General features: G+C 69.3%; 10 protein-coding genes across 16 annotated transcripts; 7 read left to right on the top strand and 3 right to left on the bottom strand.

The window, feature by feature from the left end:
* Window positions 1-13,751: 13,751 nt before the first annotated feature.
* On the top strand, window positions 13,752-43,211 carry GNB1 (G protein subunit beta 1). Of its 2 annotated transcripts, none has more exons than XM_037498436.2 (12): window positions 13,752-13,805; window positions 23,602-23,649; window positions 31,147-31,243; window positions 33,333-33,371; window positions 34,138-34,244; window positions 36,952-37,015; window positions 37,160-37,322; window positions 40,533-40,599; window positions 40,957-41,158; window positions 41,601-41,817; window positions 42,656-42,770; window positions 42,999-43,211. In XM_037498436.2, the coding sequence occupies exons 3-11, from the start codon at window positions 31,187-31,189 to the stop codon at window positions 42,760-42,762; spliced, it is 1,023 nt and encodes a 340-aa protein (XP_037354333.1). In that variant the 5' UTR covers window positions 13,752-13,805; window positions 23,602-23,649; window positions 31,147-31,186; the 3' UTR covers window positions 42,763-42,770; window positions 42,999-43,211. The 2 variants fall into 2 exon arrangements, with proteins under 2 accessions (XP_037354333.1, XP_037354334.1); XM_037498437.2 differs by having other exon boundaries at window positions 42,921-43,211.
* A 2,256-nt stretch (window positions 43,212-45,467) lies between these two features.
* Window positions 45,468-55,126, top strand: NADK (NAD kinase). The gene is made up of 12 exons (XM_037499656.2): window positions 45,468-45,484; window positions 48,086-48,304; window positions 49,513-49,596; window positions 51,699-51,828; window positions 51,890-51,998; window positions 52,144-52,229; window positions 52,622-52,724; window positions 53,011-53,171; window positions 53,281-53,380; window positions 53,458-53,615; window positions 53,923-54,005; window positions 54,085-55,126. The coding sequence occupies exons 2-12, from the start codon at window positions 48,132-48,134 to the stop codon at window positions 54,242-54,244; spliced, it is 1,347 nt and encodes a 448-aa protein (XP_037355553.1). The 5' UTR covers window positions 45,468-45,484; window positions 48,086-48,131; the 3' UTR covers window positions 54,245-55,126.
* Window positions 55,127-56,460: 1,334 nt separating this feature from the next.
* On the top strand, window positions 56,461-65,703 carry SLC35E2B (solute carrier family 35 member E2B). Of its 4 annotated transcripts, none has more exons than XM_037499477.2 (10): window positions 56,461-56,510; window positions 57,780-57,862; window positions 59,732-60,126; window positions 60,224-60,359; window positions 60,552-60,679; window positions 61,547-61,667; window positions 62,249-62,302; window positions 62,530-62,602; window positions 62,693-62,838; window positions 63,673-65,703. In XM_037499477.2, exons 3-10 carry the CDS (start codon window positions 59,829-59,831, stop codon window positions 63,908-63,910), a joined length of 1,194 nt encoding a protein of 397 aa, XP_037355374.1. In that variant the 5' UTR covers window positions 56,461-56,510; window positions 57,780-57,862; window positions 59,732-59,828; the 3' UTR covers window positions 63,911-65,703. The 4 variants fall into 4 exon arrangements, with proteins under 4 accessions (XP_037355374.1, XP_037355375.1, XP_054547234.1 ...); XM_037499478.2 differs by lacking the exon at window positions 56,461-56,510 and adding an exon at window positions 56,948-57,056; XM_054691259.1 differs by lacking the exon at window positions 56,461-56,510 and having other exon boundaries at window positions 56,948-57,862; window positions 62,677-62,838; window positions 63,673-63,777.
* A 1,025-nt stretch (window positions 65,704-66,728) lies between these two features.
* On the top strand, window positions 66,729-78,301 carry LOC119235899 (cyclin-dependent kinase 11B). Of its 3 annotated transcripts, none has more exons than XM_037499489.2 (20): window positions 66,729-66,785; window positions 67,074-67,195; window positions 67,970-68,085; window positions 69,540-69,667; window positions 70,279-70,417; window positions 73,423-73,559; window positions 73,911-74,033; window positions 74,232-74,321; window positions 74,398-74,571; window positions 74,796-74,861; window positions 75,227-75,402; window positions 76,050-76,140; window positions 76,520-76,641; window positions 76,721-76,826; window positions 77,001-77,122; window positions 77,188-77,295; window positions 77,359-77,475; window positions 77,550-77,698; window positions 77,791-77,980; window positions 78,073-78,301. In XM_037499489.2, the coding sequence occupies exons 2-20, from the start codon at window positions 67,085-67,087 to the stop codon at window positions 78,163-78,165; spliced, it is 2,358 nt and encodes a 785-aa protein (XP_037355386.1). In that variant the 5' UTR covers window positions 66,729-66,785; window positions 67,074-67,084; the 3' UTR covers window positions 78,166-78,301. The 3 variants fall into 3 exon arrangements, with proteins under 3 accessions (XP_037355386.1, XP_037355385.1, XP_037355387.1); XM_037499488.2 differs by having other exon boundaries at window positions 74,226-74,321; XM_037499490.2 differs by lacking the exon at window positions 66,729-66,785 and adding an exon at window positions 67,267-67,313 and having other exon boundaries at window positions 67,154-67,195; window positions 74,226-74,321.
* Window positions 78,302-78,716: 415 nt separating this feature from the next.
* Window positions 78,717-80,446, bottom strand: MMP23B (matrix metallopeptidase 23B). The gene is given in 8 exon segments (XM_054691089.1): window positions 78,717-78,914; window positions 78,992-79,118; window positions 79,214-79,324; window positions 79,401-79,565; window positions 79,649-79,816; window positions 79,915-80,054; window positions 80,116-80,200; window positions 80,203-80,446. Coding segments are annotated over 8 exon segments (1,110 nt in total). The 3' UTR covers window positions 78,717-78,844.
* Window positions 80,447-81,493: 1,047 nt separating this feature from the next.
* On the bottom strand, window positions 81,494-87,447 carry MIB2 (MIB E3 ubiquitin protein ligase 2). The gene is given in 24 exon segments (XM_054691088.1): window positions 81,494-81,772; window positions 81,847-81,912; window positions 81,978-82,149; window positions 82,217-82,398; window positions 82,401-82,413; window positions 82,602-82,835; window positions 82,913-83,039; window positions 83,103-83,263; window positions 83,349-83,491; window positions 83,494-83,507; window positions 83,586-83,734; window positions 83,835-83,905; window positions 83,908-83,967; window positions 84,029-84,134; window positions 84,136-84,179; window positions 84,182-84,191; window positions 84,268-84,462; window positions 84,900-85,058; window positions 85,097-85,299; window positions 85,370-85,476; window positions 85,878-86,072; window positions 86,128-86,183; window positions 86,186-86,307; window positions 86,310-87,447. Coding segments are annotated over 24 exon segments (3,012 nt in total). The 5' UTR covers window positions 86,494-87,447; the 3' UTR covers window positions 81,494-81,533.
* Window positions 87,448-92,612: 5,165 nt separating this feature from the next.
* On the top strand, window positions 92,613-93,397 carry FNDC10 (fibronectin type III domain containing 10). The gene has a single exon (XM_037498163.1). It carries the CDS (start codon window positions 92,718-92,720, stop codon window positions 93,381-93,383), a length of 666 nt encoding a protein of 221 aa, XP_037354060.1. The 5' UTR covers window positions 92,613-92,717; the 3' UTR covers window positions 93,384-93,397.
* An 8,478-nt stretch (window positions 93,398-101,875) lies between these two features.
* SSU72 (SSU72 homolog, RNA polymerase II CTD phosphatase) lies at window positions 101,876-112,747 on the top strand. The gene is made up of 5 exons (XM_037500118.2): window positions 101,876-101,996; window positions 105,781-105,924; window positions 111,549-111,688; window positions 111,947-112,065; window positions 112,533-112,747. The coding sequence occupies exons 1-5, from the start codon at window positions 101,917-101,919 to the stop codon at window positions 112,632-112,634; spliced, it is 585 nt and encodes a 194-aa protein (XP_037356015.1). The 5' UTR covers window positions 101,876-101,916; the 3' UTR covers window positions 112,635-112,747.
* Window positions 112,748-113,632: 885 nt separating this feature from the next.
* On the top strand, window positions 113,633-117,538 carry TMEM240 (transmembrane protein 240). The gene is made up of 4 exons (XM_037499230.2): window positions 113,633-113,715; window positions 113,969-114,075; window positions 117,053-117,261; window positions 117,375-117,538. The coding sequence occupies exons 1-4, from the start codon at window positions 113,659-113,661 to the stop codon at window positions 117,521-117,523; spliced, it is 522 nt and encodes a 173-aa protein (XP_037355127.1). The 5' UTR covers window positions 113,633-113,658; the 3' UTR covers window positions 117,524-117,538.
* A 473-nt stretch (window positions 117,539-118,011) lies between these two features.
* LOC119235971 (ATPase family AAA domain-containing protein 3) lies at window positions 118,012-128,013 on the bottom strand. Its single transcript, XM_037499583.2, is given in 17 exon segments — window positions 118,012-118,612; window positions 120,972-121,080; window positions 121,608-121,775; window positions 122,109-122,179; window positions 122,357-122,408; window positions 122,544-122,668; window positions 122,741-122,866; window positions 122,951-123,007; window positions 123,232-123,387; window positions 123,910-123,979; window positions 124,062-124,227; window positions 124,374-124,443; window positions 124,535-124,594; window positions 124,670-124,771; window positions 124,934-125,010; window positions 127,813-127,899; window positions 127,902-128,013. Coding segments are annotated over 17 exon segments (1,755 nt in total). The 3' UTR covers window positions 118,012-118,465.
* Window positions 128,014-128,291: the final 278 nt, after the last annotated feature.

The following is a 128,291-nucleotide window of genomic DNA, read 5'->3' as shown; positions in this document are numbered from 1 at the left end:
CAGCTCCCCTGGTCTGTGGGGAGCAAGCAGAGGGTGTGAGCTAGGTTGCCCCCGGGCACACGCAGGCCCCCCCCCCCGGCCTCGGCCAGCTCGCCATCTGCCCACCTCCTTGGCCATGGAGACCAGCTCGCTCCTGGTGGGGTTGATGCCCAGCAAGCTGGTGAGCCGCTCCGGCTCACCGTCCTCACCTGCCCACCCCTCCTCACCAAACACCCCGTGCTCTTTGGCCTGCAGGCCGCCAGGTGCTTGGTCCGGTGCACGGGCCGGCCAGCGTCACCGGGGTCCCCGCCCTGAGCACAGGCGAGTCGGGGCCCTAGGACACGGCACCCGCCCGTCCGCCTGCGCGCAGTCCCTGAGGGCTGGGGGCCTAGAGGAGGCTGCCAGCCAGAGCAGGCCCCAGGCAAGGGGCACAAGTGCAGGGCCTGGAGACAGCAGGACTTGGTCAGACCAAGGGGAAGGGCCCGAGAGGCGGGGCGCCGCAGGGCCAGCGCCCCGGGGAGCAGCAGGGCTGCAGGCCAGTTGGGCCAGGCCCAGGCCCTACGGCCAAAACAGCGGCTGGGCCGAGGCTGGGCAAGGAAGTCATGGGCCGTGCAGGCAGAGCCAGGCCGGGGCAGGGGCTTCCACCCGCACGAGACGGGCGTGGAAGCACACAGGGCCCCGGTCACCCGGCGCCTGGCCACACACCGGCCCTGGGAGGAGGGCGGCGCGGAGCCAGCGGGACCAGGCCTCAGCCCTCCACTCTGCCCCCTCCAAGCAGCCTCCCTGAGTGTCTTTCTTGGGTTCCCAGAAAGGCCCTGGCCCCTCTGGGCACAGCTCCCTTGCCTGTGTCTGCGGGCCCTGCCCCTCTCCCCACCAGGGTGCTGTTCCCAGCTCCCTCCCCCCTGCCCACAGGGCCCCCCCAGCACACAGGATCCCCCGAGCTTGGCCTTACCACGTTTGCCACCCAAGCAGTCTTGGCTGGGCAGCCCCAGAGCGTGCAGCTAGTGCACGAGGCCAGCCGTGGCAGCTGCCGTTCAGCTGGGCTGGCGGCCTGGGGTCCCCAAAGTGCAGATGCCATGGCCTTTTATGACTAGGGGGCCCTGCTGGCCCTCAGGGCAGACTTGCGCCCCCACTTCAGCCCGGGCCCTCCTCAGGTCGCCGGGGCCACACAGGGATGGACACTGAGGGCCCTAAGCAGAGGGCAGGAAAGGACCGGCCTGTGATGGGGCTTTGGAGTCTTGCCACCAGCTGGGTGCTCCCACCCCTTTGCTGTGGATTCTCAACTTGTGCCAACACACAGTGCCCTGCCCCCATAGGCGCATGCCCCACAGGCAGGAGCAGGGGCGTTCGGGACCCTCTGCCCCTCTGCCCGCCCCTGGGGAGGGGTGGAAGCCACCAATGGAAGGGAGAAGCTGGGCACACTGGAGCTGCTTGGGGAGTGGCCTCCCTTCCCCCAGAACAACAGGTGGCTCCTGGGAGCTCAGGTGGGTGGCCTAGAAGCTAGTCTGGACAGATGGGCATGGAGAGACAGCTGCCCGCTGCTCAGCCGTGACACTCGCCCCTCCCGCCCCCCACCAGGGCCCCACACCAGCCGCTCTCCTCAACCGGGCCTCCTCGGGCTCCATGAGCACTGGCAGTGCCCCTGGCCTGGCTGACCCCTCAGCACCACCCTGATCAGTAGCTGTGGCTTCATGTGGGACCTCACAGTGGAGGGCAGCTCCCCCTCGGCCCTGCCCAGGGATAATCAAGAGGACCCCCACCTTCTTCCCCCACCGCATGCACGGCCCTGAGTCACGCGGCCAGGATCCGGCCGGTCTGGCAAGCGAGGTGCCCCATATCCCTGACTCAGCCTCCAGCACAGCCCTCGCAGGGGCCCAGCCCGCCCAGGGCACGCTTCCTGTCCAGGCCGTGCCAGCTGCTGAGACCAAGTGATCTGTGCTGACAGGTGCAGGAAGGTGCCAGTGGGCCTGGAGGAGACGCCCACTCTGGCCTTGGGGCGTCCCACCTCCGTCCTTGGCCGCCCTTGGCCTCAGCTTCTGCGGTGAGGAGAGATCTTCGCACCCCCTCCACAAAGCTCGCAAGGGCAGGAGTGTGGGGGAGCAGCGCACCCCGAAGCCTGGACACGGCGGGCTCGGAGAGCCTTGGCCAGCGCAGGCGGCCCCGGGCCTAGGCACGGCAGGGCTGGCTCCAGCGTCCCTCGAGCTGGGCTGTGGCCCCGTGTTCACTCCGACACGAGACATCGCCATGACGACGTGTATTGTTCATGTAGTACAGTGGCGAGATGGGTCCCCCGAGGAGGGAGCGCTGGCCGAGCCACCGTCCATTAGTCTGCTCTCTGCGGGGCGGGACACGGAGCTGACGCGGACCCCTAAGCGTGTGGAGGTGGGCCGTCAGCAGGCTGTCCTGCAGCAGCTCCAAGCCGCTCCTGTGGAGCAGAAACGTGGCTTGAGCCCCCCAAGTCCCAGCCTCTCCTGCTGCCCGGATGTGACGCCCCTGAGCATGACCGCTCCCGAGCGTGACCGCCTCCGAGTGTGACGCCCCGGGTCCCTGAGCAGTGCAGCGGGCAGTGCAGGCAGTGTGTCCTCTGGGCCCGGCCAGTTCACCGCCGTGTCCTCGCTTGCCAGTGGGGGGCTGTGACCACAACGCTTCTCTGTGGGGCCTGGCCTGTGTGGCGGCGCCGCCTGACCCGCTCCTCTGAGACAGTCTGGGCCTTTGGGTCCGGTAGATGTACGCAGCCAGCGCGGCCATCTCGGTCACCTGCGGGCCTGCATTCCCACGCGAGGTCAGAGCTGCCCGGTCAACAAGCCCCGGGAGCACCACCCCTACAAGGCGCCTTCAAATCACGCTGGGAAAGGCGGGCATCACGAGGAGCGCCTGGGGCCAAGGACCGATGTGTGACAAGGGGCCCCAGAAGCTGCTCAGTGGACGCCTCGGTGATAAGGTTGGAACCGCGCTGGGTCCGGATGACAAAAGCACGTTCTTTAGTCTCACCCATCTTTCTGGCCCTCCTGCCCACGTCACTGATCAGATGATGATCCATCAATAAAGGCCAGGGTCTCGCTCGTTCAGCGGCGTCCTGCACTGTGCAGCCGGCCCACGGCGCCCGCGGGTCAGTGTGGTGGTGCCGAGACAACACGGGCTGCTTCCTCCTTGACAGCCGTGACTCTTGCCGTGAAGCTGGGGGTGGGCATTGGCCTGGAGGTGGCCAGTCACCAGGGATGCAAAGCCGAGGGCCCCTGACAGCCGGCTCTCGGGAAGGCGGTCCCTCCGTCGCTGCGGGGACACGCCTGACCAGGCTGGAGGACGGGCCTCAGGCCACAGCCACAGCCCGGGGGCGCGTCCCCTCCTGTGGCCTCTCACCTCCTGCACCCCCAGGGCATGGCCCCCCGCCTGCCGCCACGGCTCCTGTCCTTGTCTCAGGGAACACTTGGGGGCCCTGGCTGGACAAGACCAGCTGGCACCCAGGGGACACGGGAGGAGGCTGTGCTGAGGACGGCCAGCGCCGGCAGCCCAGGCGCCCGCGAAGGGTGAGAGTCCTGGGACGCCTCCGGAAGGCAGCGCTGGGTCCCGCGGTCCGGCGGGACAGAGGAGGGACCGGCGCGCGCGCCTCACAGAAGGGGCGGCCACGGGAACGCGGGGCGACCGACCGGCAGCAGCGGAGACGGCAGTGAGGGCCGTCCCTGCCAGCCGGCGCCAGCCCCTGAGCAGCAGGGCCCCGGGCAGAGCCAGGCTGGGCCCGGCTGCCCGTCATGCCCGGCGGGGCCGGCGCCAGGCCGGGAAGAGACGCCGCCCGCGCCCGCGAGCGGACGGTCGTGCTGACCTGGTCTCCCAGCAGGGTGGGGGTGCCCGGCGGCCCCCGGAAGCCCGCCACGCAGCGAGAACCGGGGAGCCGCCCCTCCCTCCGCGCGGGCGCGGGCGGGCGCGGTACCCGGAGAGCCGCAGCCCGGCCCGCGCCCCAGAGACGCGCCTCCGAGGCAGGTGGGCCGGCCGGGGCGCCCCAGGGCGGGGGCCGAGGCGGGGGCCGTCACCCCAAAGTCGAAGGCAAACACGGGGGCTGCTGAGAAGCCGGGGCCGGGGCCACACCGCGCAGGGGGCGCGCGGGGCGGGGCGCGCGGGCCACCCCAGCCGTGGGGGACGCGGCCTCCGCGGCGGGCTGCCCGTTAGCTGAACGCCCTCTGGGATCGCGACGCGCCCCGCGGCCGCCGGGGTGACGCCCTCACGGCCTCCGCGCGAGCAGGGGAGAGAGCGCGGCGCGCAGGGGGCGGAGCTCGCAGGTGCGCCCCGCCTTCCCGGCGCCGCTCACCCCCGCGGCGACCGCGCCTCCGCTCGGAGCCCCGCCCACGCGAGCCGCTCGCCCCGCCCCGTCACGCCCCCAGACCGCCACGCCACGCCCCGGCACGCCCCGGAACGCCCCGGAACGCCACGCCCCCAGACCGCCACGCCCGCCCCCAGACCGCCACGCCCCGCCCCCGGCACGCCACGCCCCGGCACGCCACGCCCCCAGACCGCCACGCCACGCCCCCGGCACGCCACGCCCCCAGACCGCCCTGCCCGGAAGCGGCTCCACCGGGCGGCTCCACCGGGCGGCGCTCGCGGCGGCGCGGGGGGCCGGGCAGTCCGGGGCTCGGAGTCGGGCCTCGGGGGTGGGAGCTGGGCGGGGGTCACCGTCCGGGCAGGGGTGGGAGCCGCCGGCCCCGCGTCCCGTGCGCCCCGCCCCGCAGCCCAGGCGCCCCGGGCCGGCCCGGCCGCAGCGGCCCGGGCCGGGGAGGCGGGTGGGCCGCGGCCCGCACGGAGCGGCGCCCGCAGCGGGTCGCTTTGTCTGAAGGTCACACGAGTCTTCCGTGCCCGAAGGCTCAGGCCCCCTGCGGCCCGACCCTGAGGCCGGCCGGCGGCACCCGGGACAGCGAGGCAGGAGGAGGGAGCACCCCGCTGGGCCCGCAGCCCGCCCCGCGCCCTCCTCCCCGCTCTCACCCGAGGGGCTGCTGAGGGACCAGCAGGCAGAGCAGGGAGCCGGGGCCAGCAGGGGCCCCAGAGCAGGCCTGGACAGGGGCCCCTGGGGATGCAGCGGGGCCCAGGGCGCAGAGGGACGTCACAGCCGAGCCCCAGGGCCGCCGGCTCCAGGCCCCACTGCGCAGCCACTCGCTGGTTTCCAAAACACCCAGCAGCCAGTCCCGCCTCCCAGGAGGATCGCCCTCGGGCCTGCCCGCACCCACTGCAGCTGCACCCTGCTGCCCGGGCCGCCCACCCACTCACCCACCTCCCCAGGTCCCTGCCCCTGGCCTCCCAGCCCACTACCGGACTCCCTGCCCAGGCCCAGGGTGCCCAGGTCCCTCTACTCGCCAGCCCCAGGTACAGCTTGCATCACCTCCCAGGTAGGGGGTGGCGTCCCCTGGCAGGGCTCTTGACAAACAGCCTCAGGCCCAGGGGAGAGGCCAGCAGCCCCACCCCCAGGTCCCCTGCCAGAGGCCCTGGTGCCTGGGCTGAGCTGGGGTGCTGCGGCCAGGGCAGACAGCAGCAATGGGACCCCTCAGGGTCACATGCTGAGGTACCCGGCTGAGGTGCCCTGCCCAGATCAGAAGGACTCTCACTCCCTTGCTGCCCGCACTGACTAGGTCACAGCCGACCTCAGGCGCTCCCACAGCTGCCGCCTTCAGAAGGCGGCTTGAGTTGGCCTGGATCCCGTTGGATGGGGGTCCCAGCTGGGGTTCCCAGGCAGGGCCCGGGGCAACTCGATCCACCGGACAGGCTGGGCTCAGGCCAAGCAGGGGAGGGTGAGCTGGCAGGCAGAGGGGCAGGACCCTAGCCCCTTCAGGAGCAGTGGAGTGAGGCCCTCCAGCCCTGTCCACCCCAGCTCCAGAGCCACCTGGGCCTCCACACACCGCAAGACCACCAGGACTAGCCTACAAGGGGGCACTGTCCAATGGGCACTGTCCAGGAGGCAGGGCGGGGCCACCAGCAGGGCTGGGGTTTGTGGGCCAGGGGCGCTGGAGAGGAGCCTAAGACTGGAGCGTCAACCTCCCTCTCTTGAGCCCCAGGCCCCGCAAGGCCTCCGCCATCCACCCGGCTCCTGGCTGTGTTCATGCGTTCACAGCCCACGCTGCTTCTGCTGGCCTGGCCACATCCACCCTCTTGTGGCGAAGTCCCCCTCGCACCTCCCCAGAAGTCCCTCTGGGTCTCCCCGGGCAGGACACTGGCACCCCAGTATGCTCTGGCTGTGTAGAGTACCCCCAGTGCCCCCTCATGGGCCTGTGCTCCCAAGACACCATGTGCCATTTCCCCTCCACAAGGGCCAGGTTCAGGACACAGGCCCCCTCACAGCCCCAGCTGCCCCTCCCCATCCCCCCAGCTCCTGGCACCCCTGCCTCCTCCACCCCCCATCCTCCTGCCATCACACCCAGGGGAGGGGGAGGGGTGAGGAAGACAGCAGAGAGGGCAGGGGAGGGGGGGGAAGCTGGAGGACCCACGCGTAAGTCCCCGCCTAAGACTTAACACAGGGCCTCCCTGGTGGCACAAGGGGTTAAGACACACCTGCGAAGCTGTCCGCAGCCTCTGCAGCACGAGTTCGATCCTGGGCCAGGGAGCTACCCACATGGTACAGCAGACCCCTCCTGACTCCCCACTGGTCCCCTCAGCTACTCCCCTCAGCTGCTCCCCTCAACAGTACTTTGGTCAATCTGCCCTTTCTGTTCCCTGGTGAATCCTCTCACCCCCCCACACCTCTGCCCTGTACCCCAGTTCTTGTGTGCGTAAATAAATAAATCTTTTTTTTTTTTTTAATTCATTTATACGAGCACTTGGGTACAGTCAGAAGCGCGGGAGGGCGAGAGAATTCACCAGAGCCAGAGGGGAGAGCAGAGCAGGCAGAAGGACCGAAGTACATGCTGAGGGGAGCAGCGGGCGGCAGGAGAGGTCTGCGCGCCATGTGGGACCCTCACCGGTGGCCAGGGATCGAACCGGCACTGCACAGGCTGCGGGCAGCTTCACAGCCGAGCGCTCAACCGCTGCGCCACCAGGGGAGGCCCAATAAATAAATCTTAAAAAAAAAAAATAATAAAAGTTAACACAAAGCTACAGCAGTCAAAACAGTGTGGCACTGGTGTGGCCCAGGGAACTGGCTTCAGGAGCTCAGGGGAGCGCCTGCGCGTCTTGATTTTCCATGCCAAGGCCAGCACCACTCAGTGGAGAAGGCAGCCTCTCCAGATGGCCCACCTGGGGCCCTGCCTCATGCACAGGACCAGAGCATTGGGTTTAAGAGTCAAAACCACACAACTAGAAAAAAGGGGGAGCACAGCTCCCTAAACTTTCAGCCCAAACCTCTTAAGGCAGGAAGCGCAAGCAACAAAGAAACAAGATTCTGGCAAGGAGCCAGGTGGTGCCCAGGACCCCTCCAGGGAGTAGAAAGCTGCTGTGGAAGCTTCTGCACCCTGACTAAGGGCAGAGCCCAGAATGTGCCCTCCAGGCCTCCTACCTCCCCACTCCGGCCCAGGCCTCCAGGGCACGTTGCCCGAAGGACCCATGTGCCCTGAAAGCACTGGAAAGGAGCCCCAGGCCTTAGCCGCAGGGAGGCGCTGGTCAGGCCGCAGCAGAGGCCCTCCTGGCCAGCAGGCCGCGAGGACAAGCCGGGCCTGCACCTGGGAAACAGTGCAGCTGCTGCAGGGAGAGCTGGGCAGTTCTGCGAGTTAAAGAGTCCCCTCGTGACCCCGACATTCTACTCCTTAGTAAACACCCATAAGAACTGAAAACAGGAGGCCTCTGATGGCACAAGGGGTTAAGCACTGGACTATGAAGCACTGCCCACAGCCTCTGCAGCTCAGGTTCGATTCCCGGCCGACCAGGGAGCAACCCACATGGCGCAGCAGACCCCTCCTGTCTCCCTGCTGCTCCCCTCAACAGTGGATTTCAGCAGATCTGCCTGTTCTGCTCCCCACTCTGTCTCTGGTGAATCCTCTCAGCCCCTCATCTCTGGCCTGTACCCCAGCTCTTGTGTGCATAAATAAATAAATCTTTAAAAAAAAAAAAAAAAAGAACTGACAACACCTATTCCAACAAAATGGGCCGGCCACGTTGGCAGCCAAACTGCGGACACAGCCCGAAGGACTGTCCCCAACGGCCACGGGGCGGATGGCCGCCAGGGCCACGCAGCCTGGGGAGCAGGGCGGGAAGGCCGGTGGCAGTGAGCCTTGTTGGGAGGGTCTGGCCAGTCCCCAGACCACGTGGGGCTGGGGCAGCATCGATGACCCTGCGACGGGGCTTTCTTTTGAGGTGAGGACAGCTGGTGAGGTGGGCCCTATGCTGGGCACCAGAGGGTCAGCCTCTCCTGTGAGGGCAACGTGGGGTGCCCTGAACTAAAGCCCCACGAATGTGAGAGCCCTGGCCTCAGGCCGGAGCTGCTGGACGGGGAAGCAGCGGGGTGGGGGCGGGGGGAGCACTTGGTCCGGAGAGTATGGTCGCCCAGGGCTGTAACCTGACACAGGACGCCAGGAAAAGGCCCCGGCCAGGCACGCCCTGGGCCAGCACTGGCCGAAGTGCATGGCCATGGCGCTGGCCGCATGTAGCCTCGAGGCCTGCGCACTGTGCTGTGTCCCAGCTGCCGGGGCGCTGCCTCTGGGATCCTTCCTGCTGCGTGGCGCCCACAGGGCGTCTGGGTATCCAGTGACCTCAGCCAGCCTCCCGGCCCCCTCCCCGGGGGGAGGCCAGGATACGCGGGTCTAGGGTTCGGCCCAGCTTCCGCTGCCCGTGTCCTGGCCCGGGGAGCAGCACACAGCTGAAGGCCTTGCCCACACAGCGCTCCTGCAGCCCCGGCAGGCACCCAGGACAGGCCGCCCGCCCTCGCCGCTGCTCCCCTCAGGTGCAGGCTGTCTACCTGCGGGCACCAGCAGGGCCGAGTCCCAGGGTGCCCCGTTCAGGGACACGGACACCCAGAGTGGTGGAGCACCCCCCACAGGGCCCCAGGAGGACAGGTGGGGGCACGCAGCTGCCCTGAGGTGGCCCTTCCGCTGCCCCCTAGGCCAGTGGCTTGGTTCCAAGGCCACCGCCCCACCGGTCCCTGCCCCTCCCGTAGCAAGGGCTGGAGGGGGTGGGCAGGAGCCTCAGTCACCCCGAGTGGGTCTCAGCCCAGCCAGCCGGGGTGGCCCTCGGGGTATGAGCGTCACGGGGCTCTGTCCTGCCTCCCAGGCCCTGGGCACTCCGCCCAGCGCACCTGCAGGAATGCGGGCGGAGGCGTGGCCCGCGTCCGGGAGGGGCCTGAGGGGCTGGCTGGGGAGCCTCCTATGACCCAGTCCTGCTCACCAGGGTCCCCTCCCAGACCCTTTCCTCAGTGCCAGCCTGGCCACCCCGTGCGTGGAGTTGGGGTCCGCGACACCCTTTGTCTCTGGGCCCGTGGACCCCGTTTTTCTCCCTCGGCTCTGTCTCCTCCCAGCCCGGTGGCCCAGTGGCCCAGAGGGTGTTGCCGGCAGCTGCTCTGCAAGCTGGCGGGGGACTGCCCAGCCTTCTGCTGGCCGCTGGGGGACGCGCCCCTTGGAGAACAATTGTGACCTCCCTGCCAGGGAGCCGCCCAAGCCTGGACAGGAAATGGGGCTGGGGGCCGGGGCGGGAGCAGAGCGGGGGTGGGGGGGGCGGGAGGAGGCCAGGGCCTGCTCAGCCCTTCAGCCTGGCTCTGTCCCCAGCGTCCAATCTCAGGCTGGAGTCTGGGGCCTCAGACCCAGCACCCCCAAGTTTCCTGTGTAAGTAGCTCCGGTGCACAAATTCTGCCTAGCCAAAAGGCAGAGCAGACACCCACACTTCTCCCTGCCCAGCACCTCCTCCTGGCCACAGCGCTTGCCTCTGCTCTCTGAGCTTCCCGTTGAACCAGCAGGGCCACTGCAGCCCCGCTGTCCCCCCTCTCTCCTCACTGGCATACCCTTTCAAAGTCTCCCGCCGTCAACATCCACATCTCGGGGCTTTGGAACATGTGTCTGCTGAGCTGGGGGGCAACAGGAAGGGTGTGCTGGCAGCTGTTCCCTGCCAGGCAGAGAGAAAAGCACCCCGTGGGGGGGGATTCCCAGCAGCCTCACTTGATACCTGGATCCAGCCATGCCTGAAGCCCCACCTCCTACTCCTGGCTCCCGCTGGCCGCCTCTGAAGCAGCCCATGTCTCTTTCACATACACTGGGTTTCTGGCACCTGTGACCTGGAGTCCGGACTGACCCTCTTGCCTGTGTGTTTTGGGCTAACGCGTGGGGAGTCCAGCCCCTCCTCACGGTGGCATCTTCCTCCAATAAAGAGGCTGGTGGTCTTTTGTTTTTCTCAGTTTGTTGAGAAACAGCCAACATGCACCACTGCACGCGTGTCAGATGTGCGCTGTGGCCGGGCACTGTCAGGCGGTGGCCTCAGCCGCTGTCTCTGCGTCACACTCTCACGCAGGTGCGGGGGGGGGGGGGAGAGGACCCTCCGGTGATGAGGGCCAGCAGGCCCGGGACGGCCTGCTGCTGTGCCCTGCCCCCTCCGCAGCATCACCCTGGCCCTTCCAGGCTGTAACTGAAGCTGCCCTTCCCCCACCTCTCGCTCCCGGGCGGCCTGGACCACCCGCTTTGCAATGAGGAGCTGCCACAGAGGAGTGAGGTCACGTAGCCTGACACACCCTTTGTCCACCTCACACAGCACTGAGCCTTCACTGCCCCTCGGGTGGCCCCTGCTGCCTGGTTGGAACCCGGTCCCCCTCCCCTGGCTCTTCCTGATTTTGTGGTGCCCCATATGACTAAGGGTGAGTGGCTACCAGGGCCACAGCCTTGGAGGTCAGCCCCAGGAGTGACCTGGGACCACGGGCTCCAGAGAGAAGGGCTCAGCCCAGCACACGGCTAGGGCCAGGTCCTTCGGGCCTGGTGGGGGGGGGAACTCATCTCCACTCAGCCTTGACCCTCCACCCTCTCCTGGGCTCTGAGTCCACCTGCCCGCTGCCCCGCACCCAGGTGGCCCCACACATGGACTCCCCATAAAGCTGCCCAGCCCCTCACCCAGACCCCCCCAGAAGACCCCACACCAGGGGTCTGGTGGGGGACAGACAGTCTTCTGGGGGTCTTTTGGGGGAGGACAGCCCCTTGTCAGGACGAGGGACTTTCTGGAACCCGGTGGACATTCAGTGAAAGTCAGCCAGGAGGAGGGGGGCCTCCCAAACCTTGGCCTGGTTCTCGCACAGAGCCTGGGGCAGCTAATTAGCGTTTCCGGATTACCTGCATTCTGCCCCTCCCGGGCGGCCTCTGTCCTCCCGGGCATGGGGGCAGGGGCCGGCTCCCTCCTCCTGGGAGTGGAAGGGAGGACAGGATGGTTGTGGTGGCAGGCCGCGGGAGGACAGGGAGCAGGTCAGGGCCAGCAGAGGCCACGCCCGTGGACTCCTCCAGGCCCGGCCCTCCCTGAGTGGGAAACCTGGGCTGCGCCCCGCAGGGAGACCCTCCGAAGCCAGCTGGAGGCCGGACCCCACTGTGGGTGCGGGTCACATGCTGGCTTCTTTGAATAATTCAGATTCAAAAGCCCTGCTTTCCTGGCAGGCCCTTCCCCGCTGGAGAGCAGATGGGCCGGGATCTGAATTATGCATTCGCCCCCCAGGCTTGGCTGCGGGCTGGCACCCTGCCAGATCTGGGCTGCCACCCCGCCCCCCTGGCCTTGGTGCTGGACTCTGGGCCACGGGCTGAGGCCCAGCCGTCTTATCTGCAGTGGGAGGGGTGTCGGCCAGAGCAGGAGGCTGTGGTGGGGCTCTGGGGCCACCAAAGGCGCTGAACCCTGATCTTTGCCCCAGCCAGGAGGAGACCAGGCAGTTGCTAGGAGCCCCAAACCTCAGAAGGCCTGGGCCTGAGGATGGAGGCAGGAGAGGGAGGGTTTCCGAGCTCCTTCAGCCCGCAGAAGGCTGAAGAGGGAGACTGGCCCTTGTGTCCAAGGGAGGCCCTGGCTAGAGGCCAGAAGGTTCCTGAGGGCTTGACAAAAGCTGTCCTGGGCCTAGGGCTGCGGCCTGGAGAGCCAGCAAGCTCATGGGGCTGCCAGGGGCCTGGCAGCCCAGGCCTGGCATGTGGAGGGGGCTCCGTCCTGCCCCATCCCTTCCCCATGCCCTTCAACTGTGCCCTGCACAGCCTGTCCGTAAACACGTAAAGGAGGAGCTCGGCCGTGGGGGCAGTTCTAGGGATGGCTCCGCTGCACCTTGCACCCCAATACCTCCACCCCCAGGGCAGGCAGCCACCAGGTGTGTCCTGGTGCGTGGCCCTGCCCTGAGGCCCCGCCCTGAGGCCCGGTGTAAGGCTCCGGGAGGCCCAGGGCCCTGTGGTCCAGTCACGCCTGCCGCCTTGGCCCCGGTGACATCTGGGGACTCGGGGTGGTAGGTGGGGATTCTGAGAGTCCCTCGCCTCCTGCTGACCCCAGCCAGAGGTCCTTGCAGACACCACAGCCCCTGCCCACAGCCCTGCCCTCCTGCGGCAGGCGGCCCCTCCCGCCTCCCCCCCCCTCGGTTCCTGCAGTCCCCAGTCCCTCGCAGGGCTGCTGAAGGCTTCCACAGACCCCCTGCCCTGTGGGGGTGTTTCTGAGCTGAGTCTGGGGGTCCTGGTCCACAGTGTCTGAGACCTGCCACGGCCCAGAACTCCCCTCCTTCCGGCCTCGTGCCCCGGGCCGCCCCCGAGGAGAGGCCGCCTGCAGAGTCCTTCCTTCTGACAGTGACAGCCCCGTCCGCCCCTCGCTAGGAATGCGGCCGGCTTCGCCCACACCCTCCCACCCTCCCACCCACAGGGAACCGTTTCTGAGGAGAGGAGGGCGGGGTGCCTCGCTGTCCAGCAGGTCTTCAGCAAAGGACAGCAGGAGGCCAGAGCCTGGGGTGGTCCAGGCAGTGACCCAGTGGGCGAGGTGCAGGGGCCACTTCCCCCAGGCCAACCCCGGTCGCCAGGGCAAAAGGCCAGCGTGGGGCCGGGACCCGCGAGTCTGAGCCGCAGAGCCCAGCGGCCTGGCCAGGGGTGCAGCAACTGCCCTGTGGAGGGGCCTGGGTCCTGGCCAGCGAGGGGCCGGTGCCTGCTGGGCCGTGCACCCCGGGGTCCAGCCGCGCACGCGGGCGGCCCTGCGCACCCGCAGACCCTGCCGCTCTGGGGGTCCCGGCTTCCGAGCACCCGCCCCTCTGGGAGGAGCCGGCTCTGGGGTTCCCCGCCGAGGTGGGGCCGGGCAGCGGGGCCCCGGCGCGGGGTCTGGAGGCCCGAGGACCGAGGGGTCTCGGTGTGGGCCCGGGGCCCCGCGCAGCTGGGGTGCGGGAAGAGGCGGGCTCGGGCCGGGTGTGGGGGCTCCGCCCACGAACACCCCCGAGGAGAGGGTTGGGGTGTCGCGCTGAAGGGCCCGCGGGCGGGGCGGGGCGGGCGGGGGCGCGGGTGGGGCCGCGTGGCTCCCGGGCGTCCCGGAGGGCTCCGGGACACGCGCCCGCGCCCCCGCGCCCCGCGGGGCCCCGCGCTCCGCGGCCGCGGGCGGCGCCTCCCCGGCCGGCCGGCCGGCCCCCGGGCGGCCCAGCGGGCGGGCGGGGCCGGCCCCGCGGCGGCCCCTTTAAGGCGCTCGCGCCCGCGCCGGGCCGGGGCGGCGGCGTGCGCGCTGACGCGGCGTGCGCGCTGACGCGGCGTGGGGTTTCCCGGGCTGCGGGCAGGGGCCGCCGCGCCCATCCCGATGGCTGGAGGCGTCTGAGGGGCGGACGGAGGCGGCGGCGCGAGCGCGGGCGGGAGCGGAGGGCGCCGCGGACCGGACGAGCGTCGCCGCCACCTGCCGCACCGCGCCCGCGCGACCCTCCCGGCGGCCGAGCGTGAGGCGGGGCCCGCGCGGCAGGAGGACGCGGCGCCGAGGTGAGGACGCGGCGGGCGCAGCCGACCCGCCGGCCGGACCCCCGCCCCGCGCCCCGGGGACACCGGGGCCCCCCCGCCCGCGCCCCCGCCCGCCCGCCGGGCCCGCCCGGCCCGCCCCGCCCCCACCGCCGCTCTTCCTGCCGCGGGGCCGGCGGGGCGCGGGCGGGGCGGGGGGCGGGGGCGCGCGGGGCGGGGGCGCGGGGGCCGCGGGGCGCGCGGGCGGGCGGCGGGCCGGGCCGCGCCGGGGGCGGCGGGGGCGCGCGGCGGGAATGAATGGGGCCCGCGGCGGGCGCCCCAAGATGGCGCGTCGCCGCCGCCTTTGTCCGCGCCGGGGGCGCCCCGGGCCGGGGCCGGCGGCGGGGCGGGCGGGGCGGGCGGGGCGGGCGGGGCCGGGGCCGCCGCGGCGGGGCCGGGCGCGGCCGGGGGGCGCCGGGGCCCGCGTGCTGCCCCCGCTGGGGGGCGCCGGCGCTCGCGGGGGGCGGCCTCCGGTGACCGCGCCGGCCCGCGGGGCGCCCCCCCGCCGCTCCCCGCGGGCCCGGTCGCCGGAGGCCGCGGCCGGCGGGGTCTGCGGGGACGCGGGGCGCCCGGGCGGCTCCTTCCGGCGGGCCGCGGGCGGGCGCGCGCGGCGGTTCCTCTTTTGCTTCCTCGTCCTCGTCCTCGTCCGGGGCGGCCGCCGGGAAGCGCCCGGGCCTCGGAGGACCAAGCGCCCGGGCCGAGTGGGCCGCCGCGGGCAGGGCCGGAGGCCGCCCTGGGGACGCGCCGAGGGTGCGGCCCGCGCCGGGAGCGCCGCGCCCGCCTCGCCCGCCGCTCCTGGGCGCGAGGTCGGGGGCAGCCGGGGGCGCGCTGGGCGGCCGCCCCTGCCCGGTGCCCACCCCGGGCCCGCGCCTGGGCGGCCCTGCGCCGCGGGAGGGCCGGGCCGCGCCTCCAGAGGGGAGCTGCCGCCGGGGCTGACCCGCGGCCGGGGCCTCGCGAGTGGTGCCGACTTTCAGCAGCCGCGTCCCCTCAGACGCGCCGGGCAGATGCCCCCCAGGAGAGGGGCGGGTCCCGCTGGCTGATGGGCGCCTCAGGCGCTGCTGGGGGGTTGCAGCACATTTCCCCTCGTTGGCGCTTGATCTCAAGAGAGACCCTGAGGCTCCCGGGGAGGCCGCGGAATAACCAGTTGCCCTTTGTTTTTTCTTGAATAGCGAAGCGTCTTCAAATCCTTTTCACGTGGCCGTCTTTGATTTTGCAGCTTGCATCGGCTCAGTGGTGACCCCGGCCCCTTGGGAGATGGACAGGCCTGCGAGGGGTCACTCTCTCTCGCTGGTCTCCGCACTGCCGCCGGGGGCTGGGGAGACGCCTCTCTGCACTCACCTGAGCGGTGCAGGGCGCTGGCTTGTCGGCTGCTAATTTTAACCAAAATGTAGATTTGGTCTTAGGCTGTAGTTTGGCAGTGACTGGAGACTCTTCGATGGGTTTCCTCTGTTGAAAGGATTTGGCTCGTGTCAGTCACTGAATTGGATTAAATTCTTGGATCCTCTGGCTTCCATCGCCCAGGCTTGACCACGTGGCGCGCCACGATATCTCGAAACCCCGTTCGGTGCAGGCTCGTGAGGCGTTGAACAAGGCGTTCTAGAATTTTTTAACTCTGGTGTTAATTCTGACTTGAGGTTTGCCTGCATCGCTGAGAGTGCTCAGAGCTGCCAGTGCAGTGGACTCAGCCGGTGTTTGGTTCCGTGAACGCAGCCCGGGACACAAACACCCGGGCGCCAGCGTGTGCGCAGAGGAGCCGCCACGGCAGGATGTGTGGTGTGATTAGAAGGAAGAAAGCAGTCCAGGCACACATGGCACTTATGTGTTTGCATGTGCTGTGTGCTGGTTTGTGTGTGTGTGTGTGTTGCACGCTGTGTGCATGTGTGCTGTTTGCGCGTGCGCTGTTTGCATCCACGTGTGCTGAGTGCACATGTGCCATGTTTGAACGTGCACTGTGTGGTGTGAGCATGTGTGCGCAACTACGCTGGGCGTGTGTGTGTGCACGCACGTACCCAGCACACGTGTCTGCACGCGTATGTGTGCTGTGTGCTTGCACGTACGTGTGTGCTGTCTGTGCGCGCATGCGTGGCTGGGGGGAGCGCGACAAGCCCACCGGGGAAGGTGGTGAGTCGCAGCAGGCGAGTCTCAGTCCACGCGTTTCCTCCCCTTTGGAAATGAGCCGCCTGCGGATGCCGTCCCTGCCCGGTGGTGGGTGCTGAGAGTGGGCGCCTCCGCCTCTGCCCTGCAGGCCGCTGGCAGCGCCGCACACTGGGCTGCCCGCTCCACAGGCCCCCACGCGAGCGAGGGCTTGAGTGACGCTGTTCCCTTGTTTGACCTCTGAAACTAAAACTCTGGGGCGGCCGTTCCGAGAGCCGCGCCAACCACATCAGGGTTCTCGGGGCAATCTCGATCTCAGATCGTCCAGTTGCGCCTCCTTGGCCACTGGTGTGGGTCGCCGCGATCCCGCAGCCACCTGCTCCACGCTCAGTAGCGCGGCTCCCTGGGGCTCGGCCAGGCGCGCGGGGCTTTGGCTGAGCGCGTCCTTGCGGGGTTGTGCGGGTCCGTCTGCGCGTCCCTGTCCGTGGCGCACGCTGCTGCGACCGGGAGGCTCCGGGCTGCCTGCCGTGCGTGGTGACGAGGCTGGAAGCCGTGGACCTTTCTGGTTAGATGTGCGCGCCAGAGGCCACTGCGGGCTCAGGAAACCAGAACACGCCAAGTTGTGAGGCCAGAGGTGGCCAGCGGCCGGGTACCCTCTTCTGCGGGAGGCGCCGGCCCTGCCAGGCGGACGTGGGCTGCTCCCTGCAGTGGGTTCGCGGTTCCCTCTCGGCGTTGCCTCGGGACATCGTCTTGTCGGGGACGGGGTGAAGGGGTGCGGGGCAGCGGCAGGCCAGGCAGCCCGCCCTCCCTTCCAGACCCGCCGCAGGTAGCCCGTCACTCAGCACCTCACTGTTGTCCATGTCGCCCCTCATTTTTCTCGGAAGACTTTCCCTTCCTGGCGTAACCCCCGATGATACGTCCGAACGCTGGTGGAATTGCTGTTCAGTTTTTGGGATTTTATACTCCCTTTATGACACTGATTATTGTGGGTTTTTTGTATGGAAGGGCTGGGGTGCAGGCCAGAGGGGCAGGGGGCGGGGGTGAGGGTACTCCCCAGAGACAGTGGGGAGCAGAACAGGCGGGTCCCCTGAAACACACTGCTGAGGGGCAGCGGGAGACAGGCAGGGTGTGCCGTGCCCTGCGGGTCAGCTCCCTGACTGGGGGACGCACTCAGGCCACGGCGGTGACAGCCTGAGACTGCCCCAGGCCACCGGGGGCCTGACTGGGGGGCTTCACGAGAGTGGATGCACTGGGGGTCTGGAGGCTGTTGTCCAGCTGTGGCAGGGCAGCTCTCTGGGGCCTGCGGGGCACCAGCCGCTCCTGGCTTCTGCCTTCACACGCTGCCCCCGGGGGTCTCTCTTCTTATTGAGGACACTGGTCGGTGGGGTGGGGCCACCCTCAGCCAGTCTGACCTCATTTTAGAGTAACTAATTATACCTGCGAAGACTCTTCCTCCCGTTGACGTTTAGGGCTTCCAAGCAGACCTGGATTGGGGGGGGACACTTTAGCCAGCCCACTTGGGCCCCTGGAGCTCCGCCTGTTCTCGCTGCGAGGAGCCCCGGGGCAGGCGGCGAGGGGGCCGCCTCCGGCTCGCTGGGCATCCGGGTCTCACAGAACCAAGTTCAGGGAGAGCTGCGCTTTTCTGGCCAGCATGGTGCTGGGGTGGGAAAGCATTTGGGGGTGTCCGTTCCATTCATCTGTGAGAGCCTCTGCTACGTTCAAGGCCAGGAGCGCCCCCATTCTGTTCTCCGCATGGTCAGCCACGCAGCCTCGTCCCCGGGCCACCCCAGCCCTGGCTCTCCTGCGGTCCTCTGCCCCGTTTCCCCCGCAGAGCCCCCGTGTGCCTGCCTCGGTCTCTGGCCGTTCTCGGTTGGGATTCCGGGCGTCCTCTGTTCTCGGGCTGTCGGGAATCGTGTCTGGGCCCGGGGGCCCCGGTGGCAGAGCGTGAGGCCCCTGCGACTTGCGTGTGGCGGAGCAGGCGTGGGCGCCGCGGCCAGAGCCCTGTGGCCGGAGCCCCGTGAGGTCTGGGCTTCTGGGCGGGCTTCCTGGGCGGGGAGAGTCCGACCCCTGGCGGGCTGCGGGGGCCTCCCGGGATGTGGCGGGGCCGAGCTGGGTGCACTGCCGGGCAAGGGGGGGGACACTGGGAAAGCGCTTAGTCCACATGTCACCGTCACGCCCCATTTCCATTTCCTCGAGGGCAGCACAGCCCCGTGTTCTAGCGGGGCAGGCAGCTGTCGGGCAGGCCGTGGGACGGCAGCCCTGGCCGACCGGTGGGGCGGGGGCGCGAGGCCTCCCTGAGGAGACGGCCGAGGGGGCGGAGCCAGGTGAGCTCCTGAGAGGCCGGGCGGCTGGCACTGCTGGCGCCTGGCACCAAGGAGCAAGGTGGCGCGGGCAGAGGCCAGAGAGGAGGCTGCAGACCCCGCCACAGGGAGCGCCATTGAAGAAAGTGTGTTTCGGGGCCACTCGGTGGCAAGTTTGGCTTTTTCCTCTTTGCAGCGGGAGGTGTCCGGCTGGCAGCGCGTGCACAGGGGCTTTGAAAGGTCGCCAGGAGCTGCCGGGTTGCGGGGCAGGAGGGCGCGGAGGGCACGCGCAGCTGGGCCGGCAGGGGGCCTGGGACGCGGTGGGCGGGCCCTGCACGCCCCGGTGCTGGGAGGCGGGTGGGCTGGGCCCGGAGTGCTGGGGGCGCCCAGGCGGACGAGGGAGTGGAACCCCGGTGCTGGGGAAGGGGAGACGCCCGTGTGGATTTGGCGTCGAGGGGTTTTGCGGTGAAGAGCCAGGCGGGCTCCTCGTGGGTGGGGTGGCGGGGAGCGGGCCCCTTAGACCCGCAGCTGCCTGCCGAGCTGCCTGATCCCCGGGGAGCCTCCGGGGAGCCCAAGGCGGAGTCCCCGCGGCCTTGTTAGACGCGCCCCTCCCACCCCCCTCCCACCCCTCCCGGCCTCCGGGGCGCCCGCCCGCCGCTCCCTGGGCCCTGGGGAGGACGCGCGGGAGGGGCAGGGGCGCCGTCGCTGCCCAGGGCCTGTCTCCTGCCGCCTCAGGTCGGCCTTTCCTGTCAGGCGGTCGCGCTGGCCCCAGAGCCGGTAGGAAATGGGCTTGCTTCCTGTCAGGGCCGCGGGTGGCCGCTTCTCGCGCTGCAGGGGCCGGGGCGCGGGCCTGGTCCGAGGGAGGAGCCTCGCGTTTGTCTTTGCGCCTGAGGCAGGTGCGGGCTCAGGGAGTCGGGGAGTCCCAGCGGCGGGACGTGGGCCGTCCGCTGGCTGCGCCCTGGGCCCGCGGGAAGGTGCCGGCGCCTGGGCTGCAGCACGCGCGTCCCCGGCCCAGCCTGCCAGGCCTCGCGACTTCCCGGCGAGGGCGTCGTCCTTGCGCACAGAAGAGCCCTGGCTGACGCGTTCAGCTTCTGGGGGGCTCGGGGGCCAGGAGCGCGGCGCACTGCGCTGTGTTTCTGGCGTCAGCCGTTTCCCAAGAGGTGTAGGCGCTGGTGTCCCGCTTCCCCGGCGCTGTGCTGGGCTGCCCGACTCTCACGCCGTCGCCGTCCCCAGCAGGGCCCGTGCTGTCCCGGGAGCGGCAGGACAGTCGGCGATTGGCGCTGACGCGCTTGACTTTCCCCACGTGCCCGCGCCGCCCGTCCCTTGGTGCTCCTGTGTGGAACGGTGGGGCCCGCGGGGCGGGGCAGGGGGGGCGCATTTGGGGAGAGCCATCCCTCCCCCTGGGCGAGGGGCCCTCCCTCCCTCGCGCCTCCTGGGTCAGGGAGTGGTGGACACCGTCATGTTGGGGTCTTGCCCCCTCGGGAGGGCCGGAGGAGCCTCTCCCCAGCGTCCTCGGGTGGGGCTCTGTGCCGCGCCCCCCTCTGCGACCGTGGCTTCCTTAGCGGGGGCCCTGTCCGCCGAGGGGCTGGGGGACGCAGGCTTGTCGGGTCCTGCCGTCCAAGGAGTAGAGGCGGGTCAGAGCCTGGGCTGGGGGGGCATCCGGCGCCTCTGACCATCCCCCTTCCTCCCGGCAGCGTCCTGCAGACACGGGCCACCCTGGCCCCCGGCTCTCGTGCCCACCTCCGCCGGCAGCACCGCTTTCTGGGCGCACCTGGCCCTGACCGGGGCTTGGAAACTGGGTGAGCGGCCCTCACCCTGCCGCGGCGTGGGGGGCTGTGCAGGCCTCGCGCCGGGCGGGCCCCCTCCCTCCCCCGCGGGCTCCGGGCTCTGGGTGAGAGGCACAGGTTTGTGGGGAGCGGGGCCGAGCCTCCAGCTGCCGCGTCTTGGGAGCGCGGCCTTTCCTTGACTGCGGGGGAACATGTCGCCTTTTAAAACCGTCTCTTGCTTCTTCGAGGCGGAAACACGCTTGTGCTTCTAGGATTTCTGCGGGAGAAAGGCACAGTCGGCGGCACCGAGGGCGCCTGGGGCGAGCGCCCGACCAGGCTCCGCGGCGGCTCGGGGCGGGTGAGGGGAAGGTCTCGCGATGGGGCGGCGCCTGAGTCCCCGCGGGAGGAGTATTTAAAGGCGCGCGGGGGCGGCAGGTGTCAGAGCTGTCCTTCAGAGAGCTAAATCCGGCGGGGAGGGGTGGGGGCAAGGAGGGGCGGGTGGGGGGTGGTGGGGGGCTCCCCTGTCCCCGTGGAGTGGAGAGGAGGGGGCGCTGGAGGTGGGTGGGAACGGGTGGCGGGCGCGGTGCGTGGACCGTTCGCTGGTCCTGTGGCCGCCAGCAGCACGGGCCCCCGAGCTGCAGGGAAGAGCGGCCGGACGTCGCTGCCGGGGTGGGTCTGGAGGGGCCGGAGGGACACGCGGGGAGGGCAGGATGCCGCCTGTCCCCACCTCGCTTCCAGGCGTCCGTCCCGGGGTGGGGCGCCCTGCCAGGGCCAGGAGCAGAGGCACGGGTGGTCTGTAAGCTGAACAGAACCCCCACCCCCCCAAAAAGCAGTGGAAGCCATGGAGAAGGCAGCCCGATCTCTGCTCGCTGCCGAGCGGGGCGGAGGAGGGTCTGGAGCCGGAGGGTGCGCGGGGGCCGAGTGTGGGCCAGACCCTGGGCTCCGTCCTTGGCCATCTCGGGGCCTGGGCAGAGGCCAGGGACAGCGGCCCTCTGGGGCCCGGGCTGCGCTGGAGTCCCAAGTCCACAGCAGGCCGTGAGCCTTTGGGGGCGCGGGGGGGGGGCGGTGTTCGTGCGGAATTAAGTGCCTGCTGGGGGAGCCGAAGGACAGAGGTGCCAGCACCTGAGCCCCCGCCCGGGCAGAGGACCGGGGACCCGCGCAAACCCAAGGCCCCGACTCACAAACTCAGCCTCTTGAGAGACTTAGCCCCGGCCTCAGCCACCGGGAAGGGAGCTCGGACTCGCGAAGCTGGGGTGCGGGTGCTCCCGGGGTGCCGTCCGGTCCCAGCGGTCCCGGCCAGCCGGAGGCGGCCAGAGTTGCTGAGGTTTGGCTCTGCCCCGACGGCCCTTTGTCTGGACACCTCCAGGGCCTGCGGACGTCTTCCTTGGGGGTCCCCTCCCCCGGCGGACTTCGAGGAACTGGAAGGTGCGGCTGGGGCGGGACTGCCGGTGCCTCCGACGGAGGGTCCCTGTGCCGCCGGTGCTGCGGCCCAGCAGCGTCCGTGTGGCGCCCCGGGACCCCGCAGCTCGAGCCCGCCCGGGCGAGGCTGAGGCCACTTTGCGTTTCCGTTCTGCCCGGGGCCTCCCTGCTCCTCTGTACCGGGGCCGTCGTGGGTGCTGGCCCCGCGTCTTGCCCTTCGCCTTAGGGCCCTGCCCCGCCGCCGGCAGGACAGTCGCGGGCTCTCGCGTCGCGGACAGCGCGACACCTCACCCTTGGGCTCGGCGGCCTGTCTCTGGCCAGCGCTCGCTGCGCCCCGTTCCCGCAGCCCCGGAGCGGCTCGTTCCCTGGGGGACGTCCTTCTCCCGGGAAGCCCGTCTCTTGGCTGGGACCACCGCCCCCCGCGCCTGGGAAGTGTCCTCGAGCGGCCGCTGGCCGAGACTGCCCCATGGCTGCCCTCGGCGTCGATGGCACCCTTGCCCGCGTCTGGTCAGCCCTGGGGGCCCGAAGGGGCGTCCTCCGCCCGTCGTCTCTGTGAAGAAAGACTTTGCCTTCTCTCTCCTCAGGCGCTCCGGGCGGTCGCCCGTGGGCGCGCCCCCTCCACAGCAGGCGTCTAGGCCGCACCCCTGAGCTCCACCGTCTGCTGTCCGCCCAGGGCCTGGGTGGTTCCTCGGCCGCACCAGCCCTGTCCTCTGCTCGGAACCGCGGGGCCCGGTGGGGCCCAGGCTCCAGGTCTCAGGGCCGTGCGTGCTGGTGCCGCAATGTGCCCCGCCCGGCGGCCCCGGAACGCCGGCCTCTGCGGGTCGCGAGGTGTCTGCGCCGCCGTGGAGACTCCCCCGCTCGCCCTCCGAGGGCTCAGCGTGCAGACATGGAACAGCCCGAGGCAGCAGTGCTGCGGGACTGGCCTGCGCCTGGGCGGGTCTGGGGTGCCGGCAGGGCCGCCCCTCGTGCCAGATGTGGCCACGGGTGCGCCGTCTGTGCTGTGCCGGGGCCTGACACCGCCATGCTCGCCCCGGCTGGGGTCTGCCCTGCGGGCTCGGGGGCTCAGCAGTTCTGGCCCGCCGCCGCCCCCCACGGCCCCCGGGCCCGCCCGCCGGCCTGGGCTGCGGGAAGGGGGTGCTGTTGGCACAGGCCCTGGGGGTCGGTCCGCGACGGGAGCGCGGCCCGGGCTGGCGCGGGGCCTCAGAAACAGCGTGTCTCGCTGCCCCTCGCCTGCCCGCTCGAGGGGCGGGGGGACGCCTAGAGCGCCTCCCTGGAGACAGGGATGTCACTCTCGCCCGCCGTTCAGTCCTGACTCCCGGCGGGCCTCGCCGGTGCCGGCATTTGTGTCCACAGTGCCTCGGGCTGCCGCTTCCCGGGCCGGCTCTCCCGCCCTGGCCTCTGTGGGCTTGGTGTTCCCTGAAACCGGTCTTTTGAGGGACCCGCTCGGCAGCCACCACCCCCTCCTTCCAGCACTCGCTCCGCCGCGGAAGGCGGCTCTGGCCCGGCCCGCCCAGCAAGGACCCCTGCCCTGGCTGTTCTGGGGCAGTGGGCGGCGTGGCCTCCTGCCCCGGGGGACGCAGCTGTGGCCGGTCACGTGGCTGCGGGCTTCGTGGGGCGCTGCCGGGCGTGTTTGGGCGTGTTTCTCCCCCCGCACCGTGCCTGCTGCAGGAGCCGGGCCTGTCCGCCGGCGGCCTCACCTGCCTGGCCGGCAGAGACGGGGTGGCGGCAGCGGCACCTGCGCAGGCCCCGAATGGCCTTTACTCGGGACGGACGCCGCACGCGCCTTTAATGCTCTCCGGTTTAGCGTTTCTGAGGGAGAGCCAGCGGCCAGTCTAGAAATGTCGATGCCGGGGCGCAGGCCTGCCGGTGGCGGGCGGGGCTCCCGGGAGCGCTCCGTCTTTCCACGCGGGGAGCGTGGAGACGTGCGTGGTTTCCTCACGGCCACCGCAGGTCTTGTGGGGATGCGGCCCTAAACACCCCAGGACTCCACGCGCTCCTCTCCCGCGGTTTCTGAGGGCCTGTGAAAAAGAAATTGAGACCAGGCTAATTCCCCGTTTTTCCACACTGGAAAACGAAGGCCTTGGTCACGCTCAGGGGCGCGCGGGAAATGGCCGTCGGGAGGTGGGTCACGGGCCCCTGGGAAGCGCCGGGTGCCAGCTTCTTGGCCATGGCACAGACACGGCCTCTCCTTGTTTCTTGCAGGCGGTTTTGCATGCGCTGGAGGCCAGACCGGAGCCCTTCGGAGCTAAGGTAATTTTGATGTAGCTGATCTTTGTCTGCGTTTAAACTACGAAGTTGGTTTCTTTTTTTTATTTTTTTAAGATTTATTTTATTCATACAAGAATCGGGGCACAGGCCAGAGGTGCGGGGGTTGAGGGGATTCACCAGAGACAGAGCAGGGAGCAGAAGAGGCAGACTGACGAAACACACTGCTGAGGGGAGCAGCAGACGAGACAGGAGAGGTCTGCGCGCCATGTGGTTTGTTTGCTCCGAGGCCGGCAGGGATCGAACCGGCGCTGCAGAGGCTGCGGACAGCTTCACAGCGCTGCACCCCACTGCCTGTGCCACCAGGGAGGCCCAAAGTTGGTATCTTAAGGGGTCGTTTTCCATTTTTTTTCCCCATGCATATGAGAACTGGGGCGGGGCCCAGAGGTGTGGGGCTCCCCAGAGACAGAGTGGGGAGCAGAACAGCGGATCGACTGAAATATACTGCTGAGGGCAGCAGCAGGGAGATAGGAGAGGTCTGCTGCGCCATGTGGGCAGCTCCCTGGCTGGGGATTGGACTCAGCTGCAGAGGCTGCGACAGCTTCATAGCGCTGAGACTAACTCCTGCGTCCCCAGGGAGGCCCTGGGGTCCTTTTCTAAATGGAGGTCCATGGGCCTCTCTGGTGGTGCAGGCGGTTGAGCGCAGCGCTGTGGAGCTGTCCGCAGCCTCTGCAGCGCGGGTTTGATCCCGGCCAGCCTGGGAGCTGCCCTCAGGGCGCAGCAGACCTCTCCGGTCTCCCCACTGCTCCCCTCAGCAGTGTGTGTCAGCGGATCCACCTGTTCTGTTCCCCACCTGTCTCTGGTGAGTCTTCGCCCTCCTGCACCTCTGGCCTGTACCCCGGTGCTTGTATGCATAAATATGTCTTAAAAAAAAAAATACATGGAGGTCCGCTGGCTTAGCGCCCGCCTGCGTCCCAAAGGGCTGCCTCCCACTGGCCCCTGGTCCGCTCAGGTTATGCCTAAAGCTGTGCTTGGGGCAGGCAGGTCCTCCGAGGGGCGTGTTCCTTCGCAGCTCCCGTCCTCACGTGGGGGCGAAGCCCGAGAGGCAAGGGTCTGCATTGCGGGCGTGAGGTGTTTTTTTTTAAAAGATGGTATTAGCGAGCTGTCGTTACAGAGCAACCTCAGCCCAGCGCACGGCCCTGCAGGACCAGGTGCTTGGGGGTGCAGCCTGCGGGGCGGCGAGGGTGTCGCTGGTCAGGGCTGCATGCCCGGTGCTGCTGCTGTCTCTCCCACAGCCCTGTGTCAGCATGACCGTAGGTGACTGAGTAGATGGAGCTACGCACTTAGCCCCTGGGCGTCTGCCTGAGGCCCAGCCGGCAGGAGCAGCGGCCCTGGAAGGGGGGGGGGCACAGTCTCCATACCTGACACCTTGGGTGCCTGTTGGGCCTCAGATGCTGCTCCTCAGACACGTGCCGCCACGGGGAGGTGCCCGCAGGCCACACGCCCGGCCCTGCTTGTCTCGGGTGCACCAGGGCTTCATGGGAGGATGCGGTGCCGCCCGGCTCGGGGCTGGCTCGCAGAGGGCAGCAGGAAGCTCCTGGGGTGGCGTTGGGCCATCTGTGTGTACTGTCCACTGGCCACCGCAGGTGACCACCTGGACAGGGACACGGCGGAGCCCAGTGACTGGCCTGGGAAGGTGGGCCTGGGCCCAGGAGCAGGGGCGAGGGTGCAGGCTGGGTTCTGTGGTCTGCATCCGGTGCCTGCTCGGCCACACCTCTGGGGGGGGTCCCCCTGCAGGACACATCTCCCTTTGGTGTCCTGACGTGTGTGTGCACGGGGCGGGCTGCTCCCCTAGCGTTTTCAGATTCAAAATGAGTGTTGTTAATTCTGGTCTCTCTGAAGCACAAAACACAGAAACCACCATTCCACACTTTAGCCCCAGGCCCGACCCAGGGGCTTGCCTCCGCAGGCAGTGCAGGCCCAGGGGCCAGGTCAGTCAGGGCCGCCGACCTGAGCTGGGGCTAGCCCATGGCTTGGTGTTCAGGGCCTGGCTGGGAGGCTGCCTGCCTTGGTTTGGGGTGTTCACAGCCTAGAACAGCGATGAGAGGCCAGGGGTTGAAGTTCAGGGGTGTGAGCCACTCAGTTTCTGGCTGCCAGAAATCAGGGTTCAGTTCTCTGGAGCAAAAGGGAGGGTCAAAGACCAGGGGTCCAATGCACTGACTGGGCTGGGCTGCTCCATGTTGATGCCCCACAGGCTTGGCCCAGGCTTCGGGGCGTCACGCAAGCAGCATCTGGGCTGCTGATGTTGGGGCCAAAGCCGAGGTTGGGGACCTCCTTGGGACTCCCTGAGGCTGACTCCCCCGCGGGTCCCTCCAGCCCCCTCCCCAGGCTCCACTTCCCACTGGGACCCTTGAAGTTGAGGGGACCTGGCCAGAGTCCTTGCGGACCAGGGCCCCTCGGGAAGGGCAGGTGCGGTGGGTGCAGTCCGGGGAGCTGTGGGCTGGCCACCGTAGCAGAGCCTTTGGCTTCACATGCCAGTGACCTGAAGTCAGTGTCCCCATAAGGTCAGTGGGTCCCCGCCTGGGGTCACCCTGCGGGGACACGTACACTCTGCCAGGGTCACCCTGCGGGTCACCCTTGATGCTCGGTGGGTCCTGGCATCTCGAGTCTCGTCTCTGCGCACATGTGCCTGTGGCGTATGTTTGCTTTCTTGAGGGTGACTGACTGTTGGCGTCGTCCTGAGGCTTTAAGAGGTGCTTCCTGGGGCTGAGCATTGAGAAGAAAGTCACCACCCTGGCCGCGATCAGTGCAGAAGGCAGACAGCCTCGTGCTGCCATCTCAGAGCTGCGCACTCAGCGTCGCAACGCAAACCCCACGAGAGACATTGGTGCTGGCGCAGAGTCTGGGCCCAGCACGGGGATACCTGTCTGGTTTCGGATCTCCGTGCTCAGACTTGCCGGGTGCTCGAACCCAGGGCCAGACTGGAGTCCACGCGGGGTTTGGGTTCCTGGCTCAGTCTGCAGAGCTGCCTGGTTACTAGCGGTTTTATCACTCGAAATCAGATTCCTAAGTCCCCGAGGCCGACGACTTAGTTGTCAGACGAATCTGGGACTTGCTGGGACTGACCTCTTCCCGCGAGCAGCAGCCGGTGGGCAGGGTGCCAGCCCTGGAAGGAGGCCCTGACATCGTCCCCTGCCCCCCGGCGCGGAGCCCAGGGCTCTGGTGCGGTCCTGGCAGGCCATGCGGGCCCCATGGCTTTAAAGGCGCTGATTTAGTGAGGGGTCATCTGTCTATGCAGACACCTGGAAATTTACAGTTTTTTTTTTTTTGAAGATTTATTTATGCGTACAAGTACTGGGGTGCAGGCCAGGGGTGTGGGGGATGAGAGGATTCACCAGAGACAGAGTGGGGAGCAGAACAGGCAGATCCACTGGAATTCACTGCTGAGGGAGAGAGAGAGGGGAGTGGGTCTGGGTCTGCACACCATGTGTGCAGGCTCCCTGCCGGCCTGGCCCGTGACTGCGTGCTTCAGTTGGTGCATTCTGCCCCATTGCCCCGAGGGAGGAGGCTGCCCGGACACCATTTCATAGAACCATCAGATTTCTGCCCAAAATTTACAGAATTTTTGCCACGTTTTGTTGGTAAGATTTATTTATTTGTGTATCCAAGAGCTGGGGTACAGGCCAGAGGTGGTAGGGGGTGAGAGTATTCACCAGAACAGAGGGAACAGAACAGGCAGACTGACTGAAGTACACTGCTGAGGGGAGCAGTGGGCAAGCCAGGACGGTTGTGGGTAGCTCCCTGGCCGGGGATCGAAGGCCACGCTGCAGAGGCTGCAGATTGCTCCATAGCGCCATGCTTTACCCCTTGTGCCACCAGGGAGGCTCCCTTGCCACTTTCCATCAAAAGAGGTCGTGGGCCTCCCCGGTAGCGCAGTGGGTTGAGTGCAGCGCTGTGGAGCTGTCCGCAGCCTCTGCAGTGCAGGTTCGATTCCCACCCGGCCAGGGAGATTCCCACGTGGTACGGCAGACCTCTCCTGTCTCGTCCGCTGCTCCCCTCAGCAGTGTCTTCGGTCCGTCTGCCTGTTCTGCTCCCCGCTCTGTCTGTGGTGAATCCTCTCACCCTCCCGCGCCTCTGGCCTGTACCCCAGATCTTGTGTGCATAAATAAATAAACGAAATCTTTAAAAAAAGAGAGAGGGCCTCCCCGGTGGTGCAGCGGTTGGGTGCTGGGTTGCGATGCTGCCGGCAGCCTCTGCAGCGCCAGTTTGATCCCCGGCTGCTCCCCGGGCACCGGAGGAGGGTCCCACATGGCGCGCAGACCCTCCTGCCCGCCCACTGCTCCCCTCAGCAGTGTCCTTCGGTCCTTCTGCCTGCTCTGCTCCCCGCTCTGGCTCTGGTGGATTCTCTCACCCTCCCGCGCTTCTGACTGTAGCCAGTGCTTGTATATTTAAATAAATAAATCTTTGAAAAAACAAAAAAATTAAAAAAAAATAAAAGAGAGAGAGAGAGATCATGGTGTTTTTCTACAATGGAATATTACTCAGCCCCCAAAAAGACAAACTCAGGCCATTTGCGGCAATGTGGATGAAGGGACGATGCTGGCCCCAGTCAGTCAGAAGGCGAAAGAGACATGTACACGCGGAGCAGAGAGAAACCAGACAGGCCAAGAAAAAGCCCAGACTCGCAGCTGACCAAAGGCCTGAGGCTTCCAGCAGGCGAGGGCAGAACACGGGTCTGTGGTGACGGGAGAGCTCTGGGGACCATAACGATGTAAGACCAAAATTTAATGAACAGAATAAGTCTTCTCTCTCTCCCTTCTTCCCTCCCTCCCTCCCGAGAGTGTTTTCAAGCAAAGCCCAGGACATCTGAGTCCATACTTGGTGCTTCCAGTGGCCGGACTCCTGCCACCTCCCGGGCCACGCGGGGCGTGGCGGTGCCGCTGCGACGCTGCGCCAGGGGAGCTGGACTCGGCAGGAGGCCCACCCGCCCGTCGCCCTCTTCTTGCTCCTTCCGGAGGGCGGCTGGGCCTCCCACCCTCTGGGCCTGCCGTTGGGTCTTGGGTGAACTGGGAGTTGGGAGTGAGAGGAGAGCCGCTGGGCCGGTTGGCTTCCACGCGCCGCCCGCCTCTCCTGTCCAGACACGGCTCCCTGCCTGCGGGGCCGGCCTCCCTGCCCCACGTGACCCAGATCTCGGTGGGCGGCCTGGCCCGGGAGGTCCCAGAGGGTGCCCCTGTGGGCAGCCGCAGGAGGCCTGCGAGCCCCGGCCCAGCCACCGCTCACTGGTCATGTGGGGGAGCCAGGAATTAGACTTTGGGGCGGTCGCCCCGTCTTGTAACAGGCACGCTGGGAGGTGGGGGTCCTCGCGGGAGCTGCGTGGGCTGCCGGGTGTCCGCCCAGGGCGCTGCTGCGCTGGTCATGGGGGTCGGCCCAAAGCGCCCAGAGTGGCCAGTGGGCTCTGTTTGAGCGCATCCTGAGACAGCGTCCCCCAGACAGACGTTCCAAGCAGAGGGGCAGGAGAGCAGCCTGAGCCCCAGAAGCCCCCCTTAGCGGGCGGGGCCGGCACCGAGTCAGCAGGGCAGGGCTTAGGCGGCTTTGCGCGGGAGCAGGAGCGGGGCGGCCCAGACCTGAGACCAGCGCTGCGGGCGGGGGAGGCGGACACAGAGCTCGGGGACCGTGCGAGTGGGCTTCCAGGTACGAACTCAGTGACGCCTGGAAGAGAAGGGAGCTGTTGCTGGGAGTTCTGACAGAAATGCTGCTCGTCTATTGATCTTTCATGTCTTTTTTTTTGAAGACTGATTTGTATATGCACACAAGAGCTGGGGTGCAGGCCAGAGGTGCGGGGGTGAGAGGACTCACCAGAGCGGGGACCAGAACAGGCAGACTGACTGAAACCCGCTGCTGAGGGGAGCAGCGGGGAGACGGGAGAGGTCTGCTGCGCCCTGTGGGCAGCTCCCTGGCTGGGGGCCGAACTCGTGCTGCAGAGGCTGCGGACAGCTTCATAGATTGTCTTAACCCCTTGCGCCACCAGGGAGGCCTCAGGTGTCTTTTTAAACCCTAAGTATGTTTTTTTTTCTAAACAGCTAAATTATTACACCCAGGTGGGTTGCTTATTTAATGTTGCTTATTTAATGTTGCTTATTTAACGGCTTTTTATGCCGTCTTCTGCCGACATGTCAGTGATTCAGCCGGGGAAGCGTTCGCGGTATGTTTACTTCTCTACAAGTGAAAGGGGTGCAGGAGAGAAGGCAGGTGCTTGTCGGTTCCGGGAAGGCCAGAGACGCTAATAGCTGTTGGGAAAAGCACACGGCAGCGGCCGCCCGCTACTCCCCCGGCCTCCAGAAAGGCTGCGCCCCGCCCGCCTGTGGCGTGTGTCTTCAGAAGGGCGTTGGGGGTGCACGTCCCCCGTTTGTGGGCTCCGAACACTTTCCGCTCCCGCGGCGCCGTGTGTGCGAGGGCGTGGCCGGGCGCGCGCACCGCGCTCCTCCCTGCGCTGCTTCCGTGTCAGGCCGGGCTGCGCTGCCTGCGGCGGCGGAGAACCCAAGCGCGGCTCCGGGAGGCCACGTCAGGGAGAGGCCGCCTGCGGGCACACCGCGCATCAGGATGCGCCTGTGCCTCGGGGGCTGGAGGGTGTAAACACTTGTCCCGCCTCGTGGTGAGTTTGTTTCTCACCAAGCTGTGTGGATCGAGTAGGGGCCTACAGCAATTTCTGTTGCCAGTGGAAACAAGAAAAGCCTTTTTCTGTCTTAAACGTGGGTTTGGAGACCTTCCTGTGACTCAGATGTGGGCACCGCCCTGCGGGAGGAGCTGCCCCGGAGGGCGTCGTCCCCTTCGCGGTGCAGGGGCCAGCCAGCGCGGAGCTGCCGTGCCAGCTGCCACTCACGGCGGGAGAGACGGGGCAGCGCCGAGTCCAGTGTCGTGAGGCTCCAGCTGGCCATGGCCGAGCGGCTGGGCCCTGGGGTGGCTTCTGAGTGTCCACGCTGCGCCTGGGTGGTGCCTGGGCACTGGCACGTGGGCTGACTGCTGCCTCGCACGGTGGAAGGCCCTGCGGTCAGGGCCGGGACACGGCCTGGGGGCAGCCCCGGGTCTCACTCCCTGGCTAAGCGGGCTGGTGTCCCCTGGCTCTGTCCTCAGGAGACGGGGGCGGGGGTTGCCCGGAGTGTGGCCTGCCTGGACCTGGGAGGCGCTGACTCTCGGAGACCCCTGGACCCGAGGCCCGCTGGATCCTGCACATGCTGTCCACGCCCTGCCGTCCTGGGCTTTCCAGCAGGAGCATTTCTGTGTGCCGGTCTGGGGTGCTCAGGACACCCTGGCCCTTCTTGAAAAGCGCCTGGACCTCACCTCCTCCCCAGGCCCGGCCTCCTGCGTGGGCTGCCCGCGCCGCCCCTGTGCAGGGCTGTGGGGATGGGAGAGCCCCGGGCCGCCGCCCGCAGGAGCCAGCTTCTGAGTCCTGGCGAGCTGAGAAGGCGTCAGGCTGCTGGAGCCGCCGCCCCCCACCATCGCCCGCCGGCCCTGCAGCTCACCTGCTCCTGTGTTCCTTTCCAGACCCAGGTGCTGGGCGCACCGGCAGCACTAAGGCGGGAAGATGAGTGAGCTGGACCAGCTCCGCCAGGAGGCCGAGCAGCTGAAGAACCAGATCCGCGTACGTAGCCCACGTCGTCGGGCCCCAGGGTGGGGTCGCGGGGCTGAGACCGAGGGCCCATGGGGTCTGGCCGCCGTGCTCGGTCAGGGCTGCTCCCCGGGTCATCACTTGAACAGACACAGGGTGTCCCCACAGCTCTGTCGGCCCTCTGCGCTTTTCTCGGCCTTGGAAACCGGCCTCGCAACACCCTTGTGGCAGCCGCCAGGAGTGTGGCTGGTGCCCCTTCCCAGGACGCTCGGGGCAGGAGACATCTTTGTTTGTTTGTTTGTTTCTATTTAAAGAGCAGGTTTATTAGATAAGGGGGTGGCAGAGTAAAAGACACTTGGGTAGACGCCAGCGGGCAGGAGGAGCTGCCCCGACTGGGACAGGTTTGCTGAGAGGCCGGCGTGGTCGCAGGAGACGTCTTAAAAGTCGCGTAGCCCTGGCGTGGAGCGCCTTCTGGTTTCTGGGCGGGCGTTGACCCGCCTGGGGCTGGCGTGGCTGGTGGGGACGGGATGAGAGCAACGCCTAGAGCCCCAGGCTGTCCCGTCCCGGTGTCCGACCCCGGCCCTGGGTGCTGCTGGGAAGCGGGGCGGGGCTGGGGCTTGTCCGCTGGCCGGTCGGCGAGGCTCTGGTGACCCTCTGCACACCTGGCAGGGGCGGCCTCTGTTCGCACTGCTCTCTGGCTGCGCTGCCCCCAGCACTCTTCTGACACCCCATGTTTTCTGAGTTCACTCTAAGGACAGAACCTGATTATCTCCTCCTAGACGACCCGCTCTCTGCTCCCAGGGCCCAGGGAGGGCGAGAGGCAGCCTCGATTCATTTCAGCCAACTTTTCCTTGGGCTTGAGAACAGGCAGTGGAAGTAGCTGCCATCTGCAGCCACGCGGAGATGGGGATGTGGTTTTTGCTGGGAGGTTTCCAGGCGTCGCGTTCCAGCTCTGATGCGTAGCTCAGCGCGAGCCAGGAGGCGGCTGCTTGCCCTGCTGGGCTGGGCCGTGGGCCTCCACTGTTTGCGGAGCTGGGGCCTTCTTTTCCCCACACCTGTGAGTCGTCTGGAAGTCAGGGTCTGCGCACACAGATTGAGACAGCGCGCGGCCTGGAGAGACTGCCCCTCAACGGGGCGGGGCCCTGTGGGAGGCCAGGCCAGCAGGCACGTCAGGCCCTCGAGCCCTCCCCACTGGCCCCTGCCTCACAGCTGGCACACTGATGTGCGGTGGGCATCCAGGAGCCCCGACACCTGGTGTTGGCCCTGTGTTGTGCTGCCCCGTCCCCCTGCCTTCCCTGCCCCTCTCAACTGGCTGGGTCGGGCCGCACGGCGTGGGGTTGTCGGGCCACTGGCCCGCAGCAGCCACAGGCCCCGGGATGACCTGCCTGAGGAGCAGAGGCTTGCTGTAGAACCGGGGTCCTGTCACCCAAGGCAGAGAGACCCCGGGGTGGTTTTGTCCTGCTTGGGGTTCGCTTCCGAGGGGGTGCTCAGGGCACTGGCAAGGCAGGCTCGGCTCAGGCCATGCGGGGCAGGAGGCTGGGCCTGTGGTGGCTGCTCTGAGGAGGGGCGGGGTGACCCGGAGGGGTGGCGTGGGGCCTGGGTCTCGGGACGCTTGAAATAACAGGCTGCGCGGCAGCCGCCCTGAGAGCAGGTGGGCAGCAACCACGCGTTGAGGGTGTTTCCTTCCAGAAACCGCCGTGACCCCCTGGAGTCGCCCCACTCGGGCCCCGTAGAGCTTTGTCTCATCTCCCTTCACAATGTGCTGAGGCTCCAAGTTTATTTTCTCTCCACCTTGGCCATTCCGGGAGATGAAAATGCTTCAGTCAGCTGCGGCCCTTTCGAGGCTGCTGCCCCTGCGCGTGGCTGGGCGGGCACAGTGATGCTCCCAGGGCCTGAGGCAGCCCGGCGACCACTTGGAAACAGCCCTTGGCTGGCACCACGTGGAAGAAAAGTCCCTTGGGGTGATGTCCAGCTCAGCAGAGGCTCCCTCTCCCTCTGGCCCTGGTGACCGGGAGGCGCGCCTGCCCGGACCCGCAGCTTGCGCAGCTTGCGCAGCTCAGAGTTGGGCTCCCGGTCCTGGGTGCGGGCGGGGGCATGACTCACCTCTGCTCTCTGTCCCCAGGATGCGAGGAAGGCCTGCGCGGATGCCACGCTCTCCCAGGTGAGCCGGCGGGCCTCTGGGGGCGGCTCTGACCTTGTCCGCCTCTGCCCGGAGGCTGTCCCCTAGAAAGCCTTCTGGTGTGGGGCGTCGCGCTCTGAGGTGGAAAACAGCCCCGCTTCAGGGCTCTCGCACGGCCCGTCCCCGCCGTTAGAGTCGTAAAGCATCTCAGTCTCGGTTTCTCAGGCGAAACCTGCCTCAGAACTGCGGCTCTGCAGTCCAGTCTGTGGCTCCTTAAAAAATCCAGCGGAAATAGCAGCTCGGTGGTTTTGCTCCTGGAGACTCACCCGGAAGATTGGAAACTGGTGCCGGGGGAGGTTCACGTACACACGTGTCCGCAGCGGCACCGTGTGCTGGGGGACAGACGGGGCGGCGGCCCCTCCCGGTGGCCCCTGGGTACACACCCAGCGTGGGCGGGTGGTGGGGGCGGGGGTGCCAGGCCCGGAGTGTTCCCAGGGCCGGCCCCAGCAGCCCGGTGCCTGCCGCCTGCTGGTCTGTGCACTGAAATGGCGAAGATCGGCGTCTCCGTGTAAAGCATTGAGCGGAGCCGTGCAAGGAAGCTCGTTCTCGTGCTCGTCCTGGCAGCAGTGGGCCCTGCAGGCGCCTCGCTGGCTGTGCCGTGCGGAGCAGGTGCTCCTGGCGTCGGGCCGCTGTGGCCAGCCGGGCAGGGACGGTGGGCCGCACGTGGGCCCTGAGCTGGGAGAGCGGCCCGTGGGGGGAGCAGGCTGGGCCTGCACACGAAGCGCTGACGTGCAGCCTCTCTGCCCAGATCACCAACAGCGTTGACCCGGTGGGGAGGATCCAGATGCGCACCCGGAGGACGCTGCGGGGGCACCTGGCCAAGATCTACGCCATGCACTGGGGCACCGACTCCAGGTGGGTGTGGGCGCGTCAGGCCTGCTGTGCTGCAGGGCGGGAGCCTGAACCCGCTGCTGTGGTTTGTGAAGGAAAAATGGGAAGTTTCGGGTGACGTGTGCAGCCTTGGCGCGGCCACCGCAGCCCCGCCCAGCTGTCTGTCAGGCTGGCTGACCCCCTGACCTGTGGGCGGCAGGTGTCCAGAGCAGGTGTGAGGTCACAGGCAGGCCCCCCCAGTCCTCCCGGCCCCTGTGTGAGGATCAGGCCCCTGCGGGGCCAGGTGGGAGCTGTGCTTGGAACGCGGGGCCGGGAGGGGGCCAGGCTGGCTTTCTTGGTCGGGTGGTGGGTACGGGGCGAGGGTCTCACAACTGCTCTCAGTCCTTCCTGCTGGCTCCAGCCCCGCCCTTTGCCCCAGCCTGGGGTCAGGCGCCCTCCTGCCCGGGCAGCGCTGGGAGGCGCCGTGCTGGCTCCTGCCTGGTGCCCTCAGACACGTGAGCAGGTGCCCCCCAGGCCTGTCTGCCCACTCGCCTTGGATCTGCCTTCCCAGTTGGTCCCACACTAACTGTGCCCTCGCCCGGCCTCTTTCCTTGGGCGGCTCCTCGCCCCTCACCTGCAGCTGGAGGTGAGGAGACGTCTGCCTGGTGCGCTCTGCCTCGGAGCGGGTGCAGGACAGTCCGTCTCGCCTACCTTTGCCACCCAGGTCCTTGGGTGCAGGGGGTGAGGCGGGGGCGCTGGCCTGCAGATGTCATATGCTCTGCGGACGACTGCCTCTGTAGTTCTGTGTTTGCCAGAGAGGAGTTTTCTGCTTGCTTTTCTCTTTGTTCGTCAAATTATCTGCGTCAGAGCGGGCGCAGCGACAGAACAAAAGCTTCTATCTTTAGCTGGTTCTCCGCGGCATCCCTTCCGCTCCCAGTGCAGGTGAGAGCCTCGGATTACCGTGGCCGGGGCCAACGCTGCGAAAGGAAGGGGGGAAGAGGCAGGCCCTCGCCAGCCAGGGACCAGAGCGCTGTCCCCTTTGGCTCTCCCTCCGCCCGGGGCCTTGTCCTGAGTGGACAGGGCGTTTGGTTGGACAACCCTGCTGTGGTGCCTGGCAGGGCCGGGCGTTCCCTGGGCCCCGGGGAAACTGGGGACTACAGACCAGCGTGGGCGGCAGGTGTCCAGAGCAGGTGTGAGGTCACAGGCAGGCCCCACCAGTCCTCCCGGCCCCTGTGTGAGGATCAGGCCCCTGCGGGGTCAGGTGGGAGCTGTGCTTGGAACGTGGGGCCGGGAGGGGGCCGGGCTGGCTTTCTTGGCCGGGTGGTGGGTACGGGGCGAGGGTCTTAACAACTGCTTTCGGGCCATCGCATGCCCTGAAGCCCCCCTGGGGCTCCTCGCTGTGGCCGGGGAGGAAGCGGGCCCGTAGTGCGTCCGCCTCGCCGCATCCGTCTCCTGCCTCATGAGCAAAGACATCTCCAGGGCTTCCTCATGACACAGACCGTGTGGATGCCAGGTCCCCTGTCGTGGGGGCCACAGTATGTGCACCCCGGCAGGAGTGAGTGTGCGTCACGTCACAGAGTAGGTCGGCCTGGGTGTCGTCCTGCCAGGCGCCTCTGCACCCTACTCTGTCCAGATGCTGGAGAACCTCGCTTGGGCACGTGGGCTTGTGGTGACTCCCTTCTCTGAAGTCTGCAGAAGGGCCTTGCTGTGAAGAGAGCCGGCGCAGCTGCCTGCAGGCCCGCAAGGGGGGAGGGGAGGGAGCTTTGGCCTTGACCTGCGTCCTCAGTCCGCGCTCTGGGCTTCCTTCTCGGCTCGGGCCTCTGCTTGGGCCACCCCTGATTGCCTGTGACTGCTGCTGCCGAGAGGCCAGGCAGGGATTAGGCTACGCGTCCCCATTCACCTTCTGGGGATCAGCAGACGCTGATGTCCGCAGACTTAAGCCCTCTGACCAGGCACCTGCCCCAGAGGTCATGCGCTGGGGACATTGTGCTGCCGCGGCCACTCGGGGGAGCCAGACAGGGCAGGCAGCCAGTGGGCCAAGGGCTGCTGAGGGCCTTGCGGCTGGCACTGGACCTAGACCGGACTGCTCTTGGAAGATGCGTCTGGAGCTCGGCATGGAGATGCCCGCCCTTAGCGCAGGAAGGGTCGGTCCTAGCCCTGTATTACTTGGCTGTGGCCAGGGCGGCAGGGGGTGGGCATCTCCCTGCTTCTGACTGGTTGCGAGGCTGGGCCCAGGGCTATGGCCTAGGCGGTCAGGCCCCATGTGTTCTGGTGAGATCTTAACACAGAAACCACACTTGGCCACCGTGATGCGTCCACGCTGGGCCAGGGGTGGAGCCCCCCCGACCCCGCCACCTCCTTGCCGGGCCTGTCCTTCCGTGGTGGGGACGGACACCCCTACGTCGGCTCCGGCAGGGCATCCTGCGGGCGGACGGCCACACACTAAGTGCTTCCTCTCCCGTTGGCTCCTGCGCTGTCTCAGGTTGGATTTACGACAGACAGACACCACACAGGGCCTTCCAGGAAGTCTGCCCCCGGGGCTGAGGGTAGCTCATTGCCCCTTCTGCGTTTGGAAGATGAGCTCTTTTGACTTGAACCGGGGGGGGGGGGGGGGGGGGAGCTTTGAGGCTCCTAAACAGGGCTGGCGCCAGGAGCCCCTGCTGGGAGCGGGACGCGGCCACATGCGGGGCGTGCTGGCGGCCCCGGCGCCGTCTCTGGGCTCCGGCGAGCTTGCATTCATCTTCGCCCCCAGGCTTCTGGTCAGCGCCTCCCAGGATGGCAAGCTGATCATCTGGGACAGCTACACCACCAACAAGGTAAGCGCCGCACGCAAGCGGGCTGTTCTGGAGTAACGCTGGGCTCCGTCTGTGCACTGAGGGCCGAAGGCCAGATGTCCCAGGGGCTGGGGGCGGGTGGGGGGCGGGTCTGGCCTGGGCGTGCTGCAGCTCCCCGTCCTGCAGGTGCACGCCATCCCGCTGCGCTCGTCCTGGGTCATGACCTGCGCGTACGCCCCCTCGGGGAACTACGTGGCCTGCGGCGGCCTGGACAACATCTGCTCCATCTACAACCTGAAGACCCGCGAAGGCAATGTGCGTGTGAGCCGCGAGCTAGCTGGGCACACAGGTAGGTGCTCGCGGGGGCCGCACCCCCCCAGTGCTTGTTTCTGGAGGCCGGTTGTGGCATGGCCAGGAACATTCTGGAAACGGGGGCCAGGACAGGCTCTGTGTGTGTGGCTGTCGGTGTGGTTGCCCAGGGTCTCAGGACATTGGCCCTACCCTACCAGGAGCAGCCTCCGCCCCGTGCCTTTGCGCACGTGGTCAGTCTATGTCTTCCAAGCCTCCTCCCTGCCGAGGGCCTTTGCCCAAGGGGCTCGGCCCCATCTCATGCGCACCTGCGGGCGCTGTCCTCTGGCGCAGCCATCCCCCAAGGGTTTGCCACCTCCCCTTTCCCTTGACGACGCCCGCTCACAGCAGGAGGCCGGGAGCGTCTGGAAGGTGCCATGTGCTGCAGCTGCCCGCCCGACCCCTCCCTCGGCATCGCCAGGGACCCTGCCCGAAGGCGGCTCTGGCCAGCCCCGCTGTCCTTGCTTGTAGCGACGCTCCTGTGTCTCACTGACTTCCTCCTCCTCGTTCGGAGCCGCTTCTGCTCCATGTTCTGGCTTTTTTTTTTTTTTTTGTAAGATTTATTTATTTATGCTACAAGAGCTGGGGTGCAGGCCAGAGGTGCGGGGGTGGGGTGAGAGGATTCACCAGAGACAGAGTGGGGAACAGAACAGGCAGACTGACTGAAATCCACTGCTGAGGGGAGCAGTGGGGAGACGGGAGAGGTTTGCTGCGCCCTGTGGGTCGCTCCCTGGCCGAGGATGGAATTCCTGCTGCAGAGGCTGCGCACAGCTTCACAGCGCAGTGCTCAACCCCTTGCGCCAGCAGGGAGGCCCCGTGTTCTGGCTTCTTGAGGTAGAAACTTAAACCTTTCTTCTCTGAACGCAGGCGTTGGCTGTGAGTCCCCTGGGCCTGGCCATCGCTGCATCCTCGTCGGCGCAAAATAGCTTTAAGACCCCCGAGTGACTTGCTGGATTCCTCCGTTATTTAGAATCCCTTTGCCTGGTTTGTGGGCACCCGAGGCTTTCTCGAGCAGTGCCAGTGGACCCAGTCCGGATGGAGGCCGAGGTGTCCGAGGCGCGTGCTCCGCCCTCGCACTGCGCTGCCCCAGCAGCAGGCCAGGGAGGCGTGTGCTGAGCCCCGGCGTTCTGTCCCCTGTAGCCTGCGCGCTGCTGCTCCGTGGTCCGCGCTGCCGCAGCTGCCTGGTGGCAGAGCCTCTGCCATGGGCCCCGCCCAGCCCCGCGGGCTCCCTGGCCTGCACCAGCCGAGCTTGGAGCTGCCTTGCTCCTTCGGCTCACCGCCCTTTCCTGCCCTCGCCCTAGGGAGGTGGAGTGCAGTTAGTTGTCGCCTCCCTGCGGGCTTCGTCCTTTCCCGCCACCCCTAGGGCCCCTTGCTGTTCAGAATCCTGTTCTAGCTGCCTTCAGGGCCGCCTCTTTGAGGTGTTTTCTGCCTCGGGGTGCCCCAAGGCCTTGCAGACTCGGACGCCCCACTGCCCCGTCCTTGCACACCCCGCTGTGGCCATCCGGAGCCCAGGTGGGGGGGGCCCTGCTCAGTGCGCACCGTGATGCCGGCCTGGCGGCTCGAGGCCTGGCGGCTCGAGGACTGTCCGTGCTCTGCGCCCTCCCGGGGAGCGCCGTCAGCAGTGCTGCCGCTTAGCCCCTGGCTTAGCCCCTGCAGGTCAGCGAGCAGCCTTGTGAGGAGAGGAGGGAGGGAGGGAGGGGCCGTCCTGCTCCGACTCCTCGGCACACGCTGGATTCTTCGGCCCCCTGAAGGCTTGTGGCTGCACTTGGAAGTCACCGTGGCTGCCTTGTGCACTCGGGGCGCTTACGCTGGGTCTCCCTCTGGCGCTGCCGCTGCCCCGGGCCCTGCTCCTGCCGTGGCTTCCAGACCGCTGGCTCAGAGGAGGCCGTTTTGTTTCTCTGCTGTGCCCGCACGCTGGGATCCTGTGACCCAGCTGTGAGAGCCGCCCGCAGCCCGGCCTGGCCGCCGGTGGCCCTGGCGCCTCTGCCCGCGTCTCAGCCCGGCGTCGCCCGAGCGGGGTTCTGGATGCTGACTCTTCTCGTGGCCACAGGTTCCCCTGCGCTCCCCGAAGCAGTGGCGGGCCCGTGTTCTGCCTGTGTCCCCTCGGCCGTGCCGTGTGCGGCCTGCTCACTGGCCCACGGCGCTTCCCTGGCTCCGCGCCGAGGTGTGGGCTGTGGGGCTGCTTCTGAGAGGTGACCACAGGGTCGTCCGCCAGCAGCCCAGCTCTGGCCAGCCAGACCCGGTTCCAGTTTGCCTCTGCTGTGACGTCCCTGCGACCTCACCATCTCGACCTGGCAGCCATGGCCTTCGCCATGGCCGGTCAGCTGGCGGACACGCTGGGTGTGCTCCCATGCCCCGAGGTCCAGCGGGTGGTGGGGGCTTTTGGATCGGGGCAGGGAGTGCCAGCGGGGGGCTGGTTCTGGGCTGACTGGGCAGCTGTGTGATGAGGGTCGCGGCGTGCTGGCCTCCTGCTGCTGTTCCGGGCTGGCCCTGGGCCAAGCATCCCCATGGACGGGGCTGGCCTGCGCGCATCCTCTAGGCCTCAGCTGCTGCGAAACGTCACCTTCAGTGGTTTCTGAATCCTACTTTGGTGACATCCGGCGAGTGCGTTTCCTCTGCCCTGCGCCCTCGGACGGGCCTTCAGGCCTTGACTTGCTGTCCCTGGGCTTCTGGTTCTTAGGGTCACCTGTGCGGGGAGCGCGGGGTGGGGGGAGCTTACAGAAAGGGCACTGCCTCTATGGGGCCTCCCCCCACCCAGCTGTTCGCACGCCCATCCCACTGGGCGTGACACTGCCTTGCCTGTCAGCCTCCATGCCAGCTCGTCCACCTTGGCAACTGTCGGCAACAAGTCCAGCCCTGGCTGCTCCTGGGGGCCCATGAGGCCCTGCCGGGCACCCCGCTCCTTCCCATCAAACCACTTTCCTGTGCATCCTTAAAGCCACAGACTCCACAGCAGAGAGCGAGCCCCAGGGTCAGACGTGCCCCTTGGGGTGCCTCTCGTGGCTGAGTGCCATGGACAGGTGGGGTCGCTGTGCCCCCTCCTGCTGCCTGCCTGGCTCGGCGCCTCAGCGGTGCGGGCACGGGTGAGGGGCTGACCGCCCCCTCCCGCACCCCCCCAGCCCCTGTGCCTGTCCCTGCCTGGGAGGCGGGATGGGCGTGGGCCACCCCGCTTTCTGCTGACGGGTGGACTCCTGTCGCTCTGTCCCCTCAGGCTACCTGTCTTGCTGCCGCTTCCTAGACGACAACCAGATTGTCACCAGCTCGGGAGACACCACCTGGTAAGCGCCTGCCCCGCCCCACGCTCACTAACCCGCGACTGGGGTCCTGACGCCTGGGCACAGGAGGCTGAGAGTGCCAGGGGGGCTGGGTCCCTCCCTCCTGCCCATGTCACCGGTTCAGTCTATGCTTACAGCCCTTGGGAGGCAGTGCTTGGGCCCCCTGTGCAGCTCACCCCTGGCAAGTGCCCACCTCGGCCTCAAAATGTGTGTCAGGTTCCCCAGCGGGCCAGGGGCCCGCAGCCCCAGAGTCCTCACCTCGGGGAGCAGAGCCATGTACCGCTGGGCCCGTTTCTGCGGCCCGTGTGCCCACAACAGGCCCTCAGAGAGGGATGACTCTGTCCTGTGCTCCTGCCGCAGTGCCCTGTGGGACATCGAGACTGGCCAGCAGACCACCACCTTCACTGGACACACTGGGGACGTGATGAGCCTCTCTCTCGCCCCGGACACCAGACTGTTTGTCTCCGGTGCGTGCGACGCCTCTGCCAAACTGTGGGACGTGCGAGAAGGGATGTGCCGGCAGACCTTCACCGGCCACGAGTCGGACATCAACGCCATCTGCGTGAGTCCCCTGCCCCCCTCCCGGGGCCACCAGCCGGCCTGGAGCCTCGTGCTTTCAGGCCTGGACGTGCTCTCCTCACGCACAGGAGAGCACAGAGCCCCTGCGGGAGCGCCTACCTGGCCCTCGTGCCGGGGGCCTCTGTCAGCCCCTCCCAGGCTGAGGGGGTGTGTCACGTGGGCTCCTCACCGTGGAGCTTCCCGCTATCGGGGTGCCACTAGTGCCGTGACCCACCAGTCTGGGCGAGGGGCCGAACCTGGAGCGGGGCCTCAAGGACCCCAGCCCCACGGCCCTGTACAGTGGGCTGGGGGGGGGGGCCTGTGTCCACAGCAATGCTCTCCCGGGAGCTGCGCGGCCTCTGGGGCACCCCACTCCGGGCGTGGCCTGCCCCTTCCGGTCTTGTGGCTGCTGCCTGTGCCTGTCCCCACCGGCTTCCTCTCTCCAGTTCTTCCCCAACGGCAACGCGTTCGCCACTGGCTCGGACGACGCCACCTGCAGGCTGTTCGACCTCCGCGCCGACCAGGAGCTCATGACCTACTCCCACGACAACATCATCTGCGGCATCACCTCCGTCTCCTTCTCCAAGAGCGGCCGCCTCCTCCTCGCCGGGTACGACGACTTCAACTGCAACGTGTGGGACGCGCTCAAGGCCGACAGGGCAGGTAGGTGGCGCGGCCTCGCCTGGGGGCTGCTGAGCTCGCAGCACCCTTGCGCACCTGCCCTCTGGATCACTGTCGTGGCGTCTGCCCGGCTCCCACCCAGCGCACGCGGTGCCCCAGCCGGCCGAGGAGCAGCGTGTGGGGTGTGCGCTCTGCATGGGTAGCAGCTCCGCCGGGCCGAGGAGCGGACGCCAGGGGCCTGGGGGGCGCGGGGGAAGGGCCGTTCGGGCGCTTTGGACAGAGGAACTTGCTGCCCCTTTCTCCACTGCCAGCTCCCAGAGGCTCTGCCCACGGTCCCGTGGCCGCGCCGCCTTGCAGGCCGGGGACTCCAGCTGGGGCTGTGGGCTGCGCACCCTCTGTCCTGGGCCGGGCTGGTGGGAATGAAGGCAGGAGGGGCTGGTTCTTGAAAACGGTCCTCAGAGCAGCCTTGCAAAGACAGCCCAGCTTCTGGTGACCCGGGCACCGCCTTCGGGGCGCCCATGGGAGGCCGGGTCCCAGTGCGGGTCACTGTGGCCGTCTCACGGCCCTCGCTGTTGGCCCTGGCCCACCTGAGCTGGGCTTCAGGCGCCACAGAGGCTGAAGAGTGGCCGTGGCCTCCCTGGTGACTGACCGCCCAGGAGTGGGGGGCCGGGCCCAGGCCCACGTGGGGTCCGTGCTTTGATTACGCCTGTGTGCTGTTTGGACATGTCCTCGGCGCAGTGGGGTGTCCCAGTTGTGAGGAGGGGCGCCTGGTCCCTGCCCCCGTGGGGACAGGTGAGGCCTCTGTGCCCTTTCCGTGGGGCTCCCTCCCAGCTCTGCAGGCCCCTCCAGGCCCGGAGTGACTTTGCGCCCCGCTGCACAGGTGTGTTGGCCGGACACGACAACCGCGTCAGCTGCCTGGGGGTGACCGACGACGGGATGGCCGTGGCCACGGGGTCCTGGGACAGCTTCCTCAAGATCTGGAACTAGGCGGGCAGGTAGGCCCCGTGCCCTGCCCTGCGTGTGCCTGGGCGGCGGGCCGCGGGTGGGCGCTAGGCTGGTTGTGGGTGTGGCGTTGACGGGGCCACCCCGCGGGGCCCGGCCGCGGACGCCATCGTCCTCCCATCGCGAGCTGTTTGAATCCGCAGGTAGACGCCGCGGTGAGCGCAAGAGCGATCGCCTTTGCAAGCACCCCACTAACGCGGATGCCCTGCCTCTCCCCTCAGAACTCCAGCGGGGCAGCCTCTCTCCTCCACTCACTGCTGACACCAAGAGCACAATCCGGCGCGAGAGGACGGCGAAAGGCCGCGGGTTGTGCGCTCCTCCCGGGACCACCGTCTTTCCTCCTCTGTCTTGACTATAACGAAGCAAGTACCATAATAAAAAATGTTCACGAGGTGCCCGAGTGTAATTGTGAGACGGGGGCCTCCCGCCGGCCGCGCCCGAGGTCAGGGCTGTCCCGCGCTCGGCCCCGCGCTCCGGCCGCGTCTGGCGGGGCTGGAGACCCTCCTCTTCCCGTTCAGGCCTCCCCTCCGTGCGCAGCAGCCGCGCGGAGACGGCCTCGCATTCAGCTCCACCGCTGCCATGTCCCTCTCGTCTCTGGCCGGCCGCTGCTCGCCCGCGCGGAGGGCGCCTCCCCCGTGGTCCACCCGCCTGGGCCTCCCTCCCCCCCCCACCCCCCGCCCCCCCACCCCCCCGCCCTTCAGAGGCCCTCGGGTGTGGAGGCAGCGTGCAGACCCCACTGGGCTCACCAAGCTAGACCCCGAATGCCCGGTGGTGCCGCCAGCGGTGCCCTCAGAGCCGCGCGCTGCAGAGCGCGGGGGCGCTAGGCCGTCCCGCGCATCCCCGCCGGTCAGGAAGCGACCTCCCCGCACTTGCTGCCGGCCCGGGCGCCGGGCTCCCCGCCGCAGGCTCCGCGGCTGTTCATGAGCAGCCGCCCCGGAGGGCGGCCGGGGTGGGCGCGGAGCCTGGCCTCCTGCGCTGACCGGGCCGTGGATCCTTTCCCCACACTGGAGCCCGCCGTCCCGGCCGCGCTGCGGCAGCATCGTGGCTTCTGGGCCCCGCGCCCCCCCTTCCTGTGCGATCCGTGCTGTGCCCACCGCAGGCCTGGAGTGGCAGCGTCTGCGCCGCATCCCCCCCTAGAGCTCGGCGCCCCCCTTTTGTATTTAATTTCCAAGTCAGCGTGCGCGAGGGAGCTGGACACAGGTGGACACTGCCCACCGCACTGTACTTGCAACGTAATAAAGCAGTTTGCCGTGAGGCTCTGCGGTGGCTGCTTCTTTGCCGGCTTGTGCTTCCTGGCGGTGGCGTCTGCCAGCACGCTCTGGCGCCCAGCGTCCAGGAAGGGCCTCAGGCTGCGGGGCGGCCCCGGGCAGGATGGTGCCCGCTCTCCAACGTGGGCCTGAGCCCCCTGGAGTCCAGCCGCGTCCGCCGGGCGGCTCCAGAGCGGTCACTGTCCTGCCAGGAACGGGCGCTGAAAGCAGAAGGGACACGCGTCCTCCGGCGGGTGGGCGGTGTCCTGGTGGGGGGCAGGGGCAGCCTGGCGCCCGGCCACACTGCGCCGGCCTGGGAGGGACTGGGGGTGCTGCAGGCCCGCCTTGGTGGTCTCCGCCGCCTCTGGACGCCCCCTGGCCTCAGCCCCGACCCCTCACCCAGCCTTGCTGCCCCCCCAGTTGCCCAGCGGCCCCAGTCCATCTGCAGGCGTGTCCTCCCCCCTCTGCCAGCCGGGATCCCCGCCCCCGCCCTCCCAGGCCCCCTTCCCTGGGGCTCCTCTGACGCCAGTAAGGGCCGGGCCGCCGGGACTGCTCGGTGAGCGGCCTCTGCTCCGGCGTGAAACGGGGACAGCAGCTCCCGGGGCGCGGTGAGGGCCCCATGAACGCCACAGCCGGGGCCCCTCCCGCTCTCGGAGGCCCCTGCCCAGCCAGTCCCTTCCCGGGCCCTTCTGGGGACCCTGGCGAGAACCGGCCTCCTGCGGGAAGGCTCGGCCTGCCCCGCCCCCAAGCCGACCCCGCCAGAGGGGGCTCGGGGGGCTCGGGAGGGGGACGAGGGGGGCGGCCTCCCGCAGCCGGACACTGTCCGCTGGGGCTCTCGCGCCCCCCCCCCCGCAGCGCAGCCCCCCGGGGCAGAGGGCAGGCCCGGCGGCCCCCAGGCGCCCCCTGCCGCGCGCCGCAGCCCCGCGGGCGCCGGGAGCTGCTCCGCTCCCGCCGCGGTCCCCTCTGCCCTCGAAGGGCGGGGCCTGGGTGTTGGGGCGCGAGGCTTGAATAACGGGGGAGCCGCACTTACGAAAGGGCGCGAGGCCCCGGCGCCGCAAGGGGCGGGGGCGCGGCCGCGGGGCGGGGGGGGGGGGCGGCGCGGCCAGAGGCGGGCCCGTCCATCCGGCGCCGCCCGCGCTTCCTCGCGGCGCTTCCGCGCGGCCGCGCCCCCGCGGGCCTCCCCGGCGGGCAGGGCAGGGCGGGCCGGGCGCGGGCCGGGCGGTCGGAGGGCGCCCCGGCCCTTCGCGTCTCTGAAATGGGGCGCGCCCTGGCCCGGCGGGGGCTGCCGGCCCGCCCTGCGGGGCCCCGGGGGGCCGGCGGTCCCCGCTGACCGCACGCGGAAGGCGGCTCCGGGCGTGGCCGCCCCGCCCGGGGAAGCGCCGGACGTCACGGGCTTGAGAAACCCCCGGTTCCCCTGGGCCCGCCGCCGGGGCCGCCTCGTCGGGGCGCGGGCTCCGCAGGTGAGGCTGGGCCCCCGGGCCGGGCCCGCGCGAGCGGGCGGCGGCCGCGGCCGCAGGGCTTGGGGGCCGGGGCGGGGCGGGGGCGGCTGGCGGGCGCCGGGCCCCCCACCCCGCTGCAGCCCGCGGGGGGCGGCGGGGCCGGCAGGTCCCCCTCGAGGCCCCGGGCGGCCGGGCGCGGCGGCTCCGGTCCCCCAAGCATTTCGCTTGAGGCCACACCCCGGGAATCACAAATCCCGGCGGGTGGCGCCCCCTCGCGAGCCGCCACGCGCCCCGCCCATCCGGCCGCGGGCGGGAGTCGGGGCCACGGGCTGGGGCGGCCGCCAGCGCCCGCCGACGGGGCCGGGGCCGCCGGGCGCAGGCGCGGAGTCGGGGCCCGCCGGGCGCAGGCGCGGAGTCGGGGCCGCCGGGCGCAGGCGCGGAGTCGGGGCCGCCGGGCGCAGGCGCGGAGTCGGGGCGCGCCTGCGCGGGGCGGGCCGCGCCTGCGCACTGGGCGGCCCTGCTGCTCGGCGGCGCCGGCGCCGCGGTCGGGCGCCGAGGGGCGGGGGCGACCATGGAGCGGGGGGCGGCCGCCGCGCCGGGCGCCGGCTAGTGACGGCGAGCGGCGGCGGGGCCCGCGGGCCCGGCCCGGCCCGGGGGCGGCCCCACGAGCGCCCGCGGGAGCGAGCGGTGAGTGCGCGCGGCTGGGGGTGCCGGGGGCGGGGCGCGGGCGCCGGCCGCACCCCGACCCCGGCGGCGGCCTCTCCCCGACGGGGCCCGGGGCCGCCCGCGCGGGGGTCTCGGGCCGCGCCCCCGGAAACCGCGCTGGGGGCGTCCCCGGGCCGCCTGCCGCCCCGGCGCGCACCCCGGTCAGCCGCGGGCCGGGCGCGACAGGTGGCCTCGGGGGGCGGCCCCCGCCCCGGCGCTGCGGCCGGGCTGCGCGGCGGCGGGCGCGGCCGGCCCGATTCCGCCTCTGGGCGAGGCGCCGCCTCACCTTCGCCCGGGCGCGGGGCGGGCAGGGGCGCCCGCAGGCGGCCCCCGAGCTGCGCGGCCCGCCGCTCCCCGAAGCCCTTCGGCGCGCTCCGGACTCGGGTCTCCGGTCTTTCCTCCCACTTTGCCCAGGAACTTTCCCGAAGGTATTTCTGGGGCCGGCGCACCGGGGCGGGGAAGGGGCGAGGGCGCCTGTTTCCGGCCGAGGTCAGAGGAGGACGCGTCCGCCGGCCCCCGCGCCGCCCGCCAGGCCTCCCCTCGCGGGCCTGCCCCGCGCGCCTCTTCCCGCCTCCCCCTCGGACTCCTGCCTCAGGGCCGCCTGGACTGGATCCTGAGCGCCCAGGGCGGGCGGGGCAGCTGCGGGCTTGGGTGTGCCCAGGGGCGCGCGTGGCGGGGCGCCCACGCGGCGGGCAGTGGACGGGGGCGTCCTTCCGACTTCCAGGAAAGCGCTTTACAGGCTCCGACCCAGTTGCCAGGCCACGGGGCGCCCCTTGGGCTCTGTAAGGAGCCCCAGTCCTGGAGGCAGAGGAGGGGGCTGTGTGGGCGGCTGGGCAGCCCAGGGCAGGCCCATCGCGGGACCTTGACAGTGTTTCTGGGGGTGTCGCCGGCCTGGGGAGCAGCAAATGGCATGGGGTGACCTCTTGGTTCGGACCCAACACACAGACTTGAAGCGACCGGGAGTCCAGATTCACTGTTGTCGCGACGCACTGACAAGCCCAAGAAGCTGCTTACGGTTGAGCCTGGCCACTTCCCTGGCGCTGCCCATGTGGTCAGCCCCGGCCGCGGGTGTCAGCGGGCGCAGCTCCCACGTGTTGTATAGCGGGAACCCCCCCTTGATGACGTGGGGGCCACAGGCTGAGCCCCTCAGGGCCTAGAGGTCCCAGGCCCGTTACAGTGGCCGTCAGGGTGGCTGTGTCGCTTGCAGGGACTGCGCCCCACCAGCAAGTGACTGAGACAGGGACTCGGCCCTGGCAGGACAGCTGGCGCGACGTGTGGGGGGCTGTGCTGGCACCAATGCTCGGCCCTCCGCTGCGGGCAGTGCCCAGTAGCTGACGCGGGGACGCCCTGGCCTTGGCAATCTTGCCCAAAATAGCTAGGGGAGCTTCCGCCACACCCGCCCTTCCTGGGCTGTCCTGTCCCTGGTCACGCCTTAGCTCATCATGAGACGCGGCAGCCGGGTGGTGGGCCAGGTGGTTTGGGCTGCAGCCGGGCCGTGGGTGCCCACCGACCTCCCCTCCCGGCCAGGGTGGGAAGCCTCCGTGTGGAGGGGCGGCTCCCCTGGCCCGCTCTCCCCTTCCTGGCCCCTTTGCTCCCTGACTCCTGCAGCCGCCTCGGGGCCTGCGCTGCTGTGCAGTTTACTGTTCCCTGGCACAAAGCTCAGCATGTCGCCCCGTGTGCAGGGCCCAGCGCTCAGTATTCCTGGGCCCATGGCGTTCGCACTTGCACCTCGGCTTCGCCGGCCCTGGGCCTCGTCTGGGGTGGGAACGCGTGTCTTCTGGCTGTTTGACTTCTGCTCCTCTGGGCTCATCGAAGACTACAGCCGGGGGGCAACAATCCCTGTGCCCCCTGCGCATGCCCCCTTGCACGCGTCCACTCTGCACCCGCACGCTCATGACTTGATCCCGTTCACTCCAGGCGTCGGGGTTGGTCTGACCTAGGGCCTTGCCCGCCCACTGTGGACATGGAGCCGGAACCCGTGAGCCTGAGCAGGGAGCTGAGCGCCGGCCCGGCCCCCGACCGCTGCTCGGCCTGCCATGGGGATGAGGACTGGGGGCCTGACCACTCCATGCGGAGGCGCCCCAAGGCCCGCAGCCTGTCGGCCGCGCCCGCCCTGGCGGGCGCCAAGGAGTTCAGGTAGGGCAGGGCCCAGCCCCTCACCCGGGCCGGTGTCCACAGTGCCGTCCCCGCTCTGCCCGCATGGCCGGTGTGGTGTCTGCGGGGCCGGCCTATGCCCCAGGGCGGGGAGGGGCGGCCTTGCTGTTGACACGGGCGTGGGTGGTGGCTGCAGGTGCTGGTCAGCAGGTCACGCGGGCAGGGCCCTGAGGGCCTGGCGGCCAGTGCTCTTGCACAAGGTGCTTGAGTCACACCTGAGCCGGGAGCCAGCATGCCTGCCAGAGCTGGGGACCTGTCTGGCTGTCGGGGCTGCTGGTAAAATGTGCGGTGCTCGGCGGGGGGAGCCTGACCCTGCGCGGGCGGTCAGGCGGGGGTGAAGGTCCTGTCCCACGTGGGGGGATGGTGGCACCTGGCCAGGCCCGGCCTCCGCCTCGGGGCTGCTCTCCTGGGCAAGGCCATGTGTGCCCGCCTGGCGGTCGCCTCCCTGCGGGCCGGAGTGGGGAGCAGGTCCCTGGCCCCGCATGGTGTTGGGGAGGCGGGAGGTGCTCCAGGCGGGATGTGCTCCGGGAAGAGCAGAGGTCACAGAGGCGGCCAGCCTGGGCCCTGCGCCCAAGGGAGGCTGTGGGCCAGACCTCTCTGGAGGGCGGCTCCCGAGGGCTCGGCCGCCTCCGCGACAGCAGAGAAGTGTCTTGCGTGCGCGGGAGGCGGTGGTAGTCAGGGTGGCAGCCACCCGCTCTGTGAGGAGGGCCCAGAGGCCTGGGGACTGTCCTCTGTGGAGGCCTCTGGCAGGGGGTGCTGGACTTGGGGGCCGGGAAGGGCGTCCCCCGTGCCCGGCTACTCTGGTGCTAGACAGGTCAGGCCGGCCGGGCCGTTCTGTTCACAAGACACGGCCGGAAGCAGCGTCTGCTGGGACGTGCGTCCAGGTTCTGGGTCTTGGCCCCATGTGTGACCCCAGACCGGGCTGGCAGGGATGTGGGCTAGGGCCCGCACCTGCCCTGGTCTGAGGGGCCCGTCCTGGGAGGGGTGGGGGGTCTCAATGTGGACCTGGATGTTGCTGCTGCTGCCGCAGGACAGAGTGACCGCACGTAGCAAACAGAGCAGAGTCTGGGGCTGCTGTGGACACGGGCGCCGCTGAGCTGCTGCCATTCGGGCTAAAATGTGGTGAGCAGCTCAGCTCAGAGCTGGGCCCCCAGCACGTGCCTGGCGCTGACTCTGCCTTTTGCCTGCAGGAGGACCCGCTCTCTGCATGGACCCTGCCCGGTGACCACCTTTGGACCAAAGGCCTGTGTGCTTCAGAACCCCCAGACCATCATGTGAGTGTGGGGCCTCGGGGCTGTGGCCGGCAGGGAGACTGGCCATGAGTCTGCCTGGTGGGCCGGGGGAGGCACAGGCCCCATGGGTCAGGGCTTCGGTTCAGGGTCACTTGGAAGGACGGCTCTGGGAAAAGCCGACGCGTCCCGCATAGGCTCGCCGCTAGACCGGGTCCTTCCCGCTGGTCTGGGAAGGCGGAGGCGCTGACAGCCTCAGCCTGTGGGTCTGCAGGGCCCCTCGGGAGCCGCCACCGCCTGCGTTTGCTGCCACCGCGTGGCTGCCCTCCACACTCCTGCCCCCCAGTCCCCCCACGGGTCCAGCCGTCGAGGGGTCCTCACTCACCGTAGTCAGGCCCCCCGGGTCAAGGTCGCTGCCTGTGCTGGGTGGGTCCCGGCCCCACCCTGCTCTCGCCGCTGTCCATCCCAGGCCGCCCCGCACGCGTCTGCCCCGCCCTCTGGTGCCCGGCCGCCCCGACCACGGCCTGCCTGGCGCCTGCTCCCTGCACCCCAGCTTCCTGCTGGCTCCGGCCCTGGCTTGATCTCCTACTGCCGCCTCCCTACACTCTCTGGCCTTGACAGCGCCACCCTCCCATCACGTGCTAGCTGAGATGCCTCCCCGGGACCTCTCACCGTCCTGTTGTCAGGCCCGCCACGCCCTGTGCTGTGGGGTGCTGTGGGGTGGAGTCGGCCTGTGAACTGGGGTGGGAGACCTCAGGCTGCCTGGGGCGGCTCCCCGTGGCCAGCCTGGGTGGCTCGGCGTGGAGGCAGCCAGTGGCTGCTGAGCTCCCTAGCTCCCTGCACCCCCCGGGGCCCTTGGCCAGGACTCATCCCCCACGTGCTCCGTGGCACCTTAGCTGTGGGGCTTTGAGGGCCGGGCCTCGTGGCCTCGTGTTTCCTTGAGGCTTAAAACTGAGACGCGGGTGGTGCTGAAGGCTGCGAGCGGGCGTCCGGGCCTAACCGAGCTCTGGAAGCGCGGGCTGGCTTGAGCTGAAACACGTGGGACTGCCCAGTCTGGGGTCTGCAGCCTCGATGTCCGGCCGGGCGTCCCTGCAGCCCCCAGCTGGAGCCCCTGGCAGGGCCGCTTCCTGCTGGGCGGGCGGTCCCTTGGGAGGCAGCCTGAGTGGCTTCGAGTTCTGCTTCTTGGAGGCCGGTTGTCCACTGACTCAGCTGCCTGCCATCTCCCGGGCCTGCGGCCAAGCAGAGTAGCCACATGAGGCCTCTGCCTGATGGCCGTGCCGACCGGTTCCGCAGCCCCGTGTGGCTCCTCCGCAGCCTGTGCGGACCCGCCTCTGCTTGTGGACGCTGCTCCAGACCTCCCCTGTGGCCAGTGGGCCAGGAGGCGAAAGGGCTTGCGGGTGGTGAGGGTGGATGCGGTCTGCCCTTTGGGCATGGCCTGGTCACACCACTGTCTGCCTCGGCGGCAGGGGGGTGGCAGGGTGGTGGTGGTTGCGCAGCAGGTGCTGGGTCTGGGGCAATGCCCGGCCTGCATGGAGGTTGCTCGTGTGTACCCCTTGCACCCTGAGGGGTGACAGTCTGTCCTGTGGGCCGGTTGGACATCAGCCGTTCGCCTGCGTGAACCCTGTTCTGAATGTCCCGAGCTGGGTTGACAGTCCTCAGGCGCTGGCCCTCGTGGCAGGCTCAGAGGGCGCCCTGGGCGCTGGCTCAGAGAGCAGGTCCACCGTGGCCCACAGCTGGGGGCGAGCTGCCCGTGACCCTGCCCCAGCTGTCCAGGGACTGAGTCAGTGCCCTCAGGGAGGGCCCTGCGGGCTCCCTTCTTTAGTGGACTCTTACCTGCACGGTGTCCTGGGCAGGGACCCCCGAGTGCGGGGCTCAGGGACCTGTGGGGTCAGCAGCCCATGCGCTCTGGCTGCTGCTGCTGTGCGGCTTCACGGCCCCGACTGACGGCCAGGGGGGAGCCTGGGGTCATGGCACTGTCCATGCGGGAGTCGAGGTGGCTGTGCCCCACAGTGGCATGTCCCGGGCGGGGTCCCCACCGGCATGGGCAGCTGAGCCTCTTGGTGGCGCCTCGGTCCAGGGCCCAGGAGCCCGCATCAGGTGCCCGACCTGGGGAGTAGCCCTTGCCTAAGGCCGCCGTCCCTGCCCAGGCACATCCAGGACCCCGCCAGCCAGCGGCTAACCTGGAACAAGGCGCCGAAGAGCGTCCTGGTCATCAAGAAGATCCGGGACGCCAGCCTGCTGCAGCCCTTCAAGGAGCTGTGTGTGCACCTGATGGAGGTGCGTGAGCCTGGCGGGCGCGGGCCCCTCCTGGGGGCAGGGCTGACCTCGGTCCTTGCAGGAGACCAACATGGTTGTGTACGTGGAGAAGAAAGTGCTGGAAGACCCGGCCATAGTGAGTGATGAGGACTTTGGGCCCGTGAAGAAGAAATTCTGCACCTTCAGGGAAGGCGAGTGTCCTGGGGACCCCGCCCTGCCCCCCATCCTGCCTCCCAGCCCTTGCCCCGCCCCCGGCAGTGCCCCGCCCCCTGCTGTCCCCAGCCCTGCCCCCCCAGTTTCCGGTGCCACGGTGTCTTGTGCGCTTTTCGCCCTCAGACTATGATGACATCTCCAACCAGATTGACTTCATCATCTGCCTGGGTGGGGACGGCACCCTGCTCTACGCGTCCTCGCTCTTCCAGGTGGGGCCAGCCCAGCTCTGCTGACCACCCATCTGTCACTTTCCGTCTTTGGGGCTGGGGTGGGTTCTCGGGTGACGACGCCCTGACGCTCAGGGATGATGGGGGGGGCGGAGAGGGGCGGGTGGCCATCAGGCCCTGGTAGGAGGGCTTTGCCCACTGCTTGGAGGGTCCCGAGAGTGGTGCAGGTGCAGGCCTGGTGGGGGTGGGGGCCCTGGGACTGCCCCCACCTGCTGGCTGCCCCCGCCCCCCCAAGCCCCTTGGGGGCTCTCTGCCTGCCCAGAACCTGCAGCTCCAGGGCCCCTGGCCAGCTCCGAGAGCCTGCCCACTGGGTGGGGACAGCGGGCGAGTGGCCTAGGCCCAGGGACGGCCCTAAGCGCTGCACCCCCTTGCAGGGCAGCGTACCACCGGTCATGGCCTTCCACCTGGGCTCCCTGGGATTTCTCACGCCCTTCAGCTTCGCCAGCTTCCGCTCCCAGGTTGCGCAGGTGATACAGGGTGAGTCAGAACACTCTGGAGCCCGGAGCGGCTCTGGGCACACTCGGCCCACTAGGTGGGGGTTCAGGGCGGGGCGCTGCCGGGCGTCCTGGGTCTGGGCTCCTAGCTCTGGTCCAAGCGGTGGTTTCACGAAGTCCGGCCAGTCACAGTGGAAGCCCCCGTGGGGTGCAGACACGCCTGGGCTCACGGAAGGCGGGAAAGTGGCTTGATTTGGGGGTGGGGCTCTAGTCAGGGGTTGTGCCCTGCCGGGTCCCGCCTGCTGACCCCGCGGCGGCCCGCGGCCCAGGGAACGCGGCTGTCGTTCTCCGGAGCCGCCTGAAGGTGCGGGTGGCGAAGGAGCCGCGCGGCAGGAAGGCGGCCGTCCCCAACGGCGTCCGTGAGAACGGGGCCCCGGCGTCCAGCCCCGATGCCGACGCCGAGGCTGGGAAGCAGGTCATGCAGTACCAGGTGTGTCCCTGTCCTGTCTGCCTGCGCCTGTGGCCTGGGGGTGGATGAGCCCCGGCAGAGCCCCTCAGGGGCATCCCAGCGAGCACGCGCTCTGCTGGCCTCGTCTCAGGTCCTGAACGAGGTGGTGATCGACAGGGGCCCCTCCTCCTACCTGTCCAACGTGGACGTCTACCTGGACGGGCACCTCATAACTACTGTGCAGGGTGACGGTAGGTGGGCATTGGGCCGGCCGGGTGCCCAGGGTCAGGGTGGCAGGGCTGGAGAGTGGCTGACCCCTCCCCCGCAGGCGTGATCGTCTCCACCCCCACGGGCAGCACAGCCTATGCAGCCGCAGCCGGGGCCTCCATGATCCACCCCAACGTGCCAGCCATCATGATCACGCCCATCTGCCCCCACTCGCTGTCTTTCCGGCCCATCGTGGTTCCCGCAGGAGTCGAGCTGAAGGTCTGACCCCAGCCCTCCTGTGCCCCTGGGCATGGGGCTGGCCCATGCCAACTCAGGGCGCGGTGGGTGGAGCAGCTTAACTGGGTCGCTGAACCGGGTCCCTGTCCTCGGCTCCCAGGCTGTGCAGGCAGGACCCCAGGTCTAGTCGCCCCAGGCCATGTTGGGTGCTGTGCCACCCTCTCGGGTGGGGTCTGAGCTGGCTTATGTCTCCACTGCCAGCCTGTCCCCCAGAACAAGGACTTGGGGGACGGGCAGTTGGCCTGGCAGCCAGACTTGGGACCCACAACGTCCCCGACTGGCCCTTCAGATCACGCTGTCGCCAGAGGCGAGGAACACGGCCTGGGTGTCCTTTGACGGCCGGAAACGGCAGGAGATCCGCCATGGGGACAGGTGTGTGCCTGGGGGTCTTGGGTGGGCCCTCAGGCGTGCTGGGAGCTGCAGGCAGGGCTGACCGCTCCCTTGTTCCCAGCATCAGCATCACCACCTCCTGCTACCCGCTGCCCTCCATCTGCGTGCGCGAGCCCGTGAGCGACTGGTTTGAGAGCCTGGCCCAGTGCCTGCACTGGAACGTGCGCCGCCGGCAGGCGCCCTTCCCTGGAGGGGAGGAGGGCCAGGGTGGGGAGGGCTAGGCCGCCCGGCCTCCCTGCCCCGCGGGACCAGCCTGCGAGGGCCTGACCCGCAGACCAGCCCTCGGGCTCTGCGTCTGGACGCCGGCCAGGCTGGGAGCCTCCGCGGGAGACTGCGTCATCGGTCTTGGAATTCAGGGGATCAGATGGGTTCGTCTGTCCTTCGGTGTGATAATAAATGTCTCGTAGCCAAAAATCCTTCTTAGCGGCCACCCCTCCCCGGCCCCTCCCCGATACTGGTGGATGGTGCCGCGGGCCAGGCCGCAGGCAGCAGCCCGTGCAGGCCACTCACATTCCTCACACCCCGGAAGGTATTTTAGATTCTATGTCTACTTTTTAGAGATTCTTTTAAACTTTCTGAAGTGCTTACGTACAGATTTTATTGTACACACTTTGCAGACTTGGGGGAGGGCGCATGCCGCCGGCCGGCTGGGACCAAGCGGGAGGGCTGTCCTCTGGGGCGGCGCCATGTCCCCGCTATTCCTCTGGCCTGGCCCAGGCTGCGGCGGTGTGTGGGCAGCGGGCACGCCTTCTCCCGGGAAGCGCAGGACGGTGTCCCTGAGGGCTGCCTGCTTGGGCTCCTGGTCCCCACGTGCCAGGCTCAGGGCCTGAGGTGCCCAGGGGCCAGGGGCTGGGCCCAGGTCCAGACGGCACTCAGACGTGTACGTGACTCCCAGTCGCTCCGAGAAGGCCCAGTAGTGCTGATCAGCCCTTGGAGCAGCATGATGTTGGAGTGATCTAGAAGACAGCTTTTTGAAGTAAATTCTTAATGTTTCATATTGTTAATATCTTGAAAATTTGTTAAATGTTGAAAACTTATCACTATTTTCAGATTCTTTCAATAAACAGATTTGTTTTAAACTTTGGGTTAAGTGACAGCTCCATCTGGAGGTTGGTGCCCAGGGCAGCTGTGTGGGCTGGGCCTCCAGACCCCAGAGATGGGCCTGCTTGGGTGCTTCCCCAATGGGCCGCACCCATACCCACAGACCCCAAGAGGGGGGACCGCTCCCACAGGAGGGGTCACAGGAGGAGTCTGGGGTGTGGCTGCTCTGGGCCTACCCTCAGCTATGTCCAGGCTGGCTTTGTGGGTCTGACGCCCCAGGTCGGAGGAGCTGGTCTTCCTCCTCCCCCAGGGCTGTTTCCTAAGGGACCACGTGGGGTCTCAGGCCTGCAAATGAGCTAAGGCTTAAATGGCCCCTGCACAATACAGGGTGAGTGTCTTTCACCCCGAAAATCTACTTAGTGAGATCAAAGGAAGAAGCTGAAACTGGAACATTTACAAGAGTCTTCAGCATGACAGAGGGAGCTGGGTCCAAGCTGGGTCGTCCCCTGAGGACGACCACCTGGGGCAGGGGACTCCACTGCCCTGTCCTGGAGGGGAGGTGTTCAGGCTGCCCCCACATCATTTCAAAATTTAAAATGTACCATCCCAAATGGAAGGTAAACATGACCTGGCTATTAGGCACACGAGAGGGCTTATACATTTGCTTCTGTAAGTGTCTGACCCCAAACCCATGGTGAGCACCGGCAGTCCCACGTGCCTGGGGTGGGGGTGGACTCTGCAGGCTCACAGTGCCCTCCTGCAGGTGCTGGCGGGCATGAGCGGGCGTCGGTGTCCTTGAGGCTGACCAGTGCTGGGGTGCGCCTTGGGGTCTCTGGCCCAGCCCCTGCGGACAGTCCCGGGAGGCTCCGCCGCCGGCCTCAGGACCGCGGGAGAAGCCCAGGCCAGCAGACCGTGTGAGAACAGTACGTCAGAACGTGGAGGAGCACAAATCCCGAAGGGAACGCCGGGCGGTTAGACGCTGTCGCAGCCTCCTCCGGGGACGCGCGGCGGGGGGCGGGTTCGGGTTCGGGTTCGGGTTCGGGGGCGCGCGTCGCTTCCCCAGGCCCAGCGGAGCGCGGGGCGGGGCGGGGCTTCGGGGCCGCCAATCAGCGGCCAGGAGGGCGTGGCCTCGGCCCGCCGTCGCGCAGCGCCCGGGTCTCCTCTACGGGAGGCCGAAATTCTGGGCCTTGAAAACCGGGCTCGGGCCGCGGCCTCCGGGGCTCGCGGGCGGGCGGGCGGGCGGGCGGGCCCCTGCCCAGCGGGGCCGCCCCGCCTGGGAGGCGCCGGCCCGCCGGGGCGCGGCGGCAGGGCCCGGGCTGCGGCGCCGGCGCGCTTCCGGCGCGCTTCCGGCGCGTCACTTCCGGGCGGCGCCGGCCGCTTCCGGCCGCGGCCCCGCCCCCCGCGCGAGCGGAGCGGAGCGGCGCGAGGGACCATGGCCGCGCCACGGTGAGGAGCCGCCGCCGCCGCCCAGCGCGGCCCAGCCCCGGCGGCCCGGCCGAGGGCGGCCGCTGTCCACGGGAGCGCCGAGTGGGCCCGCGCCGCCCGCCGCCCGCGCCCGCTCGCTGCTCTCGGGCCGCGGCCTCCGCGGCGGGCGGGGCGGGCGCGGGGCGGGCGCGGGGGCGGGCGCGGGGCGGGCGCGGGCGGGCGCGGGCGGGCGGGCGCGGCCCGGGAGCTGCAGGCGCCGCCGCCCACGGACCCGGAGGCGCGGCCGGAGGGCGCGATCGCCCGCGAGCTCCTCGCACTCGGCGGCGCGGCGCGGGCGGGATCTGGTGGGTTGGGCCGGTAGCCCGGTCCGGCCCGGGGCGCCGACCTCGTCCTCGTCCGCAGGGACGTGCGGAGCCCGCCCTGAGCGCGCGAGGCCGGGCCCCTCCTGGGCCTGCGCTGGCGCCCTCGGGCCCGCCGCCCGCCCCTGCCGGAGAAGGGCCTCCCGGAGGCGGACGCTCCGCTCAGCGAGTCTTCACGGCGACCTCGCAGGGAACGTTTTAAAGCAGAGTGAGACGCCGCTGAACGCCAGAGGCCCGTTCAGCAGAGACTAGGGAGGCGCTTCTTCAGCGCGGACGATCCGGCCCTGAGAGAAGCGGCAGCCGTCGTGCATCGGGGATCCCACCTCCCAGAGCTGACCGCGGGCCGCTCGGCCTGCTCCGAGCTGGGGGCCTGTTCGGGCCTGACCTGTTGCACGAAGGCACAGAACTCGCTCCCAGTCCGGGACAGGCGCAGTTGTGGAAAAGGGGCAGGGCTGGCACACGGCCTCCTCCATCTGCACTTGCCCGGCCTGTGTCCCAGGCCCTCACAGACCCCCTGGGCGCGTGGGTGCCCCCCAGCCCGCTAACAAAGCTGGTGGAGCATCCTCCTGGATTGCCTCCATGGGGATCTGGGGTGCATGAATTCCTGGGCCTTGAATACGGGCAGGAAGTTCTGCTGAAGGTCCAGCAGCTCCAGGCCTCCTCACCAGTGTTTGAGGGAATCAGTTCTGCAGCCAGGATTCCTCACCCAGGCCGCTGGCCTAGCCCTGGGGGGTCTGAGCCACAGACATCCTTCTGCCGCCACTGTGGGCTATAAGCAGGGGGAGGTGATTCAGACTTTTCTTTGGGACTGGGGTGCAGCCCAAGCTCTGGGGGCCCCACATTTAGCCCTTGGACAGAACTGGGTGTGTTAGCTGGTAAAAGTCCATTTTCCTGTGTCAGCTTAGAGCGACTGACCTTCAGTCCTTTGCAGAACAGGAACTGCTTTTGCTGAAAACTGGGCCCACAGTTGGAACACCCCAGAGGCCGTGTGCTGGTAGCCAGGACCCTGCCTTGGTGAGTGGCCCCAGAGCTCAGTGCCGAGCGCCCTGCCCTGACTCTCCTGGCCCAGCGCAACTGCTCCAGGCCCACCGCTCCTGGAGGGGGGTCTGCTGGGGCTTGAACCTCAGGGTAGTCGCCTGTGACCTGCTGGAGCTGCGTGACCAGCAGTGTTGAAGGGACTGCGGAGCGCACGGTGTCAGCCCCGCACCTGTGCGAGCCCCAGCTGCGTGCCTTCTCCCACATGCCGGGGCGGGCGGCAACTCTCCTTTTGGGCCTGCACACTTGGGGTGGCCTCGGGGTGCACTGCGGGTTGCGGGGACGCAGGGGCTCTCCTTTAAGAGGAAGTGGGCTTCGTTCCCAAGCGCCATGCCGTGCTGGCTAGCTCCCTAGCCAGGGGGACCACCTCCAACCGGGCCCCACTCTTGGCTCTCCCAGTCCTGCTCTGTGGGCCCAGCAGTCAGGTGCTATCGCTGGCTTGACTGTCCTCGGACCTTGGACTCACTAGCGACAGCGAGGACGCAGGGAGGCCATGTTTGCGAGGGGGTTCAGAACGACTCGCTGCCTTCTTGGGTGTTCCCTCACCCCTGCTGGCCGGCTCCGGTGCCAGGTGGGTGCCAGTGGGGGCAGTGCCCAGGAGTGGCGAGAGAAGGGGTCCACAGTCCCTCCAGCCTCCTGAGGCGGGGTCAGGCCGCTGTACTGCAGGTGCCTCCCACAGAGCCCTGACCTTCGACCAAGGCTGCCCATAGGCAGCAGCCAGACCAAGCAGCTACACCCACGCGTCGCAGGGAACCTCCCATCCTGGCCGTCCCCATGGACATGTGGCTCCTGCGCTTGGTGTCCGTCCTTCGCCCTGGCTTCCCAAGGGCGTCCCCTCATGCCTGCCCCCCTCCCTCAAGCACTTCCTTTTTCTCTGGCCCACTGACGCCCCAGCTCTGGAATCTTCCCTTTCTCTAAGGAGGCTGTGCCTCCAGTGAGTATGAGTCAGGTGACGGGGCATACCTGGTGCTGGGCGGAGGTGGGGCAGGGGAGAGGGCTGCATCAGGCCCACCCCTTCCTATCCGTTGTCCAGTGAGCCCGCGGGGGGCACAAGACACCCACCACCGGCTGCCTGCCCTTAGCTTGCTGTCTTTGTGGCCATCTAGGCCCTGGAGAGCCTCGGACCCCTCTGCGGGCACTTGTGCAGGGGACACAACGCGCTCGTTCTGCCTGCTTCCGGGCGCCCGTCACGCTGGACTCGGGGTCCCCTGCCCAGCATTCGCTCCCAGAGATGCTTGGGTCCCGGCCCCCACGCATGGTCGTGCGAAGCTCGGCTTTTGTCCTGCGTGGCGAGTGGGTGCTGCCGGGCACTATCAGGGCCACCGCCTGCCTCCTGCCCCCATGGCCTCCACCTCTGTGAACTTCGATCTTTGCTCTTTGCTCCATCTGGAGCTGTCTCTGTGGGGAGCCAGCTTGTGGCTGCAAGGCCTTGGCAGGCCGAGCCCCAGCCTGTTCAGAAGGCCCCCGAAGGTGTGCCCTGAGGCTGGTGTGGACCCAGGCCCCGGGGAGGGGGTGCAAGCCAGAGGGGACCCAGGTGAGGGGGAAGCAGAAGTCAAGGAAAAGGAAGGATGCGCCTCTAAGCTGCTCCTTCTGCTGAGCTCCCCTTCCTTGGATGTGCCGGGGCTACGGCGCACCCTCATTTTTCAGGCGGGGCCGGGGCTCCGGGACATGCTCAGGTGCCGAGCCTCTTCGTTTGGCAGAGGGCGGGTGGGCAGTGCCAGGGCCAGGCCAGCAGTGAGGTGACTGCCCAGCAGGTGGGCGGCCTCTGACCCCTGTGTGGACATCATAAATGTCCTAAGGACATGAAATGTGCCCATGGGTCACCTGTGTCCTCTGCTTGCCTTCCAGCCTGTGCGTCGGAGCTGCCTCCCGCCTGCCCTGGCTCGGGGCCCGGGGTCCATGTGGTCCCACTCAGGGGTAAAGACGTCTTGGACGTGGCCTCGGCATGTCGGCCGCGCCGGCCCCCAGCCCCGAGGAGAAGCCCCGCGGGACGCTGCCACTGGGCTGGGCCTCACTCTGCAGCCACCATGGCGAGAAGGCAGCCGTGGCGCGGGCTGCGGGCCCGCCCGAGGAGCGCGTGCTGGCCGTCACCATCACCGAGACCACGGTCATCGAGTCGGACCTGGGCGCGTGGAGCTCCCGGGCACTGCTCTACCTCACCCTGTGGTTCTTCTTCAGCTTCTGCACCCTCTTCCTCAACAAGTACATCCTGTCCCTGCTGGAGGGGGAGCCCAGCATGCTGGGTGAGGGCCGTGCCGGGGGTGGGGGGAGAGGGGGGGGCGAGGGCACCTCCCCGCTTCCCAGGTTGGCGGCCCCGCAGTCACACGCGCGGCGCCCCAGGTGCGGTGCAGATGCTGTCCACCACGCTCATCGGCTGCGTCAAGATCTTCGTCCCCTGCTGTCTGTACCAGCACAAGCTGCGGCTCTCCTACCCGCCCAACTTCGTCACCACCATGCTGTTTGTGGGGCTCATGAGGTCAGAGTTGGCTCCCCAGCGTCTCTGGCCAACAGCCCTGGGGGTTAGGGGGCCTGCTGGGCTCGGGGGCACCTGGTCAGGCTCTCTCTAGAACAACACGACACCCCCAGTGCTGCGACGCCAAGTGCCCTCGGGTGTGCCCCGCCCCTGGGGCCCACCACGGTGCTGAAGCGAGGCTCCCGCTGCCTTCAGGTTCGCCACTGTGGTTCTGGGCCTGGTCAGCCTGAAAAACGTGGCAGTGTCGTTTGCTGAGACCGTGAAGAGCTCGGCCCCCATCTTCACGGTGATCATGTCCCGGATGATCCTGGGGGAGTACACCGGTGAGCCCCTCGCCCCCGCGTCCCTGCGGTGTCCCTGCACCTGCCACGGCCTGGGCGGCAGGGAGGGGCGGGCACCCTCGGTGCCCCAAGGTCAGGGAGCTGGGTGGGCAGGGCTCACTCTCGCCCGGCCCGGAGGCCCCGCCCTGTCACACTCGCTGGCGACGCTCCCTGCCCTTGTTCCCCACGGCCCAGCGCCCCAGGGCATCAGGGGTGGACGCTGCGGCCACTCGCTTCTCTAGCCGAGATCTTGATGGGATTCGAGAGAAACACGTATTGGGGGGGCCTGGGAAGAAGACCGGCTCTGGGCATGGGGGGCCCTGAGGTTGCCCACGGGGCAGCTTCTCCTTCCTGGAGGGGGAAATGGCTGCGTGCAGCTCTTGCTGCGGTTTCCACTTCCCGTCACCTGATGGTGTGCCGGGCGCAGGCCGGGCTGTGTGGGCCCGGTGGCCTCTGCCCCCGCCTGCGGCTGGCCACGTGCTGGGCAGCTGTGCCCCGTGGTGGGACGAGCAGTTTGGTTTGCTTTTTACCGAACATGAAGGCTTGTGCCCGCGGCCGCTGGAGTCCGGCCTGAGCCCGGGCGCCATGGCCAGCAGGTCCTCCCGCACAGGGACACGCCTCTAAGCCGCTCCTTCTCGAGCTCCCCTTCCTTGGACGCATCGGGGGCTACGGCGTACCCTCGTTTTTCAGGCGGGGCCAGGGCGCCGGGACATGCGCAGGTGCTGAGCCTCCTCGCCTGGCAGGCAGAGGGCATGATGCAGACTTCGGCTATTGCGCATCCCTTGACCGCCCCGGGCAGGCGCTGGCCTCTGAAAGCTGGCCAGGCTGCCCAGGCCCGCGAGCCCTGAGCGCTGCGCTGTGCGCCCCCAGGCTTGCTGGTGCACCTGTCCCTGCTGCCGGTCATGGGCGGGCTCGCGCTCTGCACCGCCACCGAGGCGAGCTTCAACGTGTTGGGCTTCTCCGCGGCCTTGTCCACCAACATCATGGACTGGTGAGTGGTGTGTGCTGCCCGGAGGGCTGTGCTCTTGCCGCCCGCCCAGAGCGGCCGCGGTCACCCTCTTCCCACCCAGGGAGCAGCGAGCCACTCTCAGGCATGCCTGGCCTAAGGCTAGGGCGGCCCCCTGACCAGTCGGGGCGCACAGGGCAGGGCACCCGCATTCAGGGCTCCCCGTTGGTGCCGGCGCCACAGGCTGGACGCATGAGCAGCCCCACCCGGGCTCTGGTGATCCAGAACGTAGGGAACGTCTTGTGACCTGAGTCTCTGTCGGAATCTCTGACAGTTCCTTAGCGAGACTTCAGCAGGCCGCGGAGCTGGGGCTTTCCTGTAGGGCCCCCAGGGCTTCTGAAATACTGCTCTGGCTGCTCGTCCCGCCGGGACCTTTCTGGCTGACGTGCGTGCACGCGCTCCGGACTGCCGTCCCTGCCCCTCAACTGGGCCTCCCGCTGGGGCGGCCTGCGGTGAGGGGCCCTGAGGGTGGGGTGTGCACAGCAGGGACTTTGGGGCAGAGCCAGGATGCCTGGAGGAGGGACTGCGGCCAGGATCAGCATGTGATGTCCTGTTTTCTGGTCCAGTTTACAGAACGTCTTCTCTAAAAAGCTGCTCAGTGGGGACAAGTACCGGTTCTCGTAAGTCCCGGGCCCTTGGGGCCAACACCGCCATGGGCCGGGCCCCCTCCAGCTCGGCTTCCGTGACCTGGACAGGCCTTCCTGGGCCTGGGAAGGAGGAAGCTCCTTCCTGCCGGGGGCCAGGCCCCCATCCCAGCTGGGTGGGGCCTCCTGTCACACTCCTGGGCCTGCCCCCGTCTGGGCCGCTGAGGACCCCACGGGGGAGGGTCAGCGTGTCTGTCCCGCAGGGCCGTGGAGCTGCAGTTCTACACCAGCGCCTCGGCCGTGGCCATGCTCGTCCCCGCCTGGATCTTTTTCATGGTGAGTCTCCCGCCGCATTCAGCCACTTGGTGAGGCGTCGGTGCGGAACAGTCGCCGCGCAGCCACGGCTCCAGCTCTGCTCTGCCCTAGGACTTGCCCGTCATCGGCAGGAGTGGGCGGAGCTTCCACTACACGCAGGACATGGTGCTGCTGCTGCTGGCGGACGGCGTGCTGTTCCACCTGCAGAGCGTCACGGCCTATGCCCTCATGGGGAAGATCTCCCCGGTGACCTTCAGGTGAGCCCGCTTCTGGCCCAGGGCGACCCGCCGCCTGCAGAGCAGACCTCCCGTCTGGGTGTTCGGGGAGACGCCCACCTCCCCGTAGTCTGTGCTGTTGGAGACGTGGGCGTCTCTGTCTGGCACAGTCCTGCGGCGACGGGCCTTGTGCTCTGCCACCGAGGGGGGTGCCACCAGGGGCCCTGCTCTCATGCCACTGCAGCGCACCTGAGCCCGAGGCTCCGCGGGGACTGTGGTGCTGTCACGCATGTCTCTTAGCAGACGGGGGATTCCCAGTTTCCCTGAAACCTTGTTTTTCAGTCAGTGTCAGTGATGGTTTGAAAAAAGACAAAAAACCCACTTTTTATAAAATAATTTTTTTTTTTTTTTTTGGGTTTTCTTCTTCAAGCAACAGTGCCTAGTCACTGTCGAGAGCTTGGGAAAGGGCAAAACGCGCAAAAATAGGCCGTGGCGAGTCAGCTTGTGTCCCCCCCACCGCAGCCCGCCCCGCTCCGCCGCTGTGTCCCCTCTGGGGCTGGGAGGGCCGGGGCACCCGAGGCCAGTTTCCTCCTCGACAGCCACTGGCCCTGGAGGTGTCACGTCTTGGCTGTGCCGGTTGCTGTGAAATGCCCAGTTAAAGGGCGCGGCAGGAGGGCAGAGCGCTCACCGCAGGGCCCTGGGGCGGGGTGGGGGATCCCCCATTGGTGAGCATCCTTGCTTCTGTGTGGTAGACACTCCCCGGCAAGAAAGGCGGGACTGGGGGGGGGGGAGGCAGCTGGGGAGCGAGTCCCGGGAGCCCCTGCTGCCCCCAGGGCGGTGCGCACCACAGCTGTGACCCCACCGCCTCTGCTGCAGCGTGGCCAGCACCGTGAAGCACGCCTTGTCCATCTGGCTCAGCGTCATAGTCTTTGGCAACAGAGTCACTAGCCTGTCGGCCATCGGCACCGTCCTGGTCACCGTCGGCGTCCTGCTCTACAACAAGGCCAAGCAGCACCAGCGCGAGGCCATTCAGAGCCTAGCCGCTGCCGGCAGCCAGACACCGGAGGGCGACCTGGAGCCCCTGGTGCCCAAAGACCCCAGACCGCACCACTGAGCCTGAGCAGCCCCGGGGACCCCTGCTCCCCTCCTGGGTTTCCCTCAAAACCAGAGGAAACCCAAGTCAGGGGTCCCACATATCCGCTTCCGGGGGCTGTGGGGCACTGGCCTGGGGAGGTCGACCCCTACCTTGACAACCCCCCTCACCACCCAGGCCTGTCAGTCCCGAATCCACTGGGGAACCACCACTAGGGGCGACTGAAGGGGAGCAGGGTCGGATTGCTGCGCAGCAGGAGCCACTCCCCAAGAGCCATCAAGGCCCGCAGGCACATCCCACCCCCATCAGGGTCCACGCGCATGTCCTCGCGCCCCTACACCCCAGAGCTGCCAGCGCCGGCCCACCTGGGGAGGCTCCTGCCGGGCTCCAGCGAGACCCTCTGCTCTTCCTGACTTAGAGCCTCAGACACCGGAGTGTGTCCTGGGTGTGGGGGTGCCCGACCGCCCCTGTGGCTTGTGTGAAAGCCTCTTCCCCCGCCTGCCTTCCCTCAGAGGGTCATGAGTGGCCGTAGGAAGAGCGTTCAGCCTCTTGGCTGTGTCTAGAGTGATGATGAGTTTCACAAAGGAAACTGGCAGCAACGGCTCTGGGATGTCAGCCCAGCAGGCCTCCCTCGCAGCCTCCAGCCCACTGGGCTGGCACTCCCTGCCAGACCCGCCCCCCGGGGTGGACGGCTGTCCCGTCAGGTCAAGGCCTCCATCCTCCTCGCGCTAGTCCTCAGCTCACACCTTGACAGGGTTTCGAGGACTAGTCCACCAAGGCTGGGCTGGTCTCTGGGGCCAGGATGCACCCTGGCTGGCTGACGCCCTTCTGTGGGACCAAGTGGACTATTGGAAAACTGCTTGACCCAGCCAGCCCGAGGTAGCCCTCCTGGTGTGCACCATCCTTTATTTTGCTGGGTTCTTGGTTTGTCAACTGGACAATGGAAGAGTGGCCCCCTGCAGGCCCTGGCCTGTGAGGAGCAGAGCTGAGGTCACACCCAGCAAATTCTACCTGAAAAGTTTGCCAAGAGGCTGAGCCACCTGAGGCCTTGAAGCTACCAGCGGGCCTTCGGGGCCTCCCTCATGCAGAGGACATGGCCTGCTCCTGTCCCAGCCTCTTTCCTGCCCTGCCAGAGACAAGCCTGGAAGGGGTCACAGCGGGTGGTGGATGTCAGGTGGCCTATGAGGACCAGAGCCACTCAGGCTTCGCAGCTGCACTGGACGGAAATGGCAGTGAGGCCTCGGGTGGACATAGGACACTGCTCCCAGAGCCCCACAGTCGCAGGCAGCTTCCAGACAGTTCATTTTCTAAAATTTTGGACCAGAAACTATGATTTTCTTCAGTTATTTCTAAATGAGTCAATTTCTGGCTAAAGTGGTTTGGAGACTTCTGGGTCGGGGGTGAGGAGGCCCCTGAGTTCTACCCCAGCCCCCCTGCCGAGCTGGCATTGCGCGTGCCACACCATGCCCATCCCAGCTCATCTGCTTGCAAGCACTTCCTGGAGAGCCCTGCACTGAGTGGACATGAGTCCGGGCGTGGTCAGTGGTGTAGGCAGGACACGGCTGGCTGACCTGTGGCTGGGAGGCTGGGCCTTCCCGACACACCTGCAGCAGCTCTCGCTCTCCGCCTCCACCCCACGGGCACCTCGGCTTTCAAGGACAACGCCAAGGTGCAGGCCTGAAGCGCAGCGGTTCTGGGGCCCCGGTGCCCTGTGAATCCGCCATGAGCGGGCGGCGCTGCGGACCTTTGCACAGCTCGAGGCGCCAGAGCAGGAGACGCGGCACAGGAGAGCGAACGCCGCTCGAGGACCGCAGGGGCCCCATGCTGCTCGCCTGCCTGGGCGCGACCCCTACGTCTGGGGCGATGGCCGCCCAGGCTCTCAGGCTGCCGGGGCGGTGGGCGGGGGGCAGTTGAGCGATGACGCCCTGGGCCACCTGCCCCTCGGGGCTTCCCCAAGCGCGTCTCCAGGCGCCGCTGGAGCCTCTCCTTCCCCCCTTCCCAGCTCCCGCTGCGCGTCTCCAAAGTCGCCCCCGGCCTTCCTGGGGGATCCGATTCAGGTTCATGACCGCGGGGGTCAGCCCTGTGTCCACCCTGACTCAGAAACTGGCTTCTGTTTTCGTTGGGGGAGGAGTTTGGGGCGTCCGGCGGGCGAGCCGTCCGGAGTGAGCGGGGCCGGCCCCGCCCCGCGCCGCTCTGTCGGAGCCGAGCCCCGGCGGCCCCCCGCGCGGGGAGTGAACGCGTCGGGGCCTTCCCAGGCGTTCGGCCTCCTCTCCCCGCGTCCTGCGGGGCGGTGCTTCCTCGGGGGCGGGGAGTCACCTCGCGCTGCTGGGGCCGGGCGGCGGCGCCCCCCGGTCTCCGCGGCGCCCGAGCCCTGGGGGGAGACCCGCGGCGCGGCGCCGGGAACCCACGCGCTCGGCGGCAGCCCGCGGGCCGCTCCGGGAGGGGCGACGCGCCCGCACCCCACGTCAGGCCCGAGCCGCGCGGGCACGTTTTCCGCCGCAGGGCCGGGCACTGGCGAGGGCGCGCCCGGCCCGGGCGGCGCTCGCGGGCGCCTCGACCTCCCCGGGCCTCAGTCCCGGCGGCCCGAGCGTCACAGCCGGCCCCGGCCAGGGGTGCGCGAGCAGGCGGGTCCCCGCCAGCGCGGGGCGGGGCGCGGGGGGCGGGGCCGGGCTCCCTCCCAGAGCCGCGGGGCGCTCCCGGCCTCGGACCCGCCTCGCCTCGCCGCCCGTCGTCCTCCAGCATCCGGGACGGAAGTGACGCGGAGCGCCGGGCGCGAGCTCCCCCGCGCGCGTCATCAGTGGGCGCCGTGCAGGAAGTGACGTCGCTCCTGGCGCGCGCCGGGCGCTGTTTCTGCTCAGGCTCCGGGACCGGCGGCGGCGGCGGCGGCGGCGCAGGGGTGAGTCGCGGCGGGCGGGCCGGGCGCGGCGTGGCGGGGCGCCCTCGGGTTCGGATCCCAGCGGCCTCGGGGCCCCGCTGCCGGCGACCCCCTCGCTCCCTAGCCCGCCTGCCCGGCGCGGACCTGGGGCTTGAGAAGGCGGCGCGCGGAACTGGGGCTCCGAGCCCCGCGTCGGGCCGGGGGGCGGCGGGGCGCGGGGCCGGGGCGCGGGGTGGCGGGGCCGGGGCCGGGCGCGGGGGCGGCGGGTCGCCGAGGCCGGGCGCCCACTGACCGCCGCTCTCCCCGCAGTGTCGACTCCAATGGGTGATGAAAAGGACTCTTGGAAAGTGAAAACTTTAGATGAAATTCTCCAGGAGAAGAAACGACGGAAGGAACAGGAGGAGAAAGCAGAGATTAAACGCTTAAAAAATGTAAGCCATGTTTTTTAAGTAAGTGGTTTTCTTAAAGGAGATTTAATTTCTTTGCCCTATTTTTCCATTAGAACAACGCTTCTTCGGTGAAGTTCTTTTGTACTTCCAAATGTCGCAGGTGAGCCCAAAATCTATTCTAAAAATTAACAAAAAGCATTGAGATACTCAGTTTACATGGAGACAGGTTGATAACATACTAAAGCCGTATCTAGATGACGTTGTCTATTCCCAGGGTAAAGGATCTTGAACTTAGTCATGCTCGCAGTGAAACTAATGTTTCTCATTCCGCTGTTAGTGTGTTTGTGTCATCGCAGTTACTTTAGTGTAGTTGCAGTTTCAGTGACTGTTCATGTTCTCCATCGTTCTTGGTTTGCGTAATAACACACTCAAACAACTGCGCAGTGGTTTGATAAGGGGCATTGGAAGTACCTGGTGCTAAGATCAGTAGTGGTCACTTCAGGTGTAAGTGCTGTGTGAGCTGTCCAAGTATGTGGACTAGGAATTATCCTCTACGGCTCCACGTGGACTCACACAAACAACTAACACCCTTGCGTAGTCTAACGCCTCCTGTCCCTGCTGGTGTTATCTCTCTCGTCTCAGGCTCTGGGTTACAGAGTCGTAATTTTAATGTCGTGGGATTTGCATAAGGAGTTTCTTTTACGATATTGGCCCATTCAAAGTACATGCCAAAGTTTGGTTTTGGATATTGGCAAGGTTTGATGATCACTAAAATACCCTATGAAGAAAATGAGTAACTTTCTCTTTGCTTCCTAGTCTGATGACCGGGATTCCAAGCGGGATTCCCTTGAGGAGGGGGAGCTGAGGGACCACCGCATGGAGATTACAATAAGGAACTCTCCTTACAGAAGAGAGGACTCCATGGAAGACAGGTGAGAGACGTGCCTGGCTGCAGAAATCGCTAAGGAGGCAGCCTGGCACTGGGTTTGGGTCATCCTCGCACGGACATGGACTCTCGGCTCACCCCTTTTCTCAGGGAAAGACTGAATGAGCGTGTGTTCCTTTTTGTGATTATTGTTCAGTCAAGTCTGCACCATTTATATAGTATTTGTGAGTGCCTGTGTTGTGTGGTTGTGATGACAAAATTTTGCACAAGTAAACCCAAGTTGATTGCTGAAAAAGAGCCAAGCAGGGGCATGGAGCACAGCAGCCGGCCCAGGCCTGTGTTTTCTGGTGTTTCCCCTGTGCCGTGGTATCACTTTGTTTCCTCCCTGTTCTGTCAGGGGATTAAAGGCTACATCACTAGAAATTCAGGTAGACTGATAGGGAGTGAATTCTCCCAGGGTTTTGTCATGTCTAGGTGAAGATGGTGTTAAATGATATTTTTTTTTTTTTTTTTTTTTTTTAGTTTTAAATTATTTATTTATTTATGCATACAAGAACTGGGGTACAGGCCAGAGGTTTTGGGGTGTGAGAGGATTCCCCAGAGACAGAGCAGGGAGCAGAACAGGTGGATCCACTGAAATACACTGCTGAGGGTAGCGGCGGGGAGACAGGAGAGGTCTGCTGTGCCCTGTGGGCAGCTCCCTGGCCCGGGATCGAACTCATGCTGCAGTGGCTGGTGATAGCTTGATAGCACTTAGACTTTAACTCCTGCACCATCAAGGAGGCTCCTAAGTAATCTTTTGATAGCATGAAGTAAAATTAAAATTTTGGTATCTCTTCATTAATAGCTTTGTTGAGGTATGCTTCTGTGTTTAAAAAGTGCAGATTAATGCATGTTTAAAATACCTATGAGACTGTAATTGTCAGAGTAATGAACATGCCTATCACCACCAGTTTTCTCAGAGAAGTATTTTTATTCCATATACCTCATTGATTCTCACAGGTATTTTTCATCGGAGGGTATATTTAACATACAGTTTTGGGTTAAGCTTTGTAATTAATGTATTTTTCAATAGCGGATTAGATTCAGTTTTTCATATTCTGGATTCTGTGTTTTCTGGCCTGAGGAAACTTTAATGTCCTCATGCGTCTTTTTTATTTTTCATTTTTACTATTTTTAAGATTTTTTACTTATTTACACAAGAACCGGGGTACAGGCCAGATGCATGGGAGGGCGAGAGGATTCACTGGAGACAGTGGGGAACAGAACAGGCAGACTGACTGAAATATACTGCTGAGGGGAGCAGCGGGCGAGACAGGAGAGGTCTGTGCGCCATGTGGGACCCTCGCCGGCCCGCCGGGATCGAACCTGCGCTGCAGAGGCTGCGGACAGCTTCACAGCGCTGTGCTCAACCGCCTGCGCCACCAGGGAAGGCCCACCCTGATGCGTCTTAACATGATTTTCTCAAGGGCACTGTGATGCTGTTGTGTCTTATTTCAGAGGAGAGGAAGATGATTCTTTGGCTATCAAACCACCCCAGCAAATGTCTCGGAAAGAAAAGGCTCATCACAGGAAAGATGAAAAGAGAAAAGAGAAGCGTCGGCATCGCAGTCATTCAGCAGAAGGAGGTACAGAACGTGTGTTTTCTCCTGCCGTGTGCATGTGTGATTTGCGTCCTGTGCTCTAAAGAAGAGACAGTAAAGCGATAGCCAGAGGCAGGCGTCATTCTAGGGTTCTCTGAATGACGGTGTCTCATGCCTCCTGGGGCACCTCTCCTTACCGCTTTGTTTCGTGGTAGCTTGTTTACACCTAAAATCCTAATTCAACAAATAACAGGGGAGTACATCTTTCAGTGCTAAACTACTTTAGGGAAAAGACAAATGTTTGAATGAACAAATACTGCTTTGCTCTCACCCCAGCCTCAGGAGCATTTTCGGGGTGTTGGGAAACTGAACCTGGAGTCTCACTGCAGTCTCATCACTGCAAATGCACTTGATGGACATGGCCTACAGCGTGGCCTCGAAGGGGGCTAAGCTGCCTCTGTTTTGTGTTGTGAGACTTAATGGCGTCTGGTTGTGATTCACTCGCTACAGAAAATTTTAATTCTTTTCTGAGATAACAACATGGTATTTTTTCCCCTTACAAGCCATTTATTAAACATTTCTTCTCCACTGGGCCTTTTCTAGTTAAGTGCTTGGCGGTTACGTTTTGTTGCCTGACACTTGTAATTGCTCGTCAGGGAAGCACGCTAGAGTGAAAGAGAAAGAGAGAGAGCACGAGCGTCGGAAGCGACATCGAGAAGAACAGGATAAAGCCCGCCGGGAGTGGGAGAGGCAGAAGAGGCGGGAGATGGCACGGGAACATTCCAGGAGAGAGAGGTAAGGGGCTGGGTAGTTGAAGAGCTGCAGTGCGGTGCCTGTGGTGGTCAGTGCCCCATCCCATCCAGGCAGTGGCAGAGACTGACTCTGACAGCAGGCGAGAACTGGGTTGCATACGACACAGCGTCCTTGAGCAGTGCCACGTCCCTCTAAGTGTGGGGCGCTGTTAAGCAGAAGTCACTGCCCAGAGGGAGTGAGTCTCCTGAGGAGTGTGAGTGTGGTTGAGAGGAGACAGGGAAGGGAACAGAAACGTGTGCGGAGCCTGGAGCTGCTCAGGCCAAAGGAAGGGGCCATTTGAGAGGGTCTGCAGGTCTGAGGTAGGAACCGGACTGAAGGTCTAGACCAGAGTATGACGGGGGGTCGGGGGCCGTCCTCCTTCCTAGTAGCCGATGACAGGTGACGGAAGAAGAGCCGGAGTGCCCGGGTCTGCCGTGCGCTGTGTGAGGCAGGTTCAGGCTTGTCTTGTCAGTCCCATCAGAGAGCGGATCCGCCTTGTGGCCAGTCAGCCCGCTCACTCCGTGTGTGCGGATCCTGACACAGAATCTGCCCCTGAGCCATTAGCAGCACGTAGTGAGTGTCCGCTCTGTAGCAGGCTCTCACTTGGTCTGGGCCAGGAAGACTAAGGAAGGGTGCTGCGGTTCCCTTCATTCCAGCAGAAGTGGGCTGCTACCTTCACGCAAGCAAGCAGACATGGAAACATAGGCCTTGGAGCAAACTGGAAGCTGGGACACCAGACCTCAGGGGCTCGCTCTGGGTTTTGACCTCTGGCAGAAAGCATCCTTTTCACCCTGTGGTCCAGCAAAGCTTACAAACAAGAAGCATGTGGACAACGGCAGTGGCCACGCTGCACAAGGGGCAGTTCACCCGGTAGCCAGCAGCTTACCAGACTGACAGCAGCAGCCAAGGAATCTTACCCAGAGTTGGTGGGATGTCTCACCTAGACTATCCAGATTTCGGTGAAAAGTTTGAGGCCTACGGAGTTAAGAAAGCATTACCTTGTGTTAAGGAATAAAGGCATCCGCAGAAACTATGTCTCCCAGTGTTCACAGCGTTGGAGTTAGCAAAGATTTGGGAGCAAAGCACTTAGAGATGGAGCGATGGGAGAGAGCACCCCAGTTACCAGGAGGACGGAGACTGCGAACGCATGTGGGGATCCGCCCGGCCCGTCGTCTGTGTGGCGGCCGTCCTGGGGAAGAGGGAAGGGACAGAAAGACGTATTTGCAATGAGAAATGAAGACTTCCCAAATTTGATGAGAATCATTTATCATCATATGAATCCTACATAGGACAAACACAAATCTCATCTAAGTTCATCTGGTAAAAGGCAAAGCGGCCCCTACAAGCAGTGAGAAAAACCATCCACGTGAAGGAGGAAGTGCGTCCTCATCGGGAGGGACGCCTGGCACATCCACGTTGCTGTCAGCCAGGACTCCAGAGGCGAGGGAACGGAAGGCACTCCCAGGTAAATAGTGGCGGGGTGCACCGCTAGTTCGTGCTGCCTCACGAGAAATAGGGGGCTTTCAGGCTGACTGGTGATCATGCCAGGCATTGACTAGAACCTATAGGAAGAAGAGACGAGCGCTGGAAATGGCACGGTGTAGGTTAAACAATAAGACAGTGTTGTTGGGTAACAAGGGGTGTGTGCATTGCGCTGGAACAGAATTTATTGCTTCACCACATCCAAGCAGCGTTAATGTGTTAGGGTGCACATCACCAGCCTGAGAGCAGCCGCAGAGAAAGCAACTAGAAATGAGTGAAAATATTGGGAATCAAATCCTTATTTAAGTTGAAAAACAGGCATAAACAGATGAACATGAAAGAGACAATGAAAACAAAGCACAAAAGTAAGCGTAAATCCGACTGTGTCCATAGTTATTTAAGTGTGAACTGGTCTCTCTGTCCCAAACAAGGAAGAGTCAGAAAAGCGAGCTGCAGGTCTGCTGTCTACAAGAGGAGTCAGCGTCGCAGACAAAGTCAGCGGGAAGCAAAAAGATGGTGAGAAAGGACAGTGTGCAGCAGGGCGCTTGACGGCCTGTGTCTGACAGTGAGTGTTCGGACAGCTGTCGCAGACGCAGGACATCGTGACGACGGGGAGGTAAATACGTAAGGAAGACCCGGCAGCTGTGAACACACGTGCACCTCAGGAGAGTCAGGAAATGAATAAGCCACAGGCGACGGGATTGAGACATGGACAGTTCATCGGGTGTGTTTGGAAATCTCAGCGCCCCGCTCCACTTGTTGGTAGGAGCTGGAGAAAATCAACCAGGACGTAGAAAACTCTGTCAGCCAGACCCACCTAACTGCAGTGGATGCCAACATCACCCGTAGCTGCAGGGGCGTCATTTCGAGGAACGTTTTTAAACTGATTTGTGTTGGCTGCACAATCTCATAAGTTTATGAGAAATTGGAGAGTCATTGAATTTTTTTTTTTTAAAGACTTATTTATTTATACAAGCACTGGGGTACAGTCAGAAGCGCGGGAGGGTGAGAGAATTTCCCAGAGCCAGAGCGGGGAGCAGAGCAGGCAGACTGATGAAGCACACTGCTGAGGGGAGCAGCGGGCGGCAGGAGAGGTCTGCGCGCCATGTGGGACCCTCACCCGGTGGCTGGGAATCGAACCGGCACTGCAGAGGCTGCGGACAACTTCGCAACCCAGCGCTCAACCGCTGCACCACCGGGGAGGCCCAGTCATTGAATTTTATATGAAGTTACGCCTCATCTTTTATTTTGAAATAGTTCGGGACGCCCAGGAGTTTTCAGAACTGCCTAGAGTCCCGCATGCCCTGCCCTGCCACATCCTGTGGTCACGCCCCCACAGGCCAGCTCCCTGCTGCCTCCAGCTCAGGCACGAAAGCTACTGGGACCAGCCTCTGCTCACTCTCGACTGCCTGAGGGCGAGCCAAGCGTCTGGCCCTGAGGCGGCTTCTCTGCCCTTCTGGCTCACGGTGCTGCCCACTTCCTGGGGATGGCAGCGGGACCTGGGAGTGACACTGAGCCTGTTGCAGGGACCGCCTGGAGCAGCTGGAGAGGAAGCGGGAGCGGGAGCGGAAGCTGCGGGAGCAGCAGAAGGAGCAGCGGGAGCAGAAGGAGCGGGAGCGGCGGGCAGAGGAGCGGCGCAAGGAACGCGAGGCCAGGAGGGAAGGTATGGGGTCCACGGGTAGGGTGGGGGCTCAGGGAGAGGCCCCGACTGCCTTCAAGGGGGTCTACACTGGGTCCAGCAGGCCCAGCCTGACACTGGGTGGTGACGCAGGGTGTCCTGATACCTGCTGCTGCCATGCTGGTGCGGCTCAGGTGCTTGGCCCGCGGTGCCCTTTCTGCCGCTGGAGACGGGCTTGGAAGGCCCCCTAGGGGCCATGGGTCAGAGCTGCTCCTGGCCTGTCCCAGCGCCGGTGCAGGGAGCGTGCGGGTGTCTCCATGGGTTCGATCCACCCCTGGGCAGTGGGGGCCATGGGTGAGGTTGCGGCCGATGCAGCCCCGTTCTCCTGCGTCCCAGTGTCGGCCCATCACCGTACCCTGCGGGAGGACTACGGCGACAAAGGGAAGGCAAGCCACTGGACGCGCAGCCCACCGCGGCCGCCGCGCGAGCGGCTTGAGCTAGGGGACAGCCGGAAGCCAGGTGAGGGGAGGGCGCCTGCCGGCGGCCCCAGGGGGTCCCTGCTGGGGATTTTGCCATTAGCCTCGGAGGTGGCGGTGCTGGGTCAAGGGCTGCTGGGTCTGGGACACCGCGCGAGGCGCTGCGTGCACGGGGCCGGCTGGTCTCGGCTGTGTGGAGGCGTTGCCCCAACCCCCCTGCCGTCTGTCTCGGAAGCGAAAGAGGAGAAGGTGGAGGAGCGAGACCTGCTGTCCGACCTGCAGGACGTCAGCGACAGCGAGCGCAAGAGCAGCTCCGCCGAGTCCTCGTCAGGTACCCACCCGCCGGCCCGTGGCTGCCCGGGGCCCCGGTGGCTGCCCGGCTCACTCTGGCTCTTGTCCTCCCCCAGCGGAGTCGGGGTCCGGCTCGGAGGAGGAGGAGGAGGAGGAGGAGGAAGGGGAGGAGGAGGAGGAGGAGGAGGGGAGCAGCAGCGAAGACTCGGAGGAGGAGGAGGAGGAGGAGGAGGAGGAGGAGGAGGAGGAGACGGGCAGCAACTCTGAGGACGGCTCCGCGCAGTCGGCGGGTGAGGCCCGGGCAGGCGGGCGGGCGGCGCCTGCAGGAGCTGCGGGAAAGGGGGTCCAGTCCGGCGTGGACTTGCCCGGGTGTGGAGCCTGCTGTCGGGCCACGGAACCCGGCACCCGCCGGCCAGGGCGCGCCGGGCCAGGGCCGGGTTTCCGAGCCCGAGAGGGCGGGCCGGCGCCTGGGCGGCGTGGGCCCTGCCGTCCGAGCGGGTGTGCGCTCTTGCAGAGGAAGTGAGCGAGGAGGAGATGAGCGAGGACGAGGATCGGGAGAGCGAGAACCACATCCTCGTGGGTGAGAGCCTTGCGGCTGCGTGGCGGGGCCCTAGCGGCTTGTGCAGGTGGGGGGTCTCCGGGGTGGTTGTGCCCTGAAGCCACTGTCGCCCCAGGCCCCGTGTCTGCGGGCTGGACTGACTCCCTGGGGCTCCGTTGGTGGCTGGGCAGCTGGTGCACTGCACGCTGAGGGCCCTGCCACAGAGGGAGAGGTGGCCGGACTGCCTGGGGTGGGGGCGGCGCAGGCCTGGCTGCCAACGGGCAGCAGGCTCCACCCTCGGGGTTCCTGGGCCGTGACCTCCTGTCCTCCCTGGGGGCGGCTCGTGTGGCGGCGTCTCCACATGGGGAGACCTGTTTCCTGGTTCCATAAATGGGTTCACCTTGAAGTTCCAGAATCGCGGTTTGATCGAGATTCCGGGGAGAGCGAAGAAGGGGAGGAAGATGCGGGCGAGGGCACCCCACAGAGCAGCGCGCTGACCGAAGGAGACTTCGTGCCCGACTCCCCGGCGCTGTCCCCCATCGAGCTCAAACAGGAGCTGCCCAAGTACCTGCCCGCCCTGCAGGTAGCCCCGCCCGGCTCGGCAGCTTGCAGGCCATCCTGTGGCTCACCGGCCTCCCGGCTCCGTGGCCACGGCTGCCCGCCAGCAGGGTGGCACTGAGGGAGGACGACGCCCCAGGCGAGAGGCTCGCAGGGCACCATGAGCCTGGCAGTGGCTGCCTTTGCAGTCAGAGCCCAGGTTGGCTCCTGCCTCTCTCGCCTTGTTACCTGCCGGGGGCAGAGGCCACCAGAGGGGCAGCTCAGGAAGTGACACCTTCCTGGGGGTGGCCTCGAGCGCCTGCTCTGAGGGTCCAGGGTCAGAGGCTGCTCTGGCAAACGTGGCGCCTCTGCCGGGTGGGGCTGGGCTCCACCCTGCTCCCAGGGAGGCCGTCTCTCCTCTGGCCTGCAGGGTGTGCTGGGAACCAGGGCCCTGGGCTGCGGCCAGTGGGTCAGGGCTATTTGGCCTAGTGCAGGAGGAGCTGGGGCAAACCTCCGTCCCCACTGGCTTTATTTTTTAATCTAGGGGGTGACCTCACTGAAGTGAATGGGGGTGGGGGAAGTCGCTCTTGGCCACACACCTGGGCAGCCCCCAGGCCCTCCAGAGCGCTGCGGTGGCTGCGTGTGCGCCTGTGCAGGCCCACCTGAGCCCTCACGCCGCTGACGCCTCCCCAGGGCTGCCGGAGTGTGGAGGAGTTCCAGTGCCTGAACAGGATCGAAGAAGGCACTTACGGGGTGGTGTACCGGGCCAAAGACAAGAAAACAGGTGGGTAGAGTTGGGGCGGGTCCCCAGGGGGAGAGGGGAGCAGTGGAGGCGCCAGAGGGATGGGCCGTGGCCGCCGGAGGCAGGGTACCAAGAGGTTCTGCTGTGGCCTGGCTCGGAGTGCGGGGCCGGCCCTTGAGGGAGGGGCTGCTGGGCGGTGGCCCAAGCAAAGGCCGAGCAGGTGTCCGGCCATGGCCACCACCAGCACTGGGCCGTCAGGGTAGGGCGTGGGGGGTAGGTTGGCGGTGCACCCCATCTCTAACAGCCCCTTCTGGCGCCACGCAGCAGGCGAGCCCGAGGGACCCCCGGCGGCTCCCACCGCGTGGCCGGGGCCTGCCGCTGCTCAGTGCTCGGCGTCAGGCCTGCCTTGAACTGTTTCCAGATGAAATTGTGGCTCTGAAGAGGCTGAAGATGGAGAAGGAGAAGGAGGGCTTTCCCATCACGTCGCTGAGGGAGATCAACACTATCCTCAAGGCCCAGCACCCCAACATCGTCACCGTCAGGGTAAGGGGCGCCCCGACGCACAGAGCGAGCACTGGCCTCTCGAAGGCCGGCGCCGCGCCCACAGCCGCTGCCGTCGCAGGAGATCGTGGTGGGGAGCAACATGGACAAGATCTACATCGTGATGAACTACGTGGAGCACGACCTCAAGAGCCTGATGGAGACTATGAAGCAGCCTTTCCTGCCAGGTGGGTGCGGCCGCCCGCCGGCCACGGCCCCGGGGGGTGCAGGGACCGGCTCTCCTCACTGACCAGGTCACCCCTGGCGTGTGTGGACAGGTGTCCCCGGGGGAGGGGGCGCGCTGAGGGGTGGGCTGAGGGGTAGACAGCTGTGCCGGTGCCAGACGGGGGCCTCGTGTCCAGGGGAGGTCAAAACTCTGATGATCCAGCTGCTGCGCGGCGTGAAGCACCTGCACGACAACTGGATCCTGCACCGCGACCTGAAGACCTCCAACCTGCTGCTGAGCCACGCTGGCATCCTCAAGGTGGGCTGCGTGTGTGCCGGGTGGGGGCCGCGCTGGGCCCCGCCTCAGCCTCACTGTCCTTGCAGGTGGGGGACTTCGGGCTGGCCCGGGAGTACGGGTCTCCTCTGAAGGCCTACACGCCAGTGGTGGTGACCCTGTGGTACCGCGCCCCAGAGCTGCTCCTCGGTGCCAAGGTAAGTGCCAGGGTGCGGGAGGCGGCCCCAGGCAGGCTCCGCACTGACCGTGCCCACCCCCAGGAGTACTCCACGGCTGTGGACATGTGGTCCGTCGGCTGCATCTTTGGGGAGCTGCTGACTCAGAAGCCCCTGTTCCCCGGCAAGTCGGAAATCGACCAGATCAACAAAGTCTTTAAGGTGGGCCTGGCGCTCCTGGGGTGCGGGGTGCTTGCTGGGCCTCCCCTTGGGGCTGCTCATGTTCTGTCTCCCAGGACCTGGGGACGCCCAGCGAGAAGATCTGGCCTGGCTACAACGACCTCCCTGCGGTCAAGAAGATGACCTTCACCGAGTACCCCTACAACAACCTGCGCAAGCGCTTCGGGGCCCTGCTCTCGGACCAGGGCTTCGACCTCATGAACAAGTAGGTGATCTCGTGAGCAAGTACGCGCCCCCACCCCCCTGCGTGCCCCCCGCGTGCCCCCCGCCATCGCCCACCGAGAGCCTCTTCCGCAGGTTCCTGACCTACTTCCCGGGGCGGAGGGTGAACGCGGAGGACGGCCTCAAGCACGAGTACTTCCGGGAGACGCCCCTCCCCATCGACCCGTCCATGTTCCCCACGTGGCCCGCCAAGAGCGAGCAGCAGAGGGTGAAACGCGGCACGAGCCCCCGGCCCCCGGAGGGCGGCCTGGGCTACAGCCAGCTGGTGAGGGGGACTCCCGGGGCGGGGGGGGGGCGGGGGCGGGGCAGGGGCTCCCCAGGGCAGCGGCTGAGCCCCACCGTGCCGTCCGCCTCCAGGGCGACGACGACCTCAAGGAGACGGGCTTCCACCTCACCACCACCAACCAGGGCGCCTCCGCCGCAGGGCCCGGCTTCAGCCTCAAGTTCTGAGGTTCGGCGCGGCCCAGCCGGCGGGACCGCGGGGCCCCGGCCCAAGGCTCGGACTGTTGCGCTCGGTTTTCCATGCTTTCGTTTTTTTATCTTGGCTTGTAAATTTGTAGAATTAAAAACACGTTTTCCTGGTCTGGGGCCGAAAGGCTGTGTTGCCTCTGACGTCAGCCTCGCGGGGCCTGGGGGCGGCCCGGGAGCTCGGAGGGCGGCCCCGCCCCAGGGGTGTGTGCCCCCCCCCCCGCGGGCTCCTTGCGCAAAGCCTCGGAGGACAGCTCTGCCGCCCGCGGCTGGCGCTGATTCCGAGCAGGCGCCCCGTGCTGGAAGGGGAGCCCCTCATCAGCACCCCGACTCTGCCAAGCCTGGCCCTCCATGGGCGCCTCCAGTCTGCGGCTCCGGGGCACGCGCGGCCCCCCTCCTCCTGGGGCTTCGCAGGCCGACGGCCCCGCACGTGCGCCCGCCCCGCCGGCACGTCCCGCCGTCCAGGGCCCCCGCGCCCCGGAGGGTCCTGGCTCCGCGCCGCGTCCACCCCCCAAGAAAGGGCGGAGGCGTCGGACAGAAAGCGCTTTATGGCCGGGCTCAGCTGCGCACGCGCAGGCGCCAGGAGTAGGTGGACAGCACGCGCGCCGCCGGCGCACCACGCACGTGTAGGTGCCCTCGTTGACCGCGTTGGCGACGACGCTCAGGTGCGCCTCGCCCAGCGCCAGGTAGCCGGGGTACGAGAACTCCAGGGGCTCCTGGTCTTGTACCAGCTGCGGGGAGGGTAGCGCTGGGTGGTGGGCGCGGGGGGGCGCGGCGGGGGGCGGGGGGGCGCGGGGCGGGCACTCACTGCACTTTGCCTTCCTTGTGCAGGATCTTCTGGCCGCAGCGGAAGGTCACGTTCCTGCCCTCGGAGACCAGCCTGGTTTTGGTCCTGGGAGGCGGCAGCGTGGGGGCCGCGGTGGGGAAGGGGAACTCTGCTCGGCGGGGGGGGGGGTGGGGAGCGGCCCCGTAGGCGTCGCCGGCCCGGCCCGGCCCGCGGGGCCCCGGGGCGCAGGGCTGCGGCCCTCACCGTAGCAGAAGTCGCAGCTGCTGGGGCAGAGCCGCTTCATGAGCCGCTGGCGGCCGCGGCAGAAGCCCCTCCGGGCCCAGGACGCGCACACGAACAGCCGGTCCAGGCAGCCTGCGGGGGCGCCGGCTCAGCTCAGCGCGCGCCCCCCTCGCCGCGCCCCCGCCCCGCGCGCCCCCGCCCGCCTCACCGTAGAGCCGGTGCAGCCCCCACAGCTCGTCCTGCGACAGCGCCTTCCAGCCGCGCAGCGTGGCGTTGAGGTGCATGAGCGCGCGGCCGTGCTGCGAGTGCATCAGGCCCAGCGCGTGGCCGATCTCGTGCGCCGCCACGTGCACCAGGTCCGTGAGCCACACGCCTGCGGGCGCCGCGGTCAGCGCCGGCCGGGCCGCCCCGCCCGCCCGCCCGCCCGCCGCCCCGCCCGCCGCCCGCCGGCCGCACCCTTCGTCCAGCTGTAGCGCGTGGGGCCCAGCACCCAGTGCTCGCTGTCGTCGAAGTGGATGCCGCCGTGCGGCGGGAAGAAGGCGTGGGCCAGCTCGCCCGTGGGCCCGTCGAAGCAGTGGTGCCGCGCGGACGCCAGGCAGTCGGTGTGGTTGGCCGCGTAGAAGCCTGCGGGGGGGGCGCGGGGCGGGGCGGGGGGCGGGGGCGGGGCTGAGCGCGCGCGGGGGGGGGCGGGGGGGCGGGGCGCGGGCGGGGGCGGCGCCCACCTATGCGGAGGTCGCTGGGCTGCTCCGGGGCCACCTCGCGGAAGCTGAAGGGGGACACCTCGCTCCACATGCGGAAGGCGGCGGCCAGGCCGCGCCGCGTCTCCCGGGGGCTGAGCAGGTTCCGCGGGAAGGAGAGGACCCTGCGGGGCGGGGCGTCAGGGCGCGGCCGCGGCTCCCCCGCCCGCCCGGGGCCGCGCGCACCTGTAGGTGAGGTTGAAGTGGTCCCAGCGCAGCCGCGCGGGGGTCAGCGTGTAGCGGCGGCGGCGCGCCGGGGCCGGGCCCGGGCCCCGGCGGCGGGGGCGCTCGCGGCCGGCGGCGCGGCGCGGCCACGTCTCCCTTGCGCGGCGCCGGCGGGGACGGCGCCCGGGGCCGGGGCGAGCGCGCGGGGGGGCGCCGGGCTGCGCGGGCCCCGCGGCGGGCCCGGCCGCGGCAGCAGCAGCAGCAGGCACAGGGCGCCCAGGGCCGCCGCGAGCCGCAGGGCCTGCTCGCGGGGCCCCGGCGACACTTGGGGGACGCGGGCCCCGAGGCCCATGGCGTCTGCGGACTGGCTGTCGGGGCGCAGGCCGCTTGGGGCGGCGCGGACCTCGGCGCCAGGAGGGGAGGCGGCCGCCCGGAGGCTCGGGTTACAGCGGGGCGGAGTGGGGGCCGCGCAGCCGCCCCTGAGGGGAACCAGCTGGCCGGTGCCGGAACACCCGTGCGCCGCCGGTCCGGGGCGCAGGGAGCCGGGTCCGGTGGGGTGAGTGGCAGGGCCAGCTGGGCTGGTCAGCCCGGAGCGAGGACCCGCACCAAGGACCGGGGCGAGGCCGGGAGCTCAGGCATCGGGCAGGGTGGCCACTGGGCCGCCAAAGTGAAGCGGCGGCTTGCCCACCCCATGGGGTACCCCCAACGCTGGACACTGGCTGAGACCTAGCGTGCAGCCCCCCCCAAGACGCCCGGCCCCGACGCGTCTCCCCGGCTGGCGCTGCCGCTCAGGGCCTCTGCGGAGGGCGGGATGTGGGGAGAGGCGCGAGCAGCAGCCGGGGAAGGGGCCGGAAGGCGGGGCCCCGCGCCCAGGGCTGGGATGGCTGCGGGGAGCTGCCCCCCCAAAAGTGGCCGCGGCGCAGGTTTGGAATGGGGGGCGCTGAGGACCCAGACTCGACGGGGCGGCCGGTGGAGGGGCCGAGGGCTGCGGCCTCGGCGGAACCCGGTGCTGGGCCGGGCGTCGGCGCGGGGGCCGGGCCCGCCCCACTCCCCGCCCGGCCCGGCGCCCAGGGTGGCCGTGGCGGACCGGACCGGCCAGCGCGGCGGGGCGGGCGAGGCAACGGCGGGGCAGTTCGGGTCTCGGGTCGCCCCGGGCCTGCGCCCGGCCAGAGGCGGCGCCCCCCTTCCCGCTGAGCGCGCGCTGCAACCCGCGGCCCTCCCCCTCCCCGCCGGGGGCCCGGCGCTCCCCGCGGGCCGTGTCGCCGCCCCGGCCCCGCCCCCGGCCCGCCGCCGCCCGCCCCCAAAAGGCCCCGCGCCGGACCCCCGGGAGCGGCGGGGAGGGAGGGGGCGCCGCGGGGGAGCGCGCGTCCGAGGCAGGCACCAGGCGCAAGGTCCGAGAAGGCCTTTATGGAACGCGCGCGCCGGGCGCCGGGCGCGGCTCACACGAAGATCGGGATGCGGTCGCGCACGGGCTGGCGGCAGATGGGGCAGGCGCTGAGCGCGGCGCCGCAGGGCGCGCACGCGCCGTGGCCGCACTGGAACACGAGGCGGATGTGGCTGTCGATGCAGATCGGGCAGGTGATGCGCTCCTCCATCTGCCGGTAGCGGCTCTGCAGCTCCTCCACCAGCTGGCGCGGCGGGCCGGGCGCGGGCGCCGCGGGGCTCAGCTCCGAGCCGTCTGCGGGGGCGGGGGGCGCGGGTGAGCGCGGGCGGGGGGCGGGGGCGCGGCCGGGCCGCCCCGCCCCGACCCACCTGGGCGCAGCTTCTTGCCGATGGCCGCCTGGCACCTGAGGCACTTCTTCATCCGGCGCGCGCACTCTGCGGGGGAGGGCGCGTTGGGCGCGGCCGCGCCCCCGCCCCCGGCCCCCCGCCCGCGCACTCACCCTCGCACACCGTGCGGTGCTGGCAGGGCGCGAAGAGCACCAGCGGCGCCGGCTCCGAGCACACCAGGCACTCGGCCGCCTCCGGGCCCGACGCCGCCGCCTCGCGCAGGGTCGTCTCGGCGGGGGGCGCGCCGCGCGCTAGCCGGGGGCGGGGGCCGCGCCCTGCCGCTCCCTGCGGCGAGGAGGGGCTGTCGTGACGGGCCGCGCCGCGCGGGGGGCGCGCCCGCCCGCCCGCCCGCCCCGCCCCCCGGGGCTCACCGGAAGCGCTGGGCGCAGCCCTGCAGGGCCTTGAGCGCGCGGCCCTCGGCGGCCAGGTCCAGCGGACTCCGCCCGCGGTGGCTGGTGCAGCCCACGTCGGCGCCCTCCAGCGCGAGGAAGCAGGCGACCGCCGCGCCCACGGTCAGCTCCGCGCCGCCGGGAGGCCCGCGGCCTGCAGCTGGGGGGCAGGCGCGTGAGCCGGCCGCCTGCACCCCGCGCCCTTCCCTCCCCGGCGGCCAGGAGCAGAATCCGGGCGCTGACCCCGCCGCGGTGACCGGGCCGGGGCCGCCGCGCCCCCGCGAGTGCTGGCCGCCTGGCCGTCAGCAGAGGCAGAGAAGGACCCGACTCAGCCGCGCGCGTCCTCACCCTGGACAGCAGCTGCACGGGCCCCGGGTCCCCCCCGGCCCCCTCAGCCACCAGGGGCAGCCGCTGGTGATGCCGCAGCGCCACGTGCAGGGCCGTGTCCCCCTCCTCGTCCTCCGCGTTGACGCTGCAGCCCGCGTCCACCAGCAGCGGCACCAGCCCCACGTGGGCCTGCAGCACGGCCAGGTGCAGCGGCGTCTGCAGCTTGCGGTTCCTGGCGTTCACGTCGCAGCGGCCCTGGGGGGGACAGCCTCAGCGACGCCCCCGCCCCGGCCCGCCCCCCGCCCCGCGCGCGCGCGCGCCCCGGTCGCCACCTCCCCGATGAGGATCTGGGCCACCTCCTGGTGGTTGTTGAGGGCCGCCAGGTGCAGCGCCGTGAAGCCGTCCTCCTTCTGGGCGTCCGCCAGCTGCCGCGCGCGCGCGAGGATCCTCCGGACGGCTCTGTGGGGGCAGGAGGGTGGGTCGCGGCCCGCGGCCCCCGGGCCGGCGGCCGCCCCCACTCACAGTGCGTGGCCCTTGAGGGACGCGTGGTGCAGCAGGGTGAAGCCCTGGCGGTTGGTGGCCGCGACGTCCACGCCGGGCGCCTCGGTGAGGACCTCCACGATGCGGCCGGCGCCGGGGCCCGCGGAGATGGCGCAGTGCAGGGGCGTGTCCGCGTGCGCGTCCTGCGGGGGGCGGCGGTCACCGGGCGCGGCGGCGGCGGGGCGCCGCGCGGAGCCGCCGCCCCGGACAGGCAGGGCCCGGACTCACGGGCAGGTTGACGTCGCAGCCGCCCTCGCACAGGACGCGCACCACCTCCAGGAAGCCCCTCTGCACCGCCACGTGCAGCGCCGAGCTGCGGCCGCCGTTGAGGGCGTCGGCCCGGCACCCGGCCCGCAGCAGCAGCACCCGCGCGCCTCGGGCTGGTTCCTGGGGGAGAGCACGTGGCAGGGGCGCTGCGCCCGCGGGCGCTCGGGCCGCCCCCGCGCTGCCCGCCCCCGGCCTCACCCCAGGGCCGCGTAGTGCAGGGCCGTGTTGCCCTCCTCGTCCGGCAGGTCCACGCCCGCGCGCGCCTGCAGCAGCAGCCGCGCCAGCTCCACCTGGCCCAGGTAGGCCGCCACCTGCAGCGCCGTGCGGCCCTGGTTCCTGGCGTCCACCTGCCGGGAGCGGGAGCGCCGGGTCAGCCCCGCCCTCTGCGCCTCCCCGGGGGCGGCGCGGGCGGCGGCGGGGCGGGGGGCGGGGGGGGGGGCGTCTCGCCTGCTCCGGGCGGCTGCGCAGCAGGTCCAGCGCCCGGGCCGTGTTGCCCAGCGCCGCCTCCACCACCAGCCGCCGGGGGGCTCCGGGTCGGACTTCTGGGCTCGCAGCTTGTCCAGGGCGACGCTCAGCGAGCCTGGGGGGTCTGGGTGAGACGTGGCCCGGGCGGCCCCCCGCCCCGCAGCCGCGCGCCGTACTTTTGTTCTCCCTGGCGCGCTCGGCCACGTCCAGGTTGGCGTCCTCCTCGGGCCGGTAGGCCACCAGGCAGGAGGGGCTGAAGGTCCACAGCTGGCCGCCGACCGCACACGCGCAGGTTCCCGTCTCCGAACACCTTCGCCACCTTCCCACGCGGCCCAGGGCCTGCGGGCGAGGGCGTCGGGCGAGGGCGTCAGGCGCGGCCTGTGCGCGGCGGGGGGCGCAGGGCGCCGGGGCTCACCGGGGCCATGTCGTCCGTCCACTCGCCGTGCCCCGCCTGCAGCCGCTTCACCGTGTCCAGGCCGTCGATCACCCGCACCACGTCGCCCACTCGGAAGGAGCGGGGGCTGAGAGAGGCGCGTGAGGGCGGCCGGGGGTCCTCCCCGAACCCCCCAGAGGCGAGGCGGCGGCCGGGCAGGCCCCGCCCACCCCGGGACTGGGCTGGGGAGCGCAGGCAGGTGGGGACAGTAGGCAGGAGGGGTCAGCCAGGACTGCCAGGGCCTTCCCTGCCCCTCGGGAGCCTTCGCCAGCCCGGGCCTCCCGACCCTGCCCCCACGAGGCACCTGGGCTGTGCCTGCTCCCTTGCGGGGCCTCCCCAGCCCAGGCAGGAGCTGCCCACCCCAGGTGCCCAGCCCCCTCTGGGCTCCTTGAGGCCTGGACCCCCTCCCTTGGAGACCCAGCCCCGCACCAGGCCCTTTCCCTTCCAGGCCGGAACAGGTCCTGCCCGGGGAGCAGGTGCGGAGCAGGGGGGGCTGGGCCCCCAGGCACCTCGGTGAGAGCCCCAGGGTGGGAGGTCGGCCCCTGCCCAGCACACTGGCCTCCGGAGGCGGCGGCGGCTGGGGGGCAGGTGGGCGGGGAGGGGCAGCGGCTCACCTCCGCCGCCCTGGGGGTCCGCCCGCCGTGGCCTTCCTGTGTCTCCCTGCGGGCATCTGTGTCCGGCGGACACTTGGCCTTGTCCCCGCGCGGGAAGGGCTGGCCGTCGGCGCTCACCCTGCGCTGCAGCTCGGCCGGCTTGCCGGGGCAGAGGCCGGGCTCAGGCGGTGCCTGCTGCCCCCCTCCCAGGCCCCGGCCAGCCCTTACCGAGCCTGGGAGGTGTCCTTGTAATAGAAGCCGCCGGCCGCCTCGCCCACACACTTGAGGTCCACCTTGCCCTTGTGGCCCACGCGGTACACGTTGGTGGTGCCGTCCGCCCAGGTCACGCTGGCCACGCTCCGGCCGGTCTCCACGTCCCAGCCGCGGATGTCCACCACGCGGCCCGGCTTGCCTTCCCCTCCTGAGAGGACCCCACAGCCGCTGAGCCAGGGCGCCCGCCCGCGGCCCCACCCCCAGGCCGCCCCACTCACCGTCCTGCGAGCCCCACTCCCAGTCGGGGCCTCGCACCACCTTTGCCCCCTGGAAGATGCCCCTCAGCGGGATCCGCGGGAGGCCCTGGCGGGGACTCAGTGCCACCCTGCAAAACAGGCAGGTCTGGGCCGAGGCGCGGTGGAGCCAGCACCCCGGTGTCCGCAGCCCCCCTCGGCCCTGCGTGGCGCCCCACACTCGCTCAGCCCAGGCCCTGCCAGGCCGGCAGCGGCGAGGGCTCCCCCCACGGGAAGTGCAGTGAAGGGGCGGGCTTGGCCCCAGGCACCCCAGCCGCTGTGGCCCTGCTCTCCTCCGGCCAGTGGGGAGCCGGCCCGGGGCGCGCCCCCCTCTGCTGGGCACTGGAGGTGCATGTCGGGGGCGCGAGGCCGACCAGGACCCAGCGCGGCGGCCCCCAGGCGTGGGGGTCGAGGGTCGGGGCGCTGAGCCGCTCGGGGCTTCTGGGCGCCCGCGGGCAGGGCCCGGGAGACTCCCCGGGGCGGGCGGGCTCACGGGCGCGAGTGGGCCGTCTCGTAGCGCTCGAAGGCGTGGCCCAGGTCGTGCCGGTCCTGCATGTAGCACTGCGAGCAGAGGTCGAAGTCGAAGCAGACGCGGCACTTCCAGCGCATGCCCCGCAGCCCGTGCTTCTTGCAGCAGTCGCAGATGATGTTGGGGTGGCGGACGCCTGCGGGGGGCGGCGGGGCGGGGCTCAGCGGGCGCCCTCCACGCGGCCCGGGCGCGCCCCCCGCCCCCCCGCGCGCACCGCCGCCGGGCGTTGTCGAAGAGCAGCAGGTCGTGCGCGCCCTGGTAGCCCGCGCGTGGTAGTTGGTGCGGGTGCCGTGGTCCCACTGCACGACCACCGTGCGGTCCGGCGTCGAGGGGCTGCCGTGGCGGCCGAGCTCCACCACCGTGCCCACGCCGCCCTCGCCGCCGTCCTGCTGGCCCACTTCCAGTCCACGCCGCGCACCACGCGCATGCCCACCTGCACGCCCGCCTGCGGGTCCGGGTCCATGCTGGGCGTGCGGACCTGCGGGGGAGGCGCGCGCGCGTCACGGGGCCCCCAAACCGGGGCACCAGCCCGCGGGGAGGCTCCCCTGCTGGGGTATCCGGGTCGCCCGCCGGGAGTCATCAGCGTGGGATGCTCCGAAGACGGTTGGGCGTGGCAGGGAGGCGGGAAAAGAGCCGCGCCCACCCGGGACACCAACCCCACGCGCGAGCCCCGGGGCGCGGACTGCGGGGACAGCCCCCCTCTCCGTGGACCCCGGCCTGCTGGCCAGGTGAGGCCCGATCCACAGCCCTGAAGAGACACAGCCACAGGTCAGCCCTGGCCCCCACAGGGGTCCACAGCAGCGTCCTGGGGGGACTGGTGGAGCTGATCCGCTCCCCAATTCCCATCTTAGGGAGCCAGGACAGGAGCGGCATAGCCCAGCCCCATCAGGAGGCCGGCAGCGGCGGGCAGCCGCCTAGGACCCCACGGCCAGCCAAGACGTTGCAACAGCTGCGTCTGAAGACGGGGGGAAGCGGGGGCCTCCCCTCAGCCTGGCTGTGCCCCCATGTGGCAGGACCACATCCAGGCACCCTCAGCGCTGCCAGAAGCAGGGTGACAGGGAGGCGGGGTACTGAGCAGACAGGGGTTGCTGCCAAGGGGCTGTGACCTGCCACCCCGTGGGTCCGGCCCAGGGCCAGGAGGACGCGGAGGGAAACCCCCCCCACACCCCCAGCTGGGCTCAGCACCCCCGGGCCCAACCGGCTCAGCCTGCGGGCGGGCAGAGGGTCACGGCCAGGCTCTGCCCCACTCCGGCTGCAGCAGGGGCGCCAGCGCAGCGGTCACCCTGCTGGGAAGCTCCGCCTCCAGCCAGGCGGGGAGGGGCCGGGCTCTCGGTCCACGTCGTCTGAGGACCAGGCCACGGCCTCCACCGTCGTCACTCGGCTGCCCAGCTCTGTGCTCTCGGGCCCCGAGGAGACGGGCTCCCCGCCGCAGCTGCGCCCCCAGGGGCCCATTCTGCCACAGACTGGTGAGGGCGGGGTGGGTCGCCAGCACCTCAGCCCCGTGCACGGTCCCGCGGCAAGCGGCTGCCGCAGGGCCGGGGCCTGCACCCAGCTCAGCCAGACCGGCCGGGCCCTCGCCCGCGCCGGGGGCGCACGAGCAGGTCGCTGCGGCGGGAGGGGTGAGCCCCGCACCCATCACCCTTCCAGCCGGCCCTCAGGCCGCGGCACCAGCACTCAGCCCCATGCCGGCCCCCCAGACGGAGCAGCCCCCCGGCCCCGCCGAGGGAGGCGAGGGCTCGGGCGGGAAGGGGCCCCCGGGGAGCGGCGGAATGCCCTCTGCCTGGGCGCGGGCCACGAGCCCCAGCACCGCCCCCCGGCCCGCGCACCCCGACCCGAGGCCAGGGGCAGGCGTCAGCCCCGCCGGGTCCAGGCGGCTCCTGGAGCAGCGGGCCGGTCGCAGGGCAGTCGCTCTGCCGGGAGGCGTCTCTGACCACGCGCCGCCTTCACAGCCACTATTTTTAGCGCCGCCACGTTCCCCAGGCGGCCGCGGAGCCACCCCAGGCTGTCCCCATGGGAACCCTCTGGCCACAGGCACGCTGCGGGTGGGCCCCTCGGCTGAGGCCTCACCTGTCTTCGCCTAGCGCAGTGGAGCAGCACCCCAGGGGACGCGGAGAACAGGGGGTCTGGCCCGCAGCCCCCCTCAATGCTCTTGGCCCTCCTGGCAGCACGTGGGGGCCCTGGCTCGGCCTGCCCGCGCCCCGCGTTCAGCCGGGACCTTCCATCTCTGCCCCCTCCCGGTCTGGCCTGACCCTCGGCCTGGGGCCAGCGCCAGGGGCTCCGGGTCAGGCCTCCCTCCGCCCCCAGGACCCTCAGCAGGCAGGGGGCTCGGGGTCAGGCCACAGCGAGGTGCGGGGTGCACTCACCTCAGCGAGGCCCACGCACAGCCGCTGTTCCCCACACCCGCGCGCTCAGCCCCAGACTCCGGGCTGGAACCGCGGCGCCATTGCCTGCCCTGCGGGCCGCGGGGGCCAGACTGGGGAAGGGGTTGGATGCAGCTTCCCGCCTTCAGCGCTCAGCGTCCCGGCCAGCGCCCAGCGCGCCTGCCGGCCTCTGTCCCGCTCCGCAGGGGCCTTGTCCCCACCCGCGACTCTCACAAGAAACTTGACAGCTGGCAGGGAGGCCCAGCAGGGCAGCCGGCCCGGGGCCACACTGTGGGCACAGCGGGCAGTGTCAGGGGTCACGGGCCACCGGCCGGGCCGGCTCTGGCTAAGCTCCGGGCAGACACCGTGGGGGGGGGGGGGCAGGCCCTGGGGGTAGGGTGCGCGCGAGACCCAGACACCCGCGCACCCCGGGGCGGGGACCACCTCCCCGCGCGGCCCGGGCTGGCCCCGGCCGGGGACATCAGATACTTGTTGCGTCTGGAGCAACAGGCCGGCGCGGGGTGGACGCGCTCGCGCTGGCGGGTCCTGGCCCGGAGCGGGGGGGGGCGCCCGCCGGCCTCTGACGTGGCGCGGCAGCACCCACGGGGCGAGCGCGGCGGCCCCGGCCCCGCCACCCCGCAGAGCCCGCCTGCCCTCGCGCGCGGCCGGGCCCAGGCTGCAGCCCCGCGGTCCCGAGCGCCGCGGCCCCGAGCGCAGGAGGCCCCGGCCCAGGCGGCAGCCCCGCGGCCCGGGGTCGGGCTCCCCGCGCGCCCCGATCCCGCCGCGCCGCCCGCCTCCGCGGCCCGCCGACCCTGCACTTGCCGGGAAGTTGGCGGGCCCGGCCCGGGCACAGCGCCGAGAGCGGCGGCGGCCCGCGGCCCCTCGCTGTCCGCCGCGCCCGCCGGCCAGTCGCTGCGCGCGAGGCCCGGCCGAGCTGCGGCTGTTCGGAGCCCCCCGCGCTGGGGCTCCAGGGCCGCCGCGCCGCCGGCCGGGAGTCGTAGTTCGCCGCCCGCCGAGGCCGGCAACGGGGGGCGGGTCTGAACCACAATTCCCAGGAGGCCGCGCGGCGTGCGCACGGCGAGGGGCGGGCTCTTGCGGTTCGGGGCCGCCGCCGCCTCGCGCGTGACCCGCTCCGTCAGGGCGGGGGGGCGGGCCTGCAGGCGCGCGGACGCGTCCCGTTGCCCCGGAGACGGGGGCGGCGTCGGGCCGCGGGGGCTGGCGCGGGGGGGCGGCGTCCGGGCCGCGCGGTCTGAGGCCTCCCCGCGCGTCCCTCCTCGGCGGGCCCGGGACGCGCCCACGCGGGTGCGCGGCGCGGCGCGGCCGCCGGGGCCCGTGGACTCCGCGCCTGGGCCGCGCGCCCCGTCGCCGGCGGAGGGTCAGGCTGGCCCGGCCGGGCGCCCGCGGCCCGGTCCGGCTCCAGCGCGGCGAACGCGAACGCAGGGCCGCGGCCAGGGGGGCTGGGCCCGGGGGCGCCGCCGCCCCACACCCGCGGCCGCCCCCAGGGCCAGCGGCGGGGACGCAGGGGCCGCCGCGCGCCCGCCCACCGTCCGCCGGCCGGGGCGTCGGGGCTCAGCGGGGCCCTCCGGGCTCACCCCCACCGGGGCCCTGGGGGGGGGGCACCGCCGGGCGACCACGTGTTCTGAAGGCCTCGGGGTGGCGGCCGCACGCCCCAGGCGCCCAGCAAGGGCTCAGGGACGTCATGTGGACGGTGCCCTGGGGGACCCAGGGCTACTGAGCAAGAGGCCGGCGGAGGCGGCGGGGGGCGCCCCGGCGCCTGCACCCCCGCGAGTAAGCGACGACGAGCGGGGCCGCCTGTGGCTGACACGCCCACGCGCAGCTGGAAGCAGCAAGAGCGCGGAGCCGTCCCGCGAGACAGGACACGGGGAGACGCCGCTCTTGGTGGGGGGGCCCCGGCCACAGGAGGGGCTCCCCGGCACCCGCTACTTCCAAGGCGCAGAGCCCGGCACCCCCCACGGCCACCCTGAGGGGCGCGCGGCCGCTGGTGCCCTTCCCGACGGCCAGCCCCGCGGGGGAGACGGGCGCCCTGCGGCGGGGAGCGGGTCGGGCCGCGGGGACCTTTGCCGGGCGCGGTGCTGCTCCCGAGAGCGCGGCCCTGTTACTTCGTGGACAGCAGGGGGCGCCCTCGCCAGGGGGGTAGCAACGAGTCATTTTCGGACTTCTTTGAAATTCGGGTTTTTTTAAAGAGATTTATTTATTGGGCCTCCCCGGTGGCGCAGCGGTTGAGCGCTGGGCTGCGAAGCTGCCCGCGGCCTCTGCGGCGCCGGTTCGATCCCCGGCTGCTCCCCGGCCACCGGAGGAGGGTCCCGCATGGCGCGCAGACCTCTCCTGCCGCCCGCTGCTCCCCTCAGCAGTGTCCTTCGGTTCCTCTGCCTGCTCTGCTCCCCGCTCTGGCTCTGGGGAATCCTCTCACCCTCCCGCGCTTCTGACTGTGCCCGGTGCTTGTATAAATAAATACATGAATCTTTTTTAAAAAATAGTAAAATAAAATGACCTGTCAATAAAGTTTCATTTTACATTAGAGAGAAAAGGTGGTTATAATTCACACCAGAAAGGCAAGTCTCTGGCAGATGAAGGGGTGGAGGCCCCATGTCAAGGGAGCAGCCCACTCAGACCCGACAGGCCCAGCAGGGGCCCCAGCCAGGCCCTGGGCACGGGAGAACCTACTGCCAGCGAAGGCGGATCCGGGCCATAGGCCTCACGTAGGACAAATCCGTGCTGACTGCGGTGATAAGCAAGGGAGGGGCTCCACGTGAAAGGGGGCCTTGCTGCCCAGCTGGACCGCCAGGGCCGGGTGGGCGGGACACACACACACACACACACAGCCGGAATCTGGGAGAGGGAGCCCGGCTGTCCCAAGGCCATGTCCAGGGGGCCACAGTGGGGACACCAGCACCTGCCCTCATGCACCCCCTGGAAGGAGCCAGCGCGTATGAGGCTGGGGCGCCGGGTGGCCCTCCTCGCCCAGGCCCAGCCTTCGGGCGCAGCACCCAAGTCAGCTCCCACCTCTGCTGCAGCGGCCAGCGGTGGTGGGCGCCTGGGGTTCTGGCTGCAGAACCACCACAGGCCAGAGCAGAGGACTGGGGGGCAGCCCCTCCAGGGTCCCGCTTTCAGAGCTTTGAGTGGCGCAGGGAGACACTGTGTGGAGAGACGCTGCGTGAAGCCACAGTCTCACATACCACAAACTCAGGCCGCGGTGCAGGCTGACCACCTTGCTGCAGCTGGACGCCGGCATGGCGCGGGGGGGGCTGCGCAGCTGCGCCATGCTGAGGAGGGCGGTGGGGCGGGGCGCAGGCACTGTGCCAGGGCCACCACAGAGCCACAGGACAAGGCGGACGGTGGGCCCAGGGCACCAACGACAAAAGCAAGCACAAGCGAGGATGCCTCGTGCTGCCCGACAGCCGGAGCCCTCAAGTCTGGTCAGGAGTGGACGGGTTGGACACGGGTGGCTCAGCAGGGCCCGGGTGGCCCGGGGAGGACCGGGGTGCCACTCGCCGGCGCCCACCCGGCCGGGAGCTGGCCGCCTCTGCGCGGAGCTGGGCGCGCGACTGGTCACGTTGGGCTGGCCGGGAACATGGGGGTGGCCAGCGTCATGACGCCGGGCTGCTCCGCTTGGGTCACGGTGTCCAAGCCGGGGACGGAGCAGCGGGCAGGCCCGCTGGCCCCTGCTCTCGCCCCTCCAGGTGGGGAGCCCGGGCCCGGCAAGGCATGGGGCCCTCCGGCGTGTCTCCGCGCGCGGCGCTTCCCGCCACCTCACGGCGCTCCGGCGCCCCGGGTTCTGGGCGTTGGCCTGGCCAGGGGGCTGCGGAGGCTGTCCTGAGCCAGGTGGCTGGGCCGCTGACGGGGCGTTGCTGGCGGCCAGGGTCTGGGGGGCAGAAGTGGTGGGTGCGCCCCTCCCCGAAGTGCTGTCCGCCAGGCGGGCTTGCCGGGCGCTGTCCGCTTGTCCAGTGCGGACCCCCGTCCTGCGGGGACCGGGCCGACCCAGGGCCAGATGGGGGAGGCGGGCGGAGGGGGAGCCCCCGTCCCTGGAGCTCAGCCTAAGCCGCTGGGCCCCGGTCAGCGGGACGGCCCAGAAAACTCCCCCCCTCGCCTGCCGCGCCCGGCCAAGGGGGGCGGCCCGCGCGCCCCGCGCGTTCCCGGGGCGCCTCGGCGGGGAGCAGCGCGCGGGCGGCGGCGGGGAAGCCGCGGCGGAGCGCCGGGGCGGGCCGGGGCCCGAGGGGCGCCCCCGGCGAGCGGCGGGGCGCGGGGCGCCGGCGCCGGCCCGGCGAGGGTTAAGGGGGGCGGGGCGCGGGGCGCGGGGGCGGGTCGGAGCGGGCGCGGGGAGGGCGCGGCGCGCGGGGCCGGCGCGGGGCGCGGCGGCGGCGGCCCGCGTGACCCAGCGCCCGCGCCCGCGAGCCCGCGCCCGCCGCGCCGGCCCAGCCGCAGGATGCGCGCCCCGCCGCTGCTGCTGCTGCTGGCCGCCTGCGCGCCGCCGCCCCGCGCCGCGGCCGCCCCGACGCCGGCGGGCTGGGAGCCGGCGGCCGACGCGCCCTGGTGCCCCTACAAGGTGCTGCCCGAGGGCCCCGAGCCGGGCGGCGCGCGCCTGTGCTTCCGCAGCCCCGCGCGCGGCTTCCGCTGCCAGGCGCCCGGCTGCGCGGCGCACGCCTCGGCCGGCCGCTCGCTGCGCGCCAGCGTCCTCCGCAACCGCAGCGTCCTGCTGCAGTGGCGCCTGGCGCCGGCCGAGGCGCGCCGCGTGCGCGCCTTTGCGCTCAACTGCTCGTGGCGCGGCGCCTACACGCGCTTCCCCTGCGAGCGCGTGCTGCTCGGCGCGGCCTGCCGCGACTACCTGCTGCCCGGCGTGCACGACGGCGTGCGCTACCGCCTGTGCCTGCAGCCGCTGCCGCCGCCCGCCGCGCCCGAGCCCGCCGCGCCCGCCGAGTGCGTGGAGTTCGCCGCCGAGCCGGCCGGCATGCGCGAGATCGTGGTGGCCATGACGGCGGTGGGCGGCTCCATCTGCGTCATGCTCGTGGTCATCTGCCTGCTGGTGGCCTACATCACCGAGAACCTCATGCAGCCCGCCTTCGGGCGCCCCGGCCCGCGCCGCCAGCCCTGAGCGCCGGCCGCCCCCCGCCCGGGCTCGCCCCCGCGCCTCCCCCCTGCGCCCCGCCGGCCCCCCAGGCGGCCCCTGCCGCGGGACTGCAGCTTCGGGCTGACGCGGGGGCCCCGCCCGGGGACAGAGCCGCCTCCAGCCCAGCCCTCGCCCGCCCCGTCGTCCTGAGCGCCGCTGGCCGCTGGGGGCCCCGCAGAGCCTGTCCCGCCCCCTCCGCCTGGGCTTAGGTTAGCTTTGTGCCTTAGGATCACCCGCGCAGGAGCCAGCCCCTGCCCCGCTCCCGGGGCTCTGCGCCCAGACCAGCGGCCCGCCGCGCCCTGGCCAGTGTCGCTCCAGCCCCCCTCAAGCTTTGCAGGAACGCCGGACGCCGCGGAGGTGGCGCCACGGGCGGGCCGGCCACAGACGTGCAGGGTGAGTGCCCTCTGCCCTGCGGCCCTGGCCCCGGCTCTGGCCCTGGGCCGCGGGGCTGGCGGGAGGGAGGCCCCGACCTGAGGGCACAGGGTGGGGCCGGGCGCAGCTGAGTGTCCCTTCGTCTGGGTTCCAGGCCTCCCCTGACCGCGGCGCACTGCCAGACTCTGGAGATGGGGGCCGGGGCCCTGGACGGAAGACCGCGCCCTCCCTGCTGACCGCGCCCCCTGGACACCCAGCACCAGGCGTGGCGGGCGCTGGGCTGGAGCCACGGACTGGGACGCCCTGGGCCCGGCACCCCCTCCCCAGTAGCGCCCTGGGCCGGCCAGGGCCCACCGCCCACTCCCTACCTCTGTGCCCTCGCTCTGCCACCCTGGTGTGCGCTGGCCAGGCGCAAGCCAGGCCCCAGTGTCGAAATGTCCATCTGCCCATCGTTCTCAGACCAGAACCATGGTCTTGTGTGCTTCTTGGGAAGGCGGGGGTGGAGGGAGGGAGTAGGGGGCGGGGGTGGGGGGCAGGGGTGGGGGGCAGGGGTGGGCCCCACCTCTTAGCTTTGCCTGCTCGCGTGGGGTTGGCAGAGGAATGGGCAGGGTGTCCCCTCTGACCTGCGGTGGGGGGGCAGCGCCCGCGGGGCGGCGTTGGGGAGGGCAGGAGGCGAACAGCGTGTCCCCGGGCCCAGCTGACCTTGGCCTGGAGCAGAGGTGACCCTGAGAGCGAGGCCAGCCGGGCGGTCTGCCGCAGCCGTGACTCGCCCCCGAGGGCACTGCGGCCGGGAAGTGGGGGCTCCCGGTGAGCCAGGCGCCGGGCGTGCGTGCGGGGTGCGGGTGCCCCCACAGGCGGAGGCAGGGGGCGTGGGCAGCCCCTCTGTGCAGGGTGGACCCTGAGTCCGAGACGGCTCAGCGCCAGGGCCAGTGTGCGGCTCCCTGAGGCCAGCTCTCCCTGCCCCAATTTGGAGTGTGTTTTTTTGCTAGAAGGGCTGGGGTGCAGGCCAGAGACGGGGGGTGAGGGGGCTCCCCAGAGAGAGTGGGGAGCAGAACAGGCGTATCCCCTGAAACACACTGCTGAGGGGCAGCGGGAGACAGGCGGGGTCAGCTGTGCCCTGCGGGTCAGCTCCTGGCCGGGGTCGCACTCAGGCCTCGGTGGTGACACCGGACACTGACCCCAGCCCCGAGGGGCCCGTGGGCCTGTCAAGTGGGTAAAGCCACAGCCGCCAGCCCCACCTTCTCCAGGGGGTTCTGGCCTCCGGCTGGGCCGGGGCAAGCTGACCTTGGGGCTGCATGAGGGGGCTGAGCAGCGGCCAGCGCGCGGCCTGACCGGGAACCTGCCTGGAGGTGGACGCCGGGGCTTCTGCTGAGCTCGGCCGCACCTTCCTCCGAGGAGCCCTGCCGCGCCCCCCCCCCCCCCGCCCCGGGCAGGTGCTTCTGCTCCACGCGGCCCGTCGCTGAGAGGACGGACGTCTGGTCTGGGGCCCCTGCCTGGGCCTCCTGCTGGGGCGCTCCCGGCAACACCCCCGCCTCCCGGGTGTCCCTGCGCGCCGAGCTCGGGGGCCGAGCGGCTGGTCGGGCCTCGGCTGCCTAGCGCGCGAGGCGGCCACCGTCAGGAGGCCTGAACGGGGGAGGGTGGTGAGCCGTGCCGGACCCCGCTGCGGGACGCTCCTCAGGCCCGCCGGGGCCGCCCAGCTCGCCTGGGTGCAGGACCCGCAACGCGCAGAGAGCAGCCCCGGGGCCGGCCGAGGGGCGCCTCTGCACGGGCAGCTGGGTGGGGTCACGGTGCTCCTCAGGCGCCGCTGGGGACCGCGGCCCGGGGCGTGAGTTTGGCCGCTCAGGCCTGAGTCTGGAGGGTCCTTCGACCTGCTGCGGGACAGGGAAAGGGGCGCCCCCGACCCCCAAGGCCACCGGCTCCAGAGAGCAAGTGCCGCGGCGGCGTCGAGGCCAGACAGACGGTCAAGGAAAGGCGCGCCGGCCGCGCTAGCGGGCGGGACAGAGGCCGCTGGAGTCCGCGCCGGGCGCGTGACGTCACCTGTCCCGTCGTGGGTCCGTGTCCACCAGACGGGGCGGCCCCGGGAGCTGCCCCGGCCCACGGCCCCTGCTGCGGGCGCCCTCGGGAGCGGGGCAGACGGACAAGTCTGGGAGGCAAAGAGCAACATCCACATCAAGACAGAAGCTGCCCGGGCCCCTCCCCACGGGCCTCGCCCGCGTCTGCCCGGGCCGGCCGGGACCAAGGAGCCGGCGCGGCTTCTCCACGGCCCGAGCGGGGTGTCCCCCTCCAGGCTCCCGCGCCCCATCCCCTGCCTCCTCCCCCGGCTCCTCGCCCGCCTCCCTCCTCCCGGCTCAGCTCCACCCTCCCTTGGCTGGAGCAGGGGACCTGGAACCTCCCCTTGCCTTGAGCCCGCCTGTCACAAGCCGTCCGGGGAGGCCAGAGCCCCGGGGCTCTAGCAGGCCTCCGTCCCGTCCCGCCGGCCACGCGCAGGAGCACAGCCTGAGGGCCAAGGGCGCGGGTCCCTCTGAGGCCAGCAGGCGTGGCCGCGCTCCTGCCCGCCGGTGGTGACGCCGGTGTCCCTCCCCGACAATAGACCCGGCCTTTCAAAATGTAGGAAAACCCCCCAGAAGCTGCAGAAGAGGTGGGTGGCCCTTGGCCGGTGCCGCCAGCGCGGGCAGCTCTGCAGGGGCAGAGGCCAGCCTGCCGCTCCCGGCGCTGCAGGCAGAGACCGTGGGCGCCGCGCCATCCCCTGGGTCCCGCTGGAGGGGCACCAGGTGCCGTCGCCTCCGGCCCCACTGAGCCCGCTCCGGCCGTGGCTCTTTGGGGTGCACCAGCGCATGAGCCTGCTGGGCCTCAGGACAGAGCCGGGGGCAGCACTGGGGCTCTCCCCTTGGCGGGGGACGCCTGGACGGGGCGGGGCGCGCAGGGGCCGGCCGTCGCCCTCCTCTGGGCGGGCTGACTCCTCGGAGGAGACCAGGCGGTGAGCTGGCCGGTGCTCAGGGGCTCCGCTCAACGCGCGAGGATTGGAAACGCCCGTCGGGTGGGCAGCCTGAGGGGTCGAAGAGAGAGGCCGAGCAGGCGCCAGTTGACCCAGCGGGCGCCCGGGAGGGCTCGGCCCCTGCAGGTGTCCAGGCCCCGGGCCTGGCCCGGAGCCTCCCCAAGCGCCGGCGCCGCGGGGGAGCCCGGGACCCGGGAGCCGCCCTCGGGTCTGACGGGGCGCGGGGCCAGCGCCGGCCCCGTCACCGTCCGCCACCCTTGGTCTGGGGCCGACAGGGGCGACGGGGCCGAGGCCGGGAGGCGGCCCGAGGCGCGCGCCCCGAGGCCGGAGAGCGACACCCCGCGGCCGCCTGGGCCCGGCTGCCCACGGGGCAGAGGACACGGCCCCGGGGTCTCCGCGCGGCGCAGCCCACACACGGGGAGCCGGCGCCCGCGGCGGCCACGGCGGGGGGCGGGGGGCCGGCGGGGGGCGGCGGGGTGCGGGGGGCCGGCGGGGGCGGCGGGGGCGGCGGGGGGCGGCGGGGGGCCGGCGGGGGCGGCGGGGGGGCCGGCGGGGGCGGCGGGGGCGGCGGGGGCGGCGGGGGGCGGCGGGGTGCGGGGGGCCGGCGGGGGGCGGCGGGGTGCGGGGGGCGGCGGGCGGCGGGGGCGGCGGGGGGCGGCGGGGGCCGGCGGGGGCCGGCGGGGGCGGCGGGGTGCGGGGGGCCGGCGGGGGCCGGCGGGGGCGGCGGGGCGGCGGGGGGGGGCGGCGGGGGGCGGCGGGGTGCGGGGGGCCGGCGGGGGCCGGCGGGGGCCGCTCTCTCGGCTCCGCGGCGGGTCCGGGCGGCCGCGGCTCCTCGGAGCCCTTGCAGGTAACGGGCGCGTCCTGGGTCAGGAAAGGACCAATCAGGTGCGAGATCTGAGCTGACTGGTACAAAATGGTCCAATCAGCCACAGGATTAAAAAATGGTCCAATCAGACGTGAGCCCACACGGGCCAGGGCCGGCCGCGCCGGGGCGGGGGGTCGCCGCCGGCACCCCTGAAGGGGGAAGGGTGGGGCCTTGGAAGGAGGGGGGAAGGGACGACTCGGTTCCTGGCCTCGGAAGCACGAGGAAGAGCAGCGTCCGGCGGCCGCCGTCCGCGGGGGAGAGAAGCCGAGTCTCTGCAGGGACGGGGCCTCCGTCCCGTCTCCCCGCGGCCTGAAGGGACCCCGAGGCCCGGGCCTGGGTCTCCAAGAGCTGCTCGTCGCCGGCGTCGCCCAACAACTGCCAGGAGCTCCTCACACTGGGGGTGTCTGACACCGCCCCGGGGGGGCCCGCAGCGACCATCCCTGCCGGCCAGGGCTGCCCAGCACCCTGGTGACCGGTGGGGACCAGCACGGACGCTCTCCGGGTGGGGCAGCCGCCCCCGGGGGCCACAGTGCCTCTTTGTCTCCCTGTTTGTAAGAGACACCCCGAGGCGCTGGAGCCCGAGGCCCCTGCCGCGGGGCGTCCTGTCACTACAGTCCCAGGTTTTGCTTTTTGGTCTTTGGGCTCCCGGAGGCTCTAGTCTAGAGATGTCCCAGCCTCCCATTGAGCCTCCCGCCCTGCTGGCTCCGTCTGCCCCTATCTCACCACCTTGGAGAGCTGCCCACCGCTGCTCATGGTGTGGCCTCCCGGTGCCCTTGCCTCTGCTGTGGTCTGGGCCAGCACCCAATGCCGTCTGGCCTGGCCCTCAGCCGTGGCCGTGGCTGCTGTGCCACCTCAGCACGTAGTGCCTGAAAGGTTCGGCGCGGTGGAGAACAGGAGCCAGGCTAACTTTCTCAAAGGAAGGGAAAATTTATTGCGCCCCAGGCGGACCTCGCAGACCCAAGGTGGGCGGCAGTGAAGCGCGCGTTGTCAGGGGAGGCAGGCTTTTATAGGGTGAGGAGAGGTCAGGTGGGAAACTGGGTTCCTATGGTGTGAAAAGATTTGTAGGGTGGGGGGACTTTCTTCGTCTGAGAAAAGATTTGCAGGGAGGGGGGAGGTTCCTTGTCTGAATCCTCTAGGCAGGCTTCCACATTCCTGTTCCCCGGTGGGCTGCCTGGTGGGTTTTTGCATTCCGGCCTCCTGCATGGACCTTTCAGTGCCCACCTTGGCCCTGAGCAAGCTGATTTACTGTGCTGGGGGGTGCAGGGGCGGCAGCCCCCTTCCAAGGAGGCTGGGCTCAGCCTGGGGTGCTGCGTTGTCTCTTCTCTGGGTTCGTGGCTCGCCCCGGCTCCTGGGCAGAACTGCTCTTGCACACACAAGCTGTGCCAGCAGCCTGTCCAAGGCTTCACATTTTTTCCCCAATGACCTCATTTTTCCAAAAACATCCACTTTCCTAATGCAAGGCCCTTTTTCATGACTTCCAGCTTATTTTATTCAGTGGAAAAATGGACTTGTTTTCTGGGCACGTCTCTCTGGCTGGCCAGCCGTCTTTGTCTGGGGGACGCTGTGCCCTTCTCTTTCCTCCATAAAGCCCTGAGTCTGTGTGTGGGTCACTCTGCTCTACTCTCTCAGTCACGGGCTTTTCCTTGGCCAGAAGCTACCTGTTCTGTTCCCCGCTCTGACTTGTAAGGCCTCTCACTCCCCGCACCTCTGGCCTAGGCCCCAGTTCCTTTTTTTTTTTAAAGATTTATTTGCAAGGACCTCCCCGGTGGCGCAGCGGTTGAGCGCTGGGTTGCGAGGCTGCCCGCAGCCTCCGCAGCGCCGGTTCAATACCCGGCTGCTCCCTGGACACCGGAGGATGATCCCACATGGTGCGCAGACCTCTCCTGCCGCCCGCTGCTCCCCTCAGCAGTGTACTTAGGTCCTTCTGCCTGCTCTGCTCCCCCTTCTGGCTCTGGTGAATTCTCTCACCCTCCCGCGCTTCTGACTGTGCCCAGTACTTGTATAAATAAATAAAAATAAAATCTAAAAAAAAAAACCAAACAGGGATAAAACAAGCACAAAAAAAATTATTTATTTGCTTTTACAAGAACCAGGGTACAGGCCAGATGTGCGGGAGGATGAGAGGACTCACCAGAGACAGTGGGGAACAGAACAGGCAGACTGACTGAAATACACTGCTGAGGGGAGTAGCGGGGAGACAGGAGAGAGGTCTGCTGTGTCATGTGGGAATCTCCCTGGCCGGCTGGGAATTGAACCTGCGCTGCAGAGGCCGCAGACAGCTTCATGGCGCGGCGCTCAACCTGCTGCACCACTGGAGAGGACCTCCTTTATTTTCTTAAAGATTTTTGTTTATTTATGCATACAAGAACGGGGCTGTAGGCCAGAAATGCGGGGGTGAGAGGAATCACCAGAGACAGAGTGGGGAGCGGAACAGGCAGATCCACTGAAACACACTGCTGAGGAGAGCAGCGGGGAGACAGGAGAGGTCTGCTGTGCCCTGTGGGTGGGTAGCTCCTTGGATGAGGATTGAACTTGTGCTGCAGTGGCTGTGAACAGCGTCATAGGTTGCGTCTTAACCCCTTGTGCCACCAGGGAGGCCCTGCAGTGCTAATTATTATAACCTTGTATTGTCATGTCTGCAGGGTGAGTCTCCCACATTTCACTTTTATTTTTTTTTAAGTTATTTACTTATGCATATAAGAGCTGGGGTATAGGCCAGAGGTGTGGGGGTTGAGAGGATCCACCAGAGACAGAGCCAGGAGCAGAGCAGGCGGAGCCTCTGAAATACACTCCTGAGGGGAGCAGCGGGGAGATAAGAGAGGTCTGCTGCGCCCTGTGGGTCAGCTCCTTGGCCTGGGATCGAACTCGTGCTGCAAAGGCTGTGGATTGCTTCATAGGCTGATCCTTAACCCCTGCACCACCAGGGAGGCCCTTCACTCTTTTATAATGACAGACTCTGCTTCCAACCCAGACTAAGCAGGGACCAGAATTACCCTCCTCCTGAAACAACTAAAGGCATGAAAGATATGCAAACGGACAGTTGCCAGTGCTGTGGCTACAACACACTGAAGGACTGTGAACCTGAGAAAGGGAGCAGTGGGTTGGGCACCTACAGCTTACTGCACAGTTTTAGAGGGAGGAGGGGGCTGCACCTCATGTTCACAGCAGCTTTACTGCAAACCTGCAGAATCCAGGTGGGAGCGCGCACTTGAAAGCGCAGTTTACTACATGTTAACGGTCTCGCGAGGGCTGTTGGGGCCGTCCTTTCTCTCCCAGTCTGGGGTGTGCCGTTGCCCCACAGCAGCGCCCGCGTTTCCAGCCTTCTCACGGGGGCTCTTGCTCAGGGGGGCTGTTTGCCCCTTGAAGTGTCCCGGGGACATGGGTAACGTGCACCCGGAGGGCCGGGATTCCGGTCGACTACGTTATTGTCTCAGCCGGGGGTTCCCACAGGAAGGCGGGGTGTGAGGCGGCACCTCAGCCAGATGCGGGCAGGGCCGCTCTTCGCCCCAGGTGCTGGTTGCAGGGGCAGGGCGGGGCAGGGACCGGCGCTCCCGAGGTCCCGCTCCCTCGAGGCGGCTGGGCGAGCGCTCAGCGGGGCCGCCGCAGGGGCCCGCACACACGGCAACGAAGCCGGCGCGGCTGGAAGCCTTGGCCGCGGCCCTTCGGCGACCTGTGGCGGGGCAGGGCGCAGGAGCGCCGCAGGGGCGCCCGGCAGAGCCAGCGGGAGAAGCGCGCGAGCGGGCGGAGGCTCTCCCGGGCGGCGCCTCTAGCCGTCGGGCCCCGGGGCGCCGCGCAGGGGTTGTTTCGTTTGCTCAAAGGAAACGCGCCGGTCGGAAGGAACAACCAGGGGCCTGGGGGGAACGAGGGCCGCGGGTAGCCCCGGCCCCGGCGCCAACGGCCCCGCCGTCACGCCGTGGCCACGTCCTGGCGGCGGCGCACTCGCCCGCGGAAGCAGCGCAGCGTCGCCCTCCGCGACAACGGCGGCATGTCAGGACGTCACGGGCGCCGGCGCGGCGAGAACGTCACTCTCCGCGACGGCGACTTGTGACGTTGGGCGCGGGGCGGGGCGGCGCGGCGCGGGGCGGGGCGGGGCGGGGCGGGGGGGCGGGGCGGGGCGGGGCGGGGCGGGCTGGTGCGAGGCGGCCGCGCGGGCCCGCCCTGCGCGTGTCGACGAGTCAGGGCGCCGGCGCTCGCGTCATCCCTTCCGGCCGCCCCGGCCGCCATCTTGTTGTCGCGGAAGCCCCGCGGCCGGTGGGAGGCCGGAGCGGAGGCGCGCGCGGCCCGCCATGCCGTCGTCGCCGCTGCGGGTGGCGGTGGTGTGCTCGAGCAACCAGAACCGGAGCATGGAGGCGCACAACATCCTCAGGTAGTGCCGGCAACGCCGCCCCGTGCGCCCTGTAGGCGGGCGGACGGCCGTCCCGGCCCACCCTCCACGCCCACTCCCCGGCGCTGCCCTGAGACGCCGCGGTCGCGCTTCCGGCCGGGCTCGCGGGCCGGGGCGTCGCTCCCCGCGGAGGCGCAGCGCTCCCCCGGCGACGCCCCCTTCGCGCGGAGGTGCGGCCCGGGTCAGAACGCCCCCGGGGACCCCGCGGCTGCGCCGGTCGCGCCCCCTCGGCGCGGGGCCCGGGCCTGGGGACGCGGCCGCGGGACGGTGAGTGGCCGGACCGGCGCCCGCCCCGGGCGCGTGTGCGGAGCAGCCGGGAAGCACGAGCCCCGCAGGCGGCCGGCCGCGCGCCTCCCCCGAGTGGGAGCGGGGCTCGGTGCTGTCGGCGCGACGCGGGGCTGTGCGTGGCCGAGCGTTTCGGCTGGAGAGCGTCTCCGTGCGCCCCAGAGCGCGCGCTTCACGCCCGTGCTCGCGTGGCTTTGGGAGCAGAGCGGGGGGAGAAGTTTCCTCCTCACTGGACAGGGACGCAGCGGGCGCCTCCCTTGGCCGCGCCTGGGGGCGGGCGCTGACCCCCTTTCAGCGAAACTGGAAGGGCCACTTGCTAGTCCTGAGTTAATTTTTGTTTTTAAAAGGTTTATTTATGCACACGAGAGCTGGGGTGCAGGCCAGAGGTGCGGGGGGGAGCAGAACAGGCGGGTCCACTGAGATCCCCTGCTGAGGGGGCAGCGGGACGCAGGGCAGGTCGGCCGCGCCCCGTGGGTCACTCCCGGGCCGGGGTCGAACTCGGGCGGCGGGGGTGATGGCTCCGAGACTCAACCGCTGGGCCAGCAGGGGGCTGGTGTAGAAATAGAGACGTTTTATGTATTTACTCATTTTGTCAGATTGTCTTTTGCGAACGTGCCAGTTGTACAGATTTTCCATTTTCTCACAGTCTGCTCGTTGTTTTTGTTCACGTTGCTAGAGCAAAAAGTTAGCTTTCCTTTTCTCCGGCTGCTAAGTTGCTATGAGGTCGAACAGGTTTTAGTGTATTGAAAATTATGGGCCTCGCTGGTGGCGCAGCGGTTGAGCGCTGGGTTGCGAAGCTGCCCGCGGCTTCTGCAGCGCCGGTTCCATCCCCGGCCGCCGGCGGAGGGTCCCACAGGGCGCGCAGACCCCTCCTGCCGCCCGCTGCTCCCCTCGGCAGTGTCCCTCGGTCCTTCTGCCTGCTCTGCTCCCCGCTCTGGCTCTGGTGACTCCTCTCACCCTCCCGCGCTTCTGACTGTGCCCGGTGCTTGCATAAGTACATAAATAAATCTTTAAAAAGAAAAGGAAAATTAAGTGGTTTGTTTTTTTTTTTGTTTTTTTTTTCAAATTATTTTCAGGTTTGAAAGCCCCTGTGGGAAGTTGATTTGATGGTTCTTAGGAAGTAGGGTTAGTTTGGAGACTCTAAAAAGCTTAGAAAATGCTGTGGAAAGTGGGGGGCTGTGGAGGAAAAGTCATGGCCACTTGAGACCGTCCCTGGGATGACCAGGGGCCGGGAGGGGCGCATCTGTTGTGTGCCGGCCGGCCGGGTGGCATCGAGACCCAAGACCCTGTGTTATGTGTCGCCCTGTTGAAAACTGCTTCACACTCCCCTCTTGTGAGGCCGCCACGAGTTGTAAGAAATGGCACTTTCTGGAGCTAGTCGCAGTGTCCCCTGGGGTGATGGTTTGACCCTGGAGACCAAATCCTTACATCGCTGCCCTGGGTCGGGGTGTCGGGCACTCTGGGCACTCGGAGGTTGGGCTTTCCCTTTGGGGACTGTCCTTTGACCGGGGGCCGTCAGATGGCTGAGCCGAGCGCTGCCTCTTAGCAGCCGCCGCGGCCTTGGCAGTGTGGTGGGAGGGTGCGTGGAGCGGCGGCTACTCGGGCCGGGCTTAGGCTAGAATCGGTCTCCTGGGTCCTCGCTAAGAACGTCCTCTTGGGCCCTCTGCGCCCCCCTCCTGGCCACTCCTCCGGGAATCAGCGAGAGCCCCGCGGGGGAGGGCCCTGGTCGGTCAAGGCAGGGTGGGGACGGGAAGGGGCAGGGTGGGCCTGCGCGTCCTGCTCCAGGCGAGGCTCTGGGTCCCCCCGCCAGGGCATGAGTCTGGGCCGGCCCCTCCCGGACAGCTCACAGCTCAGGCCGCGACAGCGGTCCAAGGTCACGCAGGTCTTGGCATTTGAACCCAGGCGGCGGTGGCGCCCCCACATTTCAAGAAGCTTCTTGCTCTTACCAGCAAGGGGTGCTCATGGTGCCCGGTCTCGGCGCCTGCTGGATGAACCTGGTCTCGGGCTTCGGGGCTTCTGGGTCGGCTCTTGACCTCGAGGCCGACCGGGGGTAAGATGAGGCGTTCGCGCCGGGTGAGGCCTGCTGGCTGGCGCGCCGTGAGCCTTGGAGGGGCCGGGCGGGCTGCCCGGTGCCTGCGGCCACGCCGGTGCTCTGGGTTCACTCTCGGCATAGCCTCCCTGTGGACAGCGAAGGCCCGGCCCGGTGCGGCCCCTGCTCACGTCCATCTTCGTGGCTTCCTGAGGCTGCCCCGGCTGAGAAGACCGTTGGGGCCCCGTGCCCGGGGTGGACGCAGCGTGCTGGCCGGGGGAGCGTCCTTGGCGGTCAGTCCCGGGGTGGAGCGGGGCGGGGGGCGCCTCGGCTGCTCGTGGACCCTGGGTTGGAGAAACAGCGTCTCGTTTGTCTTCAGACACCCTCGCCTTACGTGTTTGTTCGCATTTTCGAAGGATGCCTTTGTGGGGCTGCCTCATCGCATTTTAGAAGCTGAGGGGGGTGAAGAGCCCCCCGGCTCCCCAGGGGAGGTTCCTCCAGCTGCACCCCACGCAGGCCTGGGACAGCAGCTCCTCAGAGGCCCTGCTGACCCCCAACAGGCGGGGTCGGCCGCTCGCCCGGCAACCTCAGGACCTCTGTGGGGCTGCGCAGCTCCGCGGCCTGTGCTCCGGCTGCAGGGTCCGGCCCCAGGCCTGCCATGGGGGCTCTTTGAGGGCTCATGGCGCCCAGGGCGCACCCTCTCCCGCAGGCGCGTGCACCCCCCACGCCGGCCCAGCTGGGCACGCGGGAAGGATGGCCGGACGCTCGGGCTCCCGGGACGCAGGTGGGTGGTGGTGGGGTGTTGCCCCCGGTATCCAGGAGACGCCTGGTGCCCTGCGCTGCTCTGTGAGTCGCTCCTGCCCTGGGGGCGCAGGGCTGGGCCTCCCGGGCAGGCTCCCCTCTGGCTCCCCTCTGGCGGCCGGTGGTCTGGGCCACCTTCCCCCACACCCGGGGCGCCCCTGCGCGCTGGCCCAATCTGGGGGGAATGGGTTCCGATCTGGGCTTTGGGGGGACAGGTGCGGTCCCTCCACGCTGCTTCCCCAAGCCTTTCCCAGGGGCTCAGTGGGCCCCACGCTGCCCGCCCCTCCCGCCTTGGGGCCCAGGGGTCCTCGTGACCTGGGGGCTCAGGGTGGCCACGGCTCGCGGGGCTCCTTCAGAGTCGCCGGGCCCCGAAGCAGGCGCTGTCCGCGAGGGGTTGCCCTGGTGGGCCCGGCCAGACGGAGCCTCAGCTTCGCCTGCAGCGCGAGCGCGGGCCCTGGCTCCAGGCTCGGCTTCTCTGCGCCGCGCTCAGCGCTGGGCGGTTCTGAGTAAGACGCTTAAGGCTCAAGACTCGGCCTCTGCCGTCCGGTCTCCGGGCGTCGTGTCCCGCCCTCCCTCCCGCCCCCCGCGGCCTTTGTTTCCGGAGCCTGGCACCCTAACCGCCGCCGCGGCCCTTTCTCTCGTGTCTTTCAGCAAACGGGGGTTCAGCGTCCGCTCCTTCGGGACAGGGACCCACGTGAAGCTCCCGGGCCCCGCCCCCGACAAGCCGAACGTCTACGACTTCAAGACCACCTACGACCAGATGTACAACGACCTCCTCAGGAAGGACAAAGAACTGTATCCCCTCGGGCCGTGCCCCGGCGTGGCCCTGCCCGGCGGGCGAGGCCTGGTGCGCGCCTGAGCCCATGCGCGGGGCTCCTCGGGGCTCCGGGGCTCCGGGCAGGTCAGTCCACAGCCCGGGCCGGGGCGACGCCCCGGCTGAGTGTGGGGAGGCCTGCGTGAGGGCCGGGCCCGGCGGCCCTGGCCTTCCTGCCAAAGCCCCTTCCCTGCCGGTGGCTTGACCGGCCTCCTGGGCGCTGCGGCAGAGCGGTCGGGGCTGCAGGCGGGCATGGGCGCCTTTGCTCAGGTTGGGCTCACCCGGGGGCGCGGCCCGGTCTGACCAGCCCTTGGTCTCCCCTCCTTGAAGTCCCCTGGGCTGCCCCTTTATGGCGAGACTTGTTTTCAAACCAGACCCGCCCACGTTCAAGCCGCGGGTGTGGACGCCACGTGCCGCTGTGGTTTTGGTTTTTGTTTTTGTTTTTTTCAAAGATTTATTTAGTGACGCACACAAGACCAGGGACGGGGGGGGGGGGGGGGGGCGGCGGGAGAGGACTCCTCGGAGACAAGAGTGGGGAGCAGAACAGGCGGATCCACTGAAGCACACTGCCGAGGGGACATCGGGGGACAGGCGGGGTCTGCAGCACCCTGCGGGTCCGCTCCCTGGCCGGGAATCAAACTCAGGGCACGGTAGTGACAGCCTGAGACTGACCCCCAAGTCTCCGGGGAGCCCCAATATCTCCAGGGTGGTGTTTTTTAATTTATGCAAGAACTGTGGTACGGGCCAGAGGCTGCGGACAGCTTCACAGCGCGGCGCTGAACCCGCTGTGCCACCGGGGAGACCTCTCCTGGGTTTTTTTTTTTTTTTTTTTTTTTTTTTTTTAAGACTGCTTTTTTTTCCTATTTTTTTTTTTAAGATTTATTTATTTATACAAGCACTGGGCGCAGTCAGAAGCGCGGGAGGGTGAGAGGATCCCCCAGAGCCAGAGCGGGGAGCAGAGCAGGCAGGAGGACCGAAGGACACTGCTGAGGGGAGCAGCGGGCGGCAGGAGAGGTCTGCGCGCCATGCGGGACCCTCCTCCGGTGGCCGGGGAGCAGCCGGGGATCGAACCGGCACTGCAGACGCTGCGGGCAGCTTCGCAACCCAGCGCTCAACCGCTGCGCCCCCGGGGAGGCCCTCATGTGGTTTTTAATGCACGATGGGCATCTTCCCGGCCTCTGTAGGTCAGTGGGGCTAGACCCTGGCAGCCTGGACCCTCCTCGGCCTGCTCAGTGGCCTGCGGTGGTCTTTGTGGGGCACAGGCAGGTGCCCCCCCCATCTGCGTGGGAAACAGCGATTCCGGGAGCCATTGGCCAAGCTCGACCTTTCCGGGCCCCTCCGCTCTGGAGTAGCCACGTCTTCGAGGCACCGGCTCTGTCCCATGGGCTGAGACCCACTGCGGCCGGGGTGCCCTCTATCCCTGGGCTGGCACTGCCATGCCGGGGAGTCCCTGCTTGGTGTGCGTGGCACTGGGCCTGCCTGGGCCTCCAGAGGAGAGACCGCACCCAGCATTCCACATCTCCGCTGCGCCGGGTCTGAAGACAGGCGGCCTGGGAGCGCCCACCTGGGAAACGTGCACCCCGGTGTCTCCTGGGGTGTGTGTGTGGGGGGGGGGCTCTGTGCCCAGGGACAACTGTCACACACAGTCCCCGCAGTGCCCTCCCCCGCGTCCCCTTACCAGGCTTGGGAGGGACTCTCCCGGGTCCTTTGCGCCCCCGGCTGGGCCCTGGAGGGGCCGGTCAGCCCAACCCGGGTTGGGAACAGGCAGGTAGGGCTGCTGGCCGGGGTCTCAGCTGGTGCCAGGGCCGGCTGTGTCGAGCCCCTTTGGTCCTGGGACATGTGCCCATGCCCTGGAGACGCCCTTCCGAGACAGCGGGACTGCCGACGCCTGTGGGGGGTGGGGGGCATGACGGTGGGCCATGCTGCTGGGTGGCCCCTAGGGTTGCCGGGCTGGCCTCATGCTCCGGGCCTGGCTCTGCAGTGGCTCCCGTGTTGGCTTTGCCTGCCAGAGCAGAGGCCTCCTGTGGGGCCCGGGGCTGCCCTGGGGCACCGCCTCCCCTCAGGGTAACACCATGTCGGCTCCTCTCACGGTCCTCTTCCCTTTCGGGAGGAAAAGCTGCTGATGGCAGAAGCCTGGACTCACCAGGCCTCCATGGACGGGAGACGGCAGCTCTGTCGGGATGTGCCCCTGGCCCTTCCGTGGACAGTAGGTCCAGGGGGTGGCCATGCTCCTGTGCCCCACCCCGCCTGCAGCCTGCTGCACCTGTCCTCCAGCTTCCCACCTGGCAGCTCCGCAGAGGCGGGGCTCACTGCAGCCTCTGGCTCCTGCCGCATTCCCAGCTCCAGCTGCATTGCGCGAGGACCCGGCCGCCCTGTCCTTCCTGCCTTCTCCATGGGTAGCGCGGGCCTCGGCCCTGGGCAGTGCAGACGCCTGTGTGCCAGGCCCTCCCATCCTCAACCTGGAGCTCCTTTGGCGAGGAGATGAGTCATTTTTTTCTGGCACACCTGAGAGGGAGTAGTCTTGTCACTCAGCCGGTACCCACCGCAAGCTGTCTGGTCCTGGCATTGCTCGTGGCGCCGGCTGCAGCCTCTGCCAGCCTGGGGTGCACCAGTCCCGGCTGCCTGGGTGTCCGGCGTGATCGCCAATGAGCCCTGACCTGCATCCAGTGCTCCTCAGCTGCCCTCGGCTTCTCGGCCTGCGGTTGGCTTGGTGTGTCCACTGCTCCCTTGGCAGAGACCCCGCCCTGGGCGTGCCCTGGAAGCCGGGAGCTGGAGGCCCACAGGCTGCCCTGCCCCTTGGTAGCTGTGTCATGGTTTTTTTTTTTTTTTTAAGATTTATTTATTTATTTATTTAAAGATTTATTTATGTATTTATACATGCACTGGGCACAGTCAGAAGCGCAGGAGGGCGAGAGAATCCACCAGAGCGGGGAGCAGAGCAGGCAGAAGGACCGAAGCACACTGCTGAGGGGAGCAGCGGGCGGCAGGAGAGGTCTGCGCGCCCTGTGGGACCCTCCTCTGGTGGCCGGGGAGCAGCCGGGGATCGAACCAGCGCCGTAGAGGCCGCGGGCAGCTTCGCAACCCAGCGCTCAACCGCTGCGCCCCCGGGGAGGCCTCCAAGATTTATACAAGAGCTGGGGTACAGGCAGAGGAGCGGGAGGGTGAGAGGATTCACCAGAGACAGTGGGGAGCAGAACAGGCAGAAGGGCCAAGTATACTGCTGAGGGGAGCAGCCAGGAGACAGAGGTCGTCTGTGCCATGTGGGAATCTCCCTGTCTGCCTGGGGATCAAACCCGCGCCGCAGAGACTGTGGACAGCGCTGCACTCAACCCGCTGCGCCACTGAGGAGGCCCTGGTTTTTTGGGTTTTTTTAAAGGATTTATTTGTTTATGCATACAAGAACTGGGGTGCAGGCTTGAGGTGTGGGGGATGAGAAGATTGACCAGGGACGGTGGGGAGCAGCGCAGGCAGATCCACTGAAATCCACTGCTGAGGGGAGCCGCGGGAGACCGGAGAGGTCTGCGGCGCCCTGTGCCAGGGATGGAGTCTGTGCTGCGGTGGCTGGCGGCAGCTGCACGGTGCTGAGCTTAACCCCTGCGCCACCGGCGAGCCCCAGCCCTGGGTTTTTGAGACGCTGGGGTGCCCCCTGCAGGGCCCAGCTCCAGGCCCCCCTCGGCTCCACCCGCTTGGCAGGTGGGCGCTTTTCTGGAGACGACCTGTGCTGACCTGGGAGCCACCCCGAGTGGGCACCACCATCGGCGCCGCCCTGGTCCCACCTGACGCATCCCGCCTCCGGGCAGCTCAGGCGTGGGAAGGCCAGGCTCCAGCTGCCCCTGCCCGGGCCCGTCCACACGATGCTCTGCGTGCACCGAGCCGGCGCTGACCCCAGGGGTGTCCGAGGTTGAGTCAGCACGGGAGGAGCAAGGCCCTGGGGGCGGCCTGGCTCTTCGGGGCTCCCCACAGCTCTGATGACTGCGGGGCTGGTGTGTAGTCTGCAGCGCCTTCGCTCGGGGCCCCCCAGGAGTGCTGGGGTCAAGCTGCTGGCAAATGTGAGCACCGTGTCTGGGTGCCTGTGCCCAGCAGTGGCCCCTGGCTTTCCAGGGTCCTGCCCTTGTGTGGACGCCTCTGGAAGTTGGCCTGGCCCTGTGCCCAGCGGCGCCCTAGTGCCCCACCAGGGCTGCGGGGGGGCCCTTCCTCCCCCCTCAATCTGCCTCTGCTCTGGACTTGGGGGCCCGGTCTGCAGTGGCCCCCAGCTTCGGGGGCGGGGGGTTCTGCACTGGGTGGCCCTGCGGGCACCTGCCGTGGGGTTGGCATCCCCAGCGCCGGGGTTGACGTTCAGGTGTCCGGGTAAAGCCGCCAGGTTAAGTGGCGGGTGTCGGCGGGGCGCGCCCCGGCCCAGGCTGCAGCCGGCCCCCCTCATGGGCACCTTCCTCGGGGCTCCGCGGTTGGGGCTTGGCCCGTCCCGTGTGTCGGGCGCGGCGGGGCTTCGCGGCCAACAGCTAGAGCGCTGCTCCCGCGGGAGCCCGGCGGGGCGTCCGCCTGAAGCGGGACAAGACCCGGGACGTTTCCCGATTCAGTTTTCTGGTTTCTCCTGGGCTTGTTTCTTCAACGCTTCCGAGCGCCTTCAACGTGAATAAGACCCGGTGCCGGGCCGCCCGCTGCGCAGAGCCCCGGGCTCCATCTGGGGTGACACACCTTGGGGGGGGCTGCGGTGTTCGGCTGGGCCCCCTTACAGGCCTGCGAGGGGCCCAGGGAGGGTCTTGCCAAGGCGCCGCCTCGGGCCGCTGCCCTGTCCAGCCAGGCACGGCTTCCCAGCTCCAGGGTGCAGGCGGGAGCCCTGCTCACCGCTGCCCTTCGGAGACCGGGGGCCCCACGGCAGGAGCCTGGCCTCTCCCTTAGTGGGTGTCGCCTGGCCCCTCCAGCGAGGGTCTGGGTGACCCCCTGGGCCTGACCTCATCCTGCCCTTGGCCTCTGGGGAGGCCCAGGACTCACCCATCTCACCTGCCCCCCAAGCTTCAGGCCTCACCAGGGGTGTCCTCCGTGGCTACCTTCCCGGCGCCCCTGCAGTCAGGCTGAGGGACGCCCCCGCCCCTGAGTCCCTCTCTGGATGGCCGGCTCCCACCTTCCCGGCCAGAGCTGCCGTGGGGCACCCTTGGGCTTGGAGCTGCGGTGGCCTGCGGTGGGTGTCGCTGGCTGGGTGTGCCTTTCCTCGGCAGCAGTCACCGCTCGCTGACTAGTCAGCCCGGATGAGGGCGCCTGAGGGCTTGTGCCCCCCCCCTTCCTCTGCTGGGCTTGTGTGGAGAGGAGCTGGGGGTGGGGGGTCGCTGAGCCAGCACCGCAGGGGTGTCACGCCGAAGCCTGAGGGAGACCCTGGGTGCGACCTCGGAGTCCCCCTTCCAGCCCCAGCCTTGCCTGGGGCCTGAGGGTGCGGCGCCCCCCGGAGCCCCGTCTGCTGCCTCAGCCCAGACCCCGCACACATGCGCCCGCTCGGCTGCGGGTTTCCCGGCCGCCGGGACGCGCCCCACGCGGGTGTTGGGTGTTGGGGGCGTGGGCAGGCGCGTCGGGTGTAGCCACTAGCCTCCTGGCCAGCCTTAACCCCGCGCAGCTACACGCAGAACGGCATCCTGCACATGCTGGACCGCAACAAGAGGATCAAGCCGCGGCCCGAGCGCTTCCAGAACTGCCGGGACCTCTTCGACCTGATCCTCACCTGCGAGGAGCGCGTGTACGACCAGGTGGTGGAAGGTGAGCGCCGCCGCCCACCCTGTGCCTGCCTCGCGGCTGCTGTCGGCCCGGGCCAGGGAGGCCCTCGGCGTGGGGCTGGCTGGGCCCCGTGTGGCTCGGGGTCCTGCGCCCACCGCGGGGCGGGCAGGCGGGCGACACGGCCCACACCCCCCTGGACAGGCCGCCCAGGCCCCGCCGGCCCGGTGTCCGGGCACAGCCGCTGCGTCTGGCGCTGCGCCCGGAGGGAGCCCTGGCTCAGGCTCTGCCCGCCGCCCGCAGACCTCAACTCGCGGGAGCAGGAGACCTGCCAGCCGGTGCACGTGATCAACGTGGACATCCAGGACAACCACGAGGAGGCCACGCTGGGCGCGTTCCTCATCTGTGAGCTGTGCCAGTGCGTGAGTACGGCAGGCCGGCCCGGGGCGCACCTCCTCACGCGGGGCCGTGGGCCCCTGCCCTTGGGGTACATCCTGCAGACGCCTGGGCCCCCTCCCCCTAGGGTCCCTGGGCCCTTGCCCAGCGGCCTCGGGACGCGGCGTGGCTGCAGAGGATCCTGCGCTTGCGCGGTGCTCCCACTCCACTCGGGTCGCCCCGGCGGTTGGAGGGCCACTGTTTTGGGGGCAGCTGGCCAGCAGTGCCCCTGGAGCCCCTGCCCCGACTGCAGTCGCTTGCGGGCCCCCCCCAGGGTGCTCCTGCAGCCGGGTGGTGGGCAGTGCCCCCCACAGCCGCGCTGGGTCCGCCTCCGGCGTGGTGACCCCCTGCCGGGCCCCTGGCCTGCGCCCCTGCCGGGCAGGGCGGCAGGGGCAGGGGCTGCTGCGGGGCCCGCGGGGGACCCGGCCGCGCGGCTCAGGCTCCGCCCCCGCAGATCCAGCACACGGAGGACATGGAGAACGAGATCGAGGAGCTGCTGCAGGAGTTCGAGGAGAAGAGCGGCCGCGCCTTCCTGCACACCGTGTGCTTCTACTAGGGGCGGGGCCTGCGCGCCGCCTGCTTCTGGGGGCCGGGGGCGTCTCCCTGGGGCGGAGCGCGCTGGGGCGCCCGACCCCTGGGGCGTCTGTACCCCGGGGACCTGCCGCTGTCCAATAAACTGCAGCTGTGACCGCTGGTCTGTGCTTTTCCTGCGTCGCCGCCTGGGCCCCTGCCCCGTCCTCGGCGGCCGCGGACCTGCCGCCCGGCCCGGCCCGGCCCGGCCCGGCCGGCGAGGAGCCGCCTCAGGGCCCTTCTGGGGGCGGGGCGGGCCCGCCTGGCCCCCGCCCCCGGGAGTGCGCGCCGCGCCCCGCTTTCCCGCCGCCCCTGGGCCGGGGCCCCCGGACCTGCGTGGGGTGGCCGCGGGGCGCTCGGCGGCGGCCGCCCGGGTCTGGCCGGCCCCAGGGCTGAGCCGAGCGGCCGCGGGGCCCTGCCTGGGCCCGCCCTCCGCCCCGGCGCCCCCGGCCGAGCAGCCCGTCCGGCCCGCGCGGCGGGGGAGGGGCCTCCGGGCGGGCGCGCGGGGCGCTGGCGGGCCGGGCGCGGGGCGCGGGGCGCGGGGCGCGGCCGGGCGGGGCGAGGCCGGAGCGCGCTCCCCGGGGAGGGGTCGGGGCGGGGGCGGGACTCGGGCGGCCGCGGCCCGCGGGGGTCTCCTCCCGGCGCCGGCGCGGGGCGGCCCGCGGGCGGCGCGGTCCCTCCCGGGAGGCGGCGGAGGGACGCGGGCGGGCGGGCGGGCGGGAGGACGCGGGCGGCGGGGGCCGGAGCCGAGCCGCGCGGCGCCGAGCGGAGGGAGGGCCGAGGGCGGAGCGGAGCGCGGCGGGCCGGGCGGCCGAGCGACCCCGGAGCGGCCGCGTCCCCTACCCGCGCCCCCCGCCGCCTCCCTCCCTGACCGGCGCGGGCCGCCCGGCGGCGCGGGCCGAGGCGGCGCTGACCTCTGCGGAGGCGGCCGGCGGGGGCTCAGCATCGGGCCGGGGCCGGGGGGGCGCCGGGGCCGGGGGCGGCGCTCCGGCCCGGCCCGGCCCCGCCCGATGTCCATGAGCGCGAACACCATGATCTTCATGATTCTGGGGGCGTCGATCGTGATGGTGAGCGGAGGGGCTTCCCGCGCGCCCGCGCCCCCGTCCCGCCCGCCCGCCCGCGCCGCCTCCCCCGCCGCCCGCGCTTGTTTACCGGCCGCGCGGCCTGCGCCCCCGCCCCGGCCTCCCGCGCCCCGGCCTCCCGCGCCCCGGCCCGGCCCGCGCCCCCCCGCCCCCCGCTCCCCCGGCGGCGCGCCCCCACCCTGCGAGCTGGGCCCCGACCCGGCCGGCGGCGGCGCTGACCGGTCATGGGCTCTTCCAGGCCATCGCGTGCTTGATGGACATGAACGCGCTGCTGGACCGATTCCACAACTACATCCTCCCGCACCTGCGGGGCGAGGACCGCGTCTGCCACTGCAACTGTGGCCGGTGAGTCCGCGCCCGCCGGGCACACGCGCGACCACACACTCGTGCGGAGGGGCCGCCGGGACGGGGCGCGGGAGGACCCAGGCCCGGTCAGCGGGGCGGGGAGCGCGCCTGAGTCGGGCCGCATCCCCCAGCAAGTGCCTTTGGGGAAGGGCGCCCAGCGCGCCGGCAGACCCGCCTGGCCTCCTGGCCCAGGGCCTGGCATCCCAGAGGCGCCTGCCCACGCTGTGCCCACACGCCCACCTCCTCCCCTGGCCGGTGTCTGTCAACTTCCCTGCGGTCGTGGGCAGGGAAGTGCAGGTCGAGGTGGGAAGGGCTAGCTTCGGAGGGGCCTGCCCCCCAGGGGTCACTGAGGGGGCCCGCACTTGCTCAAGGTCACCGGCCAGGGGAGAGCCCGGCCCCACGCCCCGGCGACCCGCCCTGGGCACTCGCGGTGCCGGCCTGGCGCGCCTGCATGTCTGTCCGTCCGTGTTCCAATAAACATCTTCTCACGAGGCCGCATGTGTGTGCCGTCTGTGCGGGGACCTGTGGGGCCACGCGCACGCGCGCTTGAGCATGCACCCCTTGCAGGACGGCCGCGCTGGCGCCCAAGGTCACGGCCGGCCCCTGGCTGGGCTGACCCCAGGCCCAGCGCTTTCCACCCCGTCCGCCCCCGGCCCGGGCCGGCCGACTTGGCCACCTGCCTCTGCGTGCGCCGGAGGCCGCGGCGAGCCCGAGGGCAGACGACCCTCCCTCCGCCCTGGGGGGCCACGCTCGCTGGAGACCCCGGCCGTCCCCAGCGGCCAAGGCCGGGCTGCCGCGTGTGCGCATGCTGTGCCGGCCCCGCGCGGGGCGCGGGGGGCGCGGGGGGCGCGGGCGCGGGGGGCCGGGCGTCCTGCACGCGTGCACGTGCGCCCGCCGCGCGGGGCGTCCGCGGCCGAGCGCGTCCACACGGCATCGACCGCGCGGGTGCGGGCGGCGTGGCCGTGGCCTGGCGGGGCTCCCGCGCGCCGCCGTCCTCCCGCCCTGCGGGGCGTCTCGCGGGCGCGTTCGGGCGGGGACCGCGGGGTCTGCGGGCGGCGGGGCCTCTGCCCCGCGTGACCGCTTGGCGTGACCTCGCGCCTGGCGGGGCGGCCGCCCGCAGAGCCCGGCGCATGCGCCTCGCATGTGCTCGCTCCGCGCTGTCCGACCCGCGCGTGGTCCGGCCGCGGTGCGCGCGCGGCCTGTGCATGCGGCTGCGCGTCCACGCAGCGGGTCGCCCCGGGATGCAGCGGCTGCGGCCCGGCGGCCCCCGGCGCACCTGTGTGTGCGCGGGTGACCCAAGCGCGGCTCCCCCCGCCCGGCCGAGGAGGAGGACACGGGGGTGGGGGGACACCGCGGCAGATGCCCCGGCCGGGGGAGCACAGGCCAGACCTCCAAACCCCTGGGGACCTGGAGCAGCCCTGAGCGGTGGGGACCTCACCCTTCCCGCCTGCAGGGCCTGGGGCCAGGCCCCCTTGGACACCCCGTCTTGGGTCTCCTGTGCCTGTGGTCCTGAGGGAGGGTCCTCGGCCCAGGAGCCCCAAGAGTGCAGGGACGGCAGAGGGTCAGCGTCAGCCATGGGGTCCAGCCTGTGCTCCCAGGTGACCCGGCCACCAGCAGGTCACAGGCACCCCTCCCGGGGCCCCAGGGGCCGTGACCGGTGGCAGACACTGGCTGTGGAGGACGGGCAGCGGGCTGACAGGGCCGTGGCCCACTCTGTGGGGCTGTGGTGGCCTTGACCCCTGCCCCTCAAGCCAGTCGTGATGGCGAGGGGGTGACCGGAGGAGCAGGAGGGTGTGAGGAGAGGCTCACCTGCTCCCCCGTCTCCCCTGGGGCAGGCTGAACTTGGGGTGTCAGGACCCCCCTGACCACAGGAGAGGAAGCCACTGTGGCCACAGTGGGCACAGGGGCTGCGGGGAGGGGCAGCAGGGCCCGGGGGCCAGGAGGACACCGCTTCCGTGGCCAGGGACGCCCCTCGGGGCGACGGGCGCGGAGAGCAGGGCCGCTGGGCTGGCGGCTGCGGAGGTGTGAGTGCCGAGGCGGAGGCAGGTTGGGGAGTGACTATTTTTAGGTGCGGTTCGAGGTGCCTGCAGATCCCACGTGGAGACGCCACGCAGGCAGCTGGAGCTCAGGGCAGACGCGGGGCTTCCAGGGAGACTTGGAGGTGCCGACAAAGGGATCTGGAAGGAGAGGGGCCCTGGGCAGGCCCCAAGGGGCCCCAGCCGGCCAGGGTGGCGGGGTGCAGGGCATGCCGCCCTTCCCCAGGCCCTCCCATGGGCCCCAAGCAGGGTGCTGGACACAGAGGGCTTCCCGGAGGCGAGGACGGGGCAGATCTGAGGCCAGGATGCCGCCTCCCTGGGGGTCCACATAGCCCCAGGGGGAAGCAGGGCCCTGAGGCTTTAGTGACCTGGGCCTGGGCAGGGAGGACAAGGAGGCTGAGGGGCACAGCGCTGGCAGGCAGGGCAAGGTCCCCTGAGTGAACTGGGGGGCCGCACGGCTGGAACGTGGCCGGGGACACTCAGGTCTGTGTCCTGGGCATGAGGGGTGCAGGCAGGGGCGGGGCGAGCTGGGTGGGGCGGGGCTAGGCCCAGCCCTGGGCCCTCACTGGGGTCAGCTGGGAGCCGTTCGCAGGCCCTGGGCCCCTGGGCCTGCCCTCTGCAGGGGTCTGTGACCCGCCACTGGAGGGCGCCCTGCCCTGTCCTCACCCTGGGGTCTGGTCCACCTGCTCTGTGTTCCCGTGACCCCACAGAATGGCCTCAGCGCAGCAGGCCTGGCGGAGGAAGCAGGCGGGTGAGGTGTGGGCACCGCTGGCGCAGACATTGCTCTGACCCGATGCCCCACTGCACAGAGCCCACCGTCCCGCCCGACCTCAGCTCCCCACAAAGCTGCTTCCAAGACCCCAGCAGGGCGAGCTGGTGCCGCCGGCCCACGGGGTCGCCACCCGCGGGGGAGAGGTGCCAGCCCGCCCTGCCGCCCCCAGGCACCACATCCACTACGTGATCCCGTACGACGGGGACCAGTCGGTGGTGGACGCCTCCGAGAACTACTTTGTGACGGACAACGTCACCAAGCAGGAGATCGACCTCATGCTGGGGCTGCTGCTGGGCTTCTGCATCAGCTGGTTCCTGGTGTGGATGGACGGGGTCCTGCACTGCGCCGTGCGGGCCTGGAGGGCCGGCCGGCGCTACGGTGAGTGCCCCCCGCGCGCGGACCCGCCCGGCCCCGGCCCCCCCACCCCCTCCCCGCCCGCCCCCAGCCCCCCCCCACCCGCGCCCCCGCCTGACCGCGCCCCCGCCCCGCAGACGGCTCGTGGACCTGGCTGCCCAAGCTGTGCAGCCTGCGGGAGCTGGGCCGGAGGCCGCACCGGCCCTTCGAGGAGGCGGCCGGGAACATGGTGCACGTGAAGCAGAAACTCTACCACAACGGCCACCCGAGCCCGCGGCACCTGTGAGCCGCGGGCAGGACTGGCGGGCCGGCCGCGCCCCGCGCGGGACTGGACGGCCGCTTGGGGCCCAGGGCGCCGTGGCCGCCGGGCGCGCCCGCGGAAGGTGCTGTCTCCTCTTCTTTTTATAAGGGGTCGGGGGTGGGGGGCCGGGGCGCCGTCGTCCCCGCGCGGGCGTCTCGCCCGGTGGCAGGGCCGGCGGCCGAGGGGCGATGGGGGGCCGCGGGCCGCCGCCCCGCCGCGCGCTGCAGGTGCATGGGGCGTGGGGCGGCGGCCCCGGGGGGCGCAGGGCGGGGGCCGGGGCAGCCCGGCCCAGCAGCAATAAGGCCCTGAGCCCTGCCGCGGCGAGGGCGGCCACCTGCCCAGGGCATCCGGGTCGGGCGCCTCACTGTGACCCCCACCCCTGCTGGTCAGTAAATTCTCCAGAAAGCTCCAGCCTCAGCCTCAGCCTCTCTTTTCACCTGACCCGGCGCCCCTCAGGCCTCCGCCTGGCGCGACAGAGCAGATACAGAGACTGAGTCATCACATCAGATTTTATTAGGTTCTGGATAAAAAGGCCCCACCTCCAGTCATGGGGGAGCCGGGGCTCCTCTGGGTGCCCCCCCCCCACTGGCCAGTGGGTCTCAGGCTTCAGAAATGCCCCCCCAGGCAAATTGGGGCCCTGGGCAGCACAGAGCCCCCCTCACCCGCTCTGGGGTGGAACTGCGCAAGGTCAGGCGCGGCCTTGCTGGTCCACCCGCGGCCAGGCCGCCCGACGGCAGGTCAGTCAGCCGTGGGGGCTCAGCGGGCACCTGGCCAGTGTGGGCACCTCCCGGGGCCTGGGGACCGGTGCCGCCCCAGCTGTGCACCGGGTGGGACTGCAGAGCCCACCACCCGCCAGTGACCAGGCGCCTCGGGGCTCCGTGGTGACGCGCCTGGCCCGGTGTCGGGGCCGAGTCTGCTCAGCCGTGTTCAGGCCGGGCACGGGCTGCCCTCAGGCCCGCCGCCGTCAGCCTTCAGCCACTGCATCTTCTGCCGGTGCTGCTGGACTGCATCCTGGACCCGGGCGTCCATCATGGCCTCGGTGAGGACCCCATCCTCAGAGGCGTAGGCCATGGCCTGGGCAGAGACAGAGCACTGAGGGGTGCCCGGCCTCGGGCTCGCCAAGCCCCAACCACCAGGCCACCGAACCCCCCTGAACCCATCTCCGGGGAAGACGCCTTCCACACTCGAAGGCCTCCTGGGGACAGGGCGGGGCCCGCAAGCGCCTGTGCGCACAGGTGTCCTCACAGGTGAACGCCCCGCCCGCCGTGGCAACACAGCTGCACGGGAATAAACTGCTGGGGGTGAAAACTGTGCACTTCCACCCACGTCACCTCGAGTGGGAAGAAATTCCGCTTAGTGTCATCTCGAAAGGAATAAAATAGGCAAGAATGACTGAGCAGATAAAACACCTGGCCCCGGAACACCACAGCGCGTCTCTGGAGAAAACGAGACAAGAGAACCGGGAGGCACAGGTGCGCGCGGAAGCCCGCGGGGCCCCGCAGGTTCAGCGGGATCCGCCCACGCGCCAGTGATGCTTCTCGCGGGAACACAGAGATGAACCTTGAAATTCGCGCGGCCTCCGCGGTGGCCCCAACCAGCCACACTCCCCCGGAAGGGACAGAACTGCAGCTCTCGCGCCTCCCGACTTGAAAACCCACCCCCAGGTGCAGCAACCAGAACCGCGCGGTGCCGGCAGACAGGCTGGCACCGAGCGTCCGGCAATGCCCTCACGAGAGGGTCAGAGGGCTTCCGACAAGGTGCCCGGACGCCCGCTGGGGAAGGACGGCCTTCTGCTCGCGCGCGAGTCCAGGTGGACGCGACACCCCCACGCGGGCCTCGCCGCAGGCACCGGAAGGGAAGCACACACGGACCCACCGGAGCGCGTCAAAGCCGGGGCACGGCCCGTCTCTGGGGCAGCCCCCATGGCGCAGGGCCGGGGCTGGCGCCCGCTGAGACACCGCAGAGGAGACACACGGGGGCTCCTGGGACTTAAGTTGAAACCGGCTTCGCTGAGAAGCGGACAGAGGAGCCGAGGGGACCCGCCCCGCTCCGCACACCGGCCGGCGCGCGCGAGGGCGTGTCCCCACCACGAGGTGCTCCCGTGGGCCTCGCTGCGGGGAGATGAGGGACACGACCACCCTCACGAGGCTGGACGCGCATGGCCACGCCCCCCAGGCCGGAAGGCCGCTGGGAGACCCGCCCCCAGGAGCGCAGCGGCTCGCCTTCCGGGAGGAGCTGGCCAGGCACGACACAGACAGGCCTGGAGGCCGCCAGGCCGCGTGGACAAGCCAGTCGTGGAGGCCTCACCGCAAAAGGCCTCGGCCGCGAGGAGAACGTGAGCGTGGGGGGGCGTTCCATGCAGACAGGCTCGGGGGCGGGGTGAGGACGTGGCAGCGTGGAGACGCTAAGCGTGGCTCCCGGACTCAGGCCCAACCAACACCAGCCCCGCCACAGCTGCACCAGGGGGCGGGGAGCTCGCGCCCAGGCCAGACCCAGGCTAGCAGGGGGCCGACCGGAGGTGGGGGTGCGCAGGGAGGAACACCTGGGTCAGGCCGGCCGGGCCAGGAGCAGGTACAACCAGCTGAGGACCAGACCCCAGGGAGGCAGCGTGGGCCCCGGCGCCCACCAGCAGGGACCCGTCCCGCTGTCCACCGGGCTCGTGGCCGGCACCAGCACAGCGGGTCTCGGCAGAAGCACCCCCAGGCCGTGTCGGGGAGGAACGTGGTCAGCCCACATGCCTCCTGGGGCCCTGGTCCCTCCAGCTGTGTGTGGAGACGGGCCCCTAAGGAGGAGGCCGGATGATGGCGGCAGAGGACGGGGCAGACCCCGCAGGGTCAGTGTCATCCCAGCGACCGGGGCCACCAGCCTCCGGGACGCGTGAGGAGGGTGAAGGCAGGCAGGGGCTCGCCAGACCCCAGCTGGCATCCAGAACTGCGTCTACACCCCGTAGGGGGGCCCACAGCCCCTTCCCTGGGAGGCCTGGACCAGAGAGTGGCAGAGAGGATACCCAGCTGGCCATGGGGGCTGCTGGGCACCAGGCACGCCCAGCCTGTGCTGGCAAAGGCATCCCGGTGCGCCTGGGCCTCGTCACGGCCGAGTCAGCATGTCCGCTGTGTGAACCAGGCGTCAGGGGACGCTGCCTAGCCCGGAGGCCCCTCCGCCGCCCCAGGGGCCCATCCTTCAGGCAGCCAGTGGGACAGCGCCTTCCAGGAGGTGCCCAGAGCCCCGCAGTCAGGGTCAGCCGCGCGCAGAGAGCACCAAGGGCAGGCTCGTTCGGCAGGGGTTGCCAGCCAGGAGGGAGAGACCGGTTCCCGCGGCCCCAGGCCTGCGGCTGGGGGTGCCCACAGAGGTGAGCTGCAGCCCAGAACTCCCTGCTCTGCGGGGCAGCTGGGCCAGACCCAGGGCAGCGTCCCCGGGGCGCAGTCCCACTCACCTGCCACGCCACAGCCAACTGGGACAGCTCCCGGCCGGACATGCCCTCCGTCAGCCGCGCCACCTCGGAGCACTTCTGCCCATAGTCAAACTGGGCAAGCTTCAAGCGCCTGCAAGGGGGCCCCTGTGAGGCCAAGCCTGGTGCCCGCGCTACCCTGCCAGCCCCCCTCCTGGAGACCCACTGGCCGTGGGAAAGGGAGGGACGCGCCTGGAGGCCCCAACACGTGGGACAGGCCTGCCGGCCCGGGAGGACCCACCCAACCACTGCCAGCCAGGCCGGGGGACCAGGCGCAGGCCTGGCTGCCGCGTCCACAGGGCACGGAGGAGGGGTCAGGCAGGGGGACACAGGGAGGAGGTGACGGGTGACAGCGCTTGGCACAGGCGGGCAGAGCGGGGCTCAGCATGGAGAGGGATTGGGGTCAGTGCAGCGAGGCATCCCCAGGGACGGGGGAAGTAGGCCGGGCTGCGGCGGAGCGAGACCAGGCGGCCCAGGCTCGGCGGGGCGGGAGGCCAAGGGGGGCACGGGTGGGAGCCCAGCAGCCGGCCTGCGCGGACCCGCCGGCGCCACAGCCCCGGACACCCACCCTCATGCAGGGCACTGAGCGGGCGGCTGCAGGGGCGGGAGCCCGACGCTCACCCTGCGCCCTCCGTGGCCGGCTTGAGGACGTGCTTGTCGAAGTACATCCTCACCAGGCGCTCCCGCTCCTCGTGCCGCGGCAGGGCGAAGCGCACCATCTCGTCGATGCGGTCGTTGATGGCCCAGTCAAACTGCTCGGGCTGGTTGCTGGCCAGGACGAGCATGAACCTGCGTGGAGGAAGGAGCTCAGGCCCGGCCGTGCCGCCATTTCGGCACAGCCCCGGCAGGCGGCTCACCCCAGGTGGTGGGTGCGGCCCGTGGACCCCACAGCAGCCCCTACGCCCCGGCCCTGCTGGCAGCGTTTAGGTCCGCGGGTGCCAGAGGTGGGGCGGGCCGGGGGTCTCCCCACGCTGAGAGCCAGGCCAGGGGACCCAGCTGGGCCTCAGACCCGGAGGCCTCAGGCCGGTGGGGGAGGGGAAGCCGGCTGGAGCAGCAGGTGAGGGGCGGGGCGCCGGAGGCTCCAAGCGTGTGCAAGGGCTGGACCCAGGCGCAGACACCCACTTGCTGCTGTGTTGGCCGGTCCGGTGCAGGAAGGCATTCAGGGTGGCCCGGAGGTCCTCGCTGATTTTCTCCTGCACAGAGCTGGGTCAGGCGGGCGGGGTGCGGCAGGGCGCACCTCCCCGGCGCCACCCCCACAAGCTAAAACGGAGCCCCGTGCAACCCCCGCCGGGAGCACCGCCTGCCATCCGTGCTCGGTGGCCACAACCGCAAGGGCTCCCCAGGGCGGCCCGCTGGGCGGAGGCACTCACCGTGGCGCGCTTCCGGAGAAAGGCATCGGCCTCGTCCACGAAGAGCAGCAGGCTGCGGGGACGCGCAGTCAGGACTGGCCCTGGCCCGGGTGGCCTCCATGGGCATACCGGGCACAGGGCTCGCGCAGCAGATGGAGGGCAGCGAGGGGCCCTCCCCGGGGAGCGCGCCGGCCGCCCCAACGCTCACCCCCGCCGGCTGGTGCTGGCCCAGTCGAAGAGCTTGTGCATGGCGGTCACACCGTCCCGCCCCATGGGGGCCACGTCCCCGCCCGTCATGATGGCATAGTCCATGCCCGAGTGCAGTGCCAGTTTCTGCGTGGGAGGGCGAGGGGCTGTGGCCGTGCTCCCCCACCCCGCGCCCCTCCCGCCCCCACCGGGCCACACCTTGGCGAACAGCGTCTTGCCGGTGCCCGGCGGCCCGTACATCAGGATGTTCCTGTACAGGCTGCGGTTCCGGCGCGTGTTGCGCGTGGCGATCACGATGTCCCGCACTCGGGCCTCCAGGCTGGGCTGCGGGCAGGGCCAGCACCGTCAGGGCTGCATGGATGGCGCCGCCGCCTGCCCGCTGAGCACAACGCCCGCCCGCGCACTTACACTGAGCACAACGCCCTCCAGCGCGTCCTGGGGCTTGCTGAGCAGCCGTCTGCTGACCTGCGGGCGGGATCGTGGCCGTTGGCCGGAGTAACTTGCCTCGGCAGACAGCAGCAGGTGGGGGCAGCAGGGCGCCAGCCCAGGCACAGGCAGCAGGCTGCCAGAGGCCACAGGCCCACGCGGTGGTCCCCAGGGGAGGGTCCAGGAAGCACGAGCAGCGCCCGTGTGTGGGGTAGGGACTGGCAGGGCGTGCAGGGCACCCCCCTGGGCTCGGGCCGCGCTACCTGCACCGGGTGCCGCAGAGCCTCCAGCAGCGTGATCCGCGAGGTCTCCCTCACCAGGGAGGGCTTCCCCAGCCGGGCCTCCAGGTAGCGCCCCGCGACAGATGTGGCATTCTTGGCGGAATAGACCCCGACGGCCAGCAGAGTCAGCCCGGCCACCTGTAGGGGCAGAGGGCGCAGGTGACGCCCGCCCCGGGGCCCGGCCACCCCCTCAGCCCCTGCTTGGCCGACGTCAGAGAGCCACCAAAGGGGGCAAGTCCCGGAGGCCCGGCGGGGACAGGGAGCTGTCGTGGAGCGCGAGACCCAGAGACGCAGAAGCCTCTAGAAACCGTGCCAACTCCTGAGGACGGAACCGAGCTCTTCCTACAAAACCAAAGGCTCGCCCGCCACAGGGGGGACTCAGGCCCGAGCAGGGTTTCCAACCAGGAGCCAGCGCGGCGACAGAGGGCCCGGGGGGCTGCAGCCGAGGCACCTTTGCCCCGTGACCCCCGTCGGCCACAGCCTGGGGCCCAGAGCCAGGACGCAGCCCCGGGTGCATCTGCAGGCCTCCTGGGACTCCCCAAGGCCGCCGGGCACGGAGGCCGCGCCCACGCTTCCCGGAGGACAGAGGCGGGAGGCGGCGGACGCGAGGCAGGAAGCCCGGCCAGCGGGGAGAGGGGCCGGCCCGGGCCAGCCGGGTACCGTGGCTGTCACTCTGTCCCAGTCCGTCACGAAGGCGCGGAATCCTTCCCCAAACAGGGTGCCGGCCGTCCTGCGGGGAGAGCGGCAGCTGAGCAGGCGGGAGGGCCGAGCACGCGGCGGGCAGGTGCCGCCCTCAGGGCCGCGGGGCCCACCTGATGGATTCCAGGATGGTCTGGCGGTGCTCGGCGGCGCGCAGGCGGATCTGTTCCCGGATGATGTCGGCGTTCTCGCGGTCGGCCTTGGCGCGCGCGCGGGCCTCGGCCTCCACCCGCAGCATCTCGTTCTTGTGCCGCAGCTCCAGCTCCCGCTCCACCGTGGCTGCGGGAGGCGCGGCTCAGCCCCGGCCCGCCCGCCGGCTCTGCCCACCGCGGGCCGGCGTCCCCCCCAGCCCGGGCCCCCACCTCCACACCAGAAGCCCCCGACCGCGGCAGCCAGGGGAAGGCGGGGAGCGGAGCGGCGCGCACCTCGCCGCAGGGCCTCCTGCCGCTGCACTGACTCCTCCTGCTTGCGCAGGCTCTCCTCGGTGGTGAGTTGCTGGGGGCACAGGACAGGCGACCTCACCGTTGGGGACAGGGGACGGCTGTCCCGAGTGCGGCGCCTCCGCCCCCCGCCGCCCGCCGCTCACCTGCTGCCTCAGCTGGTCCTCGTAGCGCTGCCGGGCCAGCTTGTCCTGGTACTGGGCCCTCTGGGGAGTGGGAGCCCGTGAGCCACCGGCCGCCCCGCGCTGCCCCCGCCCGGCCCCCGCCCCCGGCCCGCTCACAGCCTGGTGCTGCCGCGTCTCCTCGCTCAGCGTCTTCCTCCGCTCCTCCGCCTGCACGCGGATCTGCTCGCTCTTCAGCTGCTCCACAGCGGCCTCGTACTCCTGCCCACACACGGCTGCTGTGGCCTCGAGGGGACCTGAGGCGCCTCCACGCCCCTGCCACCCTGAACCCCCCGCTGGCCAAGGGCGGAGGCCGCACCTGGGCACCCAGGTGACCCCGCACGGGCCTCCGGCCAGACACAGCCCGCCCCGTTCGCGGCTCACCTTGAGCTTGGACTGCTGCTCCAGCTGCAGCGTCTGCTCCTGCATCTGCGCTAGGCTCAGCGCCTCCTTGGCGTGCCCTGTGGGGACACAGCGGCCTGAGGACCCGCCGGGCCCTCCCCCGAGGTCCAGCAACCGTTCTTGTCTCCTGTCCCCCGCAGAATGCTTGGCAGTGAGATCTGTCCCCAGGGAACCGTCACCTTCCGGGGACTCCACCAGAAACGCCGCCCCCACCGCTAGGCGGATGAGGGCAGTGAGGACGTCATTTGCAGCGGAGAGCCAGCCCACAGGCCGCTGCGTCCCTGGTGACCTCGCCCCTCGCACGGGGGCAGCGTGGTGAGGGGCACTCGGCCAGGGGCAGGCCAGCTCCAGGCTGCGCCCGGCACGGACCACCTCGGGGGCTCACGCTTGCCACGCCTGGGGCTTCTGGGCAGAAACAGACTCTCAAGATCCCCTGTGGCCACCTGCCTGCCCCTCATGGGGCTCCTCCAGAGGGATGCAAGGCGCCCAGCCCAGCCCCCCTCCCCAGTGCACCCCGCTTTCTGAAAACTTTGGGGTCAACTATAGGCTCCGGAGCAACAGGCCCCCCCTGCCTCCCCAGTTCAGCAGACATGGTGACTACCGCCTGGCCCCGGTCTGGGGATGTCCCCTTTGGGGTGAAGCCAGCACACCCTGGGCTTGGGAGAGTGGCGGCGGCTGGCAGGAGCCCCTTTGCAGAGGACCTGCAGCGGGAAGGCCCTCCGGAGCCGGCAGCATGGGCCAAGCCTGGTCCTGCGGTCCCACGGCGGGGCTTTCCCTGGACATCTGGTAGCCACTGCCCAGTCACAAGAGACCCGCCTGAGGGAGCGCCGCCAAGGCCCCAGGCCACCGGCGGGCTTCGGAAGCCACAGAGCCAGGGTTGAGACCAAGACCCCACAGCGGACAAGTCAAGGGGGCAGAGAGCACATGGCTCCCGCCTTGGCCCTCACCGGAGCAGCGGACGGGAAAGAGGTCGGCACAGGCCCACCCACTGCCTGCTGGCACAAGGGCACCCTTGCGAGCCCACCCTCTCCCTGCCTACCTGAGCAGAGCCCCAACCTTGGGACACAGTCTGCACCCCCTCCCCAGGCCTCTAGCACTAACAAGGGACCACTGGACAGGAGACCCTTTGGAAGAAAAGGTTTGAGGTAGGGAGGGGGTTGGAGCAGAACAGCACCCCTCCCCCTGGCCAGCAGCCAGGCCGGGCAGCGTCGGCACCAAGGGCAGACCCCTGCACACCCTCTGCAGGAGGTGGCACTTGGGGACACAGCCAGGTCATGAGAGCAGAGATCAAGGCTCTGGGGACCAAGGTGGACAACATCTGGGCAGAAATTCTGGAGTGACCAGTGCAGGAGACCTGGGGTCAACTCGGAGGCACAGGTCGGGGGGACTCTGCCAGTCCCTCAGGCACATGGAGCCGGTGGTTAATCATCCAGGAACCCGCAGGCCCACGACACCCTGGGGTGGAGAGCTCCCGCTGAGACTGCACACGCAGACTGCCCTGGGCCTGGGCCAGGCTCAACATCTCTGAGAGCCAGTCAGGTCCAGCGACCTTGGCCAGGAAGTCCAGGGAGCCCCGGGAAGGTGCGGAATTGAGCAAATGGTGCCTTCTTAAGCAGAAAAGATGGCCTGGACCCGCTCCCCTCCAGGCCTGTTGGAAACACAACAATCTGCTTAGCAATTGTGGACAACTGTGTTCTCTCTGCCAGGGTTTAGACGGCAGAAAGGGAACCGGGGAGGAAAGGGAGGGCTGGTGTGGCCCATGGACCTGCTAGAGTCCCCACGTGGCTCCCGGTCCTCTGAAGGTGCAGGGTCCCCGGCTGGCGGGCATCAGCCAGGGCCATACCATGGGGTCCACCTTGGATGGCTGACCCGGGTACAGCTGGGGTTGGGTTTCAGGGGGAAAAGAGAAAACACCTTGTGGTTTTGGGAGACACAAGGTCCGATCTGAACCCGGCAGTGCCATTCGGATACAGCAGGGCATACTTGCCCCGCTCTGGCATGAGATCAGGCAGGGCAGACTAGACACGCTATCAGAGTTTCAGTTTTGAACCCCGAGATGGTTTTGAAAACGCACCAGGTCTGAGCTCCCCCTGGCACCAACTAATTTCCAGCTTGCACCAGCGCCAAGTCTTGAAGACAGCTGGTTGGAAAATGGCCGTGGGAGGTGGGTGGGTGCCCTGGCAGAGAGCACAGCAAAGGCTGCTGGGGAAGGCCTGGGGACTTGACTCCACTCAGAAAGAGACCGTGGTCTGGCAGAGACATTGCTGAGGTGCACAGGTCGGCGGTGCCCTGGTCTGCGCCTCCCCGAGCGCCAGCAGCAGGAGGTTGTCGTGCAGGACAGTGCCACCTTGCACAAGATGACCTGGACTACTGGACGCTGGTCTGGGTGAGACAACCAGCCGCGCGCGGCCTCAGGAGCGTCTTCCCCAGGCTGTCGCCCCTCTGTAAGTAAACGCTGTGACCGCACCAAGGTCGAGGCGAGTGATGGGCTGGGGAGAGCAGGGGAAGCCGGCCCGTGACACCCCCCAACCTTTGCGCTCAGATCCTGACTCCCTCGGGGTCAGGAGGGTCACCGGGCGAGGCGACCTGCCGCCTGAGGACCGGGCCCCCTGCATGCTAACGCTGCCCAGCAGCAAGCCTGCTGCAGTCGGCCTGTAGCCGCTCGTCTCGCCACACAAAGGGATCGGCCCGGCCACGCCCTCCAGGCTCCACGTGGGGGCGGCGGGAGGGACAGCGCAGCCCCGGCCGTCGCCGCGCCCGCCGCACGTGGCCGCGGGGCCTGAGCTCGCACGAGGCTGCGGCCAGGTCCCTCCAGAGCCGCGGACCCAGGCGCCGGGAGGGCCCGCCCGCCCGCACTCACAGCGAGTGCTCCAGCTCGCGCGCCGCCTTGGCCGCGCGCTCCAGGCCCGTCGGGTCAAAGTTGCTCCATTTGTCCTTGGGCGCCGGCGGTCCCCCGCGCCGCGCTCCCCGCCGCCCTCGGCCCCGGGCTGCGCGGGCGGCAGGGGCAGCGGCGGCCCCGCGCCCTCGCCCTTGGGGCCCTTGATGCCGAAGAGCCACGACATGGCCCCGCGCGCGCCGCCGCCGCCGCCGGGACCGAGCGAGCGTGGAGCGGCGGCTCGGAGCAGCCTCCACGCGCCGCCTGCCCGCGTCAGGGCCACTGCGCAGGCGCGCCGCACACCCTTCCTCCGGGCGACGGAAGCGCGTCAGGGCCCGCGGCCGCGCTCGCCCCGCGGTTGGCGGGGGCCCGTGACGTCACCGGCTTCGTCGGCGCGGGCGCTTCGGGGGCGGGCCCCGAGGTACGGGAGGCGGTCGCGGACAAGATTGGCGGGCGGGGCGCGCG

This window comes from Talpa occidentalis, unplaced genomic scaffold, assembly GCF_014898055.3.
Source record: "Talpa occidentalis isolate TD23 unplaced genomic scaffold, MPIMG_talOcc4v2.1 talOcc4.9, whole genome shotgun sequence".
Classification (NCBI taxonomy): Eukaryota; Metazoa; Chordata; class Mammalia; order Eulipotyphla; family Talpidae; genus Talpa; species Talpa occidentalis.
Note: the sequence above shows the minus strand (reverse complement) of the source record. Positions and strands in the feature narration are given on the sequence as shown.

Excerpts from the sequence above, each read along its gene's own strand:
- SSU72 (XM_037500118.2), top strand. The coding sequence starts at position 101,917 with ATGCCGTCGTCGCCGCTGCGGGTGGCGGTGGTGTGCTCGAGCAACCAG. Across the intron at positions 101,997-105,780 it reads GAGGCGCACAACATCCTCAG|CAAACGGGGGTTCAGCGTCC; the intron begins GTAGTGCCGGCA and ends CGTGTCTTTCAG. Across the intron at positions 111,689-111,946 it reads GTACGACCAGGTGGTGGAAG|ACCTCAACTCGCGGGAGCAG; the intron begins GTGAGCGCCGCC and ends CGCCGCCCGCAG.
- GNB1 (XM_037498436.2), top strand. The coding sequence starts at position 31,187 with ATGAGTGAGCTGGACCAGCTCCGCCAGGAGGCCGAGCAGCTGAAGAAC. Across the intron at positions 31,244-33,332 it reads AGCTGAAGAACCAGATCCGC|GATGCGAGGAAGGCCTGCGC; the intron begins GTACGTAGCCCA and ends CTCTGTCCCCAG. Across the intron at positions 37,016-37,159 it reads ACAGCTACACCACCAACAAG|GTGCACGCCATCCCGCTGCG; the intron begins GTAAGCGCCGCA and ends CCCGTCCTGCAG.
- LOC119235899 (XM_037499488.2), top strand. The coding sequence starts at position 67,085 with ATGGGTGATGAAAAGGACTCTTGGAAAGTGAAAACTTTAGATGAAATT. Across the intron at positions 77,699-77,790 it reads GGCTTCGACCTCATGAACAA|GTTCCTGACCTACTTCCCGG; the intron begins GTAGGTGATCTC and ends CCTCTTCCGCAG. Across the intron at positions 77,981-78,072 it reads GCCTGGGCTACAGCCAGCTG|GGCGACGACGACCTCAAGGA; the intron begins GTGAGGGGGACT and ends GTCCGCCTCCAG.
- FNDC10 (XM_037498163.1), top strand. The coding sequence starts at position 92,718 with ATGCGCGCCCCGCCGCTGCTGCTGCTGCTGGCCGCCTGCGCGCCGCCG.
- NADK (XM_037499656.2), top strand. The coding sequence starts at position 48,132 with ATGGAGCCGGAACCCGTGAGCCTGAGCAGGGAGCTGAGCGCCGGCCCG. Across the intron at positions 52,230-52,621 it reads ACGCGTCCTCGCTCTTCCAG|GGCAGCGTACCACCGGTCAT; the intron begins GTGGGGCCAGCC and ends ACCCCCTTGCAG. Across the intron at positions 53,381-53,457 it reads AACTACTGTGCAGGGTGACG|GCGTGATCGTCTCCACCCCC; the intron begins GTAGGTGGGCAT and ends CCTCCCCCGCAG.
- TMEM240 (XM_037499230.2), top strand. The coding sequence starts at position 113,659 with ATGTCCATGAGCGCGAACACCATGATCTTCATGATTCTGGGGGCGTCG. Across the intron at positions 113,716-113,968 it reads TGGGGGCGTCGATCGTGATG|GCCATCGCGTGCTTGATGGA; the intron begins GTGAGCGGAGGG and ends GGGCTCTTCCAG. Across the intron at positions 114,076-117,052 it reads TGCCACTGCAACTGTGGCCG|GCACCACATCCACTACGTGA; the intron begins GTGAGTCCGCGC and ends TGCCGCCCCCAG.
- SLC35E2B (XM_037499477.2), top strand. The coding sequence starts at position 59,829 with ATGTCGGCCGCGCCGGCCCCCAGCCCCGAGGAGAAGCCCCGCGGGACG. Across the intron at positions 61,668-62,248 it reads TCCACCAACATCATGGACTG|TTTACAGAACGTCTTCTCTA; the intron begins GTGAGTGGTGTG and ends TTTCTGGTCCAG. Across the intron at positions 62,839-63,672 it reads ATCTCCCCGGTGACCTTCAG|CGTGGCCAGCACCGTGAAGC; the intron begins GTGAGCCCGCTT and ends CCTCTGCTGCAG.